At 42.8% G+C, this 144,179-nt stretch overlaps 6 protein-coding genes across 11 annotated transcripts; 2 read left to right on the top strand and 4 right to left on the bottom strand.

The window, feature by feature from the left end:
- Positions 1 to 29,868: 29,868 nt before the first annotated feature.
- Positions 29,869 to 41,827, bottom strand: LOC109907619 (sialidase-1). 2 transcript variants are annotated; one of them, XM_020505701.2, is made up of 7 exons: positions 41,751 to 41,827; positions 41,422 to 41,571; positions 40,137 to 40,326; positions 36,524 to 36,786; positions 33,301 to 33,483; positions 32,757 to 32,976; positions 29,869 to 32,580 (listed from the first exon to the last, which is right to left on the bottom strand). In XM_020505701.2, the coding sequence occupies exons 2-7, from the start codon at positions 41,515 to 41,517 to the stop codon at positions 32,360 to 32,362; spliced, it is 1,173 nt and encodes a 390-aa protein (XP_020361290.1). In that variant the 5' UTR covers positions 41,518 to 41,571; positions 41,751 to 41,827; the 3' UTR covers positions 29,869 to 32,359. The 2 variants fall into 2 exon arrangements, with proteins under 2 accessions (XP_020361290.1, XP_020361289.1); XM_020505700.2 differs by having other exon boundaries at positions 41,730 to 41,798.
- A 6,185-nt stretch (positions 41,828 to 48,012) lies between these two features.
- Positions 48,013 to 68,485, top strand: LOC109907618 (transmembrane protein 268). 5 transcript variants are annotated; one of them, XM_020505694.2, is made up of 10 exons: positions 48,013 to 48,128; positions 52,912 to 52,981; positions 53,881 to 54,010; positions 54,363 to 54,457; positions 58,673 to 58,780; positions 58,985 to 59,137; positions 64,843 to 64,953; positions 67,222 to 67,311; positions 67,681 to 67,899; positions 68,160 to 68,485. In XM_020505694.2, exons 3-10 carry the CDS (start codon positions 53,893 to 53,895, stop codon positions 68,328 to 68,330), a joined length of 1,065 nt encoding a protein of 354 aa, XP_020361283.1. In that variant the 5' UTR covers positions 48,013 to 48,128; positions 52,912 to 52,981; positions 53,881 to 53,892; the 3' UTR covers positions 68,331 to 68,485. The 5 variants fall into 5 exon arrangements, with proteins under 5 accessions (XP_020361283.1, XP_020361284.1, XP_020361285.1 ...); XM_020505695.2 differs by having other exon boundaries at positions 48,036 to 48,132; XM_020505696.2 differs by lacking the exon at positions 52,912 to 52,981 and having other exon boundaries at positions 48,057 to 48,128.
- Positions 68,486 to 69,425: 940 nt separating this feature from the next.
- On the bottom strand, positions 69,426 to 77,380 carry LOC109908550 (proline-rich transmembrane protein 1-like). Its single transcript, XM_020507205.2, has 4 exons — positions 76,731 to 77,380; positions 75,490 to 75,941; positions 74,609 to 74,779; positions 69,426 to 74,064 (listed from the first exon to the last, which is right to left on the bottom strand). Exons 1-4 carry the CDS (start codon positions 76,744 to 76,746, stop codon positions 73,888 to 73,890), a joined length of 816 nt encoding a protein of 271 aa, XP_020362794.1. The 5' UTR covers positions 76,747 to 77,380; the 3' UTR covers positions 69,426 to 73,887.
- A 112-nt stretch (positions 77,381 to 77,492) lies between these two features.
- Positions 77,493 to 133,465, bottom strand: LOC109907617 (helicase SKI2W-like). The gene is made up of 29 exons (XM_020505693.2): positions 133,293 to 133,465; positions 132,801 to 132,922; positions 131,557 to 131,678; positions 129,348 to 129,465; positions 129,023 to 129,140; positions 127,963 to 128,037; positions 127,606 to 127,659; positions 126,151 to 126,314; positions 125,857 to 126,018; positions 125,471 to 125,616; positions 125,105 to 125,251; positions 120,253 to 120,337; positions 120,027 to 120,133; positions 119,531 to 119,677; positions 119,316 to 119,412; positions 118,903 to 119,115; positions 113,131 to 113,241; positions 112,844 to 112,955; positions 109,420 to 109,538; positions 103,662 to 103,793; positions 103,127 to 103,264; positions 102,636 to 102,740; positions 102,349 to 102,484; positions 101,956 to 102,082; positions 101,438 to 101,648; positions 92,770 to 92,880; positions 90,102 to 90,320; positions 81,226 to 81,366; positions 77,493 to 78,061 (listed from the first exon to the last, which is right to left on the bottom strand). Exons 1-29 carry the CDS (start codon positions 133,303 to 133,305, stop codon positions 77,861 to 77,863), a joined length of 3,753 nt encoding a protein of 1,250 aa, XP_020361282.1. The 5' UTR covers positions 133,306 to 133,465; the 3' UTR covers positions 77,493 to 77,860.
- Positions 133,466 to 133,527: 62 nt separating this feature from the next.
- On the top strand, positions 133,528 to 136,720 carry LOC109908473 (negative elongation factor E-like). The gene is made up of 11 exons (XM_020507126.2): positions 133,528 to 133,612; positions 134,019 to 134,104; positions 134,369 to 134,441; positions 134,534 to 134,679; positions 134,902 to 134,979; positions 135,186 to 135,223; positions 135,300 to 135,568; positions 135,718 to 135,862; positions 136,041 to 136,095; positions 136,179 to 136,281; positions 136,385 to 136,720. The coding sequence occupies exons 2-11, from the start codon at positions 134,030 to 134,032 to the stop codon at positions 136,456 to 136,458; spliced, it is 1,056 nt and encodes a 351-aa protein (XP_020362715.1). The 5' UTR covers positions 133,528 to 133,612; positions 134,019 to 134,029; the 3' UTR covers positions 136,459 to 136,720.
- Positions 136,721 to 137,122: 402 nt separating this feature from the next.
- On the bottom strand, positions 137,123 to 142,734 carry LOC109907616 (zinc finger and BTB domain-containing protein 12). The gene is made up of 5 exons (XM_020505691.2): positions 142,333 to 142,734; positions 141,105 to 141,325; positions 139,484 to 139,678; positions 139,067 to 139,261; positions 137,123 to 138,717 (listed from the first exon to the last, which is right to left on the bottom strand). The coding sequence occupies exons 2-5, from the start codon at positions 141,306 to 141,308 to the stop codon at positions 137,626 to 137,628; spliced, it is 1,686 nt and encodes a 561-aa protein (XP_020361280.1). The 5' UTR covers positions 141,309 to 141,325; positions 142,333 to 142,734; the 3' UTR covers positions 137,123 to 137,625.
- Between the last annotated feature and the right edge of the window lie 1,445 nt (positions 142,735 to 144,179).

Below are 144,179 nucleotides of genomic sequence, written 5' to 3'. Positions count from 1 at the left end.
CAGCAGGTCAGGCTTGGTCCTGTTTGTGGGTGAGTCCCAGAAAGAGGGCCAATTATCTACAAATTCTAACTTTTGGGAGGGGCAGAAAACAGTTTTCAACCAGCGATTGAGTTGTGAGACTCTGCTGTAGAGCTCATCACTCCCCCTAACTGGGAGGGGGCCAGAGACAATTACTCGATGCCGACACATCTTTCTAGCTGATATGCACGCAGAAGCTATGTTGCGCTTAGTGATTTCTGACTGTTTCATCCTAACATCGTTGGTGCCGACGTGGATAACAATATCTCTATACTCTCTACACTCGCCAGTTTTAGCTTTAGCCAGCACCATCTTCAGATTAGCCTTAACGTCGGTAGCCCTGCCCCCGGGTAAACAGTGTATGATCGCTGGATGATTCGCTTTAAGTCTAATACTGCGGGTAATGGAGTCGCCAATGACTAGAGTTTTCAATTTGTCAGAGCTAATGGTGGGAAGCTTCGGCGTCTCAGACCCCGTAACGGGAGGAGTAGAGACCAGAGAAGAATCGGCCTCTGACTCCGACCCGCTGCTTAATGGGGAAAACCGGTTGAAAGTTTCTGTCGGCTGAATGAGCGACACCGGTTGAGCGTTCCTACAGCATTTCCTTCCAGAAACCGTGAGAAAGTTGTCCGGCTGCGGGGACTGTGCCAGGGGATTTACACTACTATCTGCACTTACTGGTGCCACAGACGCTATTTCATCCTTTCCTACACTGAAATTACCCTTGCCTAACGATTGCGTCTGAAGCTGGGCTTGCAGCACAGCTATCCTCGCCGTAAGCCGAGTACAGCGGCTGCAATTAGAAGTCATCATGTTAATGTTACTACTTAGCTTCGGCTGTTGGAGGTCCTGACGAATCGTGTCCAGATAAAGCGTCCGGAGTGAAAAAGTTGAGGAAAAAATAAATAAATATATGAACGGTAATTAAAAAGTGAAAACCGTAAAGTTGTCAGGTAGCAAAACAGGTTAGCAACAAAACGCACAGCAACTCGAAAACAAGCCTGCAAGTTGTGACCGGAAATGACGTAAACCGTATGCCAGTAATGATGAACTGTTCTTTCTCTACCTCTCACATGCTAAGCAAGCACTCTCATTTTTTTTGTATCTTTTATGAAAAAAAAAACACAATATTTGCAACATTCAGTCAATAATAAATAAGGATGAACAATTCACCCTTTTACAAAATCAGAAAAATAGAATAAAAAACAATTTAAAACACAATCATTCACTAATACCAATTAATAATTAAATACAAGTTTCCCATTTGTCATTATTTCAATAACATTACTCCCCCACAAACACTTTTTCTAAATTTCCTCCACCATATTTATATATTATCTCTATATCCTTTTCTAAAATCCTCCTAAAAAGACCTTCCACACTCACACATTTCCCTTCATAATGACCCATGTTCCTTCTTAAGCTTACAGCATATCTAGCATGACTTAAAACATAATTAACCTAATTAAAATTCAAAACTTTTCCCATTTATACCAAAAAGAAAGAATCTCCTCCATTACACCCCATTAAAAATCTCCTCCCCCCCAATGTTTTACTAAAAGCCCTTTTAAAAACTCAAATATTTTAACCTGCTACATTCAACAAAAGTGCGTAACATTTTCCCACAAATCACATTCTTTTAATATCCTTATTTATTTGATGCAAAACCACATAAAAATCCTATTATGTTTCAATTTAAAATTGTTGTCTTCACACTCTATAGAATTATATTTTACATTTACATTCTTCCATATTGATTTCACATCCATATTTGCAAACACCCTAGACCACACTTTTTCCAAAGCAGGAACTGTTCTCTTTTAAAATACATTTACTATAAACCATTTTAACTTTTAAAACTGACAAATCATGTTTCTCCCCATTACTTTCATAATATAAAACTGGTAAACCCCTAGATCATTTGACCACCTCTTTATTTATTAAAATCACCCACTCCCCAGGAATACATCCTAATATTTTCTATATTCTCCACGGTAGTTTTACATCTCTTCATCTATTTCAACCACATTATCATATATTGCTTGAAACGGAAGGAACCCAGGAATGACCTCATATGCTATGTCACCTATCTGCCTCATCCCAGCCCTCATAAAATATTTACAAAACAATGTCATATTATTACACTTTATCTTTGGATTTAAAAATATCAGCTGATTTAAAATATTTTCTAAAATGGTACATTCATAAGAAATATTTGGTAAAAATGGCCCCCAAGCCTCAAACTTCTTTATAAAACAGTATATTTTCTAACATTTCCTGTTTCACACACATCATCCCCAATACTCCCAACCTTATTCAAATACTCTTTAAGTGGTGAGTGAGTGTTTGTTTGCTGGAGTGTTTTTTCTTTGAGAGCTTTTTTGGTTATTTTCAACGTTTTTTTGAAGTATAATTTAGATTTTTTGCATTTGAACAAGTGCAACTGTGGAGAGATTGTGAATGAGGGGAGCCAGGATCTTTTTGTGGAGGCTGATGTATCACCGAGAGCAGAAGATAATGGAGGAGAGGACGTGGTGGAGGGTGGAAAGACGGAGAACGCAAGAAGGGAGAAGATGGAGTTCAGGAGGAGGGGGGGGGGGGGGGGGGGGGGGAGTGGGCTGGGGAATCACAGACTTTGGGGGGGACCTCGGGCTATGTGGGTGCCCCCGAAGGAGGTGAAGTGGAGGGGATGGGATGCTGACAACGATACAGGAGACACAAATGGATACAGGAAGCACAACAGGCACAGGAAAGAAGAGTTTGAGTTGGTTGGAAGGGATGGATTTAGTCAATTTCAGATTCAGATGACATGGAAAAGATTGACAGAACAAGGGGAGGCTACAGGAAGAGGAAAGCGGCGGCGGAGGTGAAAAAGGACAGAAAAGGAATAAACATGACAACAGGTAGAGGATAATGAGAAAAAATTAACCATTCCAATAAATAAATATTATGTCAATCAATGGAAACATTTCAAAGAATAGTAAAATAGTAAAAATGCCTTCAAGAAACACATTGGGACAATGTATTTTAGAAGTTAAAAAAATACGGAGAGATTTTATTTTTGTTAACAATGGCAGGGGGAATTCAAGTGGTGTTGCTATTTTATTGAGGAAGGATGTGGTAGAGAATGTGAAACATAATATATATATATATATATATATATATATATATATATATATATATATATATATATATATATATATATATATATATAATGATAATAATGGGAGGATTTTAATTTTAGATTTTGAATATATGAATATGGTTTTTAGAATTATATTTACACGCCTAATACTGAAATAGAGCGCAAAGATTTATTTTTAGAATTAGGGAAATGGTGTGAGGGTTACTGTATTGTAGTTGGGGATTTTAATGTTAAAATGGATAGACTGGATATGACAAGAGGAGCTATTTTTAGAAGTGATGTATCTAGTGGGGTTTTAAAAGAAGATGATAGTAGAAAAAGGAATGATTGATATGTGGAAAGAGGAAAATCCAGACAAAAGAGAATTTTCTAGAAGGTAGGTGGTTTTAGGGGATTTGAAACAAACAAGGATAGATCTGGTTTTAGTAAAATAAGGTTTAAGGAATTTTATGAAAGCTATTAAGTATGTTTTTACAACTTTTAGTGATCATGCAGGTTTATTATTTTCAATGGGTTTAGATAAGGAAAGAACAGGGGGTGGAATATGGTGTGTGAATGCAGGGTATTTAGGAGATGGGGAATATGGGAAACAACTTTGATAGCATGTGAAATGGAGGATAAACAGAAAGAGAATGATAAGTGTTTATGGTGGGACAAAGTTAAGGAAAAATGTTTAGAAATTTGTATAAGATATGCAAGGAAAAAGAGAGGTAGGATGAAAAGAGAAGAAAATGAGTTGAGAGATAAATTGGAAGAAGAAATGGGGAAATGTGACAGTGAACCTAATTATAATATAGAAACGTTTTTAGAGTTGAAAGCTAAATTGAGTAAATATGACATAGATAAGTGTAAGGGGGCTATTATAAGAAGCAAAGCAAAGTATTTTTGGGAGGGGGAGAAATGCACTTCGTTTTTTCTTGGATTGGAGAAAAGTACTCAAAAGAAGAATATATCTTAGACAGATTGAAAATGTAAAGGGTGAAGTAGTAGATGATTATGTAGAGATTTGAGAGACAGTGCAGAATTTTTATAGGGACTTATTTAAGGAAGGGGAGGTGGATGAGGGGTGTGTACAGGAGATTTTAGATAGTGTGGAGGTGAAAATTAATGTAGAGGATAAGTTGATGTGTGATGGGACGATTACAGTAAATGAAGTTATAGATGCGATTAAGGATTTACAGGTGAATAAGAGCCCTGGTGTAGATGGGATCATTGCAGAGTTTTATCAAATGTATGAAAGTCTTTTAGCACCTATTTTATTGGAGGTTTACCACTATGTGGAGGAGAATGACTGTGTTTCAGAATCAATGGTGACAGGGATGATAACTATTTTATATAAAAACAAAGGGAGTAAGGTCAAATTGGAAAATTATAGGTCTATTAGTTTATTGAATGTGGATTACAAGATTTTAGCCAACATTTTAGCAAATAGGATGAGGAGAGTTTTACATGACATTATTGCACCAACACAGAATTAGTGTTCCTGGGAGGGACATAGCTGACACAATTAGAGACGTTATACACAAAACGAATGGGGATAAGATAGGGGGTATTGTTTTAAGCATAGATTTAAGTAAGGCTTTTGATAGGGTAGAACATGATTTTCTGTTTAGGGTTTTGGAAAGATTTGGTTTTGGTAATAAAATAATAGGGTGGATTAGATTATTATATAGAAATGCAAAAAGTAGGGTGAAATGCAATGGGATTTTAACTGATTCTTTGACTCTTGAGAGATCGGTAAGACAGGGATGTCCTTTATCAGCTTAATTGTATGTTTTATCAGTTGAACCTTTAGCGGCTTTTCTTAAGAAGGATAATTGTGTACAGACTCCACAGTTTGTTTTTAGTTTGATTCACCAATATGCAGATGACACAACTATAACAAGTAGAGATGAGGACAGTGTAAAAAGGGTAATAGAAGGTTTAAAAGTATATGAAAGAGCATCAGGAGCTAAAGTTAATATGGAAAAATATGTTGTAATGTATATTGGAATGGTTAATGAGGGGAATTTCTCTTTTAAAAGAGGTCAAAGATTATTTTAAGGTGTTAGTGTTTTTAGGGGTAAAAGGAAGCTAGGGATTTGACATGGAGTGGTGTGATAAATAAAATTAGGAAGGTTGTAAATATGTGGAAGGGGAGGTTTTTAAAATTAAAAGGGGAAAGTAATTGTTATAAATTCTTTATTGATGTCAATTTTTATACATGTAGTGAATGTTTTAGATATGGGTTTTATCTGAAATGAATAAGATGTTGGTAGATTTTTTTATGGGACGGGAAGGGGGTGAAAATAGCTTTTAAGACTTTGATTGCAGGTTACGAGGAGGGGGGTTTGAAGTTGGTGGATTTAAGGGTAAGGAAAATAGCAATAAGAGTGAAAATGGTAAAGAAATATTTATATGGTGAATTGGATTATGGGTGGAAAAGGTGTTTTAAATCACCAACACCTGTCTCACTTTCCAAACAGGAAGTGCTCACTCAGGCCGGTATGGTCGTAAGCGAGATCAGGCGTACTCAGGCCACTATATAAAGTCAAAGTGAGTCTGATTAACAGATGTTGCATTTTCACCATTTAGATAGCATCTTTGTGTCACTAAAAAAGTGGAAGAAATTGCATATACTGTAGCCATAATTTGTAGCACAGATCGTTGGATGAAATACAAACTAACCTTGCTTACTTATTTCAAAGCGAGGGCACATATTTCAGCCTTGTGGGAAAAAACGGACAAAGAGTTTAAATTCCACAAGGCAGTGATGCTGATGAAAGGATGCAAGAGCACCCCCTAGTGGACAAAACGCTTACAGCACCTGGTATTCCCAGGTGGTCTCCCATCCAAGTACTAACCAGGCCCGACCCTGCTTAGCTTCCGAGATCTGACGAGATCAGGAGTACTTATTTTTTTTTATTATAAAAAAAAAATCTTGTTTTACATTATATACAAATTCAATACGCAAAAACCATTTTAAGCAACACAATACTAAACATTGGCAGGCAAACAGTTCACCCCCTTTCAAATCAAACAAAAAAAACTAAGAAATTAAAACACCAAAACCAAAATTATACAATCATTGCATACAACACTTTGTAAAAACAAATTCCACAAAAATAGGGAGTTTAAAACCACCTCCTTATCAAATAAAAACTAAGACATTCTCAAAACAATTCTTTCCAAATGTTATCTCCAAAACTTTACACATCAAAACCCATACACCAAACCACCATCCTCCCCCACAGCAATAAGTCCACAATCCTTCTTAAACGCCCTCTCAAAATCCTCCTGCTTAGACCTATACATCAAACCTACATCCTTCCTTACTAAACCTTCAAACACCTTCCACACTGTCACCCTCTTTCCCTTGCCAAGTTCCTCCTTGAATATACCGCATACCTTGCATGTGACAGCATAAAATTCAATACAATATTCACCCCCCCTCACATGCTGACCCACTCCAAACAATACCAAACCCCTCCAATCAACCCCGCCTATTAACTCTTCTCCCCAGTACCTTTCTAACATATCCCTCAACCTCACATAGAACCCAGCTACATCAACACATTCAAACATCATGTGCATCAGATTTTCATCCTTATCTCTACATACATCACACACACACACACACACGAGACACTGACCTGTCTACCTGATGTAACACCACCTTAGTAAAAACACGGTTGTGCCTCAACATAAAATCAAAATGGATACATTCTAGACTATTGAGCCTCACTACCATGTTTTCCCACAACCGCTCAACTTCCATCCCTGGAAAAACTTGCCTCCACACACTTTCTCCGATGCAGGCGCCCTGACCTTCCTGTTAATAGGAGCCCAGTATAAGGCCCTCACCTGGGTAGAGGATAAGGCTTGCATAGTCTCCCCACATTTCACCTGCATCTCAGGCAAGGTCTCTAAGACTCCATTACTCAAATTATTGTCCAGCAGCCTCACCCACTCCCCTGGAACACACTCCTTTATCCTCTCATACATTCTCAACACCGTCCCTTTCCTGACATCCTCATCTACACCCCAGACAGTATGTACAGTCGCCTGATCAGGCAAGAACCCCGGCACCACCTCATACCTAAAGGCCCTCAGTCTTATCATACCTGCCTTCATTATCACCTTACTCTCCAGCATCTTTCCCTCTGATTTCAGCATTGGGTTCAGAAAAAAACGGTATATTCAAAATCACCCCAATAGAGTCACACTCATAACTTACCTAAGAAAGAACTCCGCCCAGGCCCTGAACACCTCCTGGTAAAACTCAGGCACCTCTGCATACATGCTAGGCTTCAAACACATTAACAACCCATAATCTCCACAACCTCCACTCCTATGCAACCAATGCCTGAAAAACTCCTTCCACCCCTGACCCTCCTCCCCATACAAAAAAACGTTGCACTCTCTTAACCCTCATGGCTTTTAACTTCACCTCCAGATCTATTAATCTCAACCCACCCCTATCATAATCTGCTATCACCACATCATGAGCAATCTTCACCCCCTTCCCACCCCACAGGAAATCAGACACTAAATTATTAATTCCCTTCAGAACCCATACACACATCAACAATCCATTCACCACCACCACCACTTTCCCCCTCAATTTTAATTTCCTTTGTTTCCAGTAATTCAAAGTCATCTTTATTTTATTAATCACCAAGTTAAGTCCCTCGCCTCCCGCTCATCTACCCCAATATTCACACCCAAAATTCTCACATGTCTTAAAAGGAATGTTACATGTAGACATAACAGTATCATCAGCACATAACATTTGAGACTTTTCTACATTCACCTTAGCCCCAGAAGCTCTCCTATACACATCAAAACACTTCAGACAATTCACACTCCCTCCATCCCGCACAGTACAGGTGGTATCACCAGCATAATGATGCAGTACACTGACTCCTCCCCCTGGGAGGTCCACTCCCTGCACTCCTACATCACGCTTTACAAACGCCGCTAAAGGCTCTACTGAGATGCTGTATAGCAAAGCAGACAATGGACAACCCTGCCTAACAGACCTGCCCAGGTGAAAGGGATCAGTTAGCACACCATTACATTTAACAATGCAAGCTGACCCATACAAAAGCTTCACCCATTCTTTAAGACGAGGCCCGAACCCAAATCTTGCCAAGGCCTCTAACAGGAACCGATGCTCCACCCGATCAAAGGCTATATTCAGATCTAGACAGAGCACCGCCCCACCCACTTCCCCCATCTGCTTCACTACATCCCAGATAGTGCAGAGGGTGTCCACTACATCCCGCCCCCAGAACTCCATAGGCCTGAGTAGGTGCTATTATGCTTCCCATCACCTTATTCAACCTATTGGCCATTATCTTAGCAAGCACCTTATTGTCTGAGTTCAAAAGGGTTATTGGTCTGTAGTTCTCTCATTTCAGTCTGCTCCCATTCCCTTTGTATAACACAGTCAACACACCCATAGCCAAAGATTCAGGGACTACCCTCTTCTCCTCCATACACACATACTAGCCCCACAGATGCTGCGTGTGTATGTCACTAAACTCATGGTAAAACTCTGCAGTAAGACCATCTGAACCCGGGCTCTTATTCAAGTTCAGGCCCAAGATAGCAGCTTTAACCTCTGCCAATGTAAAATCAGCATCACACATCTCTACATCAGTCTTCCTAACCATCTTAAATAAACATGCCCCATTCAAGAAATTTAGAACCAGGAACAGATATAGCCCTTGGTTCTCCCCAGACCTGACTGCCCTTAACCAACACAAAAACATCCTATGGCGTTCTGCATTAGCATCGAACAGCCCCCGTGATATGCAGCTGTTCAGGGAAGCTAGAAACCATTATACACAGGCAGTTAGAAAAGCCAAGGCTAGCTTTTTCAAGCAGAAATTTGCTTCCTGCAACACTAACTCAAAAAAGTTCTGGGACACTGTAAAGTCCATGGAGAATAAGAACACCTCCTCCCAGCTGCCCACTGCACTGAAGATAGGAAACACTGTCACCGCTGATAAATCCACCATAATTGAGAATTTCAATAAGCATTTTTCTACGGCTGGCCATGCTTTCCACCTGGTTACTCCTACCCCGGACAACAGCACTGCACCCCCAACAGCAACTCGCCCAAGCCTTCCCCATTTCTCCTTCTCCCAAATCCATTCAGCTGATGTTCTGAAAGAGCTGCAAAATCTGGACCCCTACAAATCAGCCAGGCTAGACAATCTGGACCCTTTCTTTCTAAAATTATCTGCCGAAATTGTTGCCACCCCTATTACTAGCCTGTTCAACCTCTTTCGTGTCGTCTGAGATTCCCAAAGATTGGAAAGCAGCTGCGGTAATCCCCCTCTTCAAAGGGGGGGACACTCTTGACCCAAACTGCTACAGACCTATATCTATCCTACCGTGCCTTTCTAAGGTCTTCGAAAGCCAAATCAACAAACAGATTACCGACCATTTCGAATCTCACCATACCTTCTCTGCTATGCAATCTGGTTTCAGAGCTGGTCATGGGTGCACCTCAGCCACGCTCAAGGTCCTAAACGATATCTTAACCGCCATCGATAAGAAACATTACTGTGCAGCCGTATTCATTGATCTGGCCAAGGCTTTCGACTCTGTCAATCACCATATCCTCATCGGCAGACTCGACAGCCTTGGTTTCTCAAATGATTGCCTCGCCTGGTTCACCAACTACTTCTCTGATAGAGTTCAGTGTGTCAAATCGGAGGGTCTGCTGTCCGGACCTCTGGCAGTCTCTATGGGGGTGCCACAGGGTTCAATTCTTGGACCGACTCTCTTCTCTGTATACATCAATGAGGTCGCTCTTGCTGCTGGTGAGTCCCTGATCCACCTCTACGCAGACGACACCATTCTGTATACTTCCGGCCCTTCTTTGGACACTGTGTTAACAACCCTCCAGGCAAGCTTCAATGCCATACAACTCTCCTTCCGTGGCCTCCAATTGCTCTTAAATACAAGTAAAACTAAATGCATGCTCTTCAACCGATCGCTACCTGCACCTACCCGCCTGTCCAACATCACTACTCTGGACGGCTCTGACTTAGAATACGTGGACAACTACAAATACTTAGGTGTCTGGTTAGACTGTAAACTCTCCTTCCAGACCCATATCAAACATCTCCAATCCAAAGTTAAATCTAGAATTGGCTTCCTATTTCGCAACAAAGCATCCTTCACTCATGCTGCCAAACATACCCTTGTAAAACTGACAATCCTACCAATCCTCGACTTTGGCGATGTCATTTACAAAATAGCCTCCAATACCCTACTCAACAAATTGGATGCAGTCTATCACAGTGCAATCCGTTTTGTCACCAAAGCCCCATATACTACCCACCATTGTGACCTGTACGCTCTCGTTGGCTGGCCCTCGCTTCATACTCGTCGCCAAACCCACTGGCTCCATGTCATCTACAAGACCCTGCTAGGTAAAGTCCCCCCTTATCTCAGCTCGCTGGTCACCATAGCATCTCCCACCTGTAGCACACGCTCCAGCAGGTATATCTCTCTAGTCACCCCCAAAACCAATTCTTTCTTTGGCCACCTCTCCTTCCAGTTCTCTGCTGCCAATGACTGGAACGAACTACAAAAATCTCTGAAACTGAAAACACTTATCTCCCTCACTAGCTTTAAGCACCAACTGTCAGAGCAGCTCACAGATTACTGCACCTGTACATAGCCCACCTATAATTTAGCCCAAACAACTACCTCTTTCCCAACTGTATTTAATTTTAATTTATTTATTTATTTTGCTCCTTTGCACCCCATTATTTTTATTTCTACTTTGCACATTCTTCCATTGCAAAACTACCATTCCAGTATTTTACTTGCTATATTGTATTTACTTTGCCATCATGGCCTTTTTTGCCTTTACCTCCCTTCTCACCTCATTTGCTCACATTGTATATAGACTTGTTTATACTGCATTATTGACTGTATGTTTGTTTTTACTCCATGTGTAACTCTGTGTCGTTTTATCTGTCGAACTGCTTTGCTTTATCTTGGCCAGGTCGCAATTGTAAATGAGAACTTGTTCTCAACTTGCCTACCTGGTTAAATAAAAGGTAAATAAATAAATAAAAAGTCGAAACCCTAGCCTCCACTGCGTCTAGCACTCTTCTCATACACACTTCATCTACCCCGCCCGACGTAAATAAGCCCTTATAAAAAAAATTATGCACTGTATTCAAAATACCTTCCAGATCCGTCACCTTCTCCCCCCTCTCATTTAACAGCTCAGTTAGAAAACTCCTTTCTTGCTTCCGCCTTTCTAACCCCAGGAAAAAAGCAGTTCCTCTCCCCCTTCACCACATACTGTGCTCTACTCCTCACCACTGCCCCCATACACCTGTGCCTCTCTACGACCCTCAACTCCTCCCTCACCCTCAGGTACTCTGTCACATCATAGAAAAGGTAGAAAACAGTCCAGGCTAACTCCAATAACAGGTGGGATTTAAGAGACCCCTCCTCCCTCCTCCTTAACACATTTGCCTGTCTTGCACTAGATATTGCCAGCCGCTTGAACTCCCCTTTTAATCCTTCCCACCACACACTCACATCAGACTCAAATAGAGGATCTGACACAGCGTCATTCACACACTCTTTCACTGCTACCTTAAACCCCTCATCCTACAGCAGACTGGCATTAAGACAGCGCAACCCCCCCCTGATGCACCAAGCCGGAAAAGCAGAGCATCATGGTCACAAAAAAATGTGTGTGAATACTCTACCCCCACAACCAAGTGCGCAACCTCTCTATGAGCGAGACACAGATCTATACGTGACTGCTTGAGCACACCCCTCGTCTTCGAGAGAACACCCGCTTATCTGGATTCCTCTCCCTCCATATATCCACCCAATCCTCATCCCGCATTAGCCTTAATAGCGCTCCCCGAGATGAGTCAGAGACAAAATGTGCGCTACTTGAGGCATCAAGCCTATCCATCCATACAATAAAATCCAACAAGCAGACAGTTCTTCCCACATAATCCCCCCATAGACATAACCCTTCTCTCAATTTCATTATTAGGAGCATACACATTGTACAACGAGTACTCCACATCTTGAAAAGTGAAACCCAGTCCCACCATTCGACCCACAGTGTCAGCACATAACACATTTAAATTAGACACGTTTTACCAAAATAGCTACCCCACATGCCCGCACAGTACCATTACTCACGTACATTTGTCCATTCCATCTCTGCCTTGAATTATCCATATAAAGCTCAGTCCAATGAGTCTCCTGAAGACATAATATGTCCGCAGAGAAGACTTCCAACACCAGCTCTAGCTTTTCTTTGCTACGAAGTCCATTGGTGTTGAAAGATAACTCTCACCATTATGAATATAAAGAGGGGTTGAATCCAGTCCATCATGATTGATCTTTTACCTTATTTTTCTTGGTTACCATGTTCATTTTTCTATCCCTCTGCAGAGATTGTATGTACTCCATCTCTTCCTCAGTCACTCCTTACGTTTGTAAGAGTCATCCCTTGCAGGATCTACCTCCCTAGAGGAGCCTCCCTGGACTTCAGACAGTCGGGATCTCCACGTCACCCGCAGAACCCGGAGCCAATGCCTCTCCATGTGCTTCTTCTTCAAACCACTCTACCATTTTCACCATTTAGATAAGCATCTTTGTGTCACTCAAAAAGTGGAAGAAATTGCATATACTGTAGCCATCACTTTGTGGCACAGATAGTTGGATGAAATACAAACTAACCTTACTTACTTATTTCAAAGCGAGGGCACATATTTCAGCCTTGTGGGAAAAACGAACAGTTTAAATTCCACAAGGCAGTGATGCTGATGAAATGATGCAAGAGCACCCCCTAGTGGACAAAAGCTTACAGCACCTGGTATTCCCAGGCGGTCTCCCATCCATGTACTAACCAGGACCGACCCTGCTTAGCTTCCGAAATCTGACGAGATCAGGCATAATTTAAAAAATATATTTTAAAAATATAAACAATTTAAAACATTCAGTCAATAATAAGGATATACAATTCACCCTTTTACAAAATCTGAAAAATAATAGAATAAAAAACATTTCAAAACACAATCATTCACGAATACCAATTAATAATTAAATACAAGTTTCCCATTTGACATTATTTCAATAACATTACTCCCCCACAAACAGTTTTTCTAAATTTCCTCCACCATATTTATAGATTATCTCTATATCCTTTTCTAAAATCCTCCTAAAAAGACCTTCCACACTCACACATTTCCCTTCATAATGACCCATGTTCCTTCTTAAGCTTACAGCATATCTAGCATGACTTAAAACATAATTAACCTAATTAAAATTCAAAACTTTTCCCATTTATACCAAAAAGAAAGAATCTCCTCCCCCCAATGTTTTACCAAAAGCCCTTTTAAAAACTAAAAATCTTTTAACCTGCTACATTCAACAACAAAAGTGCATAAAATTCTCCACCCCGTACCACAAATATCACTTTTAATATCCCAATTTATTTGATGCAAAACCATATTTGTAAAAATCCTATTATGGTTCAATTTAAAATTGTTGTCTTCACACTATAGAATAATATTTTACATTTACATTCTTCCATATTGATTTCACATCCATATTTGCAAACACCCTAGACCACACTTTTTCCAAAGCAGGAACTGTTCTCTTTTAAAAATACATTTACTATAAACCATTTTAACTTTTAAAACTGACAAATCATGTTTCTCCCCATTACTTTCATAATATAAAACTGGTAAACCCCTAGATCTTTTGACCACCTCTTTATTTATTAAAATCACCCACTCCCCAGGAATACATCCTAATATTTTCTTGTACATATTCTCCACAGTAGTTTTACTTATCTCTTCATCTATTTCAACCACATTATCATAAATAGCCTGTACAGGAAGAAACCCTGGAATGACATCATATAAAATATCACAAGTCTGTTTCATCCCAGCCCTCATAAAATATTTACAAAACCTTGTATTATTATACTTGATCTTAGGATTCAAAAAGATTGGCTGATTTTGGAAAATATTTTCCAAAAATCAGCCAAATCATAAGAAATGTGGTAAAAATTGCCCCCAAGCCTCAAAAACCTCTTTATAAAACAGTATATTTTCTAACATTTCCTGTTTCACACACATCAATAAACCATTATCCCCAATCCTCCCAACCTTATTCAAATACTCTTTAAAAAAACTTTTCCACCCATAATCCAATTCACCATAAATATTTCTTTACCATTCACTCTTATTGCCATTTTCCTTACCCTTAAATCCACCAACTTCAAACCCCCCTCCTCGTAATCTGCAATCAGTCTTAAAAGCTATTTTCACCCCCTTCCCGTCCCATAAAAAAATCTACCAAAATCGTATTAATTTCAGATAAAACCCATATCTAAAACATTCACTACATGTATAAAAATTGACATCAATAAAGAATTTATAACAATTACTTTCCCCTTTAATTTTAAAAACCCTCCCCTTCCACATATTTACTACCTTCCTAACTTTATTTATTACACCACTCCATGTCAAATCCCTATAGCTTCCTTTTCTTTTACCCCTAAAAACACTAACACCTTAAAATAATCTTTGACCTCTTTTAAAAGAGAAATTCCCCTCATTAACCATTCCAATATACATTACAACATATTTTTCCATATTAACTTTAGCTCCTGATGCTCTTCCATATACTTTTAAACCTTCTATTACACTGTCCTCATCTCTAACTGTTATAGTTGTGTCATCTGCATTGTTACGAATCCCTTTTGGCCCGACAGTCTAGGGGGGGATGGTAATGAGACCCGTAACATAACTCATGCAAATTATAATAGTGACAAAGTAAAAGTGAGAACGAAATAACTACGACAACTGAAATCTACCGTCAAACTCAAGGTTTATTTGTAAACACACGGTAATGGGGGGAGCAGGAAAAGGGGCTGAGCTGGACCCAAGGAAAGAAACAATTTGTATTCAAAAAACACCCCTAAACTAGACTAGCCTATTTCAACAACAGCTAACTAACCAAAATACAGTGGGTGGTCCACCCAGTTCTTACTAGTGTATTTAACAAAGTTTACCTACGGGTAGTGTATGCCCATGGGCGACTTGTCTTGGCTTCCCCTTTTCCCACCAGCAATCAAACATCATAACCAAAAACAATACTCACAGGTGATGACAAAGTGCTATGGAGGTGCTCAAACAAAAGAGAGGTTAATACACAAAGAGAGCGTGAAACACAGATACCTACAGACATGGCATTTAAAGAGAGATTGAGCTCTAGAGCAAACAACTGATGGGGTTTTTAAACCAAGGGAAAGGAACTGTGATTGGGTAGGAAACAGGAGGAGGTGTGTCTTCTGATTGACGATTGGATTGGTGACTGATTGGGGAGTGATGATTTTCACCTGTGAGGGGAGAAGGAGAGAAAAGAACACAGGATACACACACACACACACACACACAGACACAGGATACCTGTATCCGTAACATGCATATTGGTGAATCAAACTAAAAACAAACTGTGGAGTCTGTACACAATTAATAAAATTATCCTTCTTAAGAAAAGCCGCTAAAGGTTCAACTGATAAAACATACAATAAAGCTGATAATGGACATCCCTGTCTTACCGATCTCTCAAGAGTCAAAGAATCAGTTAAAATCCCATTGCATTTCACCCTACTTTTTGCATTTCTATATAATAATCTAATCCACCCTATTATTTTATTACCAAAGCTAAATCTTTCCAAAACCCTAAACAGAAAATCATGTTCTACCCTATCAAAAGCCTTATTTGAATCTATGCTTAACACAATACTCCCCCCCCCCCCCCCCCCATCTTATCCCCATTAATTTTGTGTATCACGTCTCTAATTGTATTAATTGTGTCAGCTATATCCCTCCCAGGAACACTATAATTCTGTGTTGGTGCAATAATATCATGTAAAACTCTCTTCATCCTATTCGCTAACATTTTGGCTAAAATCTTGTAATCCACATTCAATAAACTAATAGGCCTATAATTGATTCCGAGGTGGCATAGCAGTTCAGACGTCTTTTGTCCTCGTCTTGTCGTGTCCTGTATATATATATATTTACAACTTTTTCACATACATTTTATTTTTATTTTCCATCAACTCATCTTCAAAACACTCTCCTGCAACCCGCCTCACCAATGTATATTTATAAAAAAGTATTATTTACCTCAGATCTGTAATCCTCCAAGAAGCTAGCCAGAAACTCCAAGAAGCTAGCCTGAAACTAGCCAGAAGCTAATCCAGAAGCTAGTTCAGAAGCTAGTTAGCTCCTTTACTGGCAAATCGTTAATATTCAGCTAACCACGGTTTGTGGTCATCAGCTATCCTTTAGCTCGAAGATCTATCGCCAGTTCTGTACGGCGCAGCGCGGCTCGGAACGGAACATACCGGACCAATTTTTCTCTCCATGTCCCTGGACATTCATACCCGGATCTCACAGCTAGCTAGCTGCTATCCGTGTGACCATCGGCCTTCGTCGATTCCGGAGCAAACATCAATCAATCACTCCTGAGTTCCATCAATCACACCTGGGCTGCAGTCACCTATCCGGACCCGTTTTGCTGCCTTCGCGGAGCCCCACCGGGCCTTCACAGCTGGACTGCCGACGTTATCTACCCGAGGGAGTTATTCGGCCGGCTCCTCCGTCGCGACGTTACCTGAACGCCCATCTGCGGCCTGCTAACCGTTAGCTGTCTTACCGGCTGCTATCTGAATAGACAATCGGACAATTTTTTAAATTTTAATTATTATTATTATTTTTTATATTTTTTTTAAATTATTATTATTATCTTTTCTTCTTGGGCCTCTATAACTATATCTATTGTTTTTATTTTTGTTGTTGTTGTGTGATTTGGATTAATCCCCTCTACCACACGGAACCCCACTAATCTACTGACGGAACGTAAGGGGTGGCTAACAGACCTCCACCCTATGCTAGCTTGCTACCGATGCCCTGGCTAGCTGTCTAAATCACCAACCAACCTCTCCACTCACCGGACCCTTTTGATCACTCGACTAAGCATGCCTATCCTTAATGTCAATATGTCTTGTCCATTTCTGTTCTGGTTAGTGTTTATTGGCTTATTTCACTGTAGAGCCTCTAGTCCTGCTCACTATACCTTATCCAACCTATTAGTTCCACCACCCACACATGCAATGACATCTCCTGGTTTCAACGATGTTTCTAGAGACAATATCTCTCTCTTCATCACTCAATACCTAGGTTTACCTCCACTGTATTCACATCCTACCATACATTTGTCTGTACATTATACCTTGATGCTATTTTATCGCCCCCAGAAACCTCCTTTTACTCTATGTTCCAGACGTTCTAGACGACCAATTCTCATAGCTTTTAGCCGTACCCTTATTCTACTCCTCCTATGTTCCTCTGGCGATGTAGAGGTGAATCCAGGCCCTGCAGTGCCTAGCTCCACTCCTATTCCCCAGGCGCTCTCTTTTGACGACTTCTGTAACCGTAATAGCCTTGGTTTCATGCATGTTAACATTAGAAGCCTCCTCCCTAAGTTTGTTCTATTCACTGCTTTAGCACACTCTGCCAACCCGGATGTTCTAGCTGTGTCTGAATCCTGGCTTAGGAAGACCACCAAAAATTCTGAAGTTTTAATTCCAAACTACAACATTTTCAGACAAGATAGAACTGCCAAAGGGGGCGGTGTTGCAATTTACTGCAAAGATAGCCTGCAGAGTTCTGTCCTACTATCCAGGTCTGTACCCAAACAATTTGAACTTCTACTTTTAAAAATCCACCTCTCTAAAAACAAGTCTCTCACCGTTGCCGCCTGCTATAGACCACCCTCTGCCCCCAGCTGTGCTCTGGACACCATATGTGAACTGATTGCCCCCCATCTATCTTCAGAGTTCGTGCTGCTAGGCGACCTAAACTGGAACATGCTTAACACCCCAGCCATCCTACAATCTAAACTTGATGCCCTCAATCTCACACAAATAATCAATGAACCTACCAGGTACCTCCCCAAAACCTTAAACACGGGCACCCTCATAGATATCATCCTAACCAACTTCCCCTCCAAATACACCTCTGCTGTCTTCAACCAAGATCTCAGCGATCACTGCCTCATTGCCTGCATCCGTAATGGGTCAGCGGTCAAACGACCTCCACTCATCACTGTAAAACGCTCCCTGAAACACTTCTGCGAGCAGGCCTTTCTAATCGACCTGGCCGGGGTATCCTGGAAGGATATTGATCTCATCCCGTCAGTAGAGGATGCCTGGATATTTTTTAAAAATGCCTTCCTAACCATCTTAAATAAACATGCCCCATTCAAGAAATTTAGAACCAGGAACAGATATAGCCCTTGGTTCTCCCCAGACCTGACTGCCCTTAACCAACACAAAAACATCCTATGGCGTTCTGCATTAGCATCGAACAGCCCCCGTGATATGCAGCTGTTCAGGGAAGCTAGAAATCATTATACACAGGCAGTTAGAAAAGCCAAGGCTAGCTTTTTCAAGCAGAAATTTGCTTCCTGCAACACTAACTCAAAAAAGTTCTGGGACACTGTAAAGTCCATGGAGAATAAGAACACCTCCTCCCAGCTGCCCACTGCACTGAAGATAGGAAACACTGTCACCACTGATAAATCCACCATAATTGAGAATTTCAATAAGCATTTTTCTACGGCTGGCCATGCTTTCCACCTGGCTACTCCTACCCCGGACAACAGCACTGCACCCCCAACAGCAACTCGCCCAAGCCTTCCCCATTTCTCCTTCTCCCAAATCCATTCAGCTGATGTTCTGAAAGAGCTGCAAAATCTGGACCCCTACAAATCAGCCGGGCTAGACAATCTGGACCCTTTCTTTCTAAAATTATCTGCCGAAATTGTTGCCACCCCTATTACTAGCCTGTTCAACCTCTCTTTCGTGTCGTCTGAGATTCCCAAAGATTGGAAAGCAGCTGCGGTCATCCCCCTCTTCAAAGGGGGGGACACTCTTGACCCAAACTGCTACAGACCTATATCTATCCTACCGTGCCTTTCTAAGGTCTTCGAAAGCCAAGTCAACAAACAGATTACCGACCATTTTGAATCTCACCATACCTTCTCTGCTATGCAATCTGGTTTCAGAGCTGGTCATGGGTGCACCTCAGCCACGCTCAAGGTCCTAAACGATATCTTAACCGCCATCGATAAGAAACATTACTGTGCAGCCGTATTCATTGATCTGGCCAAGGCTTTCGACTCTGTCAATCACCATATCCTCATCGGCAGACTCGACAGCCTTGGTTTCTCAAATGATTGCCTCGCCTGGTTCACCAACTACTTCTCTGATAGAGTTCAGTGTGTCAAATCGGAGGGTCTGCTGTCCGGACCTCTGGCAGTCTCTATGGGGGTGCCACAGGGTTCAATTCTTGGACCGACTCTCTTCTCTGTATACATCAATGAGGTCGCTCTTGCTGCTGGTGAGTCCCTGATCCACCTCTACGCAGACGACACCATTCTGTATACTTCCGGCCCTTCTTTGGACACTGTGTTAACAACCCTCCAGGCAAGCTTCAATGCCATACAACTCTCCTTCCGTGGCCTCCAATTGCTCTTAAATACAAGTAAAACTAAATGCATGCTTTTCAACCGATCGCTACCTGCACCTACCCGCCTGTCCAACATCACTACTCTGGACGGCTCTGACTTAGAATACGTGGACAACTACAAATACTTAGGTGTCTGGTTAGACTGTAAACTCTCCTTCCAGACCCATATCAAACATCTCCAATCCAAAGTTAAATCTAGAATTGGCTTCCTATTTCGCAACAAAGCATCCTTCACTCATGCTGCCAAACATACCCTTGTAAAACTGACCATCCTACCAATCCTCGACTTTGGCGATGTCATTTACAAAATAGCCTCCAATACCCTACTCAACAAATTGGATGCAGTCTATCACAGTGCAATCCGTTTTATCACCAAAGCCCCATATACTACCCACCATTGCGACCTGTACGCTCTCGTTGGCTGGCCCTCGCTTCATACTCGTCGCCAAACCCACTGGCTCCATGTCATCTACAAGACCCTGCTAGGTAAAGTCCCCCCTTATCTCAGCTCGCTGGTCACCATAGCATCTCCCACCTGTAGCACACGCTCCAGCAGGTATATCTCTCTAGTCACCCCCAAAACCAATTCTTTCTTTGGCCGCCTCTCCTTCCAGTTCTCTGCTGCCAATGACTGGAACGAACTACAAAAATCTCTGAAACTGGAAACACTTATCTCCCTCACTAGCTTTAAGCACCAACTGTCAGAGCAGCTCACAGATTACTGCACCTGTACATAGCCCACCTATAATTTAGCCCAAACAACTACCTCTTTCCCAACTGTATTTAATTTTAATTTATTTATTTATTTTGCTCCTTTGCACCCCATTATCTTTTTATTTCTACTTTGCACATTCGTCCATTGCAAAACTACCATTCCAGTATTTTACTTGCTATATTGTATTTACTTTGCCATCATGGCCTTTTTTGCCTTTACCTCCCTTCTCACCTCATTTGCTCACATTGTATATAGACTTGTTTATACTGCATTATTGACTGTATGTTTGTTTTTACTCCATGTGTAACTCTGTGTCGTTTTATCTGTCGAACTGCTTTGCTTTATCTTGGCCAGGTCGCAATTGTAAATGAGAACTTGTTCTCAACTTGCCTACCTGGTTAAATAAAGGTTAAATAAATAAAAAAAAATAAAAAATAATTTTCCAATTTTACCTTACTCCCTTTGTTTTTATATAAAATAGTTATCATCCCTGTCACCATTGATTCTGAAACACAGTCATTCTCCTCCACATAGTGGTAAACCTCCAATAAAATAGGTGCTAAAAGACTTTCATACATTTTATAAAACTCTGCAATGATACCATCTACACCAGGGCTCTTATTCACCTGTAAATCCTTAATCGCATCTATAACTTCATTTACTGTAATCGTCCCATCACACATCAACTTATCCTCTACATTAATTTTCACCTCCACGCATTCTAAAATCTCCTGTACACACCCCTCATCCACCTCCCCTTCCTTAAATAAGTCCCTGTAAAAATTCTGCACTGTCTCTAAAATCTCTACATAATCATCTACTACTTCACCCTTTACATTTTCAATCTGTGTAAGATATGTTCTCCTTTGAGTACTCTTCCTTCTCTAATCCTAGAAAAAAAGTGCATTTCTCCCTCCCAAAAAAATACTTTGCTTTGCTTCTTATAATAGCCCCCTTACACTTATCTATGTCATATTTACTCAATTTAGCTTTCAACTCTAAAAACTTTTCTATATTATAATTAGGTTCACTGTCACATTTCCCCATTTCTTCATCCAATTTAGCTCTCAACTCATTTTCTTCTCTTTTCATCCTACCTCTCTTTTTCCTTGCATATCTTATACTAAAAACGTGTATTTTTTCCTTAACCTTGTCCCACCATAAACACTTATCATTATCTTTCTGCTTATCCTCCATTTCACATGTTATCAAAGATTTAAGTTGTTTACAATAATCCTCATCCCCCAAATAACTATCATTCATACACCACGTACCACCCCCTGTTCCTTCCTTTTCTAAACCCACCGAGAAAATTAAATATGCATGGTCACTAAAAGTTGTAAAAACATACTTAATATCTTTCATAAAATCTCTTACGCCTTCATTGTCCCACTGCGTCTCTTGTAAACACAAGATATCCACGTTCTTCATTTGAATTATATTTTGACATTTGTCCATTGTCCTTAAACCATTTACATTTAGGGACATAAAATTAACCATTAAAATAAATACAATTAAAACATTTACCTTCATTATCCTTTACTTGTTGACTTGTTTTTTTCCTTTTCCATCCTTTTTCACGTCCCCCGCTTTCCTCTTCCTTAGGCCTCTTACCTTTTCTGTGTCGTCTGTATCCGAAACCAACTCTAAATCCATCTCATCCAACCAACTCAACTTCTTCTTTCCCGTGTCTGTTGTGCTTTCTGTATCCATTTCCGACTCCTCTATCGTTGTCAGCGTCCCACTGCCCTCCGCTTCCTCTCCTCCCGAGGCTCCGCTCAAAAACTGTGCGGCCCCAGTGCCTCCACCCAGCCCACTCCCCCGCCCCCCCATCCTGAAAGCTCCCTCGCCTCATCTCTGAATCCATGCTGCTCCCTATTTCATCCTCCCTCTGCTTCGCCACCTTCTCACTCTTTTCCACGTCCTCTTCTGTCATTTTCTTCACCAAGCGGTGATACAGCTGCTTCATCGAATAGCTCTTGACTTCTCTCCACCGGCAAAACCTCTCCACACTTGCACTCCTCTGTTCTTAACCTGCATCCTCTGCAAACTGCCCTCTCCCTTACTCCGACACATTCTCTGGCATAGTGTCCCTGGTTTCCGCACTTAAAACACCTAAAGTCAAGGCAGTCTTTTAAAATATGTCCAGGTTGAATACACAGAAGACACACCCTGACCTGCTTGTCATGAATCATCCTGAAATATTCGCCCCCCTCCTGTGCCTCGAACTTTGTGGAGTACGGCAAAGACTGCACGGTGTCAGTGAACTTCACCTTACAGTATCTCGTTCCATCCACGATCTCCGTCCCCGGCCAAACTCTCCTTCCGATATCCGTGACGGCGGCTACACCCCAGCTGCGCAGTTTCTCCATTATAGCGCCGTCTTCAATATAAACTGGCAAGTTCATAAACGAGACTATTAGTTTGTTTGTCATCACGTCTCTCGCCATTATCTTCGTGTCCTTCATCATGAAACCATCCATTAACTTCTCTTTTCCTTTTGCATCCCGCATCGTGACTTCATATTTCCTGTCTCCTTTTATTCGGCACTCCACCCCTCTTGATTTTAGTAATTCCATCGTCGTTATTCTGTCTTCTCCCATCAATTCCACTACCACCTTTCGTTCTTTGCCATATTTTAACCCATCTTCAGGTCCATGTTTTGTCCATTGTACCTTGCCTTTGCCCTTGTCCATTCCCTTGTTCTTTGCCATGTTGTCCGTCATAATAAACCAAAATACGCAGCAAAACACTCCCCCAAGCAGCAAAACTGCAAGGGGGGTAGAACGAACCAAACTTAAACTTATTCAACTGCAAAAAACAAAATTATACTTCGAAAACTGTTGAAATATAACCAAAAAAGCGCTCAAGAAAACTATTGAGCACACAGTCACTCAGCTCTATCACCTGCACCTGTCTCACTTTCCTCACCAGAAGCGTACTCAGGCTGGTCATAATCGAGAAACTATCTCTTGGTGCACTATTTAAAGTCAAAGTGAGTCTGATTAAGGACATTAAAAGTGTTTTTTCCCGTTTACTTTGCTCTCTGCGTTTTGACTCCTCACCCATCACTCACCCACCGTTACAGAAGCCCGCACCACCAGATGGAGTCAGCAGGAGCAGCCACCACCACTCTCCCCACGATGGAGGAGAGAGTCCTTCATCATACGTCCATCCTCCATCGCATCGGATCAGCCATGGATCAAATGATGGAGAGGATGGACCGTTGGGAGAAGAGTGGTCTCCCTACTACCCCACCAGCAACTCTACCATCTCCTCCAGCGGGATCCGGTGCCAGCGCTCTGCGCATCACGCCTCCGAGGGAGTACGATGGAGCGGCGGCGGGGTGCCAGGGATTGCTACAACTAGAGCTCGACCTGGCCACCGTTAGGCCTGCTGCCTCGGACGAGGAGAGCGTGAGTGTCCTCGTCTCCTGCCTGACGGGTAGGGCCCTGGAGTGGGCCAACGCCGTCTGGTTCGGGCCTGAATCAGCGAGGGGCCACTACCTGGAGTTCACCTGCCGTTTCCGGGCTGTGTTCGATCATCCTCCGGAGGGCCAAGCGGCGGGTGAGAGGTTGTTCCATCTCCGGCAGGGGACGAGGAGAGCGCAGGACTTTGCGTTGGATTTCCGGACTTTGGCCGCTGGAGCTGGGTGCAACGACAGGGCCCTGATAGACCATTACAGGTGTCGCCTAAGAGAGGACGTTCGCAGGGAGCTGGCTTGTCGGGACACTACGCTCAGCTTGGATGAGCTGATCGACATGTCTATCTGGCTAGACCATCTGCTGGCTGCTCGCGGATGTTATGAAAGGGTCCTGTCAGTTCCACCACCTTCCCCTTCTCCTTAGATAGTCGACCGTTACGGTCAGGGCTGGTCAGGGAGGCCACGATTCCCCTGGAGATGATTACGCAGAGGAATCATAAGGAGCAGATTAGTCTGTTCCTTATCGATTCACCTGTGTTTTACGATGGTACTGGGGATTCCCTGGCTGGCTATTCACAATCCTAACATTTTGTGGAGACAGGGAGCTCTCCAGGGGTGGTCTGATGAGTGTTCAGGCAGGTGTTTAGGAGTTTCCATCGGTGCGACAACGGTGGAGAGTTCATACCAGGTTTCCACCGTGCACATTCCTGCTGAGTATGCCGATTTGGCTATCGCCTTCAGTAAGAAGAAGGCAACCCTATTACCACCCCATCATTGCGTGATAAACCTCCACTCCCCATGAGTCACATGTATCCGTTGTCCCAGGAGGAGACGTTGGCTATGGAGACATACTGTATGTCACGGAGGCTCTGGGACAGGGGTACATTCGGCCCTCCATGTCACCCGTCTCCTCGAGTTTCTTTTTCGTGAAGAAAAAGGAAGGTGGTTTGCGTCCGTGTATTGATTATCGAGGTCTAAATTCCATCACTGTGGGTTTTAGTTACCCACTACCTCTCATCGCTACGGCGGTGGAATCATTTCACAGGGCGCAATTTTTCACGAAACTGGACCTCAGGAGCACGTATAATCTGGTGCGTATTCGGGAGGGAGATGAGTGGAAAACCGCGTTTAGTACCACATCTGGCCATTATGTGTACCTCGTCATGCCGTACGGGTTAAAGAATGCTCCAGCCATCTTTCAATCCTTCGTTGATGAGATTCTCAGAGACCTGCACGGACAGGGTGTAGTGATGTATATTGACGACATCTTGATCTACTCTGCTACATGCGCCGAGCATGTGTCTCTGGTGCGCAAGGTTCTTGGGCGACTGCTGGAGCATGACCTGTACGTGAAGGCAGAGAAATGTGAATTTTCCAAACGAGCCGTTTCTTTCCTGGGTTATCGCATTTCCACTCAGGGATGGTAATGGAGGGTGACCGCGTCAAGGCCGTGCATAATTGACCGACTCCCACCACGGTAAAGGAGGTGCAGCGGTTCTTAGGGTTTGCCAATTACTACCGGAGGTTTATCCGGGGCTTTTGCCAGGTGTCGGCCCCTATTACCTCACTGCTGAAGGGGGGGCCGGTGCGTTTGCAGTGGTCAGCAGAGGCGGACGGAGCGTTCCGTGGTTTGAAGGAGCTGTTCACCGACACGCCAGTGTTGGCGCATCCGGACCCTTCTTTGGCATTCAAAGTTGAGGTGGACGCATCCGAGGCTGGGGTTGGAGCTGTGCTCTCCCAGCGCTCGGGTACGCCACCGAAGCTCTGCCCCTGTTTTTTTTCGAAGAAGCTCGGGGCAGCGGAGCGGAATTATGATGTGGGGGATAGGGAGTTGTTGGCCATAGTTAAAGCTCTGAAGGTGTGGAGACACTGGCTTGAGGGGGCTAAGCACCCTTTCCTCATCTGGACTGACCACCGTAACCTGGAGTATATCTGATCAGCTAGGAGACTGAATCCTCGTCAGGCAAGGTGGGCCATGTATTTCACCCAATTTCGTTTTACGATCTCGTATCGACCAGGTTCCCTCAATACTAAGGCCGACGCGCTGTCCCGCCTATACGACACTGATGACCGGTCCATCGATCCTACTCCCATCATTCTGGCTGCCAAGCTGGTAGCACCGGTAGTATGTGAGGTGGACACGGACATCGAGCGGGCACTAAGGGAGGAACCTGCGACTCCACAGTGCCCGGAGGGTTGTAGGTACGTGCCGCTCGCTGTTCGTGATCAATTGATTCGATGGGCACATAGTCTACCCTATTCAGGTCACCCGGGTATTTCGAGGACGGTGCGAAGTCTTAGAGGGAAGTACTGGTGGCCTACCTTGGTGAGAGACGTGCGATTCTATGTCTCCTCCTGTTCGGTGTGAGCTCAGAGTAAGGCTCCTAGGCATTTGCCACGAGGGAAATTACAACCCCTCCCCGTTCCACAACGGCTGTGGTCCCATCTATAGGTGGATTTTCTTAAGGATCTTCCCCTGTCTCAGGGGAACACAACGATCCTGATCGTTGTGGATCGGTTCTCTAAGTCCTGCCGTCTTATCCTATTGCCCGGTCTCCCTACGGCCCTGCAGACTGCGGAGGCACTATTCACCCATGTCTTTCGGCACTACGGAGTGCCCGAGGATATCGTTTCTGATCGGGGTCCCCAGTTTATGTCCAGAGTATGGAAGGCATTTATGGAGCGGCTGGGGTCTCGGTCAGCCTGACTTCGGGTTATCACCCGGAGAGTAATGGGCAGGTGGAGAGAGTGAACCAGGTGGGTGGGTTTCTGCGGTAGTATTGCCAGGACCGGCAAGGGGAGTGGGCGAGATACATCCTCTGGGCAGAAATGGCCCAGAACTCACAAAGCCGCTCCTCTACCAACATGTCACCGTTTGAGTGTGTGTTGGGGTACCAGCCGGTTCTGGCACCATGGCATCAGAGCCAGACCGAGGCTCCTGCGGTGGAGGAGTGGGTGCAGTGCTCTAAGGAGACCTGGAGAGCCGTCCAGGAGTCATTGCGTCAGGCGAGTGGACGGCAGAAGAAGAGCGCTGACCATCACCGCAGTGAGGCCCCCGTGTTTGCACCGGGGGACAGGGTCTGGCTCTCGACCCGAAACCTGCCCCTCCGCCTGCCCTGCCCGAAGCTGGGTCCGCAGTGTGTAGGGCCATTTAAACTCCTGAGGAGAATAAACGAGGTGTGTTATCGATTGTTACTCCCTTCGTATTATCGTATTAACCCCTCGTTTCATGTGTCTCTCCTCAGGCCTGGTGGTAGCTGGTCCCATGCAGGAAAGCGAGGTTCCGGGGGTCCCTCTGCCCCCTCTGGACATCGAGGGGACACCGGCGTACACGATACGGTCCATTCTGGACTCCAGACGCCGGGTGAGGGGCCTGCAGTACCTCATGGACTGGGAGGGGTACGGGCCAGAGGAGAGGTGCTGGGTCCCGGTGAGGGATATATTGGATCCCACTATACTAAAGGAGTTCCATCGCCTCCATCCGGATCACCCTGCGCATCGCCCCCCGGGTCGTCCCCGAGGCCGGTGTCGGCGCGCTGTGGGAGCCGCGAGTCAGGAGGGGGGGGGATACTGTCACGAATACCACCGAAGGTGGCTCCCCTTCCTGCTCGGGTGGCGCTCGGAGGTTGTCGTTGCCGGTCTATTTATTAGCTGCCACCGATCCCTTTTTCCTTTTCAATTGTTTTCACCTGTTCCTTGTTGGGGTTTTGGGATGGGTGTTATTTTTTTTTAAATTGCCCGCTGGTGTTTGTGCGGGCTTGTTATGTTTGTTGTTTGTGGTGTATCGTCGGTTTTGGGTTTTCGCTGTCCGGGTTTGTGTAACTAGGTTTTGGGTTTGTTTTGCACCTGTGTTTTAAGGTATTCACCCATGTTTTGGACCTGTTACTTTGTTAAGGACATTAAAGCTTTTTTCCCATTTACATTGCTCTCTGCGTTTTGACTCCTCACCCTCCCACCGTTACACAATTCTGCAAAAACAAAATTACATCCAGAGTGCATCAAACATGATTTAAGACCTTGTTTATGGGAAAGTGGTTATTTCTGTATTTCAATGTTGCAACTTGCTGAAAATTGTCCGCAGTGTTCATTTAATCTAGTTTCAACAGTTCTGCAAAAAAATTGCATCCAGAGTGCATCAAACATGATTTAGACCTTGTTTATGGAAAAGTGTTTATTTCTGTATTTCCATGTTGTAACTTGCTGAAATTTGTCCACAGTGTTCCTATCATCTAGTTGAACTTCTTATGGCTGCGTTAACGGGATCATTTTCATCAACAACCGCTAAATTGCAGAGCGACACATTCAAATAATATGACAAAAAAAAATTGTATTGTATTCATGAACTCACAAGTGCTTTACAGCGAAAGCAATCTAAGCGTTTTTGTAAGTTTATCGATCGCTCGACAAAACATTATGAACACCTAACATCAAAGTAGCTTGGTCACGAAAATCAGAAAAGCAATCAAATGAATCTTTTACCTTTGATGATCTTCGGATGTTTTCACTCACGAGACTCCCAGTTACACAATAAATGTTCCTTTTGTTCCATAAAGATTATTTTTATATCCAAAATACCTCCGTTTGTTTGTCGCGTTATGTTCAGTAATCCACAGGAAAGAGCGGTCACAACAACGCAGACGCAAATTCCAAATAGTATCCGTAATGTCCACAGAAACATGTCAAATGTTTTTTATAATCAATCCTCAGGTTGTTTTTAAAATATATAATTGATATCAACCGCAACTGTCTTTTTCAGTAGGAGAGGGATCGCAATGGCTGCCCAAACTCTGTTGCACTTACAAAACGCTGCTGGCACCCAGCCATACAATGACGCGATATTATCGTTCTCGCTCATTTTTCAAAATAAAAGCCTGAAACTATGTCTATCGACTGTTGACACCTTGAGGAAGCGATAGGAAAATAAATCTGGTTGATATCCCTTCAAATGGAGCAAAGGCAGGCTATGGAACATGGAGTTTTCAAAATAGAGGCCACTTCCTGGTTTGATTTTCCTCAGGGTTTCGCCTGCGATATCAGTTCTGTTATACTCACAGACAATATTTTGACCGTTTTGGAAACTTTAGAGTGTTTTCTATCATAATCTGTCAATTATATGCATATTCTAGCATCTGGTCCTGAGAAATAGGCCATTTACTTTGGGAACGTTATTTTTCCAAACATAAAAACAGTCCCCCCTAGCTTCTAAGTACTTTACACCACTGCAAAATATATATATATATATATTTTGGGGTGGGAAGTGTTTCTATGCTAGCTCTGTAATTCACCACGTACTTAAGTCTGAGATTGCAATTATTGAAGTTGTTTATGGTGACGAGGGGCATGAGTGGCGTTGTACAAAGCAAAGTCAGCAGCGATTGGATTGTCTCTAACAAATCAGTGTCAAAGCCAATGACACATTTTCTAACTGCCACTTTACCCAAGTGTGTTATGGCTCTGGCGCAACCCATCAGCTTCTGGACAAAGCAGACAACCCCGAATGGGTTCGCATTCAGTGAAGGGTTGGGGAGGTACTGAGCCAGACTCATTGGGAGAAGAAACTAACATAAGTGGGCATAGCATTTGGCCAGAGCAAGGAGTCTGGGTAGCCAGGCAAGGTCTATGCACTCTATATGAATGCAGTTTGATGTGGGTTACTTGAGGCCAGTGTGATATGGCAGACATTAGACACACAACTAAGTACTACTACAACTCTATCTTTGTGTACAGGTCCAGCTCCCGAGCCTCCTCTATCTCACAACTGTGAAGCCAACAAGAGAACAGGTAAATGTGTTGACAGTGACTGTGACCTATGGTGTTCCAATAATCCCGCAGGCAAAATGTTTTGCATGTATGCTAAATTAATTGACAATGTCCGTTTCTTCCCATTTCATTACTCCCACACTCAACCATCATCTTCTATTAAGGCCACTTGTACTAAGGCTATATGAAAGCAAGAGTAATTTAGTGTGTTTTACTGTTTCTTTAATGTCTGATTTGTGGTAAATGATTGATGCAATCATGGTTGTGTCTGGGTTGGGTAGTGCCGTCCAGGACTACATACGTACCCGGAGAGAGAGGTTCACATCCCCGTTCTTCCACCCACTTTCTGTGCTCTATATACTTCCCATCTGTTTATTCAACTTCAGAAAATACAATGCATTCAAGGTGAAAATAATTTCCCGTTCATTGTGGTTAATCTTCAAAGAACTTGTTTCATGTCTATGAATGGCAATTTAATTTAGTATCTTCAATAATTATGAATTTTGTTCCCTCCCCATTATAATTTGGCTTTAATGCCTAAAACAATACATTTTAGAAGACACTGATTCTACTATAAGATTCTGGCAACATTGTCATAAAGAAAAGTATTTATATTACTTCTATAAGTGTGACAAACAAAATAGTTGTTAAGGATATTTGCATTATTCTCTTTTCTAACCTTCTCTTACAGCTACATCTTACATTTTGTCTTACAGTGTACATTTATGTGTACGATTTCTTTGTTCCAAAATCTCCATTTGAATCTAATGTTCACCCACACAGCATGAAACAGGGCACGGCTAACAAAAAAAATATTTCACATACTTTTCAGGGAAGTACAGGACATTATCTACAGACCCAGGGGATATCCCAAAACATTACAGGAGGCTTAATACAATTGTAATATCTGGAACAATTTTAACAGTATGTTTCCACAGTGTGGCTCAATTGCTGCTTTTAAAGTAGCTCAGTTCTCACATTTTTTCCACAAATTGTACAGTATCTAAACGTACATACATATTATTATATATATATATATATTATTATATTAATACTCACACCTCCTTTAAACACTATCACAAATCTTAAAAAGGTCATCAACATAGGAAGCCCTTCTATTAAATGTACACACTTCCAGGAAAGGGATGATAATGAAGGGTGTAAGATAGAGAATTAGCTTACAGTAAGAGAAGAATATATGCTAAATATAATACAAAATCAAGTGCACTTAAGACCATAACATTGGCAATTCAACTTGACACAATAAGTTCACATGCATCCAGTTTCTAACCAAAATCACTTTCGAATAAATGACCAATCAAATCCTTATGTGCAATTAACCAGATGAAGTGTCTTACCACTAAACAAGGAATCTATTTCATATCAGCTTCACAGAAGGGTTCAGCAAGGTGAACTGAGGAAAACAACTACATCTGCTGTGGAGTGTGCTAGATGAGACTGATCAAATCTGCTACAGAAACACTGAGTTGAAGTACTTGTGACACAAAGTTAATTATTATACTTTCAACTTATTCACCCATTTTGTGCTGTGAAATTACAGATCCCTGGCGCCATGCCTCGTAAAAACAACATCAAGTTGATGGTATTCAAACTATACATGTCCTATTGATCTGAGATATTGTAGTGGACACAAGTCAATCATTTTACGTGCCAATTCACTCACATAAAACAGTCTCATCATACAAACATCTCTCACGTCAAAAGTTGGCAAGAACCATCCTTCAAAAAAAGGAAACCGTAGAAATTCCTTGACATTGTGATAGTGCAACCATTCTGTTATGGACTGGGAGGCAGAGGGCTGGGAGCTGCATTTACTAGGCATTAAAATGTCTCGAAAGCTGTATTTTTTACTTTTTTTGCCATATGGAAATAGCAGTTGCAAGTCTTTCCCAATATTTTTATGGCTTGGTGACAACATAAATATTTTCCTTCCACCCATCTCTTTTATTTTGTGATGTGTGTGTGCGCTATAGGAGCCTCATCAGCTATAGGAGCCTCAACAGAAAGGAAGCGTAGCTACACCAACATCCCACCAATCATTACAGACTATCATATCTTCAGTAAAGGACAGGACACCTGTGCTTGGACCATACTAATAACATGTATATTAGGCACCAAATGGAGGAAAACAGACTAAAACAGGGAGGGACTAGCTGAACTTTCCATTTCCTGTTGGAGAATGTTTTTGCTGCGGTGTGCCCTAATGAAACCAACCCTGATATATTTAAAAGCCCACCTTAGGATAAAGTGGCACACAACTGTCATTATTGGTACAATAAAAACAGGAGTAGTTTGTATGTCTCCCTCCACCAATCAAAACAAAGTGGTGCTGCAAAGTCCCATGAGTCCTCCGTCCTGAGATAATCTTCAACATCCTCTTCCCTTTCCCTCCCCGGCTGGAGGTAGAACCTGCTCCTAACCACAGATCTTGGATAAAAATCCAACCTAACCATAACCACTTAAGAGGATAAAAATATCTGGGCCTGTATTCAAAAAGTATCTGAGTAAAAATGCTGATCTAGGATCAGGTCCCTGTCTATATAATCTAATTCATTATGATCTAAAAATGGCTAAACTGATGCTAGTTCAGCACACCAAGACACTTTAAGAACACAGACCTTGGACCAGTGGTTAGAGGCAGACTCTACCTAGTCCCCCACCCCAGCCTTATTCTACTACCATCCACCGTAGAGGTGGATCTTGGCGAAGGAGATGGTCTCATCGTAGTCTTTGTGGCCTTTCTCATAGATGACAAAGATGAACTTCCTGTCCTCTGCGCTGCCGCTCGTAAGTGACGTCATGCAGGAGTAGCCGCTTGGGCCCGCCCAGATCTGGACGGTGTTCTTCTCCCACGATGTGCCATTGGTCAGAGACCAGCGCAGGGTTAGATTGATCCCTGGCACAAAGAGAGGAGAGAAAGAAAGCGAGAGGGACAGAAAGGTTGAGGGTGAAAATTAAGACCAAAAAAATTCAATTACTTTTTTTTATTTTTAACTCAACACTACACCGAGTGTCCAACCCACTCGGTCTACCAGAGGGCCCCAATCCACACCCCTTTCCCATAGTCCTTACTGTGGGTACTGTCAGCTGGGTTGGTGAAGTACATCACGCCCTCCTTCTGCAGCGCCCCTGCTGCTACCGTTGGGTCTATCAGGATGTGGTCAAACACCAGCTGCTCCACAGGTAGAGTCTCGCCCCCGTCCAGGCTGCGCACCACCATGCGGCAGCGGCAGTGGTAGTTGTTCTGGTTGCGCACGTTGATGACGATGCTACCGTCCTCCATCTCTACAGGCTACAAAGAGGGGAAAGAGGCAGAGAGGAGTTTGATTGAGGAACTAAAGTTAGCCCTATTAGTTATACTAATAGTTGTTAGTCAAATGAATCAATTTAAGTGGTCCTACAAGGATTAGCTACTATATCTTTCCAATCTCTGATACAATGCAGTTCCTCTACTTTTTTTGTTATCAGTATACATCACTATTGAACAAAAGCGTCAGACTATAAAACTACTACCAGACTAGTAAAACTCAAGGGTTGCCTAATAACTATATTGGTATTGTACTGTGTGGCATTGTTTCCAGTCCTTCCTACATATTCCCTCCCTGGTTAGCTTTACCTGGCACTCGTCTGGGTTGAAGTCCAGGGCTTGTTTGGGCTGGTTGTAGGGGATGCTCTTCAGTGCGGCGCCATTCTTCCAGTTTCGCCCGTGATCGTCACTCAGAATGCAGAAGACCCCATCACCCTCCAGTGTGCCATGTCCACACACCACCAGACGCCCCTTGGCAGGAGGGTAGTGCTTCTGCAAGAGAAGACATGGAAAAACAGTAAAAAAAAAAAAAGTGTACTCCATCAAAGCACAACAGTTCAATCTAAACAACTGACCTCGGTGCATTGACCCTAAGATTTATTACACACAATATAAGGGTTAGGGATGATAGAAATTGGGCCCATAAAGGAAAGAACATCCAGAATGACTAGCTAAATACTGGTGTGTCCAAATACACAGGCAGGTTAACAACTAAGAACTGCCGAGGTATTGAAAAAGAGAGTAGCTCATCATGGGAAACATGACTCAACTTACTGACAACACAAAAGTAGTCTACGTCAGCAATGGTATCACGAGGAAGGAAATATAAGGAGCTCTCCTCATATAAGGGTAGAGATGACAAACAAATAAAGCAGGGGGAATTATATGAAATGCAGGGGTGAAAGTAAGACTGACCCGTCTGGTACTGAGTACCAGCATAATAAATAGTGGGGGTACGCCATACCGGTAAAACATGAGCCTATCACAATAGTTAAAACAGTTTAAGGAAACTGTAGGTTATTTCACCATTTATCATTACAGCATTTCAGTCCCATGAAAAATTGGCAAAGAGAAATAAACTTGTGGAATACAATTTTTTTTCTGTTTTAAGTTAATGTCACATGCAGTGAAATGCCTTTCTTGCAAGCTCTAACCACAATCCAGTAATCAATAACAGAAAATTTGAGAAATTGCCAAGAAACTGAAGATCTTGTACAATGCTGTGTACTACTCCCTTCACAGAACAGAGCCAAATGACTAACCAGAATAGAAAGAGTGGGAGGGCCCAGTGTACAACTGAGCAAGAAGACAAGTACATTAGTGTCTAGTTTAAGAAACACACGCCTCAAGTCCTCAACAGGCAGCGTCATTAAATAGTACCCGCAAAACACCAGTCTCAACGTCAACAGTGAAAACCGACTACAGGATTCTGGCCTTCTAGGCAGAGCCCCTCTTTCCAATGTCTGTTCTTTTGCCCATCTTAATATTTTTAATGGCCAGTCTGAGATATGACTTTTTCTTTGCAACTCTGCCTAGAAGGCCAGCATCCCGGATTCGCCTCCTCATTGTTGACGTTGAGACTGGTGTTTTGTGGGTACTATTTAATGAAGCTGTCAGTTGAAGATTTGTGAGGCATCAGTTTCTCAAACTAGACACTAATGTACTGGTACTCTTGCTCAGTTGTGCACCGGGGCCTCCCACTATCTATTCTGGTTAGGGCCAGTTTGTGCTGTTCTGTGAAGGGAGTAGTACACAGCATTGTACGAGATCTTCAGTTTCTCACATGGAATAGCCTTAATTTCTCAGAACAAGAATAACAATAAATCAAATAAATTTAATTGAGCCTGTAATCGGACCAACAAATGCTGACGTAACGGATGTAGCGTTTCAATCGGTGACATCACTTGCTCTGAGACCTTGAAGTAGTGGTTCCCCTTGCTCTGCAAGGGCCGCGGCTTTTGTGGAGCGATGGGTAACGATGCTTCGTGGGTGAATGTTGTTGATGTGTGCAGAGGGTCCCAGGTTAGCGCCCTGGTATGGGCGAGGGGACGGTCTAACGTTATACTGTTACACTGATGCTCCAGATACTAGTCTGAAGAAAGACCATTTTATTGAATCTTTAAATCAGTACAACAGTTTTCCGCTGTGCCAACATGATCGCAAAAGGGTTTTCTAATGATCAATTAGCCATTTAAAATGATAACGATTAGCTGACACAATGTGCCATTGGAACACAGGAGTGATAAGTGCTGATAATGGGCCTCTGTACACATGTAGATAATCCAGCTACAATAGTCATTTACAACATTAACAATATCTACACTGTATTTCTGATCAATTTGATGTTCTTTTAAAATGGACAAATGTGCTTTGCTTTCAAAAACAAGGACATTTAAGTGACCCCAAACTTCCGAACGGTAGTGTACGTGTGTTGGAGTATCAGTGTGCGCAATGTGTAGGGGACCCTGTGAGTGTGCATAGAGACAGTGTAAAGATAAGAATAAAATACAAAGGTCAACTCAGATACTCTGTTTAGCCATTTTGTTATTTCTTTAGTTAGCTATTCAGCAGTCTTATGGCATGGGGATAGGAGCTGTTCTGGAGGCTGTTGGTGTAACACTTGATGTACCGGTACCGCTTGCCATGCGGAAGCAGAGAGAACAGCTTGGGTAGTTCCAGTCTTTAAAGATTTAACCAATACGCTCCAAAATACGGTGTGGTTCAACAATAAAACATTTCTCGAAGGCAGAGATTGGTGGCCGAGATCGAGACTTGTGCAGGACTAATGAATGACATAACACTTATTGGATTTCTGTAAGTGATGTCTCTTTGCATTTATCAAATGGCACTGTATGGATGCCAGAACTATTCCAATTGTTATCGGAGTAGCCTAATGGTTGGAATAGTAACTGATGTCTGGAAACGGTCTGTAAGCCTATTATAAAATGTTAGCTCCTGCACAATTCAGTGTTCCTCGCAGTAAAATGATAGTCCAAAATATAATAAAAATTTGGTCTAGGGAACAGGAGTGGAAAAATATGATACATTTTCAGCATCTTGAGAGAATGGGATTTTTTTTCCAAAAAGTAGTAGCATTAGTCATGTAAACACAGAAATAAACAAAATGGCACATTGGATTCCTATATTTTTCCCCCGCACCCAATTCCCCCTGAGTAACGTGCACAGGTAGTCTTCATGAGCCATTGAAGTAATTGTTTGACAATCAGATGAAAACTGGTTGTGTTTATGCCACATTAAAAAAAAGTTAGGCACGTACATTTTAAAAGTGAAAACGACAAATCTTTACTATTTGGCCCATAGAGATCCTATTAAATGAATAGGGATTCTATATGTCATTGGATGATTAGGCCCATAAAAAAAAAAAAAGATTTTAAAAAGCACATGCACACACAGGAGGTCCCCGTACTGGGATGAAATTTAAATCTACTTTCACCCAATTAGATACATTGAGAGAGAGAGAGCTATAAGGGGAGATGGAGAAGTATCAAAGCCATGGACGGTGGTGACCCACCTGAATGCCAAAGCCAGGCCCGGGGGCGAAGTTCTTAACCCCTAGCTGGACCGAGAGGTTCCTTGGTGGGCTCCAGCTGAGACCGTCATCCATGCTCTCCACCAACATAATACTGGCAGGGTCACACTGGTACTGGTGGAAGCACATCGAGTAGATCAGCAGCACAGAGCCAGTCTCCTCATCCACCACCACAGAACCCAGGTTCAGCCCGTCAACCAAGTAGCCATCATCCAATATGAAGGAGGTGGGAGACCACGTGGCACCTAGTGTGGAGGGGAAGTATAGAAGAGAGCGGGGGAGGAAAGTATTCGTCGTAAGTAAAGTGCTGTAAAATAGAGTGCATTTGGAAAGTATTCAGACCACTCCCCTTTTCCACATTTTGTTACGTTGCAGGCTTATTCTAAAATGAATGAAATTGTTTGTTTCCATCATCAAGCCTAGAGTCTTCTTGGGTATGACACAAGCTTGACACACCTGTATTTGGAGAGTTTCTCCCATTCTTCTCTGCAGATCCTCTCAAGCTCTGTCAGGTTGGATGGGGAGCGTCACTGCACATCTATTTTCAGGTCTCTCCAGAGATGTTCGATCGGATTCAAGTCCGGGCTCTGGCTGGGCCACTCAAGAATATTCCGAGTCTTGTCCCGAAGCCACTCCTGCGTTGTCTTGTCTGTGTGCGTTTAGGGTCATTGTCATGTTGGAAGATGAACCTTCACCCCAGCCTGAGGTCGTGAGCGCTCTGCAGCAGGTTTTCATCAAGGATCTCCCTGTACTTTGCTCCATTTATCTTTCCCTCGATCCTGACTGGTCTCAATCCCTGCCGCTGAAAAATATCCCCACGGCATGATGCTTCATCGTAGGGATGGTGCCAGGTTTCCTCCAGAAGTGTCACTAGGTCAAAGAGTTCAAACTTGGTTTCATCAGACAAGAGAATCTTGTTTCTCGTGGTCTGAGAGTCCTTTAGGTGCCCTTTGGCAATCTCCAAGAGGGCTGTCATGTACCTTTTACTGGGGAGTGGCTTCCGTCTGGCCACTCTACCGTAAAGGCCTGATTGGTGAATAGCTGCAGAGAAGGTTGTCCTTCTGGATGGTTCTCCCATCTCCACAGAGGAACTCGGGAGCTCTGTCAGAGTAACCATCAGCTTCTTGGTCACCTCCTAGACCAAGGCCCTTCTCCCCCAATTGCTCTGTTTGGTCAGGCAGCCAGCACTAAGAAGAATCTTGGTGGCTCCAAACTTATTCCATTTAAAAATGGAGGGCACTGTGTTCTTGGGGACCTTCAATGCTGCAGACAGATCTGGTAAAGGGTACCAAAACATGTGCCTCGACATTCCTGTCTCGGGGCTATTCCTTGGACCTCATGGCTTGGTTTTTGCTCTGACATGCACTGCCAACTGTGGCACCTTAGACAGGTGTGTGCCTTTCCAAATCATGGCCAATCAATTGAATTTCCCAAGTTGTTAAAAACAAAGATGATCAATAAAAACAAGACGAACTCAATTTCAAGTCTCATAGCAAAGTGTCTGAATACTTATGTAAATAAGGTATCATTTGCAAAAAATTAAATAAACATGTTTTCCCTTTAAAAAACAATTTTATAATAAGGCTGTAACAGAATGTGGGAAAGGGGTCTGAATACTTTCCAAATGCACTGGAGTGAAGATGGGCCAAAGCAAAGTCGATTCAAATGAGAGTATGAAGTTTGTCCTGTCCATCTGTAACGGGAATATTTAAGATGACTAAAGTTCATATTTAAAATTGAGTGAACAATGTTCAGCATATTTGGAGTGTCTGTAATAAACAATTTCCAGTGTCCCATTGGATTATTCTCATATCTGTTGGTAGTAATTGATATCAGACTGGTGGTACAAGGACACTGATTATTCACTGTTGTATTGATGACATTCTTTGAATACTGCGTGATTCTGTATCAGCTGGCAAAGGGACTGCATTTTGTTTGAACTTCGTACAAGCCTCTCAGATGGGTGTTAAAGCCGCAGTGCAGTTAAAAAAATAAATTAAAAAATGAATTTGTGTTATATATAATATATTTAAACAATAGGAACAGTAGGAATAATACTGTGAAATTACAAAAATGATCAAGCCCTTTTCGCATAAGAGCTGTTTAAACCAAATATTTTATTCTTATCTTTACACTGTCTCTATGCACACTCACAGGGTCCCCTACACATTGCGCACATTGATACTCCAACACACGTACACTACCGTTCGAAAGTTTGGGGTCACTTAAATGTCCTTGTTTTTGAAAGGAAAGCACATTTGTCCATTTTAAAAGAACATCAAATTGATCAGAAATACAGTGTAGATATTGTTAATGTTGTAAATGACTATTGTAGCTGGATTATCTACATATGTGTACAGAAACCCATTAACAGCACTCCTGTGTTCCAATGGCACATTGTAATACACCCCCCCCCCCCTGTAATTTCAGCCTTTTTTGGTAGATTGAATTTTAGCCTGCCTGGTGATGTCACCAGGAGTTCCCACATTTGCTGAGCAGTTGTTGGCTGCTTTTCCTTTACTCTGTGGTCCAACTCATACCAAACCATCTCAACTGAGTTGAAGTCAGGCGATTGTGGAAGCCAGGTCATCTGATGCAGTACTCAATCACTCTCCTTCTTGGTCTGACAAGGAAAAAATCTGTCATTCTGCTCCTGAACAAGGCAGTTAACCCACTGTTCCTATGCCATCATTGTAAATAAGAATTTGTTCTTAACTGACTTGCCTAGTTAAATAAAAGGTTAAAATGAATAAATAATAGAAACACGAGCAATGGACATTTGCCTGGTGGTAATCTGTCCTTTAGTCTGATGATTGCAGATTGCAAATCTGAGATTTTTGGTTCCAACCACCATGTCTGAGACACAGAGTAGGTGAACAGATGACCTCTACATGTGTTGGTTCCCACCGTGAAGCATGGAGGAGGTGTGATGGTGCTTGGCTGGTGACTGTCAGTGATTTATTTTGAATCCAAGGCACACTTAACAAGCAGAATTCTGCAGCGACACGTCATCCCATCTGGTTTGCGCTTATTGGGACTATCATTTGTTTTTCAACAGGACAACGACCCAACACACCTCCAGGGTGTGTAGGGCTATTTGACCAAGAAGGAGAGTGATGGAGTGCTGCAGCAGATGACCTGGCCTCCACAATCACCTGACCTCAACCCAGTTGAGATGGTTTGGGATGAGTTGGACTGCAGAGTGAAGGAAAAGCAACCAACAAGTGCTCAGGATGTGTGGGAACTCCTTTGTGAAAACCTGAGTATTGTTTTTTGTCTGGGTTTCGTGAGGAATCACTTATTACACCAGGGATGGGCAACAGACGGCATGATCAATTCCTTACTGTTGAGAGTTAGAATACACAAGGTACAAGTTCAAAATGCGGTTGTGCATCAGCAGTTTCTCTTGTCATGTCAGTCACTCAATTAACCCATGTCAGCTCAAATGTTTTAGATTGTTAAATTAGTCTAGCGGCCAGCTATCTAATCATGGCCGAATTACCGACCAAGGGGGACCCCCATTGATCATCAGATATATAAAAAACTGCAAACATTTGTCCATCCGTCTGTCTGCTCGCCCTGATGGCCTGCCTACCTCTGTCTGTGGAGCGTCGCATGGCAAGGAACTTGGCCCCCACATCATTGGCAGAGTTCTTCCGGGCCTCAGCGAAGGCCAGCAGACTGCCCTTGGGGGTAAAGGAGAGCAGTGGGATCCGGTAGGTGCCCACCTCCCCTGCCCCGCCACTCACCCACAGCAACTGCTCATCATAAACCAGTGGTTCAATCTGGGAGAAAGAAAGAGAATCTCAATTTGGCTCATTGCTTGGCATAAGCAGCCACTTGCCAGGTTAGGCCATGCATTTCATCGTTTTCTCAGCTTTTCAATTGGGGCGGCAGGTAGTCTAGGGCCAGTAACCTAAAGATTGCTGTTTCGAATCCCCAAGCTGACAAGGTAAAAACTGTCGTTCTGCCCCTGAACAAGGCAGTTAGCCCACTGATCCCCGGTAGGCCATCATTGTAAATAAGAATGTGTTCTTAACAGACTTACCTAGTTACATTTTTTTATATTGATGACATTTGGGCATTTTGCACAGGACCAATGTTGACTATTTTAGAGTTATTGCGTTCTCTCCGGTCCCTAAACGAATCAGACAACTTCACGTGTTAACTAGATAATTCATGCTTTCATTCTATCGATTTAAGACATTATTCTGGTGAGCACTAGTTTATTTAGTCTCCTCTGGCAACAGGTTAAGACAAGAGAATTTGCAACTATAGTTGATATACAAAATGGCCTACACAATATCAGAAATTAATTCTAAGCAGAAACTTGTCTAAATGAGTTGTTAAAGTAGCCAGGCTATACGGTCCAGTAGCCTATGTAGTATCAGCGAAATCAATTATGGAATTATGGTGGATCGAACTAGCCATGTTTTTTTTAAGTGATTTTTGACAATCTTATGAAAACATAATCACACAACTCTCATGATAACACGTGTTATTCTTGTTCACATATGCCACCAATTCAGCCAGTGAACGTATGTGCGATTATATTATACTCTGAAGACATAAGACGGATGACTACATTTTGAAGTGCAGGAGGTTAAGATCTGTTTTGGTCGCTTAACTTTGCAACGGCCTGTGAGTGCAAACTTACAGCAAGTCTATTGAACGGTTAGTCACAGAGATAACAGCTATTGGGCCATAACTTTATTGTACCCAAAATCATTATACTGCTATGCTTTCTTGCAGTGAACAATCTACAACATATGTACATCTCGCAAAGCTGTGCAGAATTATGCAGACTGTAAAATACATTCAGGAAGACAAAATAAATCAGGAAGACAACCCATGACTGAAAAACCGGTCAAGTTTCTTACCTGGACAAAAGAGGTGCATAGACACGGAGATAGCACAACCGAGAAAAGCACTGCGAGTCGACTTTGTAGCCCCATCAAACCAGCAGTTGCAACCATGCTGGTAACTCTGTTCCGTATTCTCTCGGCTCTTTGACAAAGAAAGTTGTGATACTGTGGAATCAAGGCAAAACAATTGCTACACTGTAAAACCAGAGACGAGAATCCCGTGAACCTAGATTCGAACCGTCTTAAGTAAGTCGAACATTTTATTGCTCCAACCTCGTGAAAGTTACAAACGGACACATGTTCGTCAAAAAATAACGTCTTACTTCTTTAGTAGCCACACTCACCTTCTCCTCAACGAAACCCTAAACACCGCGGTCATATGACTGAGATGGGCGGTCACATGATGAACCCGTCATACACTGAAAATAAATCAATAAAACTGGGAAGGGAAATGTTGCCACCGCCACAAAGTCAAAATTGTGTATATCGTAAAAATTCATAAAAACAAACAATATATGTTTTTACCTTCAGTTAAGGTTAGCAGTGTGGTTACGTTTAGGGTTTGGTTTAAAATCTAATTTAAATAGATACATTTTCGAAATAGGCCTGGTTTATGACTGTAGGCCTTGCTATGCGGGATACTTGGGACGTCTATCCGGGATTCTACCCCATTGAAGTTGACATTTTAAGGGTTAGGGTTAGGTAAGGGTTATTTTAACCACTTGTATAATTTATTTTCATACACTGCAAATAGACATATAAACCCACCAGACGCCACTATGTGTTTCTTCTTGTTTTGTTTTTGTTGTTGTTTGTTTTTTGGGTTTCTTCACGGTACCCAATCCAAAAACAGATTTAATGCGTCACTCAGTTATGTATAGTGCAATTGCTCTGCCACCAGAGGTTACTCAGGCAAAAGCAAGTTTAGATTTAAAAAACGGGATATTGGTGTGCATGTGAATGTGTATGTAAAAGTGAGCCCGAGGGGTGGGTGACAATGAGGTACCGGAACAGCATAAAAAAAATCACTTTTATAATAAAGCATTGCATGCATTATCATCGATTTTGAGTACTGGCATTAGAGCAGTGGTGGGGCTGGTTGCAGAAGTTGCACAACATGGAGTACATTTGTTGTAGCCTAGAGTCCTGGAAAATTTGGCCTTTTATAAATGGATTTCATGCTCTTCTCCATCATTGTAGATGACTGGAGACTTTCACAGAATCTTTTTAAGTGTTTTTTATTTAACCATTATTTAACTAGGCAAGTCAGTTAAGAACAAATTCTTATTTACAATGACGGCCTACACCGGCCAAACCCTAACCCGGACGACACTGGGCCAATTGTGCCCCACCCCATGGGACTCCCAATCACTGCCGGTTGTGATACAGTCTGGAATCAAACCAGGGTCTGTAGTGACGCCTCTAGCACTGAGATGCGCTGCCTTAGACCGCTGCGCCACTCAGGAGCCCTAAAATAATACCTCACAAATGATCAAAATGACAGGCTACTTTGACACTGACAAACTGAGAACCTAAGATCAATAAAAACAGCATAGGAAGGCCTAGAATATGTACAATATGAGAAGGAAATTATAGTCCTAAAAAAGTTTTCCTGTTTCACTGACTCACCCAATGATGTGCAGCTCACTCAGCGGCCTATTTGGAAGTTGGTAACTTGGTAACATACGGACAAATTCATATTTTATTTTCAGCAGGATCCATTTGCTTTCCGAACCTGTGTTTTCCAATGGTTGTATTTGAAATATTGCGAAAGGCCTGTTTTGGCTGCATGCTGTTCACTGACAGATTTGCCACACGTTCCCGACTGTAGGCATACCTTGTGATTTGGCTACACACAATCCACAGCTAAGCTATTTTTTTGAATTAGCCATCGATCCTCTGTGGCTAAATTATAGGCTTAGTCCTGGTGTAGTATTTGGGAATGATTTAATTTCTTTCTGAACAGACTGCAGAGCGCTGAAGGACCTCCAGCACACTTTCCACAGCTATTATTCTATTAGGAAATCAATTATGAAGTGCAATGTTGGAGAGATGCGAGTTTCCGGGTCATGTCTATAACAGCACAGAGAGGGAGATAGATCATAGAAAGTGAATCTCATTTTAATTCTGTGAGAGATACCGGTGTGCTTCTATCTCTCACCACAGCAATGGTTGGTCTATATAAGCAACAATGTTGCGCAAACCATAAACCTGGGATGGCCCAACATTCTTAGAATATCAGGAATGTTTTCACATTAGGTTTTTTAAGGGGCATGACAATGACAGAGGAATAAAAATTGAATTACTATGATTGATTTTATTAGGAGTTTTACATTGCAAACAGTGAAAATGATTGTTCATGCCACAGGATGTATGGGTTCAGGAATGAAAGAGGACCAAACTGAGAGGTGCCACGGCTCAAATTAATCACTGGCAATAGCTGATGGGGATCTTAATAAACTAAACTAAACCAGCATAACCTGGTCACCGGCATCACCAGCTTGACCAGCTAGTCGGCCATCCTAAACAGCTAGACCATGCTGGTCAGATCAGCTTGACCAGCTACACCATTCTGGTCAACCACCATAACCAGCTAGACCATGCTGGTCAGACCAGCTTGACCAGCATCCGACCAATGCGGTTTGTGTCTGAACATTCAGAGAGCTCTACTTTCTCCTCCATAGCTGTTGCTATAAGTGATCATTTACGCCTCCACATTGTTCTCTAGATGTTTATTCCTGATAGTTGTCAAAACCTATAAACATAGACTTGGAAACATATTATCCTGAATGCTAATCAATAAAACTGTCTGGTAAATTCGCTGCACTGTTTTTCTTGTTTACAGTGAGTCATTTCAAAGGGAATTGTCGGAGGCGCTCTCTCTTGTTACATCACCAACATTTAGAGAATAAAGGCACTACTGTGGCAGCTGTTCAAAAACTTGGCCGAACTCTATACATATGGCTCATTTCTGCAGTTTTTTTTAGCAGGGTTGGCCTTGGTTATATTTTTATATAAGCCTATTGCACATTTTTATTATTTTGTACTTTTTTTAACTTGACCTTTATTTAACTAGGCAAGTCAGTTAAGAACGTAGTCTTATTTACAATGACGGCAAAAGGCAAAAGGACTCCTGCGGGGACGGTGGCATAGGACAAAACACACATCAAGACAAGAGAGACAACACAACACTACATAAAGAGAGGCCTAAGATAACATAGCATGGCAGCAACACATGACAACACAGCATGGTAACAACACAACATGAAAACAACATGGTAGCAACACAACATGGCAGCAGTACAACATGGTACAAACATTATTGGGCACAGACAACAGCACAAAGGGCAAGAAGGTAGTGTCACGACTCCCACCGAAGGTGGGCGGTGCTCGGCGGTCGTAGTCGCTGGTCTACTAGCCGCCTAGCCGCGGTCTATTTAAGCCTGTTAGGCCCGTTTAGGTTTGTGCGGGATTATTTGTGTTCTCTTTCGGTTGTGGATGTGTTTTCATTGTTCTCTGGATCTTTTGCCCTGTGTTTGGGCTGGTCAGTGTTTATGTGCCCTGTATTTGGCGTGACCGTTTTGTGCCGGAGAAATAAATCTACAAATCACTGAACCCTCTGCTCTCTGCGCCTGACTCCTACCCACCACTCCTAGTAACCCATGACAGGTAGAGACAACAATAGATCACACAAAGCAGCCACAGCTGTCAGTAAGTGTCTCCATGATTGAGTCTTTGAATGAAGAGATTGAGATAAAACTGTCCAGTTTGAGTGTTTTTTGCGTTCGTTCCAGTTCGCTAGCTGCAGCGAACTGAAAAGATGAGCGACCCAGGGATGTGTGTGCTTTGGGGACCTTTTGTAACGCACTTGGGCATAGTGGGTGCGGAGTCAGGCGCAGGAGGCAGAAGGTACAGAATAGTGCTTTATTTTACGCACAGGGAAAATCGTACACGCCAAGATACTGGGCGCACATACACGACAGCCCAAAACCAGGACCTAACAAGTCCGGAGGAAAATCACAAAACGACACGCACTACCACACATAAACACAGTGGGAAAAATAAGCTTTATACACTGCACTCTTAGAGAGAGGTAATTAGCAAACCAGGCCAAGGACCCCTCAGAGACACCAATACTCCTTAGCCGGCCCAAAAGAATGGAATGATCTACCGTATCAAAAGCTTTGGCCAAGTCAATAAAAATAGCAGCACAACATTGCTTAGAATCAATGGCAATGGTGACATCATTGAGGACCTTTAAGGTTGCAGTGATACATCCATAACCTGAGCGGAAACCAGATTGCATACCAGAGAGAATACTATAGACATCAAGAAAGTCAGTCAGTTGATTATGACAACTTTTTCCAACACTTTTGATAAACAGGGCAAAATAGAAATAGGCCTATAACAGTCAGGATCAGCTTGATCTCCCCTTTAAATAAAGGACGAACCGTGGCTGCCTTCCAAGCAATGGGAACCTACCCAGAGAGGAGAGAAAGGTTAAAAAGGTCAGAGATAGGCGTGGCGATTATAGGGGCAGCAACATTCAAGAAGAAAGGGTCTAAACCATCTGACCCAGATGTTTTTTGGGGGTCAAGTTTAAGGAAGTCCTTTTGCATCTCGAACTCAGTGACCGCCTGCAGGGAGAAACTTTGTAGTGGGGCAGGGGAAAAAGAGGGAGGAGCATCGGGGCTAGTCACATTAGAAGGGGTGGGAGATGAGGAAATGTTGGATGGGCAAGGAGGCATGGCTGAGTCAAATAGGAATCCTGACTTAATGAAGTGGTGATTTAAAAAGCTCAGCCATGTGCTTCATGTCAGTAACAACCACATCATCAACATTAAGGGACATGGGCAGCTGTGAGAAGGAGTGTTTATTCTCCAGGTCTTTAACTGTTTTCGAGAACTTCTTGGGGTTAGACCCACAGAGAGAGAACTGCCCCTTAAAGTAACTAACTTTGGCCTTCCGGATAACCTGAGTGCACTCATTTGCCTGAACAAGAGCCAGTCAGCCTGAGTATGCGTGTGCCGAGCATTTAGCTAAATGCAATTCTTGAGTTGGAGTAACTCTGCAAGATCACGGTCGAACCAGGGGCTGAACCTGTTTTTAATTCTCATTTTCTTTATGGGGGCATGTTTGTTAACAATATCACTGAACATATAAACAAATAAGGTCCAAGTGTCTTCAACAGAGAGGATCAAGCTGATTCTATTCCAATTTACAGAGGCCAGGTCATGAAGGAAGGCTTGCTCATTAAAGTTTCTTAGCAAGTGTCTATGACAAGTCAGGACAGGTTGTTTCACTGAGCAGCCACATGATGATGATGATGATGATGATTGTAATAGGAATTTCCAGGTGAACAAAAGAGAAGAGCAGTCATAGATACAGTCAATCATAAATCAATTGAGTTTAATACAAGTTGCAACAGGGAGACACCATCCAGCATAGAAGCTGAGAAATGTCTAACTGGCCTCTTGGAGATATCTAACTGGCCTCTTTTATATACTAATCAGACAGCACCAGCTGTACTGTAAACACCAGCCTGAGAAGCTTGTAGGAAGTCAAACCAAAAGGCAGTGACTTTGTCTGCTGCTACAGAATCATCACACAGTGTTTCACAAAATGTATATTTTTTATTTAACTAGGCAAGTCAGTTAAGAACAAATTCTTATTTACAAAAACAGCTTGGGAACAGTGAGTTTGTTGTGGCCTTGTTCAGGGACAGAACGACCTCGTCAGCTCGGGGATTCGATCTAGCAACCTTTCGGTTACTGGCCCAATGCTCTAACCACTAGGCTACCTGCCAACCACACAATAGTCAGTGTGTCCTTGGTCCTTGTACCTCCAGTCTGGCATCAATCACTATAAACAGATATGAGTTTACTCCATGACATGCAGCATCTAGTCTAGTGAACATAACAGAAAGAACACTGGACATAATGTGTATTACAGAAAGGGAAAATATATGAATATGCTAAACATTGTTAATCACTCTAAACTGAATATGAACTTTGTTCACCCTCAATATTACCATTACGATGATGATAAGTGACTGACACAACTAGCTAAGTATTACATTTTATTTACTCCTTCATACCCCAAGATGGCATTCTAGGCAGAGAACTGTAGTGCCGTGAAAGACTGGCCAACATGACTGTGTTGTGCCATAACACGGTCACACTGTTTACTGTAGTCTGGGTAATAAACCATTGAGACACCAAGTCAACATTTCATCTCAACTTTGCCCTCATCGCGTTCCTGAAATTATAGAGAGAACAATATGAAACTTCATTGTAATTTCAATACCAAGGTGGAATCCTTCACACATTTATTACATGAGTCATCAGATTGTTGTCCCCAGACAATGTTTCAGGTCAACTGAGTTAATCTATTTAGTCTCACAAAAGTATACAGATTTCCATGATCTAATTTCTAATTTGTCAGTGTGTGTGTGATCGTGTGTTTGTGCACGCTTGTGTGTCCACCATTGCATACGTGTGTGTGTGTGTGTGTGTGTGTGTGTGTGTGTGTGTGTGTCTGTGTGTGTGTGTGTGTGTGTGTGTGTGCGTGTGCTTGTGCATTCATGCCTGTGGGGCAAGAGTTAATGTGTGACAGTCCCAGCCCATAGCAGCAGACCACCAGACCAGAGTCATGACAACCTGGAGAACATCTGCTAAACTCACTGGCATCCAGATCAACTCACACACCAGCTGGGACAACAGGTAGGTAAGGAATAGTGTTTGTGTGTTTAGGCAATGTGTGTGCATTGCTGCCTCATATATTTCAAGTACGATCTTAGTTCTGTCACCTCTGTGAGGTTATTTCCATTTGTTTATTACAAGAAAAGTTTGTTGTTGTGGACTCATTGTCTCATTCACTCTCATTCTGAGAAGTGTAGACCTCATTCCACCAGTCATGTGGTTAGACTAATGAGTCAAGCTGGGAGAGCGAGAGGGGGGGGGGGGGGGGTGTAAGTGAGTAAGAGGGGGTCAAGTAAAAGTCAATTACATAACAGGGCCAAAAGTATGTGGACACCCCTTCAAATGAGTGGATTTGGCCACACCCATTGCTGACAGGTGTATAAAATCGAGCACACCACCATGCAATCTCCATAGACAAACATTGGCAGTAGAATGGCCCGTACTGAAGAGCTCAGTGACTTTCAATGTGGCACCGTCATAGGATTTTCAACAATTCAGTTTGTCAAATTTCTGCTCTGCTTGAGCTGCTCTGGTAAACTGTAAATGCTGTTATTGTGAAGTGGAAACGTCTAGGAGCAACAACGGCTCAGCCGTGAAGTGGTAGGCCACACAAGCTCACAGAACGGGATCGGCGAGTGCTGAAGCGCGTAGTGCGTACAAATCATCTGTCGAACACTCACTTCCGAGTTCCAAACTACCTCTGGAAGCAACTTCAGCACAAAGCTGTTCGTCAGGAGCATCATGAATTGGGTTTCCATGGCCGAGCAGCCGCACACAAGCCTAAGATCACAATGCACATTGCCAAACATTGGCTGGAGTGGTGTAAAGCTCACCCCCATTGCACTCTGAAGAAGTGGAAATGCATTCTTTGGAGTGATGAATCACGCTTCACCATCCGTCAGTCCTATGGACGAATCTGGGTTTGGCGGATACCAGGAAAACGGTACCTGCACGAATGTATAGTGCCAACTGTAAAGTTTGGTGGAGAAGGTCTGGGGCTGTTTTCATTGTTCGGACTAGGCCCCTTACTTCCAGTGAAGGTAAATCTTAACACTACAGCATACAATGGCATTCCAGACGATTCGGTGTTTCCAACTTTGTGGCAACAGTTTGTTGAAGGCCCTTTCTTGTTTCAGCATGACAATGCCCCTGTGCACAAAGTGAGGTCCATACATAAATGGTATGTCGAGATCGGTGTGGAAGAACTTGACTAGCTTGCAGAACCTTGACCTCAACCCCATCGAACACCTTTGGGATGAATTGGAATGCCGACTGCGAGCCAAGCCTAATCGCCCAACATCAGTGCCTGACTTCACTAATGCTCTTGTGGCTGAGTGTCACGATTGTTATATAAATAATCGGACCAAGGCGCAGCGTGAGTAGAGTTCCACAACAAAGAATTAACGAACGTGCAGTACGTAGCCCACATAGGCACGAAACAAATCAATATCCCACAACACAAAAGGGACACACTAAGTATGATCCCCAATTAGAGTCAACAATATTCAGCTGCCTCCAATTGGGAACCATACTCACACACCAACATAGAACTATAATAACTAGAAAAATAACCTAGTCACGCTCTAACCTATTACACCATAGAGAACCAAGATGGGGAGGGTTAGGGTGGGCAACTAGCATTGGTGGCAGCTCCGGTGCGGGACGTTGCACACGCTCAGACCGCGGATCCGGCCATGAAGCCAGGCTGAACACCGAGCCCGGACTGACTGGGCACCGGCGCAGAGGAAGGATCCGGCCATGGAGCGGGACTGGACGCCATGCCCATACTGGGCACCGGCACAGAGGAAGGCTCCGGCCATGGAGCGGGACTGGACTCCGTGCCTGGACTGGGCACCGGCGCAGAGGAAGGCTCCAGCCATGGCACCGGCGTAGGAAGCTCCGGGCCGTGGACCGTCACTGGAGGCTCTGGACTGTGAACCGTCACTGGAAGCTCTGGGCCGTGTAATCTCACTGGAGGTTCCGGGCTGTAGACCGTCGCTGGAGACTCAGGGCTGGTGACAAACTCTTCAGGGTGAGTGCGGGGAGCCTGCACAGGACGTACAGGGCTAGGAAGGCACACTGGGGGCCTGGTGCGTGGAGCCAGCACAGGTTTCACCGGACTGATGACACGGTCTTCAGGGCGAGCGCGGGAAGCCGGCACAGGACGTACCGGGCTGGGAAGGCGCACTGGAGGCCTGGCGCATGGCGCCAGCACAGGTTTCACCGGACTGATGACACGCTCTTCATGGCGAGTGCGCTGCAGACATCTAACCAACATCTCTCTCCGATCTCCCTCCGCCAATTGCTCCATCAACTCCCAACTCTGGCTCTCTCCTCGTCTCAGCCGACCACCCTTTGTGTCCCCCCCCCCAAAAAAAATCTTGGGGTTGCCCTTGGGCTGTTTGTGGCCGTCGCTGTCTTCCTATACTCCTTGGCGACTCCTGCCAAGGAAGGGTCTCACATCCACCCAGTATTTCCTCCCATGTCCAACTCTCCTTTAACTCCTGGGCACGCTGCTTGGTCCTGTAATGGGATATTCTGTCACAACCATCGTTTAAATAATCGGACCAAGGCGCAGCGTGAGTAGAGTTCCACATATTTATTATTGTGAACCTTCAAAACAACAAAGAATGAATGAACGTGCAGTACGTAGCACACATAGGCACTAAACAAAACAATATCCCACAACGCAGGTGGGAAAAGGGATACACTAAGTATGATCCCCAATTAGAGGCAACGATATTCAGTTGCCTCCAATTGGGAACCATACTCACACACCAACATAGAACTATAATAACTAGAAAACTCCCCTGAGTCCCCACAGAAATGTTCCAACATCGGTTATTGCAGCAAAGGGGGGACCAACTCCATATTAATGCCCATGATTTTGGAATGCGATGTTAGACGAGCAGGTGTCCACATACTTTGGGCCATGTGGTGTATATTGGGAAGTGTAGTTGTATGTGAGGAAAAAGGACCAAATAGTTGAGATGGAAAAGGTTAAATGCTTCTGGGGGAATGTTTGAAATGCTGTAACTGTATTAAAGTAAATGTGACTTTAAAAGGGGATTTTGGTAATGAGGCTCTTTATCTATTTCCCCAAAGTCCGATGAACTTATGGATACCGTTTTTATGTCTCTGTGTCCAGTATAAAGGAACTTAGAGGTTGTTTTGCGAGCCAATGCTAACTAGAGTTTGCGCAATGACTCTAAGTCTATGGGTATGCTACCAGATACACATTGACTTCCAGTCATGGAAATTACTTTCATCTTAAGTGCGGGTGGGTAGGACCTTTAAATGTAATAGTTTCTACATTGTATAGTCTCTGGAGAGTTGTCCTATTAGTCATGTGCATTTCTTTATGTTCAGAACCTCAACTGTAACTGGTGCACACAACGACTCTGTAAAATGGTTTTTATCTTTACAAAACATTCCTAGAAGTAGGAGTAGAGTGAATAGATGAGAAAACCCTGAAGAGCTTTTCCCCTCACATCTGTCATAAAACCTTTCGTAGAGAAACACACAGACACACATAAACACACATCAAACATCACATGCTCTTACACAGCAATACACAATCATTCACATAAAAGTGTAAACAGGCACTTGTAAAGGTACTTGTATCATTAGGGGCACCAGCGTAGTCAAACTGTTTGAAAGTTGGCAACTCACTTGCTTACAGCAGCATGCGTGAAAATGAGAGTGTGTGCTTGAGAGAGAGAGGGAGATTTATTTACGTTGATTTATTTTCCCTTTGTACTTGTATTTGCACATCGTTACAACACTGTATATACAACATAATATGACATGGGGAAATGTCTTTATTCTGTGGAACGTCTGTGAGTGTAATGTTTACTGTTCATTTTTATTGTCAATTTCACTTTTGTTTATTATATACTTCACTTGCTTTGGCAATGTTAACATATGTTTCCCATGCCGATAAAGCCCTTGAATTGAATTGACAATAGGCAGACCTGGCTCTCAAGATAAGACAGACTATGTGCATACTGCCCACAAAATTAGGTGGAAACTGAGCTGCACTTCCTAACCTCCTGCCAAATGTATGACCATATTAGAGACACATATTTCCCTCAGATTACACAGACCCACAAAGAATTTGAAAACAAATCCAATTTTGAAACACTCCTGTATCTATTGGGTGGAATACCACAGTGTGCAATCACAGAAGCAAGAAAGTAAGGGGCAACCAGTGAAGAAAAGAAAGGGGCAACCAGTGAAGAAAAGAAAAGGGCAACCAGAAAAGGGCAACCAGTGAAGAACAAACACCATTGTATATACAATCTATATTTATGTTTATTTATTTTATTGTACTTTAACAATTTTCACATCATTACAACACTGCATATATACATAATATGACATGTGAAATGTCTTTATTATTTTGGAGCTTTTGTAAGTGTAATGTTTACTGTTCATTTTTTATTGTTTATTCCACTTTTGTTTATTATCTATTTCACTTGCTTTTGCAATCTAAACATGTGTTTCCCATGCCAATAAAGCCCTTAACATTGAATTGAGAGAGAGAGAAAGGAGAGCGAGATAGAGGGCGAGAGAGAGGAAAATAGAGAGAGGAGAGAGAGAACTGGTGTAGGGGTAGAAGAAGACAAGCTTGCCGACAGCATTTTCACACGTTTGTGCTAAAATGTGTCTCCCTCTCTAACAATCAAACGAGAGACACAGAGGGAAAGACGGTGGGAGAGAGAGAGCAAGAACGAGAGAATGAGAAAGCAACAGTAGTGTCTAAAAATGTAGCTGCCCTTTATTTTCTCACTTTCTCTTTCAGAGTTTGAGGCTGTTGAAAGCAGAGCGATAACTTGGCTGTGTATTGTGCGTTGAAGACTGACCCTGTTGAGGTGCAGTATGTCTATCTCATCGTATTACTGTGGTACAGCTTAGCCACTTTTAACAGAAACCTGTGAAGTCTGTAGCCGGGAAAAGAAAGTCAGCTACTAAAATGATTGTTGAAACTTAAGTTGAAACTCGAAAGTGCTGAATCAGAAACCTTGTTGGTAAACTTTAGTTTCATTCTTCTGTTGGTTTCTCCAACATGCTGACATAACATAGCAGAGCAATGTAATCTTTTCTAAAAGGAGAAGTGATGTGGTTTCCGGTTGCTTTTGAAACATAGGACACATCAAGTGCTAGTCTTAACTCAACTGACTTCTCCAGTTCTCAAGATAAGCTTTGGCGTTTGATGCCATTGCTAGATAAAGCTGTAGTCTCCGATTGGGCATCTCGAAGGGAGCTTCAGCCATTGGACATGTTTTCTCCAACAGTGTCAGTACAAGCCATGCCTCAGGAAAACACTATCTACTGAGGGAATATTCGTTAACTGTTCTAATTTCAATGTCTTTCTTTGTTTTGCATCACACTGGAATGTGCTGCTTGCTGTAATGTTATTACTCACTTCATATACTGTGTATACTTTACACACATATCTGACAACCTACGGCACATGGGACAACTGGGAAGTGGTGTTGTAATCAGACCAAGCATCTGTCTGCTTGAGCAACGGATGTAGCCTGGTTCGAGATCTATTTGTGCAGGCTATCCAACTCTTTTAGTCATTGTAGGAGTTGGCAAGACAGCAAAAACAGATCTGGGACCAGGCTAACGGGAACTGTGTTGCTGTGGTCAGATGCACTGTGTATTTCACGCTGAAGGTCAGGGCCGTTCATGCTCTTACAAATTTTCTCTGAATTACGGTTCCAGGGATTTTGATTAAACTGTATGACTGTTTTTGCTCGTTCAGGGTCTCGTCATCATGGATGAGATGGAGGACAAGACTTCTGTGCATTCAGACGAGAGTGATGTTGAAGCTGACCTGAGACGATCATCCGAGATCCTGCCAGAAAACAGAAGAACGTCTAGATGGAAGAATGGTGCGTAGTAACATAGTTATCAAATTGTACTATGGGTAAAAGTCTGATCAATATATGGTCTTTGTCAAATAATTATTCTTGGTTTGTTTCTCTTCTTTGTTCTATTTTTTCCCTATTGGCAAGTTTTCGGGATAAACAAACCCTTTTCACAATGTCCCACTTTATTTATTTACCCTTAATACCTTTTTATTATTATTTCTCAATGTTTTGACTCTCTCTCCTTTTTCATCACTGTTAAAATCTCTGTCAGAATGTGTTATTGTCAAAATGAACACGCTCCTCGCCTCTCTCTCTCCCTCCTACCGTCTCTCTCTGCCCCTCTCCCTTCTGTTTCCCCCTTTCTCTTCTCCAGGTCAGTGTGTGCTGGCAGTACCAACCTCCTCCATGCTGAGCCCCAGGTTTGATCTGTCGCTCTGCAGGGCTCTGCTGGAGAGGGACGGCTTCCAGGTCAGAGCAAACACACACATACACATAAACACACACTCTCTCCCTCTCTCTGGGTGCCCACTGGCCATTTTTATTCTCATCAAATGTCAAGCAGCCTGTCCACTTGTGTGGGGAGCTTGAACTAAACTCAGCAAAAAAAGAAACGTCCTCTCACTGTCAACTGCATTTAACATGTGTAAATATTTGTATGGACATAACAAGATTCAACAAGTGAGAAATAAACTGAACAAATTCCACAGACATGTGACTAACAGAAAGGGAATGATGTGACCCTAAACAAACGGGGGGTCAAAATCAAAGTAACAGTCAGTATCTGGTGTGGCCACCAGCTGCATTAAGTACTGCAGTGTTGCCAGTTCTTGCTGTGAGATGTTACCCTACTCTTCCACCAAGGCACCTGCAAGTTCCCGGACATTCCCTAGCCCTCACTATCTGATCCAAGAGGTCCTAGACGTGCTCAATGGGATTGAGATCTGGCATCTTTGTTGGCTATGCAGAATACTGACATTCTTGTCTTGCAGGATGCAGGAAATCACGCACAGAACAGGCAGTGTATGGCTGGTGGCATTGTCATGCTGGAGGGTCATGTCAGGATGAGCCTGCAGGAAGGGTACCACATGAGTGAGGAGGATGTCTTCCCTGTAACGCACAGCGTTGAGATTGCCTGCAATGACAACAAGCTCAGTCCAATGATGCTGTGACACACCGACCCAGACCATGACCAACCCTCCACCTCCAAATCGATCCCGCTTGGGAGTACAGGCCTCGGTGTAACGCTCATTCCTTCGACAATAAACGCAAATCCGACCATCAGCCCTGGTGAGACAAAACCGCCACTCATCAGAGAAGAGCACTTTTTGCCAGTCCTGTCTGGTCCAGCGATGGTGGACTTGTGCCGGTGATGTCTGGTGAGGACCTGTCTTACAACATGCCTACAAGCCCTCAGTCCATCCTCTCTCAGCCTATTGCGGACAGTCTGAGCACTGATGGAGGGATTGTGCATTCCTGGTGTAACTCGGGCAGTTGTTGTTTCCATCCTGTACCTGTCCCGTGGGTGTGATGTTCGGATGTACAGATCCTGTGCAGGTGTTGTTACACGTGGTCTGCCACTGCGAGGACGATCAGCTGTCTTTACAGATCGGAATGAATCCCCGGCCTCAAATGAATTTGACCTCAAGTCAAAGTTGTTGGCCAAAACATCACATCCAGTGTGTGTTTTTGGTGTCAAAAGCCCTGTACCAAAACATGGCACAGGAATTATGAGAAGAATACATCTCCAGAGGTGATATGACTTCTGGGTTGCGTGGCAATACCCCCTTATCTAGACTGGCTGTTGTGATGCATTTGGAGCGGAGCGGCTGGACACCTTCTTCCCGATAGCTAAAGAACCAACCCTTCTGCGCATGTGCAGGATTTGTTTGGCTGCCCAGAGAACAGGTTACACTGGACAATTGCAATGATGAATGGAGAAGGGAAGGTGTCCAGGGGGGTGGAACTGGGGCGGAACGAGGCGATTACCTTTGGTCTCTCAGCATCAGCCCCTTTGAGCACAGAGAAGTGAGAAATAACTTTCTCTCTTTTATCTCTTTGAATTTGTTTTTGTTAGGTTCTGGAGTGAATTTGACAGATTAAACAGCTTCAGTAAAGGTTGAGGTTAATAGTACATTCATATAACATTTACTTTGAGATAGTGGATGTGTCACGTCGGTACATGATCCGCCTATGACATGATGCCCACCAGCCAAACCTTCCTTCTGTAAATTAGAATAAAGGACAGAACCCACTGCAGCCCAGCATACCTACCTGCCTACCAGCCCAACCATTACCATGTTTGTGTTCCTCTGTGCTGTCTCTATCTTCAGCCTTGCTTTGGGTATTGAACATGACACTCCTGACCGGGGTGAAGAGCTATCCCAAAAATCCTGCCCCATGGGCTGGTACGACTTTAATGGATGCTGCTATAAGTACAATTCCACACGACTGGACTGGGCAGCCGCTGAGTGATTTAGGGAGCAAAACCCTAATCAAGACTTTCGGCCCTTTAGAGTTCTACACCTGGATCAGGTTGTCTGAGATAGTTAGGGAGAGGCAGGGCCAGATAATGCAGAGTCCCTGGGCCCAGGCCCGTGGGGGGCCCAAGAGGCAGCAAAACATTTTTGAAAGTATATATACAGTACCAGTCAAAGGTTTGGACACACCTGCTCATTCAAGAGTTTTTCTTTACTTTGACTATTTTCTACATTGTAGAATAATAGTGAAGACATCAAAACTATGAAATAACACAGTTACAAGCATTTCGCTACACTCGCACTAACATCTGCTAACCATGTGTATGTGACAAATAAAATTTGATTTGATTTGATAACACATATGAACAAAAAAATTGTTAAACAAATCCAAATATATTTTATATTTGAGATTCTTCAAAGTAGCCACCCTTTGTCTTGATGACAGCTTTGTACACGCTTGGCATTCTCTTAACCAGTATCACCTGGAATGCTTTTCCAACAGTCTTGAAGGAGTTCCCACATATGCTGAGCACTTGTTGGCTGCTTTTCCTGCTTTTTTCATCTGATGCAGCACTCCATCACTCTCCTTCTTGGTCAAATAGCCCTTACACAGCCTGGAGGTGTGTTGGGTCATTGTCCTGTTGAAAAACAAATTATAGTCCCACTAAGTGCAAACCAGATGGGATGGCATATTGCTACAGAATTCTGTGGTAGCCACAGCATTTTTACCTAGTGGGAAAAAAATCTGAGTGGCTTGAGTGGCCCAGAAAAGAAAAGTACAGAAAATAAAACAACAGCAGGAGCAAGAACTTAAAACAAAAAATGCCCAAACTGACTGTTATTTGATTTATTCATTTTTTTTGTACTTTTTACCTATTTTTTCTCCCCAATTGGTAGTTACAGTAATGTCCCATCACTGCAACTCCAGTGCGGACTCGGGAGAGGCGAAGGTCGAGAGCCATGAGTCCTCTGATACACGACCCGCCAAGCCGCACTGCTCGCTTAACCCGGAAGCCAGCCGCACCAATGTGTCAGAGGAAACACTGTACAGCTGGCGACCGAAGTCAGCGTGCATGCGCCCGGCCCACCACAAGGAGTCTCTAGAACGCGTCTGGACAAGGACATCCCGGCCGACCAAACCCTTCCAATTTCTCGGACGATGCTGGGCCAATTGTGCGCCGCCTCAGGGGTATTCCCGGTCGGGGCCGACTGCGACACAGCCTGGGATCGAACCCAGGTCTGCAGTGATGCCTCTAGTACTGTGATGCAGTGCCTTAGACCGCTGCGCCACTCGGGACGTGTCACTGGTTATTGTTCTGTGCAACACATAGACACAAAGGACAATGACAACCAAAGGTCTGCAATCGCACATACGAGAGATCAACCCATTGACAGAGTGGGTGCCTTGTGCTGCACATATTCTGAATTTGGTCGGGGAACTGAACTGCCTTGAGACAGATTCGTTTTTCACATTTGTGCTGTCAATATTTAACTTTTGCTCCAAATCCACTTGGCGATGGCAGATTGTTAAATCAGGTTTACAACCAAATGAAAACAGTTGAATAGCAACCCGCAAATCTCTTTCCGGTTATGAGGTGGTCTGCACATGCAAATGCCTCATAAGCATTATGCCTCATGTCACCGCTTTACAAACCTGACGCACAAAGACATAGACGACGCAAAAAAACATGCTGATGAGTCAGTCGTAAGCGGCAGAGCCTGACGTCGTTTATCAATGACAGGACAGCAGAAATTTACCGACGGTAAATTTGTTGTCATTGACACACAAGTTGGATAGGAGGTATAAGTCATACAAAGAGCTAAACAGCCGTTATACTCTGTAACTGTTTTAAAGTCACCACTGGCCTCATGGTGAAGTCCCTGAGCAGTTTCCTTCCTCTCCGGCAACTGAGTTATTGAGGTCACTGTATATTTGTAGTGACTGGGGGTATTGATACACCACCCCAAGTGTAATTAATAACTTTACCACTCAAAGGGATATACAATGTTTTTGAAATAAATATGTCACACACACTTTTACAAACTTTTGACCACCCACATCCCTGACACATATTGCAGGTCAAAGTCTTTTTTCCCTTACCTTGTTTATTTTGTGGAATGCATTTTGGTAAAGTATGAAAATTACATTTAGAATACATTATTACCATGTATCCACTGTTTGGTTCATTTGGTTTCTCCACTGTAGATTCCTGTGGCAGACTTTGAGACACCTCTAGACATAGCACTGGATGTGCCATCGGTCAGGAGATACCTGTTCCTTAACTCTTCTCTCATCCACTTCATCATGGCACCGGTAGGGTCCCTCAAAGTCTTGATTAATAACACAAGGGTGATTTTGTTATTTTTTTTATTTTTTACATCCATTACATTATTCACAATAGTGTCCAGTATCTGTTGATCTCCTATACCATCTGTGTGTCTTCTACTAATGTGTCCTGTATTTGTTCAGAGTTAGTATGTTCAATTTATACTGTGTATCATTTTATCTCCCCTCCAGATTATATATGTGGTGATATGGTGTGCTGTGTTCTCCACTCTTCATATGTATCTCTCGGTCACTGACTACTGGGTCCTCTGCCTGTCTGTCAGTCTGGTCTCCATCTTCCTCACCACATTCATCATCGTCATCCTCTACTACAGTAACAAGGAGGTGGGTGTTCAATCTGTTTATCAGTCTGACAGCACTTAATGTTTTACTGCTTTGGGCTAAAGTAGGGTCATACAGAGGGTATCTTGGTAGTCTTAAACAAATCTACTTTGAAGCAAAAGTATACACCTCACACACATGGTTATGGGCTTAAAAAAAAGAAAACACCTAGTCAGATACAGAATTTAAATGTATTACATTTTGAGTTTGAATCGCAATTACACTTTACAGTGCATTCAGAAAGTATTCAGACACCTTCATTTTTTTATGTTACAGCCTTACTCTAAAATGTTTTTTCCCCCTCATCAATCTAAACACAAATGAAAATATGACTGGAGTCATTGCAAATACATTTTTGCCACTAAGTGGGCAAAGTTATCAAAGCTCTATCGCAATTGCCGATCGGTTGTTAGAACGCGTTAGATTGACGGTAAACAGTAGTCAAATTAGGCTTCAGGTAAAACATTTTTAAAAGTTTTAAAAACACTGGCTGTTGTTGACAAGCATATTTAGTTAATGTACATATTATTAATATTAAATTCAGTGATTGAAATGATGACCGCATCCTCAGTAGCCAATTCGGGCAGGCTATTGGGGGAAACAAGCACGTCTAACCTCGAAATCGCCTCGCTATTCATGTTGAATACATTTTTCTGTTAATTTGAACTAAGCAAGCTGCTAAATTGTTCAGTTTACAGCTTGCCTACATCTTGTCTAGGCTACTGTAGACTATCTGAAATTAGATGTAGGCCTATCAGGAGCTATGGGCATCCTTCCTTTATCTAAGCAAACCATGGCAAAGTTGATTATAAACCCAGATTTTAGTCTGTAGCCTATGCCTTTTGAAATGACAAGTCAATCTCGCAAATCGGCCATTTATAATGGTTTGTAGTCTTAACATCTGGCACATAACAGCACAATTGCCAGTTCGTCTAAGTGTTTCTTGCTAAGATATTGAGATCCTCTGTCCAACTTTCCTCACTTAAACTCTCCTGTGAGATTTATCTATAGTTATGCACATGCGCAAAGGGGATTTGTTTACAATTATAAACCTGATTCCAGCCATGAATGCTGATTGGCTCAAAGCTGTGCTATATCAGACCATACCATGGGAATGACAAAGCATTTTTTTTACTGTTCTAATTATGTTGGTAACCAGTTTTAATAGCAATAAGGCACCCCGGAGGATTGGTTTGTGGTATATCAAATAAAATGTTATTGGTCACATACACATGATTAGCAGATGTTGTTGCGGGTGTAGTGAAATGCTTGTGATTCTAGCTCCGACAGTGTAGGAATATCTAACAAACTACATAACATATACCCAATACACACAAATCTATGTAGGAATGAATTAAGACTATATACAGTGGGGCAAAAAAGTATTTAGTCAGCCACCAATTGTGCAAGTTCTCCCACTTAAAAAGATGAGAGGCCTGTGATTTTCATCATAGGTACACTTCAACTATGACAGACAAAATGCCACCAGGGACTCAAATCCTGCAGTGCCAGACGTGTCCCCCTGCTTAAGCCAGTACATGTCCAGGTCCGTCTGAAGTTTGCTAGAGAGCATTTGGACGATCCAGAAGAAGATTGTGAGAATGTCATATGGTTAGATGAAACTAAAATATAACTTTTTGGTAAAAACTCAACTCGTCGTGTTTGGAGGACAAAGAGTGCTGAGTTGCATCCAAAGAACACCATACCTACTGTGAAGCATGGGGGTGGAAACATCATGCTTTGGGGCTGTTTTTCTGCAAAGGGACCAGGACGACTGATCCGTGTAAAGGAAAGAATGAATGGGGCCATGTATCGTGAGATTTTGAGTGAAAACCTCCTTCCACCAGCAAGGGCATTGAAGATGAAACATGGCTGGGTCTTTCAGCATGACAATGATCCCCAACACACCGCCCGGGCAACGAAGGAGTGGCTTCGTAAGAAGCATTTCAAGGTCCTGGAGTGGCCTATCCAGTCTCCAGATCTCAACCCCATAGAAAATCTTTGGAGGGAGTTGAAAGGCTGTGTTGCCCAGCAACAGCCCCAAAACATCACTGCTCTAGAGGAGATCTGCATGGAGGAATGGGCCAAAATACCAGCAACAGTCTATGAAAACATTGTGAAGACTTACAGAAAACGTTTGACCTCTGTCATTGCCAACAAAGGGTATATAACAAAGTATTGAGATCAACTTTTGTTATTGACCAAATACTTATTTTCCACCATAATTTGCAAATAATTTCATAAAAAATCCTACAATGTGATTTTGTGGATTTTTTTTCTCATTTTGTCTGTCATAGTTGAAGTGTACCTATGATGAAAATTGCAGGCCTCTCATCTTTTTAAGTGGGAGAACTTGCACAATTGGTGGCTGACTAAATACTTTTTTGCCCCAATATACATATGGACGAGCTATGTCAGAGTGGAACGGACTAAGATCCAATAGAATAGTATAGAAAAATAGTAAACACACATGAGATGAGTAATGCCAGATATATAAACATTATATAAAGAGAAGAGGCTCAGTTGCACCGCCTTCACCACACTGTCTGTGTGGGTGGTCCATTTCAGTTTGTCAGTGATGTGTACGCCAAGGAACTTGAAGCTTTCCACCTACTCCACTGCGCTCCCGTCGATGTAGATAGGGGGGTGCACCCTCTGCTGTTTCCTGAAGTCCACGATCATCACCTTTGTTTTGTTGACATTGAGTGAGAGTTTGTTTTCCAGGCACCACACTCCCAGAGCCCTCATCTCCTCCCTGTAGGCTATTTCGTCATCGTTGGTAATCAAGCCTACTACAGTTGTGTCGTCTGCAAACTTGATGATTGAGTTGGAGGCGTACTTGGCCACGCAGTCATGGGTGAACAGGGAGTACAGGAGGGGGCTGAGCACACACCCCTGTGGGGCCCCAGTGTTGAGGATCAGCGGAGTGGAGGTGATGTTTCCTACCTTCACCACCTGTGGGCGGCCCGTCAGGAAGTCCAGGACCCAGTTGCCAGGGCAGGGTTCAGACCCAGGGACTCGAGCTGAATGATGAGTTTGGAGGGTACAAGGGTGTTGCATGTTGAGCTATAGTCAATAAACAGCATTCTTATTCTTAGCATGTATTCCTCTTGTCCAGATGGAATAGGGCAGTGTGCAGAGTAATGGCGATTGCATCGTCTGTGGATCTATTGGGGAGGTAAGTTAATTGAAGTGGGTCTAGGGTGGCAGGTAAGGTAGAGGCGATATGATCCCTAACTAGTCTCTCAAAGCACTTCATGATGACAGAGGTGAGTGCTACAGGGTGATAGCCATTAAGTTCAATTACCTTTGCCTCCTGGGTACAAGAACAATGGTGGCCATCTTGAAACATGTGGGGACAGCAGACTGGGATAGGGAGAGATTGAATATGCCCATAAACATACCAGCCAGCTGGTCTGTGCAAGATGGCAGCATCGCAACTAGCTCTTAGAAAACGTTGCAGTATTTTGCTTTTATGTACTACTTTTTACATTTTTAGCTCAGGAAATGTTTTGTGTCATTACATACAGCCGGGAAGAACTATTGGATAATAGAGCGGCAGTAACATAACCACCAGCATTACGACCAGGAATACAACTTCCCTGGAGCAGATCCTTGTTCACTCTCCCCAGAGCAATTCATCCAAAATATTGTCGGCGGCTGTGTTTCATGATTAACGACTCATGGTGTAATTCTAGGAACATACATGAACTCAAGTCATTTTGTTCACCCAACCTAGAATACCTCACAATTAAATGCAGACCATATTATCTCCCAAGAGAATTCTCCTCCGTCATCACCACGGCCGTTTACATCCCACCTTAAGCCGAAACCTTGACGGCCCTCAAAGAACTTCAATGGACTTTATGCAAACTGGAAACCACATATCCTGAGGATGCATTTATTGTAGCTGGGGATTTTAACAAAGCAAATCTGAGGACTAGGCTGCCAAAATTCTATCAACATATTGACTGCCCTACTCGCACTACTAAGACTCTCAACCATTGCTATTCAAACTTCCGGGATGCTTACAAGGCCCTCCCCCGCCCTCCTTTCTTGCTCCTCCCATCCTATGGGCAGAAACTCAAACAGGAAGTGCCCGTGCTTTGTACTATATGGCCAATATACCACGGCTAACGGCTGTATCCAGGCGTCATGCTTAAGAACAGCCCTTAGCCATGGTTTATTGGCCATATACCATACCCCCTTGTACCTTATTGCTTAAACGAGATAGCAGTCAAATGAGGTAAATCGACTTCCATAGCAGTCAAACAAGGAAATTGACATCCATAGCAGTCAAACGAGCTAAATCGACTTCCATAGCAGTCAAACGAGCTAAATCGACTTCCATAGCAGTCAAACGAGCTAAATCGACTTCCATAGCAGTCAAACGAGCTAAATCGACATCCATAGCAGTCAAACGAGATAAATAGACATCCATTGATGGAAAATGATCTGGCGAGTTTAATAAGGGCAAATGGTCTTTTCTCTAGGCGCAATACTTATTAATTTGAGGAAAACTACATTTGCTTCTAACGTCATTACAGGTTACTACGATATTCCGTATTTGGCTCAATCGCGTTATGGAAAAGGGTTAATTGTATAAAATATACAATTCTTGCTGTATACAAATACACTTGGTCTAGTTTTCAGGCTTTTTGGGCGGGTTTTGAGTGGGTATTGGTCAGAAATTTCACATGCAACACTCGTGTCTGAGCGGTACACACTAAGTCACTGCATAGGGAGGGATACTCATACATGCTATATTATGATACTTATACCAAATAGGACAGGTTCTACATAGTTGGAAAGGTCAAAGACTGTAGAAACCAAATGTGCATAGGTGCTGCACAGAATATTTGCACATTTTTCCCAGAAATGGATTTACGCCTAGCTAAAACATCAATACATTAGCATTAACCATTTTAGACTAATGTGAACGAGGCCATCTTTTCCGGTACATCTGAAAAGATTATCAAATGGTTGTGATGGAATAATGACATCATAACCATAGCTTCAATAAAAGGTAAGTCATTATGTTTTTTTTAAACTAATGGCTTATTGGTGGTTTATTGGATAACGTATTGTTGTGATCAAACCGAATGTGCATGGGTTTCAATGGCTGACATATGAGCAGGGAAAATATATTATATGGATTTTTGGGCAAGGACATCTGCTACATGATGAAAATGTAAATGAGCAGTGAGCAGCTGGTAATTTATGGCTCTGCTGACAGCTGGGGATTTATGACCTTGTGTTGGAGGGGAGCAAGGCTGATAAAGATCTTAACTGGTGATTTGGCTGGCTGAGGGCCTGTTTGACATAGAAACACCTGATTTTCAGCAGTTTTAATTACAATTGAAATGAATCATGAAAAATATGAATGAAATCCCACTGCAGGAAAAGATAGTCTTAAATGGGCAGCCTAATTATAAAATGCCTTCTAATCTTTAATCGCAGTGCTAAAATTAGTAAACTGTGGTAGCAACATAAATTATGCATCGATATTAATAGGAATAAATCTGTGCTTGTGGAAGCAAATGAATAGACTACATAGATATGCCACACAAGAGGATTGAAGATAAATATTCAGACACTTTGAAACCTATGTGATTCATTATTGAACACCATCAATTCTATAGAGATATTGGACTGTAGTCTGAAAACAGTTCTAAGACCAAAAAACATTAACGCAGATCTTCCTACAGATAAACATCAACATTGACGTGCGACTCATCCAGGTGAATGAGAGGCTGAGACAACATATGCTGCTGGTGGGCGTGGCTGACTGGGTGCAGAACTGCACTGGAACTCTACAGGTAGCCTACAGTAACCTGCACATATAGGCAGCTCAATCTGAGATGGAAGACATTTTGTGTCAAACCTTTTTATCACACTCCCTTTCTTGTAATCGAGATTACTTCTAAATACCTTTACTGTTTTTTTGTGGTATAAATCTAACCGCTTCCATTGACTGATCATTATGGCAAGACACTTTGAAGTTATATATCGATGAATTGATTCTGTAGTTGAATTTAAATAGTTCTTTTTATATCCTAAATCAGACAGTAACAAATGTTCTAGCTCGTAGGAAGTCAAAACAAAAAGGGAGGAACTTTATTAGTGGCATCAATCACTATCAACAGATAGTATTTAGTCAGCCACCAATTGTGCAAGTTCTCCGACTTAAAAAGATGAGGCCTGTAATTTTCATCATAGGTACACTTCAACTATGACAGACAAAATGAGAAAAAAAATCCAGAAAATCACATTGTAGGATTTTTAATGAATTTATTTGCAAATTATAGTGGAAAATAAGTATTTGGTCACCTACAAACAAGCAAGATTTCTGGCTCTCACAGACCTGTAACTTCTTCTTTAAGAGGCTCCTCTGTCCTCCACTTGTTACCTATATTAATGGCAGCTGTTTGAACTTGTTATCAGTATAAAAGACACCTGTCCACAACCTCAAACAGTCACACTCCAAACTCCACTATGGTCAAGACCAAAGAGCTGTCAAAGGACACCAGAAACAAAATTGTAGATCTGCACCAGGCTGGGAAGACTGAATCTGCAATAGGTAAGCAGCTTGGTTTGAAGAAATCAACTGTGGGAGCAATTATTAGGAAATGGAAGACATACAAGACCACTGATAATCTCCCTCGATCTGGGGCTCCACGCAAGATCCCACCCCGTGGGGTCAAAATTATCACAAGAACGGTGAGCAAAAATCCCAGAACCACACGGGGGAACCTAGTGAATGACCTGCAGAGAGCTGGGACCAAAGTAACAAAGCCTACCATCAGTAACACACTACGCCACCAGGGACTCAAATCCTGCAGTGCCAGACGTGTCCCCCTGCTTAAGCCAGTACATGTCCAGGCCCGTCTGAAGTTTGCTAGAGAGCATTTGGATGATCCAGAAGAAGATTGGGAGAATGTCATATGGTCAGATGAAACCAAAATAGATATTTTTGGTAAAAACTCAACTCGTCGTGTTTGGAGGACAAAGAATGCTGAGTTGCATCCAAAGAACACCATACCTACTGTGAAGAATGGGGGTGGAAACATCATGCTTTGTAGCTGTTTTTCTGCAAAGGGACCAGGACAACTGATCCGTGTAAAGGAAAGAATGAATGGAGCCATGTATCGTGAGATTTTGAGTGAAAAACTCCTTCCATCAGCAAGGGCATTGAAGATGAAACGTGGCTGGGTCTTTCAGCATGACAATGATAACAAACACACCGCCCGGGCAACGAAGGAGTGGCTTCGTAAGAAGCATTTCAAGGTCCTGGAGTGGCCTAGCCAGTCTCCAGATCTCAACCCCATAGAAACTCTTTGGAGGGAGTTGAAAGTCCGTGTTGCCAAGCAACAGCCCCAAAACATCACTGCTCTAGAGGAGATCTGCATGGAGGAATGGGCCAAAATATCAGCAACAGTGTGTGAAAACCATGTGAAGACTTACAGAAAACGCTTGACTTCTGTCATTGCCAACAAAGGGTATATAACAAAGCATTGAGATAAACTTTTGTTATTGACCAAATACTTATTTTCCACCATAATTTGCAAATAAATTCATTAAAAATCCTACAATGTGATTTTCTGGATTTATTTTCTTCTCATTTTGTCTGTCATAGTTGAAGTGTACCTATTATGAAAATTACAGGCCTCTCATCTTTTTAAGTGGGAGAACTTGCACAATTGGTGGCTGACTAAATACCTTTTTGCCCCACTGTACCTGAATGAGATGAATCCACAAAAAGTCTACCCACTGGGCACAGACGTCAATTCAACGTCTATTCCACATTGGTTCAATGCAATTTAATTGAAATGATGTGTAAACAACATTGATTCAACCAGTGTGTGCCCAGGGGGTAGTGACCATAGACCCGCACCTTGAGTGTCACTAAACGGAACACGGGAAATGATGTGTATTACAGAAATTCCATATGCTAAATATTGTGTTGATCCCTCTAGACCAAATATGAACTTTGGTCATCTAAACTGTCCTCATTACATTCATCCATCTGTCTCTGTTTGTTTGTCTCTAACCGTCTGCCTGCCTGTCTGTGGTCTCGTCTCGCTCAGCTGTTCATTGTGTACTGGGATACGGCCCGCTGCTTGAGGACACTGACTGAAACTCTAGAGGAGATGAGCTTTGTCGGAGATGAGGCCCAGGTAGGTACATCACGATGTCCCCATGTTCGCTCTATTGATTTGTGTCCGTGTTCTCTTTGGCAAGGCTTTCAGTAGGGACATTCTGTTTTGGGAAGCCAATGGGATATAATATGCATAGATCGATATTGACACATCTCTGTGTACTGTTATAAGGAATTGTCTTGAGCAAAATTGAAATGAAATTGGACATTGACAATAGGAGACATTTGAGTATTACATATTGTGTTTTAGGCCTATCATCGGAGGGTTTTATTTGGTGTATATTGCCTTTCAATTGCATCGTAAGGCAATCTTGTGATGATCACCATTCAGTGTTTCTGTGTTGCACTAGCAGACAATGCACTGTAACGGGTTCCCCTCACTCCCTAGAAGAGACTCGAGAAGAGAATGTCCCACCTTGTCCTGGTGTCAGAGGTCATGACCCTTGACCCTGTGGCGGTGGAGTCAAGTGTTAATGAAGGTTCTGATGAGGAAAGGCCCCTCTTGATGAACGATGAGGCTGGAGGCAGTACCTCAACCAGCCAGAGGGAGGACACCAAACTCACTACTAACTACATTTTGGTACCGGACCAAATACTACCAGCTCAGGTTAGTTAGACTGCTTTCAATAATACTTGTAATCTTATGTTACAATGTAGACACCTCGCTAAAGGATTTTTCTTTAGTGCCTCATGTTGAACAAATGGTATTCCAGATTAGTGGAGGCTGGTGGAGGGAGAAATCTGGAGGACGGGCTCCAGCCACCACTGTTTAAGATATAGCCTACCTATAGACTGTAGCATGTGTTCAATACAGTATTACGAAGTCTCTTTTGTTGTTATGTTAAACTAACATATCCCTTTTTGCAGGCCAAAGCACTCCAACTTCTACTGACCTACGGTGCGGTGTATGTCAAGCTGTTGGTATCTGAAAAGCTGCCAAACTCCACACACCACCCCCTACACCACAGGAGGAATCACTGCACCACTGCGTCCCTTTGTCTCTGTCAGTATATAAAAACCAAGGTCCTAAGATTATAAGACTGGGACACAGAAACGCTGGTGCGTTCCACTTTAAATAATATGTTACTGTAGGACAATAGAATATTTGCACTGGCAATATAAAAGTCACGATTTAGTACTCACTTGTGTACGTTTTGCATTAAATTATACAAACAATAAATATATATCTTTAAGAGGTTTGTCCTTATGTAGACAGGGATATTAATTTACGGTTCATGCGAAGACATTTTGGGAGTGCATTTAGATAAACAGGGCAAAGTATGAATAAGAATATGTTCTTAACTGACTTGTCTAGTTAAATAAAGGTTAAATAAATACAAATAAAAAGGTTTTGGGGAGATATAAAAGAGAGTGGGGGCAAGAGTTAACAGATTCATTGATGCAGAGAAAGTATTAAGCTCAAGGGGTCAACATGAATCATTGATCTTGGCTGACTGCACAGCTACACAGAAGGAGCATGTGGCACACAGTTTCATTCATTGCCCATCGTTATTAATCAGCCTTGACGCAACTGCTGAGGTGATTGGCTCATAAGTATCCGGTGCTCGGCCCGATGACACAAACACACACAGTGAGCGACAGTGCAGGTCCGCTCAAGGGAGGCAGGGAGGTGTAGTGGAACAGAGATGCATGTTGCGACAGACCAAGTAAAACGATCGCAGAGATGCTGGGTCGCTCTTCGGGAGGCTAAATGACCATCTGTGTTCCTGCAGACACAGTCTGGCCTGGTCCCACCACCTCCCTCTCTATCTCTATCTCAGAGGAGGCTGGTGGGAGGAGCAATAGGAGGATGGGCTCATTGTAATGTGTGGAATGGAATAAATGGAACAGAGTCAAATGTGTTTGATGTGTTTGATACCGTTCCATTGATTTCACTCCAGCTACAATGAGCCCGTCCTTCTATAGCTCCTCTCACCAGCCTCCTCCCACCAGATATTGAGTGATCGTTCATGTTCTGACAGTGAGAGAAAGAGAGATACAGGGATGGAGGAATCCGGGCCAACTATAAATACACACCTAAGAGATGTAGGGAGTGGAAAGGCCACAGAGAGAGAGTGGGAGAGAGTGAAAGACAGAGAGCGAGATAGCTGTAGAGTACACATCACTGTTACCTACTCTTGCACAACAAAAAAATAACATTTTATTCAAACAACTCAATTCATACACAACAGATGCATGTGTAATATCCATGAACAGAAATAAACCCCAAGAAAAGTACATGTACACTGTGCCAGCCAATTTGAAAATGCCAATCCATTACATTTACAAGCTCAGAGAAAAGGTATGAATACTGCAAAGAAGCAGTAGCATTTGCCCAGCCTGTCATCTTAAATGACACAGAACGGCCTCACAAAACAAGTATGTGGGGAGAGAACAGTGTAGATCTAAACACAACTAGATATGCGAGGAGTGAGCCTAAAAAGCATAAGAACATTCCATACCAATACATCTCTTGTATAGAGGTGAGTAACAGCACTACGGGTCACAGTACTGTGCTTACTTTGCACTCAACATATTTCTAGAACACTGTGTTATCAGAATAAGAACATATTCTCCAAATACAATGTACATTATAAATATAGTAATGATAATCAAATGTAAAAGAGATTTCCATGTAACAGAATAATAACCATAGTAGTAATACTAATTTAATAATACTTTTGGAATAAAACATCACCCTAATAACAATATTCAAATCTGTAATCATGGTCCTTCACGAGAAACAATACATTTTCTATATCTCTGAAAAACTTTATCATAGGAATTGAAAACAGAGAAGCAGATTAGAGATATGTCTAGAACTACGGTTCCAATTTTGCAATGGACATCAGAAAGAGAGACAGAGAGAAATAGAGGGGGTCTATTGGGGTAATAATAGACAAATTGAGGAGAGTAAAATGCTAGTGTACTGTATTATTAGGCATAGATTTTTTTTCTCTCTCCTCAGAGACATTCGTTTTCAGTGCCACCATCAGTATTTCTGCTTCACTGATTCCGTCTCAGGTCATTTTAGTTCACGCTGTTACGCGGCAACCCTCTTGGCTCTCCAACACGAGGCAGCACACCTCATAAAGTGATAGGCTAGATTAGAGACCAAATGTGTTTGACGCAACCCTTATTATCAGATAAGACAATTTGGGAAAAGTTGAGAGAATTGTAATAATGGCATGCATTACAGAGTATTGTCTGTAGCATATAAGTTCTTTGTCTACAACCTTTTACTCTGATAAACTATTAACTAAGATAATACTATTTTATTGGCTATTATAACCATTAATATTAACAAAACATTATTTGCAAAAGCTGCAATTTCTCAAATTTACACTACACTAGCCCTATATATAATTACATAGCCTTTTTAATCTTGCGTCCATCCAAGCACTTTCCATAAAATGTGTAGCTTTTTTCTTAGTACTGCAATACTTTATTCTATATGAAATTAGAAAATGGACCAACCACTTCAATTAGACAAGCAACTGTTGTTCTAAATGTGTCTATTTCTACAATTATATAATTGTCTATTGGAGTGTATAAAAACAATTCTAAGCCTGCTGACATTAGCCAAGGTGTACAAAGTAATTATGTCAGTTTCTGTGCTATGTCAACGCTGGGAAGTGCAAGTCATCACAAACGTCATCAAATGTAATGTAAACTCAGCAAAAAAAGAAACGTCCCCTTTTCTGGACCCTGTCTTTCAAAGATCATTTGTAAAAATCCAAACAACTTCACAGATCTTCATTGTAAAGTGTTTGAACACCGTTTCTCATGCTTGTTCAATGAACCATAAACAATTAATGAACATGCACCTGTGGAACGGTCGTTAAGACACTAACAGCTTACAGACGGTAGACAATTAAGGTCACAGTTATGAAAACTTCGGAAACTAAAGAAAAACACCAAAAGAAAGATGCCCAGGTCCCTGTTCATCTGTGTGAACGAGCCTTAGGCATGCTGCAAGGAGGCATGAGGACTGCAGATTTGGCCAGGGCAATAAATTGTAATGTCCGTACCGGGAGAAGCCTAAGACAGCGCTACAGGGAGACAGGACGGACAGCTGATCGTCCTCGCAGTGGCAGACCCCGTGTAACCCAATCGGTACATCCGAACATCACACCTGCCAGGAAAGGTACAGGATGGCAACAACAACTGCCCGAGTTACACCAGGAACGCACAATCCCTTCATCAGTGCTCAGACTGTCCGCAATAGGCTGAGAGAGGCTGGACTGAGGGCTTGAAGGCCTGTTGTAAGGCAGGTCCTCACCAGACATCACCGGCAACAACGTTGCCTATGGGCACAAACCCACCATCGCTGGACCAGACAGGACTAGCAAAAAGTGCTCTTCACTGACGAGTTGTGGTTTTGTCTCACCAGGGCTGATGGTCGGATTTGCGTTTATTGTCGAAGGAATGAGCGTTACACCGAGGCCTGTACTCTGGAGCGGGATCGATTTGGAGGTGGAGGGTTCTTCATGGTCTGGGGTGGTGTGTCACAGCATCATCGGACTGAGCTTGTTGTCATTGCAGGAAATCTCAATGCTGTGCGTTACAGAGAAGACATCCTACTCCCTCATGTGGTACCCTTCCTGCAGGCTCATCCTGACATGACCCTCCAGCATGACAATGCCACCAGCCATACTGCTCGTTCTGTGCGTGATTTCCTGCAAGACAGGAATGTCAGTGTTCTGCAATGGCCAGCAAAGAGCCTGGATCTCAATCCTATTGAGCACGTCTTGGACCTGTTGGATCGGAGGGTGAGGGCTAGGGCCATTCCTCCCAGAAATGTTCGGGAACTTGCAGGTGCCTTGGTGGAAGAGTGGGGTAACATCTCACAGCAAGAACTGGCAACACTGCAGTACTTAATGCAGCTGGTGGCCGCACCAGATACTGACTGTTACTTTTGATTTTGATTCCCCCCTTTGTTCAGGGACACATTATTCCATTTCTGTTAGTCACATGTCTGTGGAACTTGTTCAGTTTTTGTCTCAGTTGTTGAATCTTGTTATGTTCATTCAAATATTTACACATGTTAAGTTTGCTATAAACGCTGTTGACAGTGAGAGGACATTTCTTTTTTTGCTGAGTTTAGTTAAGGTTTTGTAGGCCAATAGGGGTACAATAAACTATTGACTAAAACATAATGGTGACATGCTAATAATCTATGAAAAATAAATATTATAAATAAACTAATACATTATAATATACCTAAATACATACATAAATAAAGTGAACAAGTATTAAACAATCTTATGCAACAAACAATTTGTCAATGTAGCTAAAATAGTCCCATGTCATATAAAAAAAAAGGCGGGAGAAAAGACACGGTCACAGTACACCCTATGGTGTATCCCTCCGCCAGCACAACTTTAAAATAGAGATGTCATTCATCTCACGAGAAAAATCCCAATCTTTTAGTCCACAATTTTTATATATTAATCTCATAATAAGAGAACAATATGTCTTTATTTAGTTTCCATTTGATTGGGTGTAAAAATGAATACTGATTATTTGTATCCCTCCATACCTACGTCTGTTTGGCAGTCTTATACTATAATTTATACGATCCATTTAATAAATATTTTTTTAAATACTATCGTTAGATGCGGGTGTTTATGAAAATCATAAATCAAAAACTATAAATGACTAAACATAATTCAATAAAAGTATTTATATTAGAAGTAATTCTAAACAACCTCCTTACACAATACTATTTATATATGGCACTAATGTCAGTCATGATTTGTGATCTTTTTGGCAGTTTTGTGAAGGCTTAAATAGTTTATCAAGATACAGTGTGATCCATGGTTTGGTCTACCTAGGTTCAAGGGGACCATAAATTCATCTGTAATTCATAGTTAAAGGGCAATTCTGACACTTTTCAACCTCATATTAATTATCTCCAGCACCATACCAGTGTCTACATATGTGAAAATTGCACGTTTCTATGCTCTGTGGTTAAAAAGAGAAGAAGGTCCTAAAGATTATTCTCTGTGATAAGGCAGGAGGGAAAGTAAGAAAAACTCGGATTTTCAAAACCTGCAACGAGTTTCTAGCCAGATGGAGGGCATTTTCTTACTCCCCACGTCACTGTGAATCTCATTGTTTTTGAAAATCAGTTTTTTTGTTTGTTGGTACTTTTGATGATGTCATGCGCCATTTTCACATATGTAGACACTGGTACTGTGCTATAGATAATGAAAATGAGGTTGAAATGTGGTGGAATTGCCCTTTAATGCCTCTGTGTATGTACTCTGTTTCCCCCATAAGTGCTATGGAGCGCTATTATATCCGAGTGTAAATGGTAAGTAATACTGGCAAGTAATGTGTATCTATTTGTTTTGGCAATTGAATATAAGTGTGATTGGTTCTCAACCCGTTAGTAGTCAGTAGGTCAGGTCAGTACTGTATACAGTACACAGGGTGCATATATATATATATATATATATACACACACACACACACACATATATACACCCCCCAATATAACATACCAGTTTCAGAGAGTGAATTCCGGTGCTCTTATTCTTCAATCTCCACCCAAAACTACACATCCCATGATGCCACACTGTGTTATGTATTAGGGTTCCCAGTCATCGTCATGGTGTTGGGAGGCGATGATGACTACCACGGTGAGGATGGTACACAGGACGATGGAGGCAATGCCCACCGCCAGGCTGATGAAGGAGAAGTTACGCGCCTCGCGGGACGCTATCTCTGCCGTCACCATGTCCCCCCTGGCCACTGCTGTACGCACCTGAGGGGGGGAAGGAGGGAGAGAGAGAATGCTTTTTTCCACTCACAAACTATGGTTTTGGAGTGCTTGGCCATATTTATAGAATGTATTGCATGCCGATAATGAACCTTAAACTGAATTTAGTTGAGAGAGGGAGAGAGTGGTGTTGACAATAGTACATACTCACACAAAAAGCCACAAAACACAGTTGATCAGGTCTTAAATTAAACAACCATAATAATAATAATACTAATGGTCCAAGACCCAAGTTTGAAGGGCTATTTATGCCTGGCTGTCAGCTTAGCTCAACTCAAACAAATCGGAAGGAAAGCCCAATGCAGAAATCAATTTTAGCCTGTGTAAACAATGCTGCAATTACATGATGTAGACTGTTGTAGAGTCTTGTGCATAATGATCAGGCTAACCAACAAAGCCAGCATATAAAAAATAAACATAATACTGTAATAAACAGAGAAACAACAAAACAATCAATAATTTCCCTAAAAATGACTAGCGAGCTAACAAACATACTGTGCAGACAATTCTGTGCTAGCCTAACACCAACCTGTACTGCCTTGATGATGGCTATGATTCCTGTGGGCCAGAAGCAGCAGACGGTGGTGAGCACAGCGATGGGCAAGTAGTCGTGAGGCGGGCGACGGGGCTCCATCAGAGCGATGCCATGGGGCATCTGCATGCCCATCTGACCCTGGGGCATCCCCTGGTAGGGCTGTCCCTGTGTGAGAGAGTGAAAGAGAGAGAGAGAGAGAGAGAGAGAGAGAGAGAGAGAGAGAGAGATGTATCAAGCATCTCAGAGTAGGAGTGCTTATCTAGGATCAGGTCCCCCCTTGTCCATGTAATCTTATTCATTGTGATCTACAAGGCAAAACTGATCCAAGAACAGTACTCCTACTGTGAGATGCTTGATCTCTTTATGGCCACTGACCTTGGAAAAGCCTTTTTGGATTTCTCTGTACCCCTCAAGAAGAGCAAACCCATGTTTACTTTCCACAGCCTTAACCTAAGAACCAATGGAAATTGGCTTGTGTGGGTGACTCGTTCTCTATTCGATTAAGAAAGGAAATGCCAGGTCATTATAATGCTGCGCCTGCTCCCCAGTGATTTACTACTGCATCATGATGATACACAAACATATACCATTGCCTGGTTGAATACTTGTTTCTGATTGGCTTGAAGGGCATTCTAGAGCATTAGGCCCTTGTTGATTATCCCTTACAGAATGTATCATGGTGCAGAAGTAAAACACTGGGGAGCAGTACTATACCTTGTGTGGGCCTTTCCGTTCTTGTATATTTTTCCCCAACCAGCACCGGTGTTCTAAAGAATCAGATGAGCATACCACCCTCATATGCTTCGTTCTCTTTTCAGCAAACACAAAATGCTTTGGAATAATTACTGCTATCGTAGATGAATACACTGACTCACCGACGCCATGGGGTAGACAGGAACATAGGCTGTGCAGGGCTGCAGCTGGAGAGGGTATCCTGGTTGAAAATACCCTACAGGGGCATGTGGGACCCCCCCTCCCGGGCCCTGGGTCTGGACTGTGTAGCCCTGTGGGGCCCCTGGGTGTCCGTAGGATCCATTGTGGAACTGGGTCTCCTGGTAGCCATCGGAGCCAGGGGGCGGGGGTGGAGGGGGGTAGTTGGGCTGGGGGCCACAGCTGGGTGGAGGGCCCATGTTGGGGTGCTGCATGTTGGGGTGCTGCATGTTGGGGTGCTGCATGTTGGGGTGCTGCATGTTGGGGTGCTGCATGTTGGGGTGCTGCATGTTGGAGTGTTGTTGGCCAATGTTAGGGTCCTGGGATGGGAGGTATGGAGGGGGCTGCATTTGCTGCATGGGTTGGGACATGGCCTGCCGATTGGAGTCCTCCAGACCTGAGAGAGGAAGAGATGGAAAGAAATTAGAGAGATAAATAAATATGTGAGTGAGTGAGTGAGTGAGTGAGTGAGTGAGTCGGCAGAAATGTTATCTAACTAGCCATCCCTCCGACATTTTGGTCACCGCTTACGCAATACAAGCACTATAATAGGTTTGTCACCTACGGGTATGTAAACCACACAAATGTATGTAGAGTGTGAAAATGTTGAATACATTTCACACACAAAGAGAAACAAAAAGAACCATGTTCACACAGTAGCCAGGTTGACTTTGTACAGTACAGCAATAAACAGCATGCTGACTAGCCTATTCAGCAGTTGATATGAGAGCGAGAGAGAGAGAGAGAGAGAGAGAGAGACAGTTTTGCTTGGGGATACACACCATTACATAACCCACTAACACTGTCACCACAGCCAGAGTAAGACCACTCAAACACAGAAGGGGGATGGGATATACCCTATTGGGAATAAAATAACATAGCAGACTACACATGTAGGACATGCAGATAAATAGAAGGAAGAGTTTGTCGGAGATGTTGACATGGGGAGGTGAAAACAGAGAAGATGGAAACAGAGATATCATACGTCACCAAGTAGCCAATTGTTAGTTATGCACCACAAAAAAAACCTACCAAAACAACCTATTGTCAAACAATTATCCCAAATGTACACATGTATCACAATCCAAAGGAGAGAATATACAGCGGGGGAGGGGAAGAATTGGCTCAATTATCAATTACAGTGCTGACATAAAAGACGCAACAGAACAAGAGACAAAAAGCTTACCGTGTTTTTCAGACATTTCGTGCAGTCAGAATAAAACTCCCCTCCAAACAATTTAATGTAAATATTCTTATTCCTCCAAAACGACTTTTGGTAAATCCTCTTACAGAAAAATGATGAAATTATGGAGACTTAATTTCCAGCTAATTTAAATCCATATTTTTTGTATCCCCACATCCGTTGCCTATAATAACGGTATCACGTTATAACTTTAGTATATGATAACCGCCAATTGGAACATCCGATGATCATGACCAATAGGAAAGAAATGTTTTCACACTCTCTGTAGCTGGTACATCCACAGTAACAGCGGAAAATAGGTTTCTCCAATGCATCTCTCGTTACATTGAATTAATCAGACACAAAGCTATCGTTGTCTTAAAGAGACAGCCGAGACTGGGAAATACATATGCCACTGAGCTGGAAACCCCGAAACAAACCCTTTGAAGAGATGACCGGATATTGGATTTGAATACTTTTTATGCTATGCTGACAACTCTTTATACCCGTGGCTTGCTGTCATAACATGAGCATGAGTCTAGAACGGATCATGATTTTGATTAGGGTTAGATAGTTGACTGTAAATGACATTATGTTTCACAGAATAGGATATGTACAGATTGTTGTTCCTACAGTATACAGCAAGAGCAATAGTTAACAGTGTCATAATGTTTAAACCAATGTCAGACTCATGCATACAGCCACTTACTCAGACAATCACAGGAGCCCTTGGGGGACAATTGCTAAAAACAAAGTACTCTAAAATGTTAGTCCACAGTGGATTTTATTACTGTACAATAAATTACAAATAATTTCATAATCATTACTACTTTGGTCTGATTTGTTTAAGAGCATTCCCTTTCCATGTCCAGGAATTTAATTAGGACTCAGGTAAACAATAGTATGTCCATACAATCACACACAAACACACACCCCTCCCTCATACACTCACCATGCTCACACACATTGATCGAGCTTGGGACTTGGCTCAGGCACCTTGGCACTCTCTCACCTACAATACCGTACCTACATCGTCTCTATCTCTTTCTCTCCACACTCTTTCACCTACAATACAAACACTATCTACACACTCTCTCGCTCTCCCTCTTCCCCCCATTCTCTCCCTTCCCATCTCAGTGTGTGTAGAGCGAAGCAGTGAACACGATGTCTCTGCGAATGGCCAGGGAGGCCTTCTCCATCTTGCTGCCCAGGACCGAGTCTCCCACGATGCGGGCTGCCTGGCGCACCTCCTTCAGCACCTCGTCTAGTCTCTGGATGCAGCGCACCACCGTGCCCTCCTGGACGTCTGTTAACTGTGCAATCTCTGCAAATGGCTGGAGTAGGAAATAGGAAAGTATACCAGTTAATTTAGACACAGTTGAGTACAGGACAGGACTGCTGCCTTCTTGGTCTCCCCTGTATTTGTTACCTTTATTTTACTAGGCAAGTCAGTTAAGAACAAATTCTTATTTACAATGACGGCCTAGAAACACCTAGAAACAGTGGGTTAACTGTCTTATCCAGGGACAGAACGACAGCTTTTTTTTTTTACCTTGTCAGCTCTAGCAACCTTTCGGTTTCTGGCCCAACGCTCTAACCACTAGGCTACCTGCCACCCCGACACTCTGCATCTCTTTTTAAATAAATAGGCCAGGAAGTAGGGATAGCAGTTAGTTTAAACTTATGATAAAGTACAGCGGGGGTTCCCAAACATTTTTGGCCCGTGACCCCATTTTTATATATTAAAAAAATATCAACCCCATCAAGTAAAAAAAGTGATGTAATCAAAGCCAATGTTAACTTTTTTTGAAAGGGGCTATGACAGTCTATTTCAAATCAATCTGCCAGTAGTTTTGACAGTATTTCAATCTGAAGGAAATATGGTTTGACGAGACTGAAATCAGAAAGGTATTAGGAAGTTCAGAAGATCATCAGGCAATAATTTGGTATGAACTTCTGTGTTGAAAAGACCATCATCAGTAATCACATTTCTGTCACGACCTCCTCCGAAGTTGGTCCCTCTCCTTGTTCGGGCCGCGTTCGGTGGTCTACGTCACCGACCTTCTAGCCATCGCCGATCCACTTTCCATTTTCCATTGGTTTTGTCTCGTCTTCCAACACACCTGGTTCCAATTCCATCAATTACATGTTGTGTAATTAACCCTCTGTTTCCCCCCCATGTCCTTGTCCGTAATTGTTTCTTGTCGTGCTTGTGCGTGGTATGCTGGTGATAACCGGGTTTTGTTTGACCCATTTCATGTATTGTTCTGTTGACTGTGTTTTTTTGTTGATTAAACGACACCATTGTAAATCAGTTTTCGCTCTCCTGCGCCTGACTTCTCTGCCGCCAGAACGCACCTCATTACAGTTTATGTGAGTAAAGTCATACCGTATAAAAAAAAAAATCACGACGGCCGTGATGGAAACAGGAAGTTTCATAAATGCCGACAGATCATTTGTTCGTTCGACAAGGTGGGATCTTTTTATGTCGGTAAAGAAAGTCATGACCGTCATGCTTTTAGGGATCATTTTGTACATGTATTAAACTGTGAGTTCGGCCAATTTCAGTCTGAGGACTGAAGCTCCGTTCTGGTGACTTTTTAAAAGCCCCAAAACATATTGGTGAAAACGCAGTTAGAATTATTTTAGCATATTGGACCATGCATGGAGTCTTATCAGATGTGTTATTAGCAATAAGCTTTATCACCTGTAGCATAGTGGCTATAACATGTACCAAGGCTGAAACATGGGGTTTATCCATCTGCATTTACCCCATTGGACACAACATCCTGATTGTTATCATTATTAACTTATTATAAATATAAATAATAACAATAATTATTTTGTTTATTACAAAGTACACTACATATACAACAGTATGTGGACACCCCTTCAAATTTGTGGATTTGGCTATTTCAGCCACACACGTTGCTGACAGGTGTATAAAATCGAGCACACCGCCATGCAGTCTCCATAGACAAACATTGGCAATAGAATGGCCATACCGAAGAGCTCAGTGACTTTCAACGTGGCACCGTTATTGGATGCCACCTTTCCAACAAGTCAGTTCGTCAAATTTCTGCCCTGCTAGAGCTGCCACGGTGAACTGTAAGTGCTGTTATTGTGAAGTGGAAACGTCTAAGAGCAAGTGGTAGGCCATACAAGCTCAAAAAACCTGTCCTCAGTTGCAACACTCACTACCGAGTTCCAAACGGCCTCTGGAAGCAACGTCAGCACTAGAACTGCTTGTCGGGGGATTCATGAAATGGGTTTCCATGGCTGAGCAGCCGCACAGAAGTCAAGAGTAGTGTAAAGCTCGCCGCCATTGGACTCTGCAGCAGTCGAAGCTCGCTCTCTGAAGTGATTTAATCACGCTTCACCATCTGGCAGGATGGCCAGGAGAACGCTACCTGCACCAATGCAAAGGTTTGGGGATGTTTTTCATGGTTCGGGCTAGGCCCCTTAGTTCCAGTGAAGGGAAATCATAACGCTACAGCATACAATGACATTCTAGACGATACTGTGCTTTAACTTTGTGGCAACAGTTTGGGGAAGGCCCTCGCTGGTTCCAGCATGATAATGCCCCCATGCACAAAGCAAGGTTCATACAGAAATGGTTTGTCAAGAGCCCTGACCTCAAACCCATGGAACACCTTTGGGTTAAATTGGAACGCCGACTGCGAGCCAGGCCTTATCACCCAACATCACCAATGCACTTGTGGCTGAATGGAAGCATGACCCCGCAGCAATGTTCCAACATCTAGTAGAAAGCCTTCCCAGAACAGTGAAGGCTGTTATAGCAGCAAAGGGGGGACCAACTCCATATTAATGCCCATGAATTTGGAATGAGATGTTTGACGAGCTGTTGTCCATATACTTTTGGTCATGTTGTGTATGTCATTGCCCTTTTAAGACACCAGTGTCCCCTTTGAGCTCTGTTGCACAGTGATGGGCATTTAGTCTTTCCTGTGACCCGGATCACTTGGCTCCATTCACCTAAAAGAGCTATTCATTTGGCTCCCAAATGGCTCTTCACTCAGAAATGCTTAGAAATGTACCTAAAACCATAAAAAATTGTTAATCTCTAATGTAAAGCCTAAAACGTTGCCTACCATTGTCAATTTAACGCACCGGGAAAAAATTGTGTGGACCAGAATGAGGCTCTCTCCTCAGTATATTGTTTCTGCACTGAGGAATTAACATCTTCAGAGAATCTTTTTATCACTTATCTGCAGATAATTGATGCCCCTTCCCAAATGGATAGAAACATAACTCCTGATGAAGATCTTTTAGGGGGCAGGTTTTTGGAGCTTTGAGGGGCCAGGTTCCAAGACACGGGATTACGCCTAGTTCTGGAGTACAAAGCACTTTAAAATTGACATGCTTTTCGGTCCAGGACTAGGCTTATTCTGTGTCCAGGAAACTGTCCACGAGTGTCTTGATTGAAATGAGGTCAATCAAGAAGAGTCTAAAATTACAGTTAGCTTACGCCACTCACCATGCCTCTGGCCCAGCAGTATACCACTTCGGTCAGGCCAAACTTGAACTGGCCCACAAATTCTTCAGCTGTCTGGGTTATCCCACAGTCCCTCTGCAGTTCCCCAATACGCTGGGCCACTGCCAGCACTCTCTCAATACCCTATGGGAGAGAGGAAAGGAGAGAGCCGAGGGAGAGAGGTGGCAAAAGAAGAAAGTAATAGACGGGGCACACAGAGTGGGGTAATGTAAGGAGAAGGGCAAAGAAAGAGAGAGAGATATGAGGTAGTAAATAAGGGAGGTAGTAATGGGGCACAGTCAAAAGTGGGTTAATACAAGGAGAAGGACAGAGAAGAGTGGAGATTGAGAGCGAGAGAGAGCGGAATGATAGAGACAAAGGCAGATAGACACAGATTAGTCATACAAGGAGCACTTAAACACGTGACACTTTCCAATCACATCCGCCTTACTTTGCCCACTCCACTTCAACCTCAGCCTCCCCTCTGTTAAGTGTTAAGCTGCACGTCATCTGAAATCCCACAGTTACCTGTGTTGGGTGATTGTGTTCCCTGTCAGAGATCACTGTTCCTTGCTGCTCGCCCCTTGGATGGTACCTTTCTAAACCACTCCATACATGGCTCTCACCTCGCCCATCACTAATTCAGCCCTCTTTAGAGCACTTCCATGTTTCAGGGCTTCAGGGGAGTGTGTATCGGGTGTGGCGCCCTTGTTGCGGGGTAAGACAGCTGTGTGAGTCTAGCCTGAGCTCAAACCAGTGTGTGTATCACTAGAAGCCAACATGTCCATCCATGTACATTACAGATGACACATTGAAATGTATAGTTACAGTGCTTTCTGAAAGTATTCACACCCCTTTACGTTCTCCACATTTTGTTGTGTAACAGCCTGAATTAAAAATATATTTAAATGAGATGTTGTGTTACTGATCTTCACACAATACTCCATAATGTCAAGGTGGAATTTTGTTTGTAGAATGATTTACAATTTAATACAAAATTGAAAGCTGAGTCAATGAGTATTCAACCACTTGTTATGGCAAGCCTAAATAAGTTCGGGAGTAAATATGTGCTTAACATATCACATAATAGGTTACATGAACTCATTCCATGTTCAATAATAGCATAGCAATAGCAATACCCCACACTTACAGTGCCATGCGAAAGTATTCGGCCCCCTTGAACTTTGCGACCTTTTGCCACATTTCAGGCTTCAAACATAAAGATATAAAACTGTATTTTTTTGTGAAGAATCAACAACAAGTGGGACACAATCATGAAGTGGAACGACATTTATTGGATATTTCAAACTTTTTTAACAAATCAAAATGTAACGGCGTTCTTCGTTTGTCGAAAGAGAGTCGGACCGAAATGCAGCGTGGTGGTTAATCATGATCTTTAATGAAAAAAAAGTGACGATACATGAAATAACTTAATAAATACAAAAACAACAAACGGAATGTGAAACCTAATTACAGCCTATCTGGTGAAACTACACAGAGACAGGAACAATCACCCACGAAATACAAAGCGAACTCAGGCTACCTAAATACGGTTCCCAATCAGAGGCAACGAGAAGCACCTGACTCTGATCGAGAACCGCCTCAGGCAGCCAAGCCTACACTCAACACACCCCTAATCAACCACAATCCCAATGCCTACAAAAACCCCCAATACGACAACACAATAACCCATGTCACACCCTGGCCTGAACAAATAATTAAAGAAAACACAAAATACTAAGACCAAGGCGTGACAGAACCCCCCCCCCCCCCCCCCCCCCCCAAGGTGCGGACTCCTGGACGCACCTCAAAACCATAGGGAGGGTCCGGGTGGGCGTCTGTCCATGGTGGCGGCTCCGGCTCGGGACGTGGACCCCACTCCATAAATGTCATAGTTCCTCCCCTTCGCGTCCTGGGATAATCCACCCTCGCCGCCGACCATGGCCTAATAGTCCTCACCCAGAACCCCACAGAACTGAGGAGCAGGTCGTGACTGAGGGGCATCTCGGGACTGAGGGACAGCTCGGGACTGAGGGGCAGCTCGGGACTGAGGGGCAGCTCGGGACTGAGGCAGCTCGGGACTGAGGGGCAGCTCGGGACTGAGGGGCAGCTCGGGACTGAGGGGCAGCCCGGGAACTGAGAGGCAGCCCGGAACTGAGGGGCAGCCCGGAACAGAGGGGAAGCCCAGTACTGAGAGGAAGCCCAGTACTGAGAGGAAGCCCAGTACTGAGAGGAAGCCCAGTACTGAGATTAAGCCCAGTACTGAGATGAAGCTCAGGTAGGTAGTAGGCTCCGGTAGATCCTGGCTGGCTGGCGGATCTGGAAGATTCAGGTTGACTAGCAGATCTGGAAGATTCTGGTTGACTAGCAGATCTGGAAGATTCTGGTTGACTAGCAGATCTGGAAGATTCTGGTTGACTAGCAGATCTGGAAGATTCTGGTTGACAGGCTGATCTGGAAGACCATGGCTGACTGGCGGATCTAGCTGCTCTATGCAGACTGACAGCTCTGGCTGCTTCATGCAGACTGACAGCACCCTGCAGACTGGCAGCTCCTTGCAGACTGACAGCTCCCTGCAGACTGGCAGCTCCTTGCAGACTGACAGCTCTGACTGCTCCATGCAGCCTGACAGCTCCTTGCAGACTGACAGCTCCTTGCAGACTGGCAGCTCCTTGCAGACTGGCAGCTCCTTGCAGACTGGCAGCTCCCTGCAGACTGGCAGCTCCCTGCAGACTGACAGCTCCTTGCAGACTGACAGCTCCCTGCAGACTGGCAGCTCCTTGCAGACTGACAGCTCTGACTGCTCCATGCAGGCTGACAGCTCCTTGCAGACTGACAGCTCCTTGCAGACTGACAGCTCCTTGCAGACTGGCAGCTCCTTGCAGACTGGCAGCTCCTTGCAGACTGACAGCTCTGGCTGCTTCATGCAGACTGACAGCTCTGACTGCTCCATGCAGGCTGACAGCTCCTTGCAGACTGACAGCTCCTTGCAGACTGGCAGCTCCTTGCAGACTGGCAGCTCCTTGCAGACTGGCAGCTCTGGCTGCTTCATACAGGCAGGAGGCTCCGGCAGCGCTGTAGAGAAGAAAGGCTCTGATAGCGCTGAACAGGCGGGAGACTCCGACAGCGCAGGAGAGGCGAGGCGCACTGTAGGCCTGATGCGTGGTGCGGGCACTGGTGATACTGGAGCGAGGACACGCACAGGAAGCCTGGTGCGGGGAGCTGCTACCGGAGGACTGGTGTGTGGAGGTGGCTCTGGATAGACCGGACCGTGAAGGCGCACTGGAGCTCTTGAGCACCGAGCCTGCCCAAGCTTACCTGGCTCGATGCCCACTCTAGCCCGGCAAATACGAAGGGCTGGTATGAACCGTACCGGGCTATGCACCCGCACTGGAGACACCGTGCGCTCCATAGCATAACACGGTGTCTGCCCGGTCTCTCTAGCCCACCGGAAAGCACAGGGAGTTTGCGCAGGTCTCCTACCTGGCATAGCCATACTCCCTGTAAGCCCCCCCCAAAAATGTTTTTGGGGTTGCTTCTCGGGCTTCCTTGCCAACCGTGTTCCCTCGTATCGCCGGCTCCTATCTCCTGCTGCCTCTGCTTCCTCCTTGGGGCATCGATATTCACCAGGCTGAGCCCAGGGTCCTCTTCCGTCTAATATCATCTCCCAAGACCAGAAGTCCTTATATCGCTGCTCCTCATGATTAACAGGGAGAGTTGGCTCAGGTCTGACTCCTGACTCTGCCACTCTCTCCCTGAGCCCCCCCCCCCAATACATTTTTGGGGGTGACTTTCGTGTTTCGCTCTGCGCCGCCGTGTTTTCCTTTTCGACTCCATTCGCCTATATCCTTCTTCGCACTGCTCAAGCGAATCCCATGCGGGCTCCTGCACTCTCTCTGGGTCGGCCGCCCACCTGTCGATTTCTTCCCACGTCGTATAATCCATGCCATTGCTGTCCATAACGTCCTCCTTTCGCTGCTCCTGCTGTCGCTGCCTGTTACCACGCTGCTCGGTCCGTGTGTGGTGGGTGATTCTGTAACGGCGTTCTTCGTTTGTCGAAAGAGAGTCGGACCGAAATGCAGCGTGGTGGTTAATCATGATCTTTAATGAAAAAAAAGTGACGATACATGAAATAACTTAATAAATACAAAAACAACAAACGGAACGTGAAACCTAATTACAGCCTATCTGGTGAAACTACACAGAGACATGAACAATCACCCACGAAATACAAAGCGAACTCAGGCTACCTAAATACGGTTCCCAATCAGAGGCAACGAGAAGCACCTGACTCTGATCGAGAACCGCCTCAGGCAGCCAAGCCTACACTCAACACACCCCTAATCAACCACAATCCCAATGCCTACAAAAAAAAACAATACGACAACACAATAACCCATGTCACACCCTGGCCTGTACAAATAATTAAAGAAAACACAAAATACTAAGACCAAGGCGTGACACAAAAACAGAAAAATTGGGCGTGCAAAATTATTCAGCCCCCTTAAGTTAATACTTTGTAGCGCCACCTTTTGCTGCGATTACAGCTGTAAGTCGCTTGGGGTGTGTCTCTATCAGTTTTGCACATCGAGAGACTGAAATTTTTTCCCATTCCTCCTTGCAAAACAGCTCGAGCTCAGTGAGGTTGGATGGAGAGCATTTGTGAACAGCAGTTTTCAGTTCTTTCCACAGATTCTCGATTGGATTCAGGTCTGGACTTTGACTTGGCCATTCTAACACCTGGATATGTTTATTTTTGAACCATTCCATTGTAGATTTTGCTTTATGTTTTGGATCATTGTCTTGTTGGAAGACAAATCTCCGTCCCAGTCTCAGGTCTTTTGCAGACTCCATCAGGTTTTCTTCCAGAATGGTCCTGTATTTGGCTCCACATGTTTGGTGTGTCTCCCAGGTGGCTTGTGGCAAACTTTAAACAACACTTTTTATGGATATCTTTAAGAAATGGCTTTCTTCTTGCCACTCTTCCATAAAGGCCAGATTTGTGCAATATACGACTGATTGTTGTCCTATGGACAGAGTCTCCCACCTCAGCTGTAGATCTCTGCAGTTCATCCAGAGTGATCATGGGCCTCTTGGCTGCATCTCTGATCAGTCTTCTCCTTGTATGAGCTGAAAGTTTAGAGGGACGGCCAGGTCTTGGTAGATTTGCAGTGGCCTGATACTCCTTCCATTTCAATATTATCGCTTGCACAGTGCTCCTTGGGATGTTTAAAGCTTGGGAAATCTTGTATCCAAATCCGGCTTTAAACTTCTTCACAACAGTATCTCGGACCTGCCTGGTGTGTTCCTTGTTCTTCATGATGCTCTCTGCGCTTTTAACGGACCTCTGAGACTATCACAGTGCAGGTGCATTTATACGGAGACTTGATTACACACAGGTGGATTGTATTTATCATCATTAGTCATTTAGGTCAACATTGGATCATTCAGAGATACTCACTGAACTTCTGGAGAGAGTTTGCTGCACTGAAAGGGGTAAAGGGGCTGAATAATTTTGCACGCCCAATTTTTCAGTTTTTGATTTATCAAAAAAGTTTGAAATATCCAATAAATGTCGTTCCACTTCATGATTATGTCCCACTTGTTGTTGATTCTTCACAAAAAATACAGTTTTATATCTTTAGGTTTGAAGCCTAAAGGTCGCAAAGTTCAAGGGGGCCGAATACTTTCGCAAGGCACTGTACAATTATATGTAAGGTCCCTCAATCGAGCAGTGATTTTCAAACACAGATTAAACCACAAAGACCAGGGAGGTTTATCATTGCCACGCAAAGAAGGTCACCGATTGGCAGATGTGTAAAAAGCACACTGAATATCCCTTTGAGCATGGTGAAGTTATTAATTACACTTTGGATGGTGTATCAATACACCCAGTCACAACAAACATACAGGCGTCCTTTCTAACTCAGTTGCTGGAGGAAGGATACTGCTCAGGGATTTCACCATGAGGCTAATGGTGATTTTAAAACAGTTACAGAGTTTAATGGTGATATGAGAAAACAGAGGATGGATCAACAACATTGTAGTTACTCCACAGTACTAACCTAAATGACAAAGTGAAAAGGAAGCGTGTACAGACTAAAAATATTCCAAAACATGTATCCTGTTTGAAAATATGCCCCAAACAATAACGCTTCGTATTCAGGACAAAAAAGTGTATTTCTTTGCCGCATTTTCTGCAGTATTACTTAAAGGAACCTCTTTGGGCTAGGGGGCAGTATTTTCACATCCGGATGAAAAGCCTGCCCAAAGTAAACTGCCAGCTACTCAGGCCCAGAAGCTAGGATATGCATATAATTAGTAGATTTGGATAGAAAACACTGAAGTTTCTAAAACTGTTAGAATAATGTCTGTGAGTGTAACAGAACTGATTTGGCAGGCGAAACCCCGAGCACAATCCATCCAGGGAATATTTTTTTTGAGGTCATTGTGTTTTCCAATAGGTTTCTATGGGAAGCCCTTTTTATGAGGAACCTGGTGGCAGTTCCTATGGCTTCCACTAGATGTCAACCGTCTTTAGAAATTGGTTGATGTTATTCTTTTGAGAAATGAAGAAGTAGGGCTATTCATTGCGCCACTCCAGGTGGACTCCACTGTTTTGGTGCTTCACGTTGTTTTTATCCGGTATTAGAAACAGTTTATTCCGTCTTAAATTGTATCGATTATTTATGATTTAGCGTACCTTAGGTTAGATTAGGAACATTGTTTGAAATGTTTGGACCAAGTTTACAGGTAACTTATTAGATACTTTGTAGGCATGTTGGGCGAGTTGAAACCGGTGTATTTCTGAATCAAGAAGATTCATTATTGAACAAAAGGACCATTTGTGATGTTTTTGGGACATTTTGGAGTGCCAACAGAAGAAGATCTTCAAAGGTAAGGTATTAATTATATCGCTTTTTCTGACTTTTGTGGCGCACCTGCCTGGTTGAAATATGATTTTCATGTGTTTGTATGCGGGGCGCTGTTGTCAGATAATCGCATGGTCTGCTTTTCGCCGTAAAGCCTTTTTGAAATCTGACACAGTGGCTGGATTAACAAGAAGTTAAGCTTTATTTTGATGTTTTACACATATTTTCGTGAATGTTGAATATTGATATTCCTGTAGTTTGAATTTGGCCCGCTGCCATTTCAGTGGATGTTGTCAAATCAATCCCGCTAAAGGGATTGGCGAGTGAAGGGATCCATAAGAGGTTTAAAAGCCAGGGAAAATGCAGAACACCAAATTCAAATAAATAAATAAAAACTTTCATTAAATCACACATGTAAGATACCAAATTAAAGCTACACGTGTTGTGAATCCAGCCAACATGTCAGATTTCAAAAAGGCTTTTCGGCGAAAGCAAACGATGCTATTATCTGAGGATAGCACCTCCGTAAACAAAAGAGAGAAAGCATATTTCAACCCTGCAGGCGCGACACAAAACGCAGAAATAAAAATATAATTCATGCCTTACCTTTGACGAGTTTCTTTTGTTGGCACTCCAATATGTCCGATAAACATCACAAATGGTCCTTTTGTTCGATTAATTCCGTCGATATATATCCAAAATATCAATTTATTTGGCGTGTTTGATCCAGAAAAACACTGGTTCCAACTTGAGCAACGTGACTCAAAATATCTCAAAAGTTAGCTGTAAACTTTGCCAAAACGTTTCAAACTACTTTTGTAATAGAACTATAGGTATTGTTTAACGTAAATAATCGTCAAAATTGAAGACAGGATGATCTGTGTTCAATACAGGAAGAAAACAAACTGAAGCATGCTTTCTGGTCACGCGTCTATATCTAACAGTACACTTCAAGTTACCCTCGTTCAAGATGGCCGTACTTCTTCATTACACAAAGGAATAACCTCAACCAATTTCTAAAGACTGTTGACATCCAATGGAAGCGATAGGAACTGCAAGAAAGTCCCTTAGAAATCTGGATTCCCAATGAAAACCCATTGAAAAGAGAGTGACCTCCAAAAAAATAATCTGAACTGTTTGTCCTCGGGGTTTTGTCTGCTAAATAAGTTCTGTTATACTCACAGACATGATTCAAACAGTTTCAGAAACGTCAGAGTGTTTTCTATCCAAATGTACTAATATGCATATCTTATCTTCTGGGGATGAGTAGCAGGCAGTTGAATTTGGGCATGCATTTCATCCGGACGTGAAAATACTGCCCCGTCACCAAGAAGTTAAAGGAAAACACAAACCAAAAACTATTTGTTAGTATTTGTTTCATTAGTCCATTGTTGATAAAGTCCCACATTTTTTTGCATGTCAGCCATCAAGTTAAGATATAGAAATACAGCCGGTATGATTCATTTTGCATTTGACGCAAAACCCACAGCTATAATCACTGCCAAATGTGCTTCTGCAAAGCATTCCCTAAGGGGTGTGAATATTTATGTATATGAGATATTTCTGAATTTCATTTTCAATAAATTTGCAAACATTTCTAAAAACATGTTTTCACTTTGTCATTATGGGGCACTGAGTGTAGATGGGTGAGAAAAAATGGTTGCACAACCTCCACAACTATAACACATAGGGGACAGACACAAGAACACAAAAAAGTGTAACCTCAACCCTACCCCTGTAGACAACCAAGCACATTCTACCACCCCAACACACACACAGGGAGAATCTGAATTGCATTTCATTAAATTCCTTGCGTCCTCTCTCCTCGGATCCTTCTTAAAACCCATTGGATGAGGTCAGAGGGGAGGGACCTCTGATCTTCTCATTCAATGGGTTTTGATAAGGAGGCAAAAAAAAGGACCCAAGGAACCAAGGAAATGTATTCTCACACACTCTCATCCCTACCCCTCTCCTCCTAAACTCAACCCCCCCCCAGTTCCCCCATACCTCCTGCAGTGTGTTGGTGATGTGGGGCTCCACCTGGGTCTTCTGTTGAAAGACCAGACAGGACAGCAGGGCGGCGCTCTCCTCAGGGGCCAGGGGACTCAGGGCGTTCTCAAACAGTAGCTCTGTGAGGAGCAGCTCATGGCTACTGATCTGGCAGGCCACCCTGCCCTTCAGCTGCACAGCACCGCTATTGTCCACGTACTGCAGGGACTGGAGCACCTGGGGATGGGGGATAATGCCTTTATTACACTAGTGTTACATAGTGATGGATCGTTTGCGAAGGAAAGGCTGTTTTTAAATAGATATTTTTGATGAATGTCAGGAACAGAATTGGATCTTTGAACAAGTCGTTAATTTGGCTCCCTGATTTGCATACTTCAGATTTTTGAGCTCCGGACAAAAATTATCTGCAGATATGTTTTCTAACTTCTCTGACGATGGTAATTCCTCATTGAATAAACAAAATACAGTGACGAGAGCCTATTTCTGGTCCACACACATTTTTGCAGTGCTTTAAAAACATTTCTTAATTTGGTCAGTTAAACATGTATTCGAACTCAACGTCACGATCTGACATAATGGCAGGCAACTTTGTAGGCTTTACATCAGAGATGATCAATTATTCATGTTTTGGGGTACATTTTAAGCACTACTGAACAGTTTTTTTCTTACAGTCGAGGATTGGGAGCCCGCATTTTTACATTCATAAACCATTTGTTTTACACCTTGTTCAGTCATGCTTGTTACCTCATTAGCTATCTAGCTAACAACCTGGTAACTTTATCAGTATATCCAAACATCTGGGGACATAGAAAGAGAAGAAAAGGGATAGCTTCTTCAGGAGATCAACGATCATAGCAATGAATGAATCTCTTGCATGTTATAATCACAAACTTGACAATTGTGTACAATTCCAATAGGAAAATAGTGCTTCTACATAATGTAGAAACATAATATTCCACAAATGACTTCATTTCAATGACAGGTATTTCTGTCAACATTTAAGCGTTTTATAATAAACAAATGTATTTACAGGGTTAAATACTAGTTCCTAGGGAACAACATGAGCTTCAGAAGTTGCTACAATGTATATATGCTATATCTAAATCTATTAAGTTCCTGTTTGGCCCTGTCCGGGGGTGTCCTCGGATGGGTCCACAGTGTCTCCTGACCCCTCCTGTCTCAGCCTCCAGTATTTATGCTGCAGTAGTTTATGTGTCGGGGGGCTAGGGTCAGTTTGTTATATCTGGAGTACTTCTCCTGTCCTATTCGGTGTCCTGTGTGAATCTAAGTGTGCGTTCTCTAATTCTCTCCTTCTCTCTTTCTTTCTCTCTCTCGGAGGACCTGAGCCCTAGGACCATGCCCCAGGATTACCTGACATGATGACTCCTTGCTGCCCCCAGTCCACCTGGCCGTGCTGCTGCTCCAGTTTCAACTGTTCTGCCTTATTATTATACGACCATGCTGGTCATTTATGAACATTTGAACATCTTGGCCATGTTCTGTTATAATCTCCACCCGGCACAGCCAGAAGAGGACTGGCCACCCCACATATGCTCTCTCTAATTCTCTCTTTTTTCTCTCTCTCGGAGGACCTGAGCCCTAGGACCATGCCCCAGGACTACCTGACATGATGACTCCTTGCTGTCCCCAGTCCATCTGACCGTGCTGCTGCTCCAGTTTCAACTGTTCTGCCTTATTATTATACGACCATGCTGGTCATTTATGAACATCTTGGCCATGTTCTGTTATAATCTCCACCCGGCACAGCCAGAAGAGGACTGGCTACCCCACATAGCCTGGTTCCTCTCTAGGTTTCTTCCTAGGTTTTGGCCTTTCTAGGGAGTTTTTCCTAGCCACCGTGCTTCTACACCTGCATTGCTTACTCTTTGGGGTTTTAGGCTGGGTTTCTGTACAGCACTTTGAGATATCAGCTGATCTACGAAGGGCTATATAAATAAATTTGATTTGATTTTAAAAAATAACATTTTCTGCTGCTTCTAAATTTTATGCTTTGCTCCTAACTTTTTAAAGTTGGGAGCACCAGTGCAACCAATGGAAAATGTTAGTGTGTATGAACTCGTTAAAGCTACAATACGCTACAATATGTCACTTTTTGGGGCGACAACCAAATTCACACAGAAATGTGAGTTAGAGATCTGTCATTCTCTTTGAAAGCAAAGTAGATATGTTCTGTGTGTGCTATTTCTATGCCTGTCAGTCTTAAAATTAACATTTTACTTTTGGTTCAGTACACCAGCTTCAAACAGCTGAAAATACAATAATTTTGGTTCTGGAAAATATATTTCACAGCGGTTTAGATGGTACAATGATTCTCCACACAATGACAGCTTGTTTTGTCACAAACTGAAATAAGGGAAACTATTAGGATTTTTTGCAAATAGGAAATGGCAGAGCGATTTCTGCATATTACATACACCTTTAAATCAAATCAAATGTATTTTATAAAGCCTTTTTACATCAGCAGTTGTCAAAAAGTGCTTTACAGATACCCAGCCTTAAACCCCAAAGAGCAAGCAATGCAGAGGCAGAAGCACAGTGACTAGGAAAAACTCCATAGAAGGCAGGAACCTAGGAAAAACGCTTCTGTATGAAAAGTTTTGAATTTAATATTGGATCGCGTTAAGACGATGGAAGTCAGACATACCTTGATTCTCTGGTGGTACTCTGGCAGTAGAGACAGGGACTGATCTGAGACGAGGAAGAGCAGTTTGTCCAGCTCCTCCTGAACACTCATCCTCTCCTGCACCCGCAGAAACTGTGGAAAAAGGGTGAAAAATTCTATACAACAGTATGTGGACATCCCTTCAAATTAGTGGATTTGCCTATTTCAGCCACACACGTTGCTGACAGGTGTATAAAAATCAAGCCCACAGCCATGCAATCTCCATAGACAAACATTGGCTGTAGAATGGCCTTACTGAAGACCTCAGTGACTTTCAACGTGGCACCGTTATAGGGTGCCACTTTTCCAACAAGTCAGTTCGTCAAATTTCTGCCCTGCTGGAGCTGCCACGGTGAACTGTAAGTGCTGTTATTGTGGAAACGTCTCGGAACAACAACGGCTAAGCCGTGAAGTGGAAGCATAATGATCTGGGGCTGTTTTTCATAGTTCGGGCTAGACCCCTTAGTTCCAGTGAATGGAAATGTTAATGCTACAGCATACAGTAACATTCTTGACGATTCTGTGCTTACAACTTTGTGGAAACCGTTTGGGGAAGGCCCTGTTTCAGCATGACAATGCACCCGTGCACAAAGCGAGGCCCATAACAGAAATGTTTTTTTGAGACCGGTGTGGAAGAACTTGACTGGCCTGCACAGAGCCCTGACCTCAACCCCATCGAACACCTTTGGGATGAATTGGAACGCCGACTGCGAGCCAGGCCTAATTGACTAACATCAGTGCCTGACCTCACTAATGCTGTTGTGGCTGAATAGAAGCAAGTCCCTGCATTAATGTTCCAACACCGAGTGGAAAGCCTTCCCAGAAGAGTGGAGGCTGTTAAAGCAGCAAAGGGGGGACCAACTCCACATTAATGTCCATGATTTTGGAATGAGATGCTCGACGAGCAGGTGTCCAAAAATACCTTTGGTCATGTAGTGTACAATCACTTTATCTATGCACTCCAAACAGCAATAGAGAAGAGGTCTGTAGAATTATTTAATATACTGTGCAACTATCTCCACACAACAAATCAAAGTTAATTTGTCACATCCGCCGAATACAACAGGAAATTACAGTGAAATGCTTACTTACAGGCTCTAACCAATAGTGCAAAAAAGGTATTAGGTGAACAATAGGTAGGTAAAGAAATAAAACAGTAAAAAGACAGGCTATATACAGTAGCGAGGCTATAAAAGTAGCGAGGCTACATACAGACACCGGTTAGTCAGGCTGATTGAGGTAGTATGTACATATATGATGAACAGAGAGTAGCAGTAGCGTAAAAGAGGGGTTGGCAGGTGGTGGGACACAATGCAGATAGCCCGGTTAGCCAATGTGCGAGGGCACTGGTTGGTCGGCCCAATTGAGGTAGTATGTACTTGAATGTTTAGTTAAAGTGACTATGCATATATGATAAACAGAGAGTAGCAGCAGCGTAAAAAGAGGGTCTGGGGGGGCACACAATGCAAATAGTCCGGGTAGCCATTTGATTACCTGTTCAGGAGTCATATGGCTTGGGGGTAAAAAACTGTTGAGAAGCCTTTTTGTCCAAGACTTGGCACTCCAGTACCGCTTGCCATGCAGTAGTAGAGAGAACAGTCTATGACTGGGATGGCTGGGGTCTTTGACAATTTCTAGGGCCTTCCTCTGACACCGCCTGGTGTAGAGGTCCTGGATGGCAGGCAGCTTAGCCCCAGTGATGAACTGGGCCGTACGCACTACCCTCTGTAGTGCCATGCGGTCAGATGCCGAGCAATTGCAGTGACGCAACCCTACGCTCTCAATGTTGCAGCTGTAGAACCTTTCGAGGATCTCTGGACCCAAATCTTTTTAGTTTCCTGAGGGGGAATAGGCTTGGTCGTGCCTACTTCCTCCCTATAGGCTGTCTCGTCGTTGTCGGTGATCAGGCCTACCACTGTTGTGTCGTCTGGTAACTTAATGATGGTATTGGAGTCGTGCCTGGCCATGCAGTTGTGGGTGAACAGGGAGTACAGGAGGGGACTGAGCACGCATCTCTGAGGAGCTCCAGTGTTGAGGATCAGCGTGGCAGATTTGTTGTTACCTAGCCTCACCCCCTCGGGACGGCCCGTCAGGAAGTCCAGGATCCAGTTGCAGAGGGAGGAGTTTAGTCCCAGATTCCTTAGCTTAGTGATGAGCTTTGAGGGTACTATGGTGTTGAACGCTGAGCTGTAGTCAATGAATAGCATTCTCACATAAGTGTTCCTTTTGTCCAGGTGGGAACGGGCAGTGTGGAGTGCAATAGAGATTGCATCATCTGTGGATCTGTTTGGGCGGTATGCAAATTGGAGTGGGTCTAGGGTTTCTGGGATAATGGTGTTGATGTGAGCCATTACCAACCTTTCAAAGCACATCATGGCTACGGACATGCTTACGGGTCTGTAGTCATTTAGGCAGGTTGCCTTTGTTATTGTGCACCCCATAATGACAAAGCAAAAACAGTTTTTTAATCTGTAAATAAAAAACTTAAATGTAACATTTATCTAAGTATTCAGACCGTTCCCTCAGTACTATTGAAGCACCTTTGGCAGTGATTACAGCTTTGAGTCTTCTTAGGTATAACATACAGTGCCTTGCGAAAGTATACGGCCCCCTTGAACTTTGCGACCTTTTGCCACATTTCAGGCTTCAAACAAAGATATAAAACTGTATTTTTTTGTGAAGAATCAACAACAAGTGGGACACAATCATGAAGTGGAACAACATTTATTGGATATTTCAAACTTTTTTAACAAATCAAAAACTGAAAAATTGGGCGTGCAAAATTATTCAGCCCCCTTAAGTTAATACTTTGTAGCGCCACCTTTTGCTGCGATTACAGCTGTAAGTCGCTTGGGGTATGTCTCTATCAGTTTTGCACATCGAGAGACTGCCATTTTTTCCCATTCCTCCTTGCAAAACAGCTCGAGCTCAGTGAGGTTGGATGGAGAGCATTTGTGAACAGCAGTTTCCAGTTCTTTCCACAGATTCTCGATTGGATTCAGGTCTGGACTTTGACTTGGCCATTCTAACACCTGGATATGTTTATTTTTGAACCATTCCATTGTAGATTTTGCTTTATGTTTTGGATCATTGTCTTGTTGGAAGACAAATCTCCGTCCCAGTCTCAGGTCTTTTGCAGACTCCATCAGGTTTTCTTCCAGAATGGTCCTGTATTTGGCTCCACCCATCTTCCCATCAATGTTAACCATCTTCCCTGTCCCTGCTGAAGAAAAGCAGGCCCAAACCATGATGCTGCCACCACCATGTCTGACAGTGGGGATGGTGTGTTCAGGGTGATGAGCTGTGTTGCTTTTACGCCAAACATAACGTTTTGCATTGTTGCCAAAAAGTTCAATTTTGGTTTAATCTGACCAGAGCACCTTCTTCCACATGTTTGGTGTGTCTCCCAGGTGGCTTGTGGCAAACTTTAAATGACACTTTTTATGGATATCTTTATGAAATGGCTTTCTTCTTGCCACTCTTCCATAAAGGCCAGATTTGTGCAATATACGACTGATTGTTGTCCTATGGACAGAGTCTCTCACCTCAGCTGTAGATCTCTGCAGTTCATCCAGAGTGATCATGGGCCTCTTGGCTGCATCTCTGATCAGTCTTCTCCTTGTATGAGCTGAAAGTTTAGAGGGACGGCCAGGTCTTGGTAGATTTGCAGTGGTCTGATACTCCTTCCATTTCAATATTATCGCTTGCACAGTGCTCCTTGGGATGTTTAAAGCTTGGGAAATCTTTTTGTATCCAAATCCGGCTTTAAACTTCTTCACAACAGTATCTCGGACCTGCCTGGTGTGTTCCTTGTTCTTCATGATGCTCTCTGCGCTTTTAACGGACCTCAGACTATCACAGTGCAGGTGCATTTATACGGAGACTTGATTACACACAGGTGGATTGTATTTATCATCATTAGTCATTTAGGTCAACATTGGATCATTCAGAGATCCTCACTGAACTTCTGGAGAGAGTTTGCTGCACTGAAAGTAAAGGGGCTGAATAATTTTGCACGCCCAATTTTTCAGTTTTTTATTTGTTAAAAAAGTTTGAAATATCCAATAAATGTCGTTCCACTTCATGATTGTGTCCCACTTGTTGTTGATTCTTCACAAAAAAATACAGTTTTATATCTTTATATTTGAAGCCTGAAATGTGGCAAAAGGTCGTAAAGTTCAAGGGGGCCGAATACTTTCGCAAGGCACTGTATTTACAGGCACACCTGTATTTAGGGAGTTTCTCACATTCTTCTCTGCAGAGCCTCTTCAAGCTCTGTCAGGTTGGATGGGGAATGTCACAGCTGCACAGCTATTTTCAGGTCTCTCCAGAGATGTTTCATTGGGTTCAAGTCCGGGCTCAGGCTGGGCCACTCAATGACATTCACAGACTTGTTCCGAAGTCACTCTTGTGTTGTCTTGGCTGCATGCTTAGGGTCGTTGTCCTGTTGGAAGGTGAACCTTCGCCCCAGTCTGAGGTCTTTTTTTTTTTAAGCATGCCACCACCATGCTTCACCATAGGGATGGTGCCAGGTGTCCTCCAGATAGCATTCAGGCCAAAGAGTTCAATCTTGGTTTCATCAGACCAGAGAATCTTGTTTCTCATGGTCTGAGTACTTGTCATGTGCCTTTTACTGAGGAGTGGCTATCGTCTGGCAACTCTACCATAAAGGCCTGATTGGCGGAGTGCTGCAGAGATGGTTGTCCTTCTGGAAGGTTCTCCCATGTCCACAGAGAAACTCTGGAACTCTGTCAGAGTAACCATCGGGTTCTTGGTCACCTCCCTGACCATGGCCCTTTTTTTACACCTTTATTTAACTAGGTAAGTCAGTTAAGAACAAATTCTTATTTTCAATGACGGCCTAGGAACAGTTGGTTAACAGCCTTGTTCAGGGGCAGAATGACAGATTTACCAGTTTGGCTGGGTAGCAAGCTCTAGGAAGAGTCTTAGTGGCTCCAAACGTTTTCCATTTAAGAATGATGGAGGTCACAGTGTTCTTGGGGACATTCAATGCTGCAGAAATGTTTTGGTACCCTTCACCAGATCCGTGCCTCAACACAATCCTGTCTTGGAGCTCCATGGACAATTCCTTCGACCTCATGGCTTGATATATGCTCTGACATGCACAGTCAACTGTGGGACCTTATATAGACAGGTGTGTGCCTTTCCAAATTATGTTCAATCAATTTAATTTACCACAGGTGGACTCCAAACAAGTTGTAGAAACATCAAGGATGATCAATGGAAACAGGATGCACCTGAGCTCAATTTCGAGTCTCATAGCAAAGGGTCTGAATACTTACGTAAATAAAGTATTTTTTAAATTGTATTTGTAATAAGTTTGCAAAAATGTCAAAACAACCTGTTTTCGCTTTGTCATATTTTAGAATAAGGCTGTAACGTAAAAAATGTGGAAAAAGTGAAAGGGTCTGAATACTTTTCGAATGCACTGTATAATGTATGCCACAAAAAATGGAATGGCCTGTTAAGAGAGTCGAAAGCTCACATACACTATCTCCCAAAGAAATTAGAGCCCAGCAGCACAAAGCCTACTGTCTAACTGAGCGATGGCTCTAATGACATGCAGTCGTAATGTATCCCTTCAGTGAGACAGACAGCGGTGACTCTGCTCATCCTACATGGATAATTATAGAACTCCCTGCTCTGCTGTTCTCATCTCACCCTGGAACATGGCAGTAAGTAGTCTTGCACGAGAGGAGCTGGAGCCTATCTCTGGTTTCTGTAGTGTGATGCAGCTTGATGTGCAAGTACTTCACATCAATAGACTCACAGGGTCCTGACCCCCCAAGCTATCTCCTTAATGCGGAGTGCCAATCAGAGACGTAGCGGGTCCCATTTTTACAGTATGACTCTCCTGGGGATCGAACTCCCAAACCTTCCAATCTCAGGGCCGACACTAACCAAAAGGCCACAGAGTTAGCCACTGAACAAGGCAGGAAAATATCTAGCAAGGCTTAGTTTTACAATGCTTAGTGCAGGCCTGGGTTCCCGTTAGGACATTTGACCGGCAGCATTTTAATTTACCGGACATTTAAGAAATTTACTGGACTATATGCATTGGTTGCGTAACCTGATTAGGGCGTTCATCCACGAGGTTCTCAGAATGACAGAAATCCCATTTCGTTTATGGTAATTCATCTTAACAGAACATGCAACTTGGATGCAACGGCATGCGTCATTCTTACTGAATTCTGACGAGCAATTTGAAGATGTTAGAACAAGGCTAGCGGAAGCAATCCAAAAAATACATGAAATTAAGGATCATTATCTAAAAAAATTAAAAGCTGTGAATTGTTTTAAATCACATAGCCTACAGTCAGAAGGGCCCGCAATTTGGACATACCAAACAGATGACTGTTGAGTTGCGACTGTCAGTGAAAAGCAAAGAGACCCAGCCAGGCATATCGCGATATTTAAAAATACATCTCGCAAAAACAGTTTGGAAAACAAATGGCTGTTGCTGTAAAGAGAAGAGGACGAAGACTCCAATCTGACTTTAAGTTATCAAAATTCTCAACTTAATTGAGCGAAAAGTAACCCATCTTATTGGCACCAGCGGAGAACATCAGTCATATGCCCAGTGAGTGTGCATATTCACTGTCACTGTCATTATCATTGCATCAGTGCCAGTGTTTTTGGACAATCATTTCCTCCTCCAGGTTTAGATGGACGTCATATTGTATTTTTTGTCTCCCTTTTCTCGTAAGCCAAATATGTGAATCAGACAACGTTGTTTTTATTGATCTGTCAGTGTCAGCAGAGTAGGCTACCCTGTAATTTGTCATATTTGAATCAATCTACACACAATACCCCATAATATCTTCAGTCATATAAAGTGAAGTAAAATTGCATGAAATGTGCTTATAAAAAGGCCAACATTTTCATGTGCAAAAAGAGAATAAATGATATAAATCTGATATAACCTAAGCCTACTCTATGCAACTTCGAGCTGCATTGAACAGTCTTTTTTTGTGAACAGTAATTAAGTTATATTATTAGCCTAAATTATGACTATCCAATCCAATCATCACATTAGGAATAGTAGGTGATCTTACATAAGTCTGAAAATGCGAGCAATGCTTTATTTTAATTTTAAAATGGTGAAACTTAGCTTCCCCAAACTTCAAACCCACACGCCGCCTACATTAGAATAACATCCCGCATGGACTTTTCCTCAGCCAACAAGACAAATAACGAACAGCCAAATCACTAGCCTATGTCAACCTACTATCCCCCATAGTAGAAAGGTTAACCTATTCTATTGGTCAGCTTGTCATTCTGTGCGAGAAACAAAGCCTATTCCAAACAGACTCTGAGACAGTTGTGGGACAATAGATCCCAAATTCATTTAAACAGTAGGCCTAGTCTGGCAGCACCCCCCAAAAAAACTTTAAAAAGCAATGAGGTTCATGCAACAGATCAGAACGTTTAGCATAGAATGTTGATAAACTCTTATTTCTTCACATTATAAGCGCACCAATGAGCACAATGTAGTGGGCTACACGCAAATGTTAGTTCAATAATGCAATTAGCAGGTTTCATGTGACAGAGGTGAAAATACTTGTTAGAAATTTTGAAAGAGTGGAAATCTAAATGTGTTAACATTGGTTGCTAATAGGACTTATCTTTGGTTACTGGACAATGAAACAAACTTGATTAACAAACCAATAGAACACAGGAGAAAAAGGCCACTGTTTTCACTGGCCTATGAAAGTATTTATAAAATAACTGCCTGCGCATTTGGTTGGATTTGTCTAGGCTACTTTGAAGCAAGGTAAAACATGCCGGTTTCAAACAATTAAGTATATGTTTTCAAAATGCATACTGCCTCCAGCTCATTACAAAGTGGCGTGACGCGCTGAAGCCTGCCTAGTTGCCTATGCACTTGAATGGCGAATGCGAAGCGCGCTTAATTACCAGTTGAGAAAATAAATTGTTGCTCTTTTTAATTTTGCCCATAGTTGTTTTTTTCTTCTTCACGGAATTGCCTTTGGAATTGTTGTGCAGTGATTGGGATTATTAAAACGCATTTCACTCCAGCAGCAACAAACAGATGTTTGAATTCTTGTGCTGCATCGACTTGTATTTCAATCAACGAATAGGGCTAAAATGCATCATTTCGCAAAGGGATTATTATTTCTTTGGACAATTGGCCGGCACCATTTTTATTTAGCGCCTTTTGATTATTTATTTTTATCGACCAAAAGCCAGCTATTACAGGATAACGGAAACAATGGCGCAGGCCCAAATAAATTACAGTCTGACAAAATGACTATTACAAAGCAGTATAAAAAGAGTCCAGGGCTTGTGTTCATGAAGAGTCTCAGAGTAGAAGTGCTGATCTAGGATCAGGTCGACCCTGTCCATGAAATCTAATTCATTATGATCAAAAAGTCAATAACATATCCAATATCAGAACTCCTACTCTTGACACCCTTTGTCCTGGACCATAGATTGAAACAAAAAAGGAATGAAAGGGAGAATGAAGTGGAAAAGATAGAGAGGAAGACAGAGGAAGACACAGGTGTGTGGAGACTGTCTGTCAGACCTGTCTCTGTTCATTATATGAGTGCTCCGACATCATTATGGCAATATCAGGTCAGTGTTTGGAAGTGACACAAACACACACCTGTTCTGAGAAGGTGGGTGAGTGGATGCAGTTGAAGTCTTTGAGGCTGTCCTGCAGCAAGCGCAGCCTCATGGTGCCCTCCACCACATCCACACTCTTCAGCTGGAGGTCATTCACCGCGTCAAGGGTCACCACCCCGCCTGGGTTGGCCTCCGCCAATCGCAGGAGCTCCTGGGTTGCCGTGGAGATGGCTTGGCCCGGAGGATCAAGCCTGTGAGAAATGGAGGGAGGGAGAAAGGATGGAAGGAAGGAGAGAAAGATGAAAATAGACTCAAGTGGTGGCTCTTTATTTCTGTGCATTCAATGATATGTAGAGTGATATTCACAAAAGAAAGGCAGATGGAAGACACTGTTGAGTGGTCATGATGACATCACAAATATAAACCCCTCATTTGCATAGATAAACGTGGGCTTAGTGGAGCCATAATGTGCAAAAAGGCTGAAACATACTGTATACGCTACATGATAATGCATGAATGCACACACACAAATTGTCCCACTGTCACACACACACACACCTGAAGCGCGGCTGCTGCCTCTTGTTATAGTTGTCAATGATTCGGTCAGGGATCACCTTCAGGGTCTTGACTGTGATGGCTGACACGTCCTGTAGCTTCAGCTTCTGGACCGTGTGACTGCAGGGACCTATCAGCGGATCATATAGAACGTACACAATCGTTATTGGTTATTCCGTTGAAGCGTATGTGAGCTTGTTAGTTAGTGTTAGCATGTGTGCGTGTTGAAGTAGCTGTGTGTGTGTGTTCACTTAGCTGTGTGTGTGTGTTTAGGCAGCTATGTGTGTGTATGTTGAGTCTTCATTGGTAAATTTGTATGTCTCTAACACGGAGAAGTCGAGCATCAATCCGTGTGCGTGCGTGAGTTTCCATTAATAAATGTGTGCATGAACTGACCATCAGGTAGAAAGAGGGCAGTGTTGTAGAGGTGGGGGAAGGCACTGGCGTTGGGGCTGTCCCCTCCTCCCTCCTCGTTGCCTTTCTCACAGATGACGAGAGCGGTAAACGTACGATTCACTGAGTCGCTGGACACCTGGGACAGATATTAAATAAAGGATTGATGAGGGGAGAAGTGAGAACGATAACTACATTACATGCCTTTGTCACCTTTGCAGTCCACACACACACACACCCACACAGACAAACACACACCCACACAGACACACCCACACACAGACAAACACCTGTAGGAGGACTCCAAGGGCGTTGAAGTGCTGTTTGTTGTTGACCACTACCACTCGTCCCACAGAGAGAGCCTTCAACCCATTCACGGACCCCAGAACTGCACACTGAAAGATGACAGACGGACAATTAGCAAATCATAGTGATGTTGTATTTTTTTTTTTCTTCTTAAGATTGACACTTTTTCACAATCAATTACAGTGCCTTGCGAAAGTATTCGGCCCCCTTGAACTTTGCGACCTTTTGCCACATTTCAGGCTTCAAACATGAAGATATAAAACTGTATTTTTTTGTGAAGAATCAACAACAAGTGGGACACAATCATGAAGTGGAACGACATTTATTGGATATTTCAAACTTTTTTAACAAATCAAAAACTGAAAAATTGGGCGTGCAAAATTATTCAGCCCCCTTAAGTTAATACTTTGTGTCCGAGAGCACGTGTCTTTGTGAGTGCGTGTGTGCGTGCCTCTACAGTATGTTGTGTGTGTACCTGCAGCGCCTCAGCGGTGATGCGTAGCTCAGTGACAGTGTAGTAGTACGGCAGTAGGTCAGACAGCTGACCCTCCGTGTCCAGAGGAGGAAGAGAGGACAGAGTCTGTTTCAACTGACCGATCTGCTGCTCATGGGCCTGAGAGAAAGAGAACAGGAAAATATAAGATATACTTTTATTAGATCATATGTGCTGGAAATTTGTCTTCTGCTTTTTTCTTTTTTTTACCCAACCCCTCTGATATACACACACAAACGCAGGTTGGAGAGACAGACTTTATGTAAAAGAAAATCTAAAGGAATGTAGATTAATGTAGATCCTCAATAAGCATGAATAAATGTCACATTCAGTATGAATATTAGGGACAATATTTCTGTTCTGACTCCTTCCATCAAAAGCTGAACGGTCCTTTGACCATTTAAGAACCACTCAGTTGAGGACTACCAATTTTTAAAACTGGTAGTCCTCAACTGTCGTGTCATGCATTATCTCTGGTCTTTTGCCCCAAGTGCTTGTGGGTAATGTAGCACAGTACCTGTGTGTCTCTGTGGCTCTCAGAGAAGCTCCTCCTCATCATGTCGGTAACTCGGAGGGCCTCCACACGCAGCAGGTTGAGAATCATGGTGTAGGTCAGCCTGAACTGGGACTGCAGCACTGTGGGCTTCCCCTAGAACGAAAAAAGAAGACGAGTAGGCGGCCAGTACGTCGCATCAAACTTTAGTGAACTACTTACAGAATATAAACTCAGCAAAAAAAGAAACGGCCCTTTTCAGGACCTGTCGTTCAAAGATAATTTGTAAAAATCAAAATAACTTCACAGATCTTCATTGTAATAGGTTTAAACACTGTTTCCCATGTTCAATGAATCATAAACAATTAATGAACATTCACCTGCTGAACGATCGTTAAGACACAAACAGCTTACAGACGGTAGGCAATTAAGGTCACAGTTATGAAAACTTATTACACTAAAGAGGCCTTTCTACTGACTCTGAAAAACACCAAAAGAAAGATGCCCAGGGTCCCTGCTCATCTGCGTGAACGTGCCTTAGGCATGCTGCAAGGAGGCATGAGGAACTGCAGATGTGGCCAGGGCAATAAATTGCAATGTCCGTACTGTGAGACGCCTAAGACAGAGCTACAGGGAGACAGAACGGACAGCTGATCGTCCTTGCAGTGGAAGACCACGTGTAATAACACCTGCACAGGATTGGTACATGCGAACATCCCACCTGCGGGACAGGTACAGGATGGCAGCAACAACTGCCCGAGTTACACCAGGAACGCACAATCCCTCCATCAGTGCTCAGACTGTCTGCAATAGGCTGAGAGAGGCTGGACTGAGGGCTTGTAGGTCTGTTGTACAGGCAGGTCCTCACCAGACATCACCGGCAACAACGTCGATTTTGGACACAAAATCACAGTCGAAGGACCAGACAGTACTGGAAAAAAAGTGCTCTTCACTGACGAGTCGCAGTTTTGTCTCACCAGGGGTGATGGTCGGATTCGCATTTATCGTTGAAGGAATGAGCATTACACCGAGGCCTGGACTCTGGAGCGGGATCGATTTGGAGGTGGAGGGTCCGTCATGGTCTGGGACGGTGTGTCACAGCATCATCGGAATGAGCTTGTTGTCCTGGCAGGCAATCTCAACGCTGTGAGTTACAGGGAAGACATCCTCCTCCCTCATGTGGTACCCTTCCTGCAGGCTCATCCTGACATGACCCTCCAGCATGATAATGCCACCAGCCATACTGCTCGTTCTGTGCGTGATTTCCTGCAAGACAGGAATGTCAGTGTTCTGCCATGGCCAGCGAAGAGCCCAGATCTCCATCCCATTGAGCACGTCTGGGACCTGTTGGATCGGAAGGTGAGGACTAGGGCCATTCCCCCCAGTCCGGAAACTTGCAGGTGCCTTGGTGGAAGAGCGGGGTAGCATCTCACAGCAAGAACTGGCAAATCAGTTCTCATCAGTTCTCATCAGTTCTCATCAGTCCATGAGGAGGAGATGCACTGCAGTACTTAATGCAGCTGGTGGCCACACCAGATACTGACTGTTACTTTTTATTTTGACCCCCCCTTTGTTCAGGGACAAATTATTCAATTTCTGTTAGTCACATGTCTGTGGAACTTGTTCAGTTCATGTCTCAGTTGTTGAATCTTGCTATGTACATACAAATATTTACACATGTTAAGTTTGCTGAAAATAAACGCAGTTGACAGTGAGAGGACGTTATTTTTTTGCTGAGTATTTACAAAGGAATACATATAGGAGCAGTCAGCATTGTACATCAAGACGCACACCATGGTGATTATCAATAAGTCAGAAGAACAAGGGAAAAAAAAGGATGCTGGTCAAGTCTGGGAAGGTATACTAGAGAAAACAGTTCAGCTATAGTTGTTAGTATAATCCGTGGGGAGTAATAGTATCTAGGAGGTGGATCCATTTAGACTATTTTTGTAGTAGGAAACGGTGAAAATCACCCCCTCACTTACCCTGGGCGACAAAGAAGAAGTATAATTAAAATGGATGTCATTTAAAATGAATGTCACTTTTATGTTGTATACACAAAAAAGATAAATAATTGGAGGTAATGGAGCAGGAACCTTTTAAAGTGGATTGAGAAAGGTTTGTGCTAGATCACACAGGGTGGTGATACGGAGGATGAAGTTGAGCATTTCTAATCATATAGACAGCAATTAGAAAAGCAAACAACTGTTATAGGAGCCTACATTTTTCCCTGATGATCGGACCAGGAACAACTTTGGCCCATAGTTATACACTAACAGTCAGCGATTATCTACCACTGCTATCGAGCAATTACAGTTAGCAACTTATCCGAAGACTGATCCAACAATTGATCAACAACGGTAGTGGGCAGCGAGAGGGTAATGGGGAGAATTGATCATATTTTCTACAGTATAGCAGCAGGAGGACCAATTCAGGGTGAAAATAGTCCACTCTAAAGCCCCATATTAAAGTCCACTCAAATGCCCCACATTAGAGAGATCAGTTAAAAATAAGGCCCATGACAGTTTAATGAGGCACTTGTTTATGCAATCTAGCACGCAGCAACCCAAGAGGACTGTATGGCTTTTTTCTAAACGGCAACCCTATTCCCAAAACCTACATAATGCACTAATTTTGACCAGTTCCCTATGGGCCCTGGTCAAGAGTAGTGCACTTACATAGGGCTCCAATTGGGACGCAGTCTATATTCTGTACAATGGCGGAGCACTTCGTGGGCGAGGTAGATGGAATCTATTGCGGGATTTTGGATTTAAATAGGAAATATGGGATTTTTATTATTATATCCTTGGTAGAAAAGCAATCCCTTTCTAATTCTATGAGCTATCCCCTCACCCATGGGAAAAGTAAGCCAAGTAATACACTTCTAAAAAAGAACTGACTGATGTAGAGCAGTGGTTTCTAAACGTCTCCTTTCCAGGGACCACCTGGGACCATCACTGTCAAATGTTAGCAGAGTCGCACAGTTTATTTAAAAAATATATTTTAGCGGTCAAATTTTATATCAGTTTAATCAGTGAATGTAACATGGATGTTTATTAAACCATTTTCATTGTAAAAAGTTATGTAGAATTGTTAAAAATCATTCATACTCCCAACTGTTATTCTTTTTAGCAGAAAAAATAAACAATGAAAAGCAATACGATCGGCCTGGTTCTTCATATTCCTTTTATTTGCAGCCTTGTCCTACTCTAAGTGCTTATGGGGTACCCTGGGGTTCAGAGAAAGTATCTCACCCAATTCACAAAATAATGACAGCAAGGTTAAGAAAGGGCATAGTCTTGACCAAATGTTATACACAGAATTTTTTTTGGGGGGGGTTGCAGAAATGTGTTTACATCCGTTTTAGTGCGCATTTCTCCTTCGCCAAGATAATGCATCCACTTGACAGGTGTGGCATATCAAGAAGCAGATTAAACAGCGTGATCATTACACAGGTGCTGGGGACAATAAAAGACAACTTTAAAATGTGCGGTTTTGTCACACAACACAATGCCACAGATTGCAATTGGCATGATGACTGCAGGAATGTCCACCAGATTTGTTGTCAGAGAATTTAAAAGTAAATTTCTCTACCATAAGCCGCCTCCAATGTCGTTTTAGAGAATTTGGCAGTATGTACAACCCGGCTCATAACCGCAGACCACATGTAACCACGCCAGGCCAGGACCTCCACATCCGGCTTCTTCAGCTGCAGGATCATCTGAGACCAGCCTCCCAGACAACTGATGGAACTGTGGATTTCCACAAATAAAGAATTTCTTCACAAACTGCGAATCTGTGTGCTCGTTGTCCTCACTAGGCTCTTGACCTGACTGCAGTTAGGCGTCGTAACCGAGTTCAGTGGGAAAATGCTCACCTTCAAAGGTCACTGGCACGGTGGAGAAGTGTGCTCTTCATGGATGAATACTGGTTCAACTGTACCGGGCAGATGGCAGACAGCGTGTATGACGTCGTGAGGGAGAGCGGTTTGCTGATGTCAAAGTTGTAAACAAGAGTGCCTCATGGAGGCGATGGGGTTATTGTATGGGCAGTCATAAGCTCCGGACAACGAACATAATTGCATTTTATCGATGGCAATTTGAATGCAGAGATACTGTGACGAGATCCTGAGGCCCATTGTCGTGACATTCATCTGCCGCCATTACCTCATGTTTCAACATGATAATGCACTGCCCCATGTCGCGAGTACACAATTCCTGGTATCTGAAAATGTCCCAGTTATGCATACTCACCAGACATTTCACCCATTGAGCATGTATGGGATGCTCTGGATCGACGTGTACGACAGCGTGTTCCAGTTCCCGCCAATATCCAGAAACTTCGCACAGCCATTGAAGAGGAGTGGGACAAGATTCCAGACTTAACAGCCTGATCAACTCTATGTGAAGGAGATGTGTCGTTCTACATGAGGCAAATGGTGGTCACACCAGATAATGACTGGTTTTCTGATCCATGTCCCTGACTTTTTTTAAAGATATCTATGACCAAACAGATGCTTATCTGTATTCCCAGTCATGTGAAATCCATAGATTAGGGCCTAATGAATTTATTTATATTGACTGATTTCCTTATATGAACTGCAACTCAGTTAAATCTTTGAAATTGTTGCATGTTGCGTTTATATTTTTGTTCAGTATATGACTACTCAAAGCAACATATCATCAATTAACAATATATTCAAAATGGAACAAAAATATACTCGGGATGGGCATAGAATTCGAATATACTAATATCCAAAAGGACGTTAATATCAGAATGGACATAAGTATTCGAATACTTAAGTACACAACGTGACGTGGGAGATCTCTAAACAATGCCAAATATAATTAATTAAGTTGGCTAAATGGGAAGGGGGCGGCAGGTAGCCTAGTGGTTAGAGCATTGGGCCAGTAACCGAAAGGTTGCTAGATCGAATCCCCGAGCTGACAAGGTAAAAATCTGTCTTTCTGCCCCTGAACAAGGCAGTTAGTCCATTGTTCATAGTCCGTCATTGTCAATAATAATTTGTTCTTAAACTTCCTATGGATCAAATCCCTTTAGCGGGATCGATTTGACAATATCCGATGAAATGGCAGATCGCCAAATTAAATTACTATAAATATTAAACTTTCATGAAATCACACATGCAATACACCAAATTAAAGCTACACTTGTTGTTAATCCAGCCAATGTGTCAGATTTCAAAAGGCTTTACGGCGAAAGCAAACCATGCTATTATCTGAGGACAGCACCCCATCAAACAAAGACAGACAATCATAATTCAACCTGCCAGGCGTTGCGCCTACGAAACTCAGATATAAAGATATAATCCACGCCTTACCTTTGACGAGCTTCTTCTCCAATATGTCCCATAAACATCACAAATGGTCCTTTTGTTCGATTAATTCCGTCGTTTTATATCCAAATTGTCCATTTATTTGGCGTGTTTGATCCAGAAAAACACCGGTTCCAACTTGCGCATCATGGCTACAAAATATCTCATAAATTACCTGTAATCTTTGTCCAACTTGAACTGTCAGACAATAGTAACATATGGACTACAACACTTTAAAATCACTACTTTGATATATGCACTCAAGTAATAGCGTCCTGCAGGTGGAAAGTGGAGAGGGATTTTGGGGGATAAATGTGTATTTGTGTAATATCTGTTGGTTTGTGTTTGTCCTGTCAACCAAAACAATTATAAAAACTTGATCACAAAAAACTGTAATAAAACACTGATATAGCGGTATTAAATGTAAGGCGACAGTGGAAGCCTTACCAGCATCATGACATGTAGTTCTCCCATATCATGTACCCCTGACTTGCATAGGATGATGACAGTGCCTGTGGCATCCAGACCTCTCCTACCAGCTCTACCAGCCATTTGGATATACTCACCTGAGAGAGAGAGAGAGAGAGAGAGAGAGAGAGAGAGAGAGAGAGAGAGAGAGAGAGAGAGAGAGAGAGAGAGAGAGAGAGAGCGAGCGAGAGAGACAGACAAAGAGGTTAGTCATACAGTACTAAGAGCTCTTAAATATGTAGAAAAACATCCATTCTATTTTCTCCTCTCCACTCAAACATGAGAGAGAGAAGTGTCAAGTTAATGTCACATGCAGTGAAATGCATTTCTTGCAAGCTCTAACCACGACAACGCAGTAGTCAATAACAATGTAATACTAAAAATAAGGTAGAACAAAAAAGCACGCGATTTAAAAATAAGAACACAATGTACGTACGCATACTATATACAGGGTCAGTTCCAGTACCATATTTACAATGTGCAGCGATACTGTATCGATAGAGGTAGATATGTACAGGTGTAAGTTGACTAGGCATCAGGATATGATAAACAGAGTAGCAGCAGCGTATATGATGACTGTATGTGAGTTGGTGTGTGTAGAGTCAGTATAAATGTATGTGTGAGCAAATTATGGCGTATATGTACAGTACCAGTCAAAAGTTTGGACACACCTACTTATTCAAGGGTATTTCTTCATTTTTACTATTTTCTACATCGTAGAATAACAGTGAAGACATGAAATAAAACATTTGGAATCATGTAGTAACCTAAAAAAGTGTTAAACAAATCAAAATATATTTTATATTTGAGATTCTTCAAAGTAGCCACACTTTGCCCTGATGAAAGCTTTTTCACGACTGTGCGCGTGTGAGTGGACCATTTACAGACAGAGAGAGAGAGCAAGCCAAAACAGGCAGAGACAAAAGAGGTGAGTCATACTCAGGGTTTCTGTTATGAAAATTTGGCACCAGACAAAGTGACCCTCAAGATTTTAATTCACCGGACATTTGAGAAATTTACTGGACATCCATATGCATTGGCTGCGTAACGCATTAGGACGTCTACCCACAGTGCTCAAAATCACATTTAGATTATTGTCATTTATTATTATAAAATGTTTTTGTTGTTGTAATTTTCCCCCTTTTTCCTCCCCAATTTTGTGATATCAAATTGCGACCCAATCTCGTCTCAATCTCTCCCAATGGGCCCGGGAGAGACGAAGGTCGAGTCATGCGTCCTCCGTGACCTGCCAAGGTGCGCTGCTTCTTAACACCCGCTCGTTTAACCCGGAAGCCAGCAGCACCAATGAAGACTGCTTGGAGGCGACCGGACCGCCACAAGGAGTCGCTAGAGTGTGATGAGCCAAGGAAAGCTTCCTGGCCAAACCCTCCCCGAACCGGGACTACGCTGGGACAATTGTGCGCAACCCCCAATGGGACTCCCGGTAGTGACGCCTCAACACTGCGATGCAGAGCCTTAGACAACTGCGCCACTCGTGAGGCCCTATTGTAATTTAGTTTAACAGAATAGAAATGAGCTGTAACAAAATATAGTAGAGCTATGTTTCTTATACCAACATGACAGGTTTTATTGAAAAGCAAAACATTGCCTGTTGCGTCTTCATCCCTGCTAGAAATCATAAATGAATATCATCAACAAAAAAAAAAAACATTTAGACTAGAAGAACAAGTCGCCTACATTTAAATTAGGCCTAGTAAACAACAAAACAAGGCTGTCTACGAACACCAGGGCCGGCCCGCCCCACTCCCGCTGCGATTCAGAACCACAGCAGTGGAAAGAGGCCACTCTAGGTGGCCACAAAGTGAATTATCAAACTGATCTTGGACAATCAAATTCAGAATGTAAATACATTTGTTAAGGCTGGTTCATTGAGAGAAAGCTTATTTTACAATGCAGCTGTGAAAGGAGGCCTGTACCGTGCATTTATGAAGCACTCGTTTTCCAAAGCTCAAATGATATCTCTTTTTACAGTTGAGGCTCCGAGTGGTGCAGTGGCCAGAGGCGTCACTACAGACCCTGGTTCGATCCCGGGCTGTATCACAACCGGCCGTGATCGGGAGTTCCATAGGGCGGCGCACAATTAGCCCAGCGTCGTCCGGGTTAGGGGAGGGTTTGGCCGGGGTAGGCCGTCATTGTAAATAAAATCGAATTAAAATAAACAGTTCTACTGGATGATGTTAATAAATGTTCTGGTTATTGTAATTTGAACTTATTGTGGGGTCGTGACTCGTGTCATGTAAGATATATGTATTTGGCTTATTGATAACAACTCTGTTTCCTACGATAGGCAGTTGGCTGCCTAGTGAGTGCAACATTGTAACTCTCCGATGTGAATACGTAGAAACTGAAATGCACCAATTGCGCATGATACACATCATTACTCTACCCTATCAATTCATTCCAAATCTCTATGCTATACATGACACAGGGGCGGCATATATTGATCTGGCCTAGGGTGGCAGCAGAACTACTAGGACTGTGCCTGACCAACACAATCATTTGCCTCCAATTTACTTGCGTTTGCGGCAGACCTTGGCTTGCTCAAAGTGAGCCGCTGCTGTTGGATAAGTCAAAACTGTCCAAAACCTTGGAGTGGCTTCCAGTGCCAATGAGCCTCGTTACTTTGTCCTTATGAAGGCGGGATCTTAAGGCTGTCTTTACTGTTTTGGAGAAAGAATCCCCTGTCTGGAAATGGTGATAATCAACACAATCTTCGTCAATTGTGACCAGTACATTTAGCTTAAATCCCTTGCATCTTTTGCGTGAGTAAAATTAAAAACACGCACACCAGACACAAATTACCGAGCAGCTTGAGGATTTATTAGCCTATGAAGTATATTTTCCTTTGAAGTTGGAGCACATAGACTGGTTTTCCATCAATTAATTTAAAAAAATTATTTTGCAATAGACTTTATTTTTCTCCTGGACAATTTGACCGGAACAATTATATTTATTGGCATTTACCGGCTAACGGAAACCCTGGTCATATGGTACTAAGAGCTCTTAAACATGTAGAAAAACATCCATTCTATTTTTTCCCTCTACAATCAAACATCAGAGAGAGCGAGAGAGAGATTGAAGTGGCATCAGATGAAAATACTTCTGGTAAGCACTCACACTCAGCTTCTCTATCTGTTTCAAATTCTCCTCATTTGAATTAATGTGCAAATCAGCTGTTAATTTAAGAGTGCCTTCAAAAAAATGAAGGCCTTGGATAATTAAATGATTTTTCCTTTTGCCATAACGAAAGTGCTGATGTTACGTCTGCTTTCTCAGAGACAGAGTGATAGCGAGAGACAAAGAAAGAGAGAGTGAATGAATGAAAAGTACGTTGTGTATATAAACGCATGAGAAGGAAGGGAAGGGGAGGAAGGGACCGTACCAGGCAGCAGGTTTCGGAAGCCGGTACCATCGTGTTTCCGTATGCTGTCAAACACAACTGTCCTCGCGGGCATATTCACTCCCATAGCAAACGTCTCAGTGGCAAACAGAACCTGAGAGAGAGACATTCATTTGTAAAGTGTGTCAAGACGTTAAATGCACTTTAAATCAATTGTGATTTGATGACAGAGGTAGAGGATTGGAAGCTAGGACTTTTGACCAGACATGGAGTTTCAAGATATTGACAAATAGTCACACTGATTTAAAAATTTAACCAATAAGACTCACCTTTACTAGCCCCCGTGAGAACAGCATCTCAATTACCTCCTTTAGGATTGGCAGGATGCCGCTGTGATGCACGGCGATCCCCCTCTTCAGCAGGTCCCTCATCAACAGGATCTAACAACAGAGGAGGGGTTGGTAACAAGACAGGTGGAGTGGCGAGTAGCATAGCGGCTAAGAGCATTGGGCCAGTAACTGAATGGTCGCTGCAAAGCACTTAACACTAATTGCTCCTGTAAGTCACTCTGGATAAGACCATCTGCTAAATGACTTTGTTGTAACGAGAGCCCACGACAAGTGTCACGCACCCTCCAGGCCAAGACATGTAGTTTTGTTATCGACAGCGCCTCCCTCAAGCTATGAATGATGAAGGAGCCGATGTTCCCTGTGCACGCATCGATGTGGTGAAAGGGGGGTTAGCCCTTCCAGTCACTGAGTAGCTTACAAGATGCCCCTATCACAAGAACAATAAACCCCTCTTCCTTTCCCCCGTTTAGCGACTCCGAGTGTCCCCTGGGGAGGTTGAGGAGACAAAGAACAGACGCTTTCTTCCGATTAGCAGACCATCTTACGACCTGCATGTGTTACTGTTGATTACCAACTAGACTTTCAGGCACAGTGGATGTAGATTCAAAGAAAGAGGGGGGTCAGGCTATGATTTTCCTTTTAACAAGAGGGAAAAGTAGTGGCAATTGCACCAGTGACAAGGACTCATAACATGTTGATATAACTTGAAGCATACTGTGAGAGTGTTCTCCTGATATTTCTATGTCATTCAAATGGAATTTAATGTATATTTTACTCAAAGCATGTTTAGAACCTACATGCTACATATTTCATCCCCGGGACTGTTTAACTGTTTTCTGCACAGTAGGTACATACAGTGGACACTTATGAGGAAATCTCAATGGACATAACTGTGCTGAATTCTCAGAATCAACAGGGTGATCCTGTGACACCCTGTCTAGCCTAATCAGCCCGGCCTCTGTGAATATAACTACAGGACTTGCTAACAGGGCTCCAGACTGGCGCAGCGGTCTAAGGCACTGCATCTCAGTACTAGAGGTGTCACTGCAGACCCTGGTTCGATCCTGTGCTGTATCACAACCGGCCGTGATCGGGAGTCCCATAGTGCTGCGCACAATTGCCCTAGCGTCGTCTGGGTTAGGGGAGGCCCGGGTAGGCCGTCATTGTAAATAAGAATTTGTTCTTAACGGACTTGCCTAGTTAAATAAAGGTTAAATAAATAAATAAATAAAAAGAGACTGGCAGATCATGTTGCTTCGCAGTGGGCCACACCAGGTGAATGAATGACCTACATCTCCTTGGAAGCAAAACACCTATCGACGAAACCATATCCTACTCAGACAGAAGCAATCATCCCAGAGGTGATCCTGCGGAACGCACTGTATGCTCATTCAAGACTAACTGACTGAGTTCACAATCGGGATGGGCTGGGACCAGAGGAAGAATTCACTTCACGGAAATGCTCTAATGGACTTTATTTTCCTAGACTGAGAACAGAGAGAAGTGGGTGTAGCTCATTCGGCTGTGAGCTACTTCAGCCTGCTGGCCTCAACATTACTGTCGAGAGAGACAACAACCTTTAAACCGGATCTAATTTACAAACCCATGATCAACACTGTCGCAGCACTGCCCACATCGGATGCTAATTGGTAGCCTAGTTCATGTCTATTCCTGATTGGTGAGCTCGATGGTTTCCCGGTTGTGAAAGCCTATGTCGACGTAGCGCTCTCACATTTTCTCTTTCAATGAATAAGATCAAATCATTCTCAAAAGTCCTGTGAAAGTGTTGTTGTATTTGCCTGAGTTGAGTACGCAAGCCATTCATATTGACCTGTGGAGCCTCTCCCCTCAATAACTGTGTCGCATCCCAAAGTACCCCGTCTTTATATCATACCTCTTAACTACCTCATTTTCCAACAAGTTTAGTTTAGTAAAAAAAAAACTTGAATGAATTATATGGCATTGAAGTCATTTGCGAGCGACTGGGTTTTTCCAGTTCCAGAACTGACGGCTATTCAGAATGAGAATATAGTAAATTGACTGTTGATTAGACTATTGTTTATGGGGATTAATGGTATAACGGTTAATGATAACTACTGGATAGGATAACTACATTATTCCAGTAAGTAATCAGTATATTATCTTGAATATTAGCCAAAAGTAACAACTAAAATGTAAATGACCAATCTAACAATTCCTAGGTTACATTTCCAACAGTTCAATCTATTTGCTACAATTGGCTATGATAGAGAATAATACATTTGAAGCAATGTGAGCCAAATTCATTGCATTGTTGATGTTTGCATGAAACAGTAGAACAGTAGAACATGGGTACACTTTTTTATTTTATTTTTAGAGGGAGGATCAGCTTAATATTGCGGAAAGAATGTTGCTTCCAATGTAATTGTCTGCATCATTTCCAATCCCCCATATTTTTTTGGTAAATATATATATCCATACAAGCATGCATATATATATATATACACATATATACATACACATACCTATATAGACATACATACTTTTTTAAAGAATATAACTTTATTATTATTCCCCGCAAACCCTACCGGCGAGCCCCCAATTGGAGTAAACTAATAAACACTTCTTCTTCTACCTTCAATCCATACATCTTATACACACTCTACAGACACAGTCTACTTTACAATAGTTCTCTCTTGTTTGTTCTTAGTCCTTCCTCTATTTCTGATGTCCATCCAGTTTGATTTCTATTTGTAACTATGCTATTTCACAGAAGTTCCGAACCTATATACATTTTACAGATCCCGTATGCTTTACATTGTTAATCTTGTTATTAGTCCCACCCTTCAGCTCCATTCAACCCCTCCCAGCTATCCCTCAACATCATCCCTTTCGGATTTCTATTTGCCATATATTTCTCAACTGTGCTGTGATGCTTCACAGAATTGAACCTTCCTATTCTCATAGATTCTACAGATTGTAAATAAAAAATAAACATTTTTGCTAAAATAATTATTATATTATTGATTGATTGACTATGGCTTTTCAAATCACCCAGTATTGCTATCTGTAGCGTTAGTTCTAGGCAAATGTTGCAATTCTTCAGCCATTCCTGGACCTGTGACCAAAAACGAGCTACATATGGACAATACCAAAATAAATTATCTAATGACTCTGCCTCCTCACAGCAGAATCTGCAGAGCTGGGAAGATTGTATCCCCCCATATGTTTAACATTCTATTAGTTGCAAGAATTTTGTAATTATAGTAATTTATATAGATTTTTTTTTAAATCCGCATTGTTTTGCGCATCAATTCATATACCATGAAATTGGTATATGTTTTTATTTATCAGACTTTTCTTTAACCATTTATATTCTTTAATACATGGCCGACATACAAGTTCCTTACTTTTTTCCCCTTCTACTTGCCTCTTCCATTTTTGTGGTAATGCTGCAATTAATTGGTTGTAATTTTGGGTAGAGCAGACATTTCCATATGTCTGTGTTAGCTGCATGTGTGACATAACTCCACCAGTCCTATTTATGATATCATTCACTAAAATTATACCTTCTTAAAAAATGTCTTCGATAAAAAAAATTTTTTTTATCAATTAATATATTTGAATTTAACCACAATATTTGTTGTACTATTTGTTCCGTCCTTTCAGGTCGATTAAACTGAAATTGCAACCAACTTTCTAAGGGTTGTTAAAAAAATTAAGATATTTTGGAAATTTTTCAAACAACCGAAAGTGAACAGGTGTAATCAAAAAAAGGGGAAAAGGCCTGAATATAGGATGAGACATTCGTACCAATTGACTACAGAACCAGTTTGGATTTAAGTATAACTTTATTATGGCTGATGCCTTTAGTGAGAGGTCTAATGCTTTAATATTTAATAATTTCTGCCCACCAAATTCATATTCGTTATATAAATAGGCCCTTTTAATTTTATCTGGCTTGCCATTCCAAATAAAATTTAATATTTTTTGTTCATATAATTTAAAAAGCAGGTCACTAGGTGTAGGCAAAACCATAAGCAAATAGGTCAACTGTGATATAACTAAGGAGTTAATCAGGGTGATTATTCCACAAATAGACAGGTATTTTCCTTTCCATGGTAGAACGATCTTATCTATTTTTGCTAACTTTCTATAAAAATTTATTGGAGTGAGAATTTCTTTCATTTGGGATTTGTATACCAAGTATGTCCACATCTCCTTCAGACCATTTAATTGGTAAACTAAAATGTGAATTTTTTAGTGATCCAATACGTAATATGGTACATTTATCAGAATTTGGTTTTAATCCAGAGAGGATAGCAAAAGTATCTAGATCCTCTAAGAGGCCGTGGAGAGACTCCAATTGTGGTTTTAAAAGAAAACATGAATCATCAGCGTACAATGACACCTTAGTTTTTAAGCCACGGATTTCTAATCCCTTAATATTAATGTTTGATCTAATCTTAGCAGCTAACTTTTCGATGGCAATAATAAATAGATATGCCGATAGTGGACAACCTTGTTTTACTCCTATAGAGAGTTTAAAACTTTCTGAGATGTAGCCATTATTTATTATTTTACACCTAGGGTTACTATACATAACCTTAACCCATTTTATAAGAGATTCCCTAAAATTGAAATATTCTTGGCATTTATATATATACTCCAGTCATACTTTATCAAAAGCCTTTTCAAAATCAGCTATGAAAACCAGGCCTGGTGTCCCCGATATTTCATAGTGTTCTATTGTTTCCAGTACTTGTCTTATATTATCTCCAATGTATCATCCATGTAAAAAACCTGTCTGATTAGGATGAATTATATCTGACAATACTTTTTTAATTCTATGTGCCAAGCATTTTTCTAGGATTTTTGCATCACAACACTGAAGTGTAAAAGGTTCAGACTGGATCTTTATATATACACCACTTGGGTCCTGTTTCAGTAATAATGATATCAGACCTTCTTGTTGCGTGTCTGATAATCTATCATTTATATAGGAGTGGTTAAAACAAGCCAGTCCTTTGAGTGTATCAAAAAAAGTTTTGTATACTTCCACTAGTATGCCATCCAACCCTGGAGTTTTCCCATCCTTAAAGGCCCCAATTGCCTCAAGCAGTTCCTCCTCAGTAATTTGGCCTTCACATGAGTCTTTCTGTACAGATATACATTTTTTTACATTATTATTAGGAAAGAAATCCATACAATTAGTTTCAGTTAGTGGAGATGGAGGAGCCTGAAATGAAAACATATTCTTAAAGTACTTTACTTATAATATAATTTGATGAATCCTGCGTGACTCCATCATTTGTAACAAGTTTTAATACATTTTCTTTGGTAGCATTTCTATATTGAAGATTGAAAAAGAATTTGGTGCATTTTTCCCCATATTCCATCCAGTTCGCTTTATTATTATAATATATTACACAAGATCTTTCTTGAATAAATTCCTCCATTTCTTTTTGTTTTTCCTTTAACTTATTCTGTGCCTCTATAGTACTGTTTTTATTGCTATCTAACTGTACTGTTAGTCCTTCAATTTCCTTTGTTAATATGGACTCTTTTGATCTAAATTGCTTTTGTGTTATAGATGAGTACTGAATTGCATTGCCTCTAAAGGCACATTTAAAAGTGTCCCATAAGGTAAGGGGATCTGCTGTACCTATGTTATGTCTGAAAAAGTCAGTTATAACATGGGTACACTTGATAAGCAGGTCTTAGTTCTTCCAGACATTGAAGAAAACCGGTCCCAGCCAGAGTGCACCCTACCTGGGGCAGCTGGCGGTCCCCTCCCCTGAGGCGGCTCAGACTCTTCTGGAAGAAGGAGTGGATGTCGCTCTTCTCCCCCGAGCTGGTGAGGTCCATGGAGGCTAGAGAGCGGGCGTTGTCATCGCAGCGCGTCCTGGAGAAGGTGAACGCCACGACGGGGGTCTGCTGGCGCTGGGACAGGAAGTGGAGGAGGGAAAGCCACACCGCCCGGTCCTGGTGGAGAGATGGAGAGAGGGATGAGAAAATAGAGAGGGAAAGAGTAAAGAAATTATACAGAGAGAAGATGGCCAATGGCGAAATGGCAAAGTGGAGATGATGTTCAAAGACTGACAGATGTGCTTCCATGAGGATGAATGAGTGACAGAGAGGGTAAGGGGGACAGAGACAGAGAGAGTAGGTGTGATATTCTGTACCTGGTTGGGTGTAGTCTTCTGAGATGCATTTTTCGTCCCAAAGGACTGGGCGTGTTTACTGGTGCGTTCCTTTTTGGCATCTATTGCAGAATAGTACCTTAAAAACAAAGAAAACACCAACGGTTGGTATCACTAATTTTTGTTTTATCGTCCCAAGTCTAATGACAACCCTAACATATCCATGAGCCCAGGTGTGTGTATGTGCGTGTACGTACCCTTTGGTTTGGAAGTTGCCTGTAGGGTCCAGCAGTAGGAACATCTCTTTCTGGGTCTTGGTACTGTTGCCTGTGTACAGGTAGTGCTCCAGAGGCACAGGTCTCTTCGCTGTGCTGATCACATAGATGTGCTTCTTCTTAATGCGCCTGGAGAGGAGAGAGGAAGGGAGCGGAGAAACTGAAGCAACCATACACAGCTCTGACGTCATTCCATTTATATACTAGAGGCCAAGCACAACATTGAACACTATAAAAGCACCAAACCGTGATGGCTATTACTGCACTTTAACTAGGACCAGGAGTTGTTTTGAACCACGTGACTTAAACAAGAAATACTCTGGGCCCTAGATATAGCCTAGAATTAGGGTCCAGAGTTTTTCCTCAGTAGGTCATGTACTCAAGAAAGCGTGCATGGTTGAACAGTGTCTTTGCGTGCATACATGCTTTGGGTATGGTGTTGACAGGTGTTGACAGTAGGCAATAGTTGACAACGTACCCGATCCACTCACTGAACTCCACAGCGTTGGGGACAGTGGCACTCAGCAGAATAATGCTGACGTGGTCAGGTAACATGATCAGAACCTCCTCCCACACCACTCCTCTCTAAGAGGGAGAGAAAGACCAAAGGGGAAGGAAAGAAAACGGGAGAATGAGATTTAGTGACACGTGACTGACTGAAACAGTGAGAGGGGAAGGTTTTGACAGCGAGGCTTCTCTGTTACCTCAGCATCATTGATGTAGTGAACTTCGTCAAAGATCACCCACTCTAAATCTCTGATGACCTCTGAACCGTTATAGAGCATGGACCTACGAGAGAGGGAGATAGAATATGTTAGTCAAGCTGATGTGTCGGCCTACATGACTGAGGGTATCTCGATGTATAACCATGGTATGCGTTCAGTTAGAATGTTAGACAGTATAAAAACAGTGTTCCATAGGGTTAATGTGTGATATCACGTGTAATGTTATATGTACAGTTGAAGTCGGAAGTTGACATACACATTAGCCAAATACATTTAAACTCAGTTTTTAAATTCCTAACACTTAATCCTAGTCAAAATTCAATGTCTTAGGTCAGTTAGGATCCCTACTATATTTTAAGAATGTGAAATGGCAGAATAATAGTAGAGAGAATGAATTATTTCAGATTTTATTTTTTTCCATCACATTCCCAGTGGGTCAGAAGTTTACATACACTCAATTAGTATTTGGTAGCATTGCCTTTAAATTGTTTAACTTGGGTCAAATGTTTTGGGTAGCTTTCCACAAGCTTCCCACAATAGGTTGAGTGAATTTTGGCCCATTCCTCCTGATAGAGCTGGTGTAACGGAGTCAGGTTTGTAGGCCTCCTTGCTCGCACACGCTTTTTCAGATCTACCCACAAATTGTCTATGGGACTGAGGTCAGGGCTTTGTGATGGCCACTCCAATACCTTGACGTTGTTGTCCTTAACCCATTTTGCCACAACTTTGAAAGTATGCTTAGGGTCATTGTCCATTTGGAAGACCCATTTGCGAACAAGCTTTAACTTCCTGATTGATGTCTTGAGATGTTGCTTCAATATATCCACATAATTTAATCCTTCCTCACGATGCCATATATTTTGTGAAGTGCACCAGTCCCTCCTGCAGCAAAGCACCCCCACAACATGATGCTGCCACCCCCGTTCTTCAAGGTTGGGATGGTGTTCTTCGGCTTGCAAGCCTCCCCCTTTTTCCTCCAAACATAACGATGGTCATTATGGCCAAACAGTTCCATTTTTGTTTCATCAGACCAGAAGACATTTCTCCAAAAAGTACGATCTTTGTCCCCATGTGCAGTTGCAAACTGTAGTCTGGCTTTTTTTAATGGCGGTTTTGGAGCAGTGGCTTCTTCCTTGCTGAGCGGCCTTTCAGGTTATGTCGATATAGGACTTGTTTTACTGTGGATATCGATACTTTTGTACCTGTTTACTCCAGCATCTTCACAAAGTCCTTTGCTGTTGTTCTGGGATTGATTTGCACTTTTCGCACCAAAGTACGTTCATCTCTAGGAGACAGAACGCGTCTCCTTCCTGAGCGGTATGATGGCTGTGTGGTCCCATGGTGTTTATACTTGCGTACTATTGCTTGTACAGATGAACGTGGTACCTTCAGGCGTTTGGAAATTGCTCCCAAGGATGAACCAGACATGTGGAGGTCTACAATTTTTGGCTGATTTCTTTTGATTTTCCCATGATGTCAAGCAAAGAGTTTGATCGTAGGCCTTGAAATACAGTGCCTTGCGAAAGTATTCGGCCCCCTTGACCTTTGCGACCTTTTGCCACATTTCAGGCTTCAAACATAAAGATATAAAACGGCATTTTTTTGTGAAGAATCAACAACAAGTGGGACACAATCATGAAGTGGAACGAAATTTATTGGATATTTCAAACTTTTTTAACAAATCAAAAACTGAAGAATTGGGCGTGCAAAATTATTCAGCCCCTTTACTTTCAGTGCAGCAAACTCTCTCCAGAAGTTCAGTGAGGATCTCTGAATGATCCAATGTTGACCTAAATGACTAATGATGATAAATACAATCCACCTGTGTGTAATCAAGTCTCCGTATAAATGCACCTGCACTGTGATAGTCTCAGAGGTCCGTTAAAAGCGCAGAGAGCATCATGAAGAACAAGGAACACACCAGGCAGGTCCGAGATACTGTTGTGAAGAAGTTTAAAGCCGGATTTGGATACAAAAAGATTTCCCAAGCTTTACACATCCCAAGGAGCACTGTGCAAGCGATACTATTGAAATGGAAGGAGTATCAGACCACTGCAAATCTACCAAGACCTGGCCGTCCCTCTAAACTTTCAGCTCATACAAGGAGAAGACTGATCAGAGATGCAGCCAAGAGGCCCATGATCACTCTGGATGAACTGCAGAGATCTACAGCTGAGGTGGGAGACTCTGTCCATAAGACAACAATCAGTCGTATATTGCACAAATCTGGCCTTTATGGAAGAGTGGCAAGAAGAAAGCCATTTCTTAAAGATATCCATAAAAAGTGTCGTTTAAAATTTGCCACAAGCCACCTGGGAGACACACGAAACATGTGGAAGAAGGTGCTCTGGTCAGATGAAACCAAAATTGAACTTTTTGGCAACAATGCAAAACGTTATGTTTGGCGTAAAAGCAACACAGCTCATCACCCTGAACACACCATCCCCACTGTCAAACATGGTGGTGGCAGCATCATGGTTTGGGCCTGCTTTTCTTCAGCAGGGACAGGGAAGATGGTTAAAATTGATGGGAAGATGGATGGAGCCAAATACAGGACCATTCTGGAAGAAAACCTGATGGAGTCTGCAAAAGACCTGAGACTGGGACGGAGATTTGTCTTCCAACAAGACAATGATCCAAAACATAAAGCAAAATCTACAATGGAATGGTTCAAAAATAAACATATCCAGGTGTTAGAATGGCCAAGTCAAAGTCCAGACCTGAATCCAATCGAGAATCTGTGGAAAGAACTGAAAACTGCTGTTCACAAATGCTCTCCATCCAACCTCACTGAGCTCGAGCTGTTTATCCAATAAATAAATGTCATTCCACTTCATGATTGTGTCCCACTTGTTGTTGATTCTTCACAAAAAAATACAGTTTTATATCTTTATGTTTGAAGCCTGACATGTGGCAAAAGGTCGCAAAGTTCAAGGGGGCCGAATACTTTCGCAAGGCACTGTACATCCACATGTACACCTCCAATTGACTCAAATGTCGTCAATTAGCCTATCAGAAGCTTCTAAAGCCATGACATCATTTTCTGGAATTTTCCAAGCTGTTTAAAAGGCACAGTCAACTTAGTGTATGTCAACTTCTGACCCACTGGAAATGTGATACAGAGAATTATAAGTGAAATGATCTGCCTGTAAACAATTGTTGGAAAAGTTACTTGTGTCATGCACAAAGTAGATGTCCTAACCGACTTGCCCAAACTATAGTTTGTTAACAAGAAATTTGTGGAGTGGTTGAAAAAAGAGTTTTAATGACTAAGCGTACGCAAACTTCTGACTTAAACTATATACGGTGCATTCAGAAAAGATTCAGACCCCTTCCCCACATTTTGTTACGTTACAGCATTATTCTAAAACGGATTAAATTACAATGTTTCCTAATCAATCTACACACAATACCCCATAATAGCAAAATGAAAACAGGTTTTTAGAAATTTTTGCAAATTTATTACAAATAAAAAACTAAAATGCGTTATTTACTGTACATAAGTATTCAGACCCTTTGCAATGAGATACATAATTGAGCTTGGGTGCATCTTGTTTCCATTGATCATCCATGAGATGTTTCTACAACTTGATTGAGTCCACCTGTGGTAAATTCAATTGATTGGACATGATTTGGGAAGGAACACACATAATGTCCCACAGTTGACAGTGTATGTCAGAGCAAAAACCAAGCCATGAAGTCGAAGGAATTGTCAGGAGATCTCCGAGACAAGATTTTGTCGGAGCACAGATCTGGAGAAAAGTACCAAAACATTTCTGCAGCATTGAAGGTCGCAAGAACACAGAGGCCTCCATCATTCTTATATGCAAGAAGTTTGGAACCACCAAGACCCTTCCTAGAGCTGGCCACCCGGCCAAACTGAGCAATCGGGGGAGAAGGGCCTTGATCAAGGAGTTGACCAAGAACCCGATGGTCACTCTGACAGTTCCAGAGTTCCTCTGATTTGGTGGGATAACCTTCCAGAAGGATACCCATCTCAGCAGCACTCCACCAATCAGCCCTTTATGGTAGAGTGGTCAGACGGATGCCATTCCTCAGTAAAAGGCGCGACAGCCCGCTTGGAGTTTGCCAAAAGGAACCTAAAGGATTCTCAGACCATGAGAAACAAGACCCTCTGGTCTGATGAAACCAAGATTTTACTTTTTGGCCTGAATGCCAAGCGTCATGTCTGGAGGAAACCAGGCACCCCTCATCAACTGGCCAATACCATCCCTACGGTGAAGCATGGTGTTGGCAGCATCATTCTGTAGGGATGTTTTTCAGCGGCAGGGACAGGGAGACTAGTCAGGATTGGGGTAAAGATGAGCGGAGCAAAGTCCAGAGAGATCCTTGAAGAAAACCTGCTCTAGAGCGCTCAGGATCTCAGACTGGGACAAAGGTACAGCTTCCAACAGGAAAACAACTCTAAGCACACAGCCAAGACAACATAGGAGTGGCTTCGGGAATGTCCTTGAGTGGCATTCCCCATTAAACCTGACAGAGCTTGAGAGGATCTGCAGACAAGAATGTGAGAAACTCCCCAAATACATGTATGCCAAGAAGACTTGAGACTGTAATCGCTGCCAAAGGTGCATCAACAAAGTACTGAGTAACAGGTCTGAATACTTATGTAAATGTTATATTTGTGTATTTTATTTACAATTTAAAAAACAGTTTTTGCTTTATCATTATGGAGTAGGGTGTGTAGATTGATAAGGACATTTAAAAAAAAATCTAATTTAGAATAAGGCTGTACTGTAACAAAATGTGGAAAAAGTGAAGGGGTCTGAATACTTTCTGAATGCACTGTATGGTGTATATATTACGTCACCTCAATATCTCAGTGGTCATGATGAGACAGGAGGCTTCAGGACTCAGCTGGACATCCCCAGTCAGCAGCCCCACATCCCCAAAGGTGGTCTTGAAGTCCCGGAACTTCTGATTGGACAGCGCCTTGATGGGGGAGGTGTAGATGGTCCTATCAGAGGGTGCAAACACATGGAGGTTAGATGCACCATGTTGTGATTGGCTGTGATGGGCACAACACGGAAAACCAGGAACAAGTCGATTTCCTATTCATCAATTTCAATAATACAGGTCATAAAATCAGTCATTTGTATAAATCTGATAAAATCACATATTTTTATTGCTGGATTAGAGATTTTAGAGAGCATGTCAAACATGTAAATACACACACCTGGTCATGTGTTTTTGTGAGAGAGCTATGGCGTATTCTGCCACCACGGTTTTGCCTGCTGATGTGTGAGCTGCCACAAACACAGACTCATGGGCCTCCAGCCTCAACACTGCCTGTTTCTGGAACATGTCCAACTCAAAGGGATACTGGAAGAGGTAGGGTTCACATTAGTATTGTGGAATGAACAAGGCTCTATGCCAATAAAGGAATAGAGTGTAATAATGTCATAAAACTATAAAAGTAAACCCTGCAATATTTGTAGGTATCAGGTAATGTCAATAAACAGGCTTCTTTAATCTACATGGGACTAATCAACACATTGGTCATCGACATATTCAACTACATCTACCAAACCACCAACATATTTTGTCATTACATCACAGTACCTTGAAGGCAGGGTTGGGGATGCGTTTGTAGAAGTCATCGCAAGGGGAGGTGATGTCTACTGGGATAGCCCATCTCTTCCTCTCCTCGTGGCCCTCTCCTGGTTTGGTCGTTCCTCCATCTTTCTTCTCTGTCGAGGGGGTCCCAGGTGTAGAGGGAGAGTCCTACAGGAGGAAATAAACAAGCACCTTTAAGTATATGAACATAACAAACAGAAGCTAAGTTAAGAGGGGAAACTACATTTTATATGTAGATTTTATTCATCAATGAACAGAAAAAAAGTATTTATTTAATACCTTGATCCCCAGGTCTTCCAGGCTGTTGGTTCTGGGTAGTTTTGGAGCATTTCCGCTTCCGAGTCCTTTCTCTTTCTCCTCTGCCTCAGGCTGGGAGTCTATGATGTCATCAAAGGTGGATAGGAGGGACAGGAGATTGATTTCTCCCTTTGTGGTTTTGGCATCTACAGAGAGAATTTTAAAAAGGAAGAAAATTATATATTTATTCAAGCTAAGAGGATAACCCTTAGGAACATACACTATATATACGAAGCTACTGTATGTGGACACCCCTTCAAATGAGTGAATTTGACTATTTCAGCCACACCCGTTGCTGACAGGTATATAAAATCGAGCACACAGCCATGCAATCTCCATAGACAAAAGTTGGCAGTAGAATGGCCTTACTGAAAAGATCAGTGACTTTCAACATGGCACAGTCATAGGATACCACCTTTCCAACAAGCCAGTTCACCAAATTTCTGCACTGCTAGAGCTGCCCTGGTCAACTGCAAGTGCTGTTATTGTGAAGTAGAAACATCTAAGAGCAACAACGGCTCAGCCGCGAAGTGGTAGGCCACACAAGCTCACAGAATGGAACCGCAGAGTGCTGAAGCACGTAGGGCGTAAAAATAATCTGTCCTCGGTTGCAACACTCACTACCGAGTTCCAAACTGCCTCTGGAAGCAACTTCAGCACAATAACTGTTCGTCAGGAGCTTCATGAAATGGATTTCCATGGCCGAGCAGCCTCACACAAGTCTAAGATCACCATGCGGAATGCCAAACATCGGCTTCCTTTGGACTATGGAGCAGTGGAAACGCGTTTTCTGGAGTGAATCATGCTTAACCGTCTGACGGAAGAATCTGGGTTTGGCGGATGTCAGGAGAACGCTACCTGCCCCAATGCGTAGCGCTAACAGTAAAGTTCGATGGAGGAGGAATAGGTCTGGGGCTGTTTTTCATAGTTCGGGCGAGGTCCCTTAGTTCCAGTGAAGGGAAATCTTAACGCTACAGCATACAATGACATTTTAGACGATTCTGTGCTTCCAACTTTGTGGCAACAGTTTGTTGAAGGCCCTTTCCTGTTTCAGCATGACAATGCCCCCTGTGCATAAAGTGAGGTCCATACATAAATGGTTTGTCGAGATCGGTGTGGAAGAACTTGACTAGCTTGCACAGAGCCCTGACCTCAACCCCATCGAACACCTTTGGGATGAATTGGAATGCCGACTGCAAGCCAAGCCTAATTGCCCAACATCAGTGCCTGACCTCACTAATGCTCTTGTGGCTGAATGGAAGCAAGTCTCCGCAGCAATGTTCCAACATCCAGTAGAAAGCCTTCCCAGAAGAGGGGAGGCTGTTATAGCAGCAAAGGGGAGACCAACTCCATATTAACGCCCATGATTTTGGAATGAGATGTTCGACGAGAAGGTGTCCACATACGTTTTTTCACGTAGTGCATGTCCATTCAAACCTTTGTCACTGAAGTCCATCCCAACTTTAAGTCCAGGGGGCACTGTGAGTAACCCTGGAGTAAAGGGGAAAAAGATATGTTACTTACATAAACATCATGACACAAGCAAGAAACATGTTCTCAATCACAAAAAGATCTGTAATCACTTAAATCTGTATTCCCGATTTTTGAAGAGAGCCATTTGGTTCCCAGGAACAGCACAGTGTTTGTTATTTCAAAGATCCTTTCATTCTGCATATTCATTGTAAAGTAAGCCTCCCGCCTCACACTAACCCGCCTCACTGTGCACAGGCAGCCTTTTGTATGGAAGACCATTGCCCCTCCACCATTTCAACTCCATAATAAAGGTAAATTCACCGTTCTCAAAGTCTATGTCTTCCTCCAGCTCGGATTTCGTCTTGATTTGCTCCAGTGTCAGCTCGTCCATACCACCTATGTAAAACAGATAGAATATAAATATTTCTCTATAATTGACTAAAGGGAAGATTTAACTTAAGACAGATATTTATTATATGTTTCAGAGCCATATATACATATATGAATATATGCTATACATACAAAATTATGTGGACATCCCTTAAAATTTGTGGATTCGGCTATTTCAGCCACACCCGTTGCTGACAGGTGTATCAAATCGAGCACACAGCCATGCAATCTCCAAAGACAAATATTGGCAGTAGAATGGCCTTACTGAAGAGCTCAGTGACTTTCAACGTGGCACAGTCATAGGATGCCACCATTCCAACAAGTCAGTTTGTCAAATTTCTGTCCTACTAGAGCTGCTCCGGTCAACTGTAAGTGCTGTTTCTGTGAAGAAGAAATGTCTAGGAGCAACAGTGGCTCAGCCGCGAAGTGGAAGGCCATACAAGCTCACAGAACGGGACCGTAAAGTGCTGAAGTGCGTAAAAATCATCTGTCCTCGGTTGCAACACTCATTGCCGAGTTCCAAACTGCCTCTGGAAGTAACGTCAGCACAATAATTGTTCGGCGGGAGCTTAAGATCACCATGTGCAATGTCAAGAAGTGTTGGTTGGACTGGTGTAAAGCTCGCTGCCATTGGACACTGGAGCAGTGGAAATGCCTTCTCTGGAGTGATGGATCACCATCTGACGGATTAATCTGGGTTTGGTGGATGCCAGGAGAGCGTTACCTGCCCAAATGCATAGTGCCAATTGTAAAATTTGGTGGAGGTGGAATAATGATCTGGGACTGTTTTTCATGGTTCAGGCTAGGCCCCTTAGTTCCAGTGAAGAGAAACGCTACAGTATAGAAAGACGATTCTGTGCTTCCGACATCCAGTGGAAAGCCTTCCCAGAAGAGTGGAGGCTGTTATAGCAGCAAATGGGGGACCAACTCCATATCACTCATGTAGTATATAAGGATCTGATAATATATTTAGGTGAGGACTCAGACCCACCGGGCAGAAAGGGGTAGTTGGTGTTGCTTCCTCGGAGGCTCTCAGAGGGATTAGGGTTTGGTGGACGCTGCAGGGACATTGAATTCTTAGCAGAGATGCCTGTGTCCCCCAGTAACACCTGGACAGAGAGTGAGAAGGAGATTTAATGACACTGGGTTGTAAAATGTGTAGCAAGTGTATGAAAAGAAGTAGACCTTTTAATAAGATTAATAGATCACTCAGGGAAGTGCTACAATTCTGAATGTTCCCAATGAGTCACATCATGATCATAGGGGCATTATTAGGACACACAGACTAAGACAGCATAGCTGACAATAGCATGTACCTCAGTGAAGTCCAAAAGCATTCCTGTCGTTGGATCTCTGACTACTGAGATGCCAGAGTGGAGAGGAGACGAAGAGCAATGAAGAAGAGAGTCCACACGAACGTCTCGCTCAGCCAGCCTAGAGAAAAGCAACAAGTCTGTTACCGCAAATTAATTCTGTGACCATGTGGTACAACAGTATTTCACTACGGGTGAATAGCCTCATCTGGATCACTGAATTCCCCTTAAACACCACTTTCCAAGTAAGATATATATGGCATCAAAGCAATAAAAAGTAAACAAGCAAAACCCTAATAAGAAATGTACAGTGTCTCTGTGTGTGCAATAATAGTGTTTAACATGATTTTTGAATGACTACCTCATCTCTGTACCCCACACGTACAATTATCTGTAAGGTCCCTCAGTCAAGCATTGAATTTCAAACATAACAGATTCAACGAAAAAGACCAGATTCAACGAAAAGGACCATTCTTGATACACACGGGAAACTGTTGAGTGTGAAAACCAAGGCAGTACTGCAGTTATTGGCACAAACTGGAGCACCTGGCACCTACTACCATAGCCCGTTCAAAGGCACACATCTTGTGTCTTGCCAATTCACCCTCTGAATTGCACACATACACAATCCATGTCTCAATTGTCTCAAGGCTTAAAAATCATTATTTAATAATTCATCTACACTGTAGTGATGGGTCGTTCACGAATGAGTCGGCTCTAAGAGATGGCTCTTGTAGGTGAACGTTGGGAGCCGGCTCGCATATCAGAAGTGCTGAATCTATTCATAAAAATAAATAAAAAATTAAGATAGGAATAATCAAAAGATTTAAATTAATAGAATTAACTAATTCAAAGAACAATAATATAGGGCAACAGGAAGAAGAGGGATCAGATGGAGCAGAAGCACCGGTGCCATAAACGTCTGCTGTTTGACGAGAGAGCAACTGGGGATACAGCACGAAGGAATCCCTCAGCAGATGCCATAATGGAGGTCTGATCCTATTTGGAGGAGCCCCTCCTCCTCTGAGCTGGTGGAAGAACAAGACCTCTGTCTACCCACGGCTTACTACAGTCATGACAGGGAGACTCTTCATAGCTACATCCTTTCCCTACCTTTTCTGAATGCAAATCTCTCATAAAAGCAAAGTATGTTCAGCATTGCTGTGTGCTGCTGGTTATAACATGGCAATAAAGAAGAGAGAGAAAAGAGGGACCAGTTTAATGTTTTAAGTAGAATGCTACAGTTTTGCACATTGTTATTTATTTTTCTTTGACATGGTGCAATATTCTATTATTATGTTGTTTAGATTGTATTCGTTTTGAATGGATAGATTTATATGTACTTTGTTTATTAAAAATGTATACTTTAAATGCAAATGTTTAATAGCATTCTTTTTCATAACAAACCAATGCATTTTTACATACATTGTGGTTAAGGTAGAGTATGATTTCATTTAATAATTTAATTAGAATTGTTTTAACCCCAATCATAGTCAAACTATCGCAAACTGTTTGACTTGAAAAAAAATACAAAACATTTTTTTTTAAAGAGCCGTTTGGGAGCCAAAAGAGCCGGCTCTTTTAGTGAGCTGAGCCGAACGAGCTGGCTCACTGAAAAGAGACGGAATGCCCATCACTACTACACTGACTGACTGAAGTGGATTTAATGTGTGACATCAACAAGGGACGATATAGTTTTCACCTGGTCAGCCTACTATGTCATGGAAAGAGTTGCTTACCAAGACGACATTGAATGTTCCTAAGTGGCATAATTACAGTTTTGACTTAAATCTGCTTAAAATCAATGTCAAAACTTGAAAATGGCTGTCTAGCAATGATCAACAACCAACTTGGCATAGCTTGAAGAATTTTAAAAAGAATAAATGTGCAGATATTGTACAATCCAGTTGTGTCAAGCATTTAGAGACTTACCCAGAAAAACTCACAGCTGTAATCGCTGCCAAAGGTGATTCTAACATGTATTGACTCCGGTGTGAATATGTATGTTCAATATTTCTGTATTTAATTTTCAATATATTTGTTTCAAAAAAATTAAACATATTTTCATTTTGTCATTATGTAGTATTGTGTGTAGATAGAAAAAATATATAAAAAAAGAAACGTCATCCATTTTGAATTCAGACTGGAACACGACAAAATGTGGATTAAGCCCTTGGGTATGAATACGTGAAGGCACTGTAAGCAGACTCACTTCAGAAACCTGTGGAAGGCAGCATCGGTATCGTGTATGGGAAGCCAGGCAGGGTCGCGTAGGAAGCGCTTCTCTACCTCTGTCTCCAGGCCCACACTGGTGGGAGGGAGTCCATGGGGGAGCTGTAGATAAATTAATGATAGAAACACATAAGGGAGATAATAGGCTGGAGAGATTAGATAGGAGATGTACAATGGGGCAAAAAAGTATTTAGTCAGCCACCAATTGTGCAAGTTCTCCCACTTAAAAAGATGAGAGAGGCCTGTAATTTTCATCATAGGTACACTTCAACTATGACAGACAAAATGAGAAAAATAACTCCAGAAAATCACATTGTAGGATTTTTAAGGAATTTATTTGCCCCACTGTATGTAAACACAGGATGCTTTCCAAACTGAAGTTTGCTTCTTTCCTTTAAACTTGATGGCGGGCCTTTGCGGTTCTTAAGGACCTAGGTAGGTAGGTGACACCTACTGTAAAAACTTGACTTAGACAAATAGAGGTAGATGGAGATATGCAATATATTGTTTGCATACTTTAAGCAGTCCTTTCATATCTGTAGAAATGGCGGGGCGAGTTTTCAGATAACAATCCAACCACAGACTGAGATAGCTGCACCATCGAGAGCATCCTGACGGGTTGCATCACTGCCTGGTATGGCAACTGCTCGGCCGCCGACACTACAGATGGTAGTGCGTACGGCCCAGTACATCACTGGGGCCAAGCTTCCTGCCATCCAGTACCTCTATACCAGGCATTGTCAGAGGAAGGACCTACAAATTGTCAAAGACTCCAGCCACCCTAGTCAGAAACTGTTATCTCTGCTACCGCTCGGCAAGCGGTACCAGAGTGTCAAGTCTAGGTCTAAGAGGCTTCGAAACAACTTTTAACTCCAAGCCAGAAGACTCCTGAACATCTAATCAAATGGCTACTCTATTTGTATCCCCGCCTCTTCTACACTGCTGCTACTCTGTTATTATTTATGCATAGTCACTTTAACTCTACCTACATGCACATATTACCCCCACACATCAACTCTGTACCGGTACCCCCTATATATAGCACCACTATTGTTATTTACTGCTGCTCTTTAATTATTTGTTATTCTTACCTCTTACTTTTTTTGTATTTTCTTAAAACTGCATTGTTGGTTAAGGGCCTGTAAATAAGCATTTCACTGTAAGGTCTACACATGTTGTATTCGGCACATGTGGCATATAAAATTTGATTTGAGTCATACTGACCGTGCTTTGTGGATACAGGGGCTGGTCATTGGGCTGTGGATGTGTGATGAGCTCAAACCTGCCAGAGCAACCCATCTCCAGCAGGGATAGCGGGAGATCTGTGGGGCCCACAGGGGGAAGATCTATGGAGAGAGAAATGGGATTGAGATGAATAGCCTAGTTTCTATGGGCTGTCCTCTATCGCGCAATACATTAGAGTCCATTGTAAGATATTGAATCATATAAACATATATTGCAATGTCATCATTTACTGCTTTAGCTGTTAAGATTCTGTTCAAAACACGTTGCGCATATTGTCAGGGACTAACGTTACATTTCTGCAACATGAATGAGAGCTGAACTGGCTAGCTAACGTTAGCTAGGCTAACCCAAGTTGTTATATTCGCCAGTAAACTGTATTGCTAGCAAGTCACTTTAAAGCTAAGTTTACAGCAATGGCCTTAACCGTATGCCTAATTCATTATCTGTACATCTTATCTAAATCTCCTTCACCTATTCTTTCCATTTCTCCACCGCAGATGAAAGTTGGTGCAGCAGTTCACTGTCTTTTCGGAAATGGCTAAGGCGGAAGTAGGTCAAATTGCCATATGTAATACGATATGTATCTCAATATTAATACATTATCTTACTAAATGTTGTCAAGTGTAGGCCATACATTCCTTATAATTGACTTATTTCATACATTTTAGCAAGTTGAATAGTGATTTTTCTTACTCATGCGCCCTAACAACTGTGTACGTCATTTTCATGCGCCTGTGTTTTTGTGTTCGTGAATGGGTGTGATTACAACTAGCTATAGTAACGTAGCGAAGGTAATAAAATAATTACATTTCTAAATACAATAGTGTCAATGTGGTATATATTGTTTATTGTTGTAGTCTGAAAGGTACATTGCCATATTGTTGATAAGTAATGATATACTTTCCATTGCCCTGTGTAACACAATGTAGATTGCTAGTAGTAGCAGCTAATGTTAATAGGTAACGTTAGCTAGCCAACCGACAAGCTAACGTAAGGTTTTAAAATGTTGTCAGATGCATGTAGAATGTAGAAACATAAATCTATTTGGTCGTGAACAACGTGTAAATAGTAGTTTTTGAGTTTATGCAATTGCATTACAGAGTTGAATTCAACCACACGTGTGTATTGGTATTCATTGTGTTGTGCAAATATGTCCACTATTCTGGTTGTCTAATCCTTTTTCGCAATACTTTCCAGCTTGGTTCGACATGGTGGTGTTCCCAAGCTCTTTGACAGAGGAAGAGGAATCTCTGCAGAAGAAATATGCCAAACTCAAGAAAAAGGTGAACAACTTTAAGAATCTCCTCACTTGACTAGAGAGAAATCTATGTATCCGTATCCTGCTTTTGACAATGAGATGTGTCACTGCCCCCACATTTGTAGGTGTGATCAGGAGTAGTCCTAGGTCTTTGTTAAATTCACCGGTCAGTCATCATCATCACACACGTAATGTTGAAAGTTAGATATTATTATGTTACCAAACTCCGATTGGCCTTAGTGTTTACACCTCTTATTCTCTTTCTCTCCCTCTATCCTCACACCTCTAGAAAAAGGCACTGCTGGCTTTGAAGAAGCAGCAGAGTTCAACCAGCCAGACCAATCAGAGTGGATTGAAGCGAAGTATGTGGCTTTGTCTTCACTTTTTAAAACTGTATTACTAAGCAGATACTTTGTCACAGTTGATTATGTTGCATCGACTCTCTCCCTCCTAGCTTTGTCAGACCAGCCGGTGCTAGATACAGCAACAGCTACAGAGCAGGCAAAGATGCTTATCAAGTCTGGAGCCATCAGCGCCATCAAGTCAGAGAACAAGAACTCTGGCTTCAAGCGCTCTAGAACGCTAGAGATCAAGCTCAAGGTGAGATACAAAATGCAATATGCAAGGATGTGTATTGTGAATTGATCATAGAATAAATTATTGATACAACAATTTATATACATAATAATAATAATAATGTTTAAAGCTGACAGTTGCAAATGCCTTTTAAATCTGACACATAAACTAGTCTGTGATGGAACTCAAACGTATCAATTTATGGTTTAGTAATGATTTGTTATATTTTCTCTTTCTGTTTACCAGGATCCAGAGAAAGTCCCAGGCCCTGTGGCTTTCCAACCATTCCAAAGGAGCATGTCCACTGATGAGGAACTTTCTGAGGTAAAATTATAATTATATGACATCCCATATAAAATCAGCCAATGAATTGATGAACTCTACCTACAAAATGGCATGCATTTATAGTATTTTGCCAATGCTGTCTGCCTGTATTGTGGTCACAGAACCAGTGACTTGGATATTTTTTTTGGGGGGGGGGGGAATATACAACTGATGCTGTTGCTTTTAAATTTTAATTTCTACTCTAGGCTGGCAAAAGAGCCCACAGAAAATCTTTGTACGAGAGGTAAGCCTAAAAGCTCTGATAAATAATAAAAGCTGGTTCTCTGTATAAGGCGGTTTAACATCTCGATCTCTAACAGCTTCGTCACTCCAGGTGACCGGGCGGCTCGTGATGAGGAGGAGGGAGGCGGTGGCGGCCTTTCCACCAGCAGAGACATGGAGCGAGAGAGAGACAGAGGAGATCGAGAGATGGACAGAGAGAGAGACCGGGACAGAGAGAGAGACCGGGGCAGCGGCGACCGGGGCAGGGACAGAGAGCCGCGAGACCGCGAGAGAGACAGGAGCCAGGATGGAGACCGGGAAAGGGGAGGAGACAGAGAGTCACGTGAGCGAGACGGACCATTCAGACGTGAGTATTCGTTTACTGGACTTCTGTCTTTTCATGTGTCTTATCATTGGCATTCTTAAAAGGATGTTTATCTCAAAATACAAATTCAAGGATGGAATAATGGAACTGTTTTTCTTCTCCCTTATCTACTCTCTCTTTCCCCCTCTCAGGATCAGACTCGTACCCAGAGCGGAGGGGGGTGAGGAAGGGGAACACAGTGTACGTGTATGGAACTGGCCTTGTGGAGGACAACCTGCGTTCAGCCTTCTCCCAACAGGGCACCATCATTGACCTGTCCATGGATTCCCCACGGAAGTACGGCTACATTACTTTTATGTCCTTGTGGGTGTGTGATTGGGAGAGCATCCCAAACTGAAAATGTTCAGTGTTTTAAAATGTTTTGCAGTTGAAAACTAAAACTAGTCCAGTAAGTCACTCGCTGTTTTGTTCTGTTTGGTGCCTAATGAACACAGCCTTGTCTTTCTCTTTCTAGCTGTGCATTTATCACCTTTGAGAAGATGGAGTCTGCAGACCAAGCTGTAGCGGAGGTCAGTCAGTATAGCTCTAGCTCCGTCCCAACTTAAGGCATTATAGTGTAAAACCTATCATCTATACACTCTTCTTCTCCCAGTTGAATGGAAGCACGGTGGGAGACGTCACCATCAAAGTCAGCATCGCCAGGAAGCAGCCCATGCTGGAGGCAGCCACCGGCAAATCTGTTTGGGCCACTCTGGGTAAATATCAGTTCTGGTCAAACACAGATCGGACTAACAAGCAGTGTATGACAGGAAGTGTCAACTCTGGATTCATGTATACTTTCTCTCTTTCCCCTCACAGCTGTGCAGAACAGTGCCAAAGGTTCCTACAGAGACAAGAGAAACCAGGTTGTGTACAGTGAGGATTTCCTATGAGCTAAGAGGCGTGCCGCATTGGAGATCTGTACGAATCAATGAGTTAGCTTTGTATGCATTTTATATATTGCATTTTGTGTTGGTTGTTGATTGCCCGATACGGCACCATGTGTCAGTTCTGAGTAGATGCTACATTTCATTCATGGCCAGGATGTGTAATGGCAATGACCATGTGAACAAAGATTGTGGTGGTTTGGTCTTGCTCTTGTAACCAGGGGTTTCATTGTTTTGTAGAGCTCAATAAATCACATCAATACATTTTTCCATCTGGTTGTCTGATGCGGTCCACCTACCTCTCACATCCATCGCTTTGTCTGTTTCCTTTGGTTTAGCACAATACAGTGCAGATATGTATAAAGCTGTAACGTAACAAAATGAAGGGTTCTGAACACTTTCCAAATGCACTGTATATTAACAGGTCAGCTGAGCACACCGGGTCACATGTCATTTTGTGCACATTTACAGAATAGTGTCTCAAGTCCTGAGTAAACACGCATTGCACAAAGTGTAGGTCTCTTACTATTTGTCCTTTTGTGATGAGCATGATTATGGAATGATAGCCTACTTTTATTTTGGGTACCTCTTTAAATAGTGTCTTACACTTAAGTACACATTACAAATCAGCTGGTACATACCAACATCCAACAAGAAGCTCACCTTCAAATACACTATTGTAAAATATTTTATTGGTCAGCCAATGAGTAACAAATGAGACAAAGGTCTAAAACGGAGGTGTGCACAACTCCAGTCCTCCAGAGCCATGGTGCTGTACAGTAGGTCATCATTTCTCCCCCTTCAATTAAATAATTAAGAGATAAATAATCAATCCATGTCATTGACTGGCCAGAGCTTCAAACCGCATACACTTCGGCCCGTGAGGAGGACCAGAGTTGTGCACCCCAGGTCTAAAAGTAGGGGCTTTCCCTTTCAAGATCTTAGCAGGTCCCTCCAGCACACACAACCTTGTTTCCAACCCACAAACTCAAAGGCACACTCCAAACCACTCTTTTGGCAATTAGAGCAGAAGGTAAGCACACAGCCGCTTGCTTGAATAACCCCCCTGTACCTCAACTACAACCTGTAATGCTTAGTCAATGAGTGTACATTTTGGCTGAGAAGAGGGGTAAGGGAGCATCTCTCCTCCCCCTCCCTGTTCCAGTGTCCTTTTCAAAAGTCAAATCTGTCCTGAGTGTCTCCCTCTCCTTCACCTGGCCCTGCCACTCGCTCCATCTCGGCCTGTGCCTCCAGGCTGTTCTGAGCGGTCGTCTTCCCATGCTGCTCCTTGAGGTGGCGCCGCAGCGCCGGCTTGTGGGCGAAGCGCGAGTGGCAGTAGGCGCAGCAGTGAGGCCGCTCACCGCTGTGTAGGTTCATGTGATCGCACAGCGTGGACTTCTGCGTGAATGTCTTGTCGCAGAGCGGGCAGCGGTGGACCTTGGCACCGCGGTGCACTGTCATGTGGCGGTTGAGGTTGCTGGAGTGGTTGAAGTGTTTGCCGCAGCAGGGGCACACGTACAGCAAGTGGGTGGCGCGCGTGTGGACAGCCAGGGAGTGGGCCGAGGGGAAGGTCAGGCCGCATTGCTCGCATGCCACCGGCCCCGCTGTGCTGGAGGTCGAGCCCACCACCGCCACAGACTCATCCCCCGCCCCGTCACCACCTGTTGGCACAGCCGCCATCCCCATGTTACCTTCACCTCCATCACCACTGGGGTCATCCAGGTTGTAGTGGGCCTGACCATTCCCGTCCCGGGGCACCAGCTCCTCTCCCTGAACCTCCCCCATCCCGTAGTCTAGCCGTGGGAGATCGCCCCCCGAGAGGAACGCTGACCTCATGGCTTCCTGGCTGAAGTCCAGGCCAAAGCCCTGCATCATCTCCGCCCCGGTGGGTAGACGCCACGCCTCCTGGTACTGCATACCCAGAGGCCTCCTCTCCCTCTCGCGGTACGAGCCACGCTTCCTCTTGAAGCCCCTCCCCCTCCCCCTGCCCACTTTGGGTGAGTCGGTGAGTCTACGCCTCCAGCCTTGGAGCCCCTCCCTCTCAAAGCCGCTGTTGCGGATGGACATTTCAGCTGGGGCCATATCATCACCCCTCCCCCCTCCCACTATGACACTGTCCGTATCTTGGTACTGGCACCCCTGCTGCCCCTCTGTGGCTTCCTCTCCGCCTTCCTCTGCCTCTCGCCTCTCTTCCGGCTCCTGCTCATCCTCGATGCAGATCCGGAACACGTCATAATCCTCCCTGCCCTCCTCTGTTACTCTCACCTGGAACAACATGAGACCGATTTGAGTGTGCTACGAATCAATGTCCTTGGGTAGCTACCAGACCTGGGTTCAAATACATTTAAAATATCTCAACTACTTTCACATACATTTGATCAAAGTATTCATTCAGATATATTTTATTTGAAAAGACAGGTAGTTAAATACTCAAATACACTGCATTCATTTAACCAAGGTATTTAAAAATCATATTTGAACTAAGTATTCGGAAAATACTCTAAAATATAATTTGGTAAACTATTATTTTTTTTATACAAAAAAAACATTCAAATACTCAACAAAAAATGTACAGATGGATGCAGTGGTAAGTGTTGTTCCTGAATTTCCTTACTTTAATCTCATCCATTGTGTTAGGGTCATCATTGTGTTGTATATCCGTCTTAGTGTTTGAGTCTGTATGGTCATCAGCCTGAGACTGTACAGGGCTGTGAGGCTGCAGTGAGGAATGATCAGCACAGGTTGACATAAGGGAGTGGCTGCTACCACTGACTGTCACTGGCATCGATTGGCTCTCTTCTGACTTGATCTGAAAATGAGCGGTGGAGAGAAAAAGAATGAAGACGAGCCAGTTCAACATCTTCACAGGTAAAAACAATCCAGCCTTTGATAAATCACATAGTAGATAAGTTCAGTAAGTATTTGTCTTCTACAATTGAAGCACAGTATAATAACATTTTACATTGGGATTTCAAACAAATGCTTCAATAAGGTGCCTTTGACTATACACCAACCAAAATAAGTAACTAACCTTTGGTGAGCTGGGGTTCTTTGGCTGCATGTACTTGCCCAGGGCTCCCCGGCACTTCTCCACAACATGCTCCATCTGCAGGTAGCTAGCGGCCGTCAGATAATTCACTATCTCCTTGGGGCTGAACTGCAGCACACCGGTGTAACAGGACTGGAGCAGCTCACATACCACAGAGGAGCTGTGAAGGACTGACACCTAGAGGACAAAATAAGAAAGAAAAACACACCAAACAGCTATTTTGCTGCTACGTCTCAGATACACTATATATACAAAAAAGTATGTGGACAACCCTTCAAATGCAATCTCCATAGACATTGGCAGTAGAATGGCCTTACTGAAGAGCGCAGTGACTTTCCACGTGGCACCGCCATAGGATGTCTCCTTTCCAACAAGTGAATTCGTCAAATTTCTGTCCTGTTAGAGCTGCCCTGGTCAACTGGAAGTGCTGTTATTGTAAGTTATGTTAAGTGGAAACGTTTAGGAGCTACAACAGCTCAGCCGCAAAGTGGTAGGCCATACAAGCTCACAAAACGGGGCGGCCAAGTGGTGAAGTACGTAGCCTCTGGAAGCAACGCCAGCACAAGAACTGTTCGTTGGGAGCTTCATGAAATGGGTTCCATGGCTGAGCAGTCCCACACAAGCCTAAGATCACCATGCGCAATGCCAAGCATCAGCTGGAGTGGTGTAAAGCTCTCTGCCTTTGGACTCTGGAGCAATAGCAATCATCTGGAGTGATGAATCACACTTCACCATCTGGCAGACCAACGGCGAATCTGGGTTTGGCGGATGCCAGAACAACTACCTGCATTAATGCAGCGCCAACTGTAAAGTTTGGTGGAGGAGGAATAATGGTCTGGGACGGTTTTTCATGGTTTGGGTTAGGCACCGTAGTTCCATTGAAGGGAAATCTTAACGCTACAGCATACAATGACATTCTAGACGATTCTGTGCTTCCAACTTTGCGGCAACAGTTTGGGGAAGGCCCTTTCCTGTTTCAGCATGACAATGAGAGGTCCATACAGAAATGGTTTGTCGAGATCAGTGTGGAAGAACTTGACTGGCCTACAGAGCCCTGCCCTCAACCCCATCAAACTCCTTTGGGATGAATTGTAACGCCAACTGCGAGCCAGGCCTAATCGCCCAACATCAGTGCCCGACCTCACTAATGCTGTTGTGGCTGAATGGAAGCAAGTCCCCGCAGCAATGTTCCAACATCTAGTGGAAAGCCTCCCTAAAGAGTGGCGGCTGTTTTAGCAGCAGGGGGGGAGAGACTCCATATTAATGCCCATGATTTTGAAATGAGATGTTCAACAAGCCAGTGTCCATATACTTTTGGTCATGTATTATTTTTCTTATGATCAATCGTGTAAGCCATTAGTGTCATATCCTGCAAGACTTGTGACATAATCTACTATAATGAGGCATAGGACTGGAACCACAGCTGGCATGATGCAACATTTGAGAACTTCCCAGGCTCAAAGATATGCCTATTAAAGCAGTCAGATCAAAAGGGTATGTGACAAGAAGTGTATGTCAGGGGCTCGTATCTGAAGACGACACTCAACATTCATCAAACATAACCCAAATAGTGTGTATCACGGTGGCTTTCCCTGGCACCCACCTGCAGTTCAGAGGAGGGGTTGAGCAGGAACTGGTCCCTAAGGAAGGGGGAGCAGGCAGCAAGGACCACTTTGTGTCCTCGGAATGTCTGCCTGCCGCTGGCCACTATAGTGATGTCACAGAACTGCTGCCTGGACCTCAGTGAGTTCATGCTCTTCAGGGTGGCATCACCGTGACCAGGCAACCGGAAGCACAGCACCTCCATCTTAGCTACAGTGGAGCCTATAGGAGAGACATGAAGAGGACTCTCTTGAAATTCTGCAATGATCACAGAAATACAAATATTTTAAAAGGGAACATTTAGCATCTGGATCAACCAAAGGGAAACGTGGCACTTTCTGGGGTCTGGACATTTATCCAGCTACAGTCATACTGGCCAAATTCAGACCAAAGAGCAAGCGAGAGACCCCCATGGCTGTACAAGAGGCACGATGGTGTCTGACTATACTTCAAAGACAGGGCGGCAGGGTAGCCTAGTGGTTAGAGCGTTGGACTTGTAACCGAAAGTTAATATCCCCAAACTGACATGGTACAAATCTGTCGTTCTGCCCCTGAACAGGCAGTTAACCCACTGTTCCTAGGCAGTCATTGAAAATAAGAATTTGTTCTTATCTGACTTGCCTAGTTACATAAAGGTAAAAAATAAAAATAGTAAAAGCACAACAGCTCCCATATCTCGGCTTGACATCCAACATTCCCTGTGATTATTAATTGATGTTAGAGTAGGTGAAGTCATCGTTTGCTCGTTTTGTTTTCAAGGCTTGCTTGTCAAGCAGGTCACAACAAATAGCTGAAATCAGCAATATGAAATGGCTCTCTATGGAAGAAAAAAAACGGCATCAAGTGCCTACTAGCCTAGGTTGAAGATAATCATACATTATTTTTCGAACTAACGTTAGCTACCAGTTACCTATATCAAATAATATATCTAATTGTTTTATGTGACTATAAAGCTAACGTAATACTACTACTGCTGTTAACGTTACTAGCTAACGTTAACTAGTTAGCACGAACATAATTTGCTACGGTCAATTGTGCAGGTTTTAAATTTCGCAAGCGGTAATATTGTGTATCCAACCTCTCTCATAGCTAACGTTGCCCAGCTAGGTGTACCTCGCTAGCTAGCTTGTTGCCCCCCTACTAGCCACAGGCCGTTAGCTAGCTAGCCGTAGTTTGTGACCTGCCTGCTAAAAGACAGTAAAGTCGACGTTAGTTTAGTGTTTCCTTACCTGCTACTACTGTAGATATATTTTCCCCGTACTATATGTTGTGGAGTAACTAGGCACTCAATAACCGGTCATTCATTGTATATTGGCTAGCAAGCCAGCTGGCTAACGTTAGTATGTTTACTTTGTTAGCTTGTTTCAAACGAGCGTCAGCAGTTACACAGCCACAAAGTCATAAACCCCGCCTATTTCTACAATTTATCTTCTTAAATTTTGATTTTAAAGCAAACATTAACCACACTGCTAACATTACATTAAGACCAAAAACACGTATATTAGTTTAAATGAATTTTTACGATACAGCTAGCCATTTTATTTTCAACGAGAGTGGACCAGCACTTCCCGTGACAACTAGTGATGGGCATTCCGGCTCTTTTCAGTGAGCCAGCTCGTTCTGCTCAGCTCACCAAAAAGAGCCTGCTCTTTCGTCTATCAAACGGCTCTGAAAAAATATATATTTTGTATTTTTTCAAGTCAAACAGTTTGCGATAGTTTTGACTATGATTAGGGTTAAAACAATTCGAATTAAATTATTAAATGAAATCATACTCTACCTTAACCACAATGCATGTAAAAATGTTATGAAAAAGAATCATATTAAACATTTGCATTTAAAGTATAACTTTTTAATGTATAAATAAAGTGAATATAAATCGAACCATTCAAAAAGACTACAATCTGAACAGCATAATAGAATATTGCACCATATCAAAGAAAAATAAATAACAATGTGCAAAACTGCAGCATTCCACTTAAAACATTAAACTGGTCCCTCTTCAAATCAAATCAAAGTTTATTTGTCACGTGCGCCAAATACAACAGGTGTAAACCTTACAACTAAATGCTTACTTACAGGCTCTAACCAATGGTGCCAAAAAAAAGGTGTGTGTGTGTGTGTAGGTAAGTAAAGAAATAAAACAACAGTAGAAAGACATTTGAAAAAAAGAGTAGCAAGGCTATATACAGACACCTGTTAGTCAGGCTTATTGAGGTAGTATGTACATGTAGGTATCGTTAAAGTGACTGTGCATATATGATGAACAGAGAGTAGCAGAAGCGTAAAAAGAGGGGTTGGCGGGTGGTGGGACACAATGCCGATAGCCCGGTTAGCCAATGTGCGGGTGCACTGGTTGGTCGGGCCAATTGAGGTAGTATGTACATGAATGTACAGTTAAAGTGACTATGCATATAAAATAAACAGAGAGTAGCAGCAGCGTAAAAATCGGGGTTGGGGGGTGGCACACAATGCAAATAGTCCAGGTAACCATTGGTTACCTGTTCAGGAGTCTTATGGCTTGGGGGTAAAAACTGTTGAGGAGCCTTTTTGTCCAAGACTTGGCACTCCGGTACCGCTTGCCATGCAGTAGTAGAGAGAACAGTCTATGACTGGGGTGGCTGGGGCCTTTGACAATTTTTAGGGCCTTCCTCTGACACCGCCTGGTGTGGAGGTCCTGGATGGCAGGCAGCTTTGCCCCAGTGATGTACTGGGCCGTACACACTACCCTCTGAAGTGCCTTGCGGTCGGAGGCCGAGCAATTGCCATACCAGGAAGTGATGCAACCAGTCAGGATGCTCTCGATGTTGCAGCTGTATAACCTTTTGAGGATCTCAGGACCCATGCCAAATCTTTTTAGTTTCCTGAGGGGGAATAGGCTTTGTCATGCCCTCTTCACGACTGTCTTGGTGTGTTTGGACCAATCTAGTTTGTTGTGGATGTGGACACCAAGGAATTTGAAGCTCTCAACCTGCTCCACTACAGCCCAGTCGATGAGAATGGGGACGTGCTCGGTGCTCCTTTTCCTGTAGTCCACAATCATCTCCTTAGTCTTGGTTACATTGAGGGATAGGTT

This window comes from Oncorhynchus kisutch, linkage group LG17 (genome assembly GCF_002021735.2).
Source record: "Oncorhynchus kisutch isolate 150728-3 linkage group LG17, Okis_V2, whole genome shotgun sequence".
NCBI classification, from domain to species: Eukaryota; Metazoa; Chordata; class Actinopteri; order Salmoniformes; family Salmonidae; genus Oncorhynchus; species Oncorhynchus kisutch.
The sequence above is the reverse complement of the archived record's forward strand: the minus strand, read 5'-3'. Positions and strand labels throughout refer to the sequence as shown.

What these genes read in the sequence shown, in the direction of transcription:
- LOC109908473 (XM_020507126.2), top strand. Translation starts at nt 134,030, where the DNA reads ATGGTGGTGTTCCCAAGCTCTTTGACAGAGGAAGAGGAATCTCTGCAG. An exon ending in CGCTAGAGATCAAGCTCAAG is followed by an intron (nt 134,680 to 134,901) that starts GTGAGATACAAA and finishes TCTGTTTACCAG; the next exon opens with GATCCAGAGAAAGTCCCAGG. An exon ending in AGAAAATCTTTGTACGAGAG is followed by an intron (nt 135,224 to 135,299) that starts GTAAGCCTAAAA and finishes GATCTCTAACAG; the next exon opens with CTTCGTCACTCCAGGTGACC.
- LOC109907616 (XM_020505691.2), bottom strand. Translation starts at nt 141,308, where the DNA reads ATGGAGGTGCTGTGCTTCCGGTTGCCTGGTCACGGTGATGCCACCCTG. An exon ending in ACCCCTCCTCTGAACTGCAG is followed by an intron (nt 139,679 to 141,104) that starts GTGGGTGCCAGG and finishes TTTGTCCTCTAG; the next exon opens with GTGTCAGTCCTTCACAGCTC. An exon ending in AGAACCCCAGCTCACCAAAG is followed by an intron (nt 139,262 to 139,483) that starts GTTAGTTACTTA and finishes GCTCATTTTCAG; the next exon opens with ATCAAGTCAGAAGAGAGCCA.
- LOC109908550 (XM_020507205.2), bottom strand. An exon ending in CTGTCTACCCCATGGCGTCG is followed by an intron (nt 74,780 to 75,489) that starts GTGAGTCAGTGT and finishes TCTCTCACACAG; the next exon opens with GGACAGCCCTACCAGGGGAT. An exon ending in CCATCATCAAGGCAGTACAG is followed by an intron (nt 74,065 to 74,608) that starts GTTGGTGTTAGG and finishes TCCCCCCCTCAG; the next exon opens with GTGCGTACAGCAGTGGCCAG.
- LOC109907619 (XM_020505701.2), bottom strand. Translation starts at nt 41,517, where the DNA reads ATGGTTGCAACTGCTGGTTTGATGGGGCTACAAAGTCGACTCGCAGTG. An exon ending in TATGCACCTCTTTTGTCCAG is followed by an intron (nt 40,327 to 41,421) that starts GTAAGAAACTTG and finishes TCTTTCTCCCAG; the next exon opens with ATTGAACCACTGGTTTATGA. An exon ending in TCAACCCAGACGAGTGCCAG is followed by an intron (nt 32,977 to 33,300) that starts GTAAAGCTAACC and finishes CCCTCTTTGTAG; the next exon opens with CCTGTAGAGATGGAGGACGG.
- LOC109907618 (XM_020505694.2), top strand. Translation starts at nt 53,893, where the DNA reads ATGGATGAGATGGAGGACAAGACTTCTGTGCATTCAGACGAGAGTGAT. An exon ending in TCCACTTCATCATGGCACCG is followed by an intron (nt 58,781 to 58,984) that starts GTAGGGTCCCTC and finishes TCTCCCCTCCAG; the next exon opens with ATTATATATGTGGTGATATG. An exon ending in ACCAAATACTACCAGCTCAG is followed by an intron (nt 67,900 to 68,159) that starts GTTAGTTAGACT and finishes CCCTTTTTGCAG; the next exon opens with GCCAAAGCACTCCAACTTCT.
- LOC109907617 (XM_020505693.2), bottom strand. An exon ending in AGAAGACTACACCCAACCAG is followed by an intron (nt 119,116 to 119,315) that starts GTACAGAATATC and finishes TCTCTCCACCAG; the next exon opens with GACCGGGCGGTGTGGCTTTC. An exon ending in AGGCAGCAGCCGCGCTTCAG is followed by an intron (nt 101,649 to 101,955) that starts GTGTGTGTGTGT and finishes CATTTCTCACAG; the next exon opens with GCTTGATCCTCCGGGCCAAG.